Below are 144,179 nucleotides of genomic sequence, written 5' to 3'. Positions count from 1 at the left end.
CATATGACAAAAATTTGAGACTAGTATTTGTACAAATCAAATACTAAATCCTGTACATTAAACATTAAGAAACATAAAGTACTTGAGTGATCATAGTGTCTTTGTGGTCTAAAGTACTGTGTTTTAAAAAGACACTCATAATATCAAAATACTCAGAGTGCCCACACTGGTAAAATATGCAAGTATATTTTGTAAGAGTACTGAAAAAGAGACATAAAGTGCTAAATATTGAAAGTGTCAGGCTAAATAACAGAGAGGTAAAAAGGGAAGTCATATGCACCTTAAATAATGACAAAGATGAGCTAGTTGGTAACTCCTTTATCCTTATTCTCTAGTATTGCCAACAATCATATGCCACAGTTATTACCCAGTATAGTAACAAGGTAAGTAACTAGCCACTGCTATTAGTGATAATATCACTTTTTAAAAAATGCAAACATTTTTATAATCAGTACATTTCTTCTTTATTCTAAAGAGAGAGGGAAGAACTGGAAATTATGAGACCTGAAAGCCAGTGAATTTATATAGACCATATTTTGAAGTTCACAGCACTTTTATATCGATTCTTGATGCAGCTTCAGTACATAAATGGGGACACATGGAGAAAATTTACGAAAATAACTGAGTATCTATATGAAAGTTCTGCACAGGTAGGTGTGTCTCCAACATTGGTGGCCTCAGCACAAACACTAGAAGTAGCCCATCGATGGAAGGAACATCAGTTGATTCTGGACATTTGCATAAAACACATAAAATAAAGTCATAAAAATTATCTTTCAATGAGATAGTATTGTGATACTGTGCTATGGAAACTGTCTAGGAGAGGGATATGGCTGATTGATAATAGCTGAAAGTGTTTTATTACTCAGATTAAATTCTGGTAAGTGGGAGGCAGGCTTAAAAAAAACACTGTCAATTTAAAGTGGTAATAAAGCATTAAGTCTATAGTAGAATTTGGAGCTCTTTCTTGTTTTGCAGATTAATAACAGAGTACAAGAGACCCATAGGATGACTTTGCTCCTCAAACTCAATAGACTCAGGAAATATTCATGATCACATGTACATGGAAAATATAAAAACACTTACTGTGTATTCAAAAGAGGCTTGAAATTCTCTTTCTCCACAGGCCCTTTTACTGGTAGAATCAAGAAGATACAGCCTGTTTCTGAGTTTCCATCCTTGTCTCTATTCTGCTTTATTCTCCAAGAGCAGGTGGGATAATTGAAACCAGCCACATGAAGTAGAATGTGCAAGAGCAAGAAGAATAAAATCAAAGTGAACATAGTTTTCCTTCCCTGAGCCTGGGCAGAATGGTTTGTGAAGTGGCACACAGATTAGCAAATCAGATACCCATATATCCCCATGTACTTTTATCACTGTGGCCAAGGGAGATGCTACATCTGCATTTCTGTTTCCTTTTTTAGAGCTGTTTCCTCACCCCTGGAGCAATCTTTGATACTATCTCCTGGGGATGTTCATCTGATGTCCACTGTTCATGTGATAAACTTAGTTGATAAATATAGATGAGGGAGTTGTAGCTACATGAATGACATCACACGTTTTTCCCAGGAAATTTAAGTCCCTGGAAAGATTCCACTTTGTGAAATTTGGTCTCAGGATTGCCTCAAATTCTGTTTATGTGAACACTTGAAATAATTATCAGTGGATTTTTGTAGTTGATCCACTTTCAGGAAGGACTCATAGAGTCTGAGGTCATGGTTATACACTGAACATTGTGTCACAAATCTCATGTCAGGGAAAAGCAGCCTCATGTTTAGAGCATTGTGATCCATTGAGAATATATTATGGGCAACATACAGCATTGTCACGTACAGAATATCTAAACAAAAACTATGCTTACGTTGTCTTGGGAATTAAAACATCATGGCAAATCCAGAAATGTCCTGAATAATAGTAAATGTTGCTTTTAAAATACTTAAGAATCTCCATAGAAGTCTCTACTTAAACTTTTGTTCCTCATTTCAAATACTACATAAGACCGAGCACTCTTGTTTCCCCATTATTTTTAAAGAAAAACTAAGCTTAATATTTGAGTTCTAAAACATGATTTCCCATTTGACCCTCAGTTCTCACAGATGAATACCTCATTTTGACAAGTTTCTTCTACTTTATCACTTATTTTCTCCATTGATTTTGCTAATTTTACATTCCAGTAGTCACCATGAAGAAGTCTTACAATTAGTGTTTTAGAAGAAAATAGTAAGTGGCAAGTAAACTTTGTTTAATGAGTAAACTCTTCTTATACAGTTTTCATAGCCAAGTGGGAGAGTATACTGATAATTGTGGTCTGATGAGTGTTTCCGGATATAGGCTGCAGAGCAAGCAGCCCAAATATAGGCAATTCTTTCTTCTATGTTGTGACATGTATTATTTAGCATTTATGATGAGGCAGAGTTTGTTTCCTTTCTAGATTTTGTTGTACATTTAAATAACAACATTTTATGTGTGCATGAACCAGAACTCCTGTCCTAGGTAGCAAATGTACAGACTCAGAGAGATGTGAGATGGAGAGATTTTCATAGGAAGGATAAGCACATTCATATTTCATGAGTACAAATAAAATTGCCAAGAGTCCACATTCAGCATTGTATTCAGTTTCATCTGTGTAAAATGGTTATTTCATTTTAAATGAATGCATTTTATTATGACACATTCACATGTATGTTTAATGTACTTTGCCAGTTTTTTTCCCATTTGAAACCCACATCTATTGCTCGTCTTGCTACTCATTTCATTCCTCAGTTCAAACAGCCATTCTCTTACCTTATGACCTTTTTGTTTTGATTATGAGACAAGGGTCATACTTTATTGTGTATTTTTCCAAACTGGCTTCACATGGCACCCCATCCCCAATGGGTTACCCACTTGCTTCATGTAATAATGTGTGAATATACACACACATACATACGTGCATACATTTATTAACCTTTATATATGAAATCTTCCCTGCCTCTCAAGGATAAAGCTTACATGATCAAGGAGGTTGATATTTTTGTTTGTTCTTGGGTTCACTTTGCAAATATTTTATTGAGTATATTTGTACCAAGGTTGATAAGAGAAGTCAATCTATAAATCTCCATCTTGGTTAGTTCTTTTTTTATCTTGAATATCATGGTGACTGTAGCCTCATAATCTGAACTGGGCAATGTTTCTTCAGTTTCTATTATTTGGGACAATATGGGAATAATAGTATTATAATTTTGAAAGACTCTAAGAATTCTGTCAAAAATTTATTTGTTTCAGATTTTGGGGGAGGTGCAGCAGTTGGGAGAATTTTAATGAGCTTTTGTATTTCACTATTGGTTAGAGTTCTCTGTAAACTGTTATGCTGACATTCTTTGATTCTAGAAAGTAGTATGTGGTGAGGAAAATATCCATATCTTCCAGATTTCAAACTTCTGGTGTGCTGTTAAGTACTGTGAAATCATTCTTTCTTCTTCCTTTCTTTTTGTATTCTTCTTTTTTAATGAAGAGGTCTTTCTTTCTGTAGCCTGGATTTTCTGGAACTAGTTATGTGAACTAGTTTAACCTCTGCTGGATATGCATCCCACATACTGAATTTAAAGGTTTGTGCCACAATCACCCAGTTGAACTTGCCTCCTTCAATGGATACCATTATGCCCACCGAATTTTTATGCTGTGTAATAATGTTCACTTAATTCTCAAAGTATTTTTATATCTTTATTTCTGTCTTGAACTCTTTTTTATTTGGTAGAGAATTATTCATTTTCCATGTGTTTGTATTCTTTCTGTTGTTAGTTTTGTTTACATACGGTTGTACTGAATTATTACTGACAGGATGCAGTGAGTTTTGTTTTCTTTTGCTTTTCAGTTTCCTTGTATGTGTTGTGACTTGCTTTATGTTTGAGTACTTGGTCAATTATTGAGAATTTTTTATGAGAATTTGATAATAATGTTTACTATGTATGATTTTAGGAAAAATATCATAAATACATGTTAGGCCCATTTGGTTTACAAAGATTGGTAACTCCATTATTTCTTGTTTAGTTTCTGTCTAAATAATCTGAGTATTAGTGAAAGCTGAGTGTAGTGATAGTTAACCTGTTTTGCTTCTGGTGAGTTGAACTTTCACATCTGCCCAAGAGCAATCTGGATTCTTGAATGAAAGACACACACACACACACACACACACACACACACACACACACACACACACACACACCAGTTAATTTTTATATGCCTTTGCTTGCTGGGAACTTCTAATCTGTCCCACAGCTAGCAAACACTCCCCTCTGGCATCCCAGATTTAACACACTTTGAAATCTATATTTCTTCTCATCTAGAACCACTTACCTGAATTCTTATATGTCTGGTCCATCTTATACCCCACTCGTGGTGATTCTGCTTCTATACCTCGCTTCTCTCTTTCAAGCCCAGGAATCCTCAAATGCCCGTCTGTCTGTACTGCCCAGCCATTGGCTGTTGGCATCTTATTTACCAATGAAAGGCAACTGGGTTCAGGATTCCTTGGTGTCTTAAGTGCAGACACTTTTGTAAGCAGTTTTGGTGACCAAAATTAACATTATAATGCAAGCACCATTAAGCCAAACCTACTTCAACTGAGTATTAAAGTCCACCAATAACAGTGTGCGAGTATATGTGAAACTGTAGAAGCATTTTTTGCAAACTTGTGTGCCCAACTTCAGAGGACACAGTCGATAAGGTTTGAAATGTCATATTAGGTTTTTATCCTTTGAAAAGTGTGAAGTATTCTTCCCTATATTTTCAGGTTAGGTCTGGTTTGCAATCTACACTGTTATATATTGGTGTGAATGTACAAATTTTCTTCCTAGGTTCATTTGCTTAGAAATCCTTTTTACAACACATTATCCTGAAGTAATGTGAATTTCTGACAGTGGGGTATGTCCATTGGACGCTTGAAAAGGTGGATTCTATTTTCACATCCATGCTGTTAGACTGTGTCTTTTTATTATAGAGAAATTAAAATCATTGATATTGAGAGATATTAGTGACCAATCATTGTAGATTTCTGTAATTTTGTTTTTGTTAATTTTGTTCTTGCTGGTGTTTTTGTGTTGTATGAAATTTTCCACCATCTGGATAGGTGTGTCTTCTTGCAGAATTTTAGCAGATCCTTTGTATCTCCCAAGAATTCATACTGTTGACACCTAAGCTTTGAAGTAACCTGTTTTACATTTTATACACGTGTTAAGATTTTTATTGGATAAAAAATGTTCAAATGTTATTCCATTTCCTAGTTTCCTGTCCATAAGCCCTATACCCCCACTTCTATAAGGGTGTTTCTCTCCCCATTCACCCCAACATTCCCTAACACTGGGGTTCCAAACTGGGCAGGACCAAATGCTTTCACCTTCCTTTGGTGCCCAACAAGGACATCCTCTGTTACATATGCAGCTGAAGAAATGGGTTGTTCCATGTATAGTCTTTGGATAGTGGTTGATCCCCTGGGAGCTCTGGTTGGTTGGCATTGTTGTACTTATAGGTTTGCAAGTCCCTTCAAGTCTTTCAATCCTTTCTCTAATTCCTCCAACAAGGGTTCTGTTCTCATTTCAATGTTTTGTTGCTAGCATAAGCCTCTGTATTTGACACGATCCTGCTGTGTCTCTCAGGAGACAACTATACCCAGATCCTGTCAGCAATCTTCTCTGCTCTAAATTTAGCCTCTGTATCACCTCCTATGAACATTTCTTTCCCCATTTTAAGAAAGAGTAAAACTTCTGTACTTTGGTCATCCTTCTTGAGATTTATGTAGTCTGTGGTATCTCGGATAATTTGATATTTTCTGTTAATATCCACTGATCAGTTAGTGTATACCATGTGTGTTTTCCTGTGATTGGGTTATCTCACTCAGGCTGAAATATTCTAGGAAATCCATTTGCCTATGAATTTAATGAAGTCATTGTTTTTGGTAGCTGAGTAGTAATCCATTGTGTAGATGTACCATATTTTCTGTATCTATTCCTCTGTTGAAGGGCATCTTAGATCTTTCCAGCTTCTGGCTATTATAAATAAGGCTGCTATGAACATAGTGGATTAAGTATCTTTGTTGTATGTTGGAGCATCTTTTGGGTATATACCCAAGAATAATATAGTATGTTCCTCAGGTCCAAATTTCAGAAAAAACTCCAGAATGATTTCCAGAGTAGTTGTACCAGTTTGCAATCCCACCAGCAATTGAGGAGTGTTCCTCTTGATCCACATCCTTGCCAGCACCTGAGTTTTTGATCTTAGCCATTCTGACTGGAGTAAGTGGAATCTCAGGGTTGTTTTGATGTTCATTTCCATGAAGATTAAGGATGTTGAGCATTTCTTTAGGTACTTATCAGTCATTTGATATTCCTCAGCTCAGAATTCTTTGTTTAGTTCTGTACCTAATTCTTAATAGGGTTATTTGGCTCTCTGGAGATTCACTTCTTGGTTCATTTGTATATTTTGAATATTAGCCCTCTATCAGATGTAGGATTGGTAAAGATCTTTTCCCAGTCTGTTGGTTACCTTTTTGTCATAATGACAGTGTCCTTTGCCTTACATAAGCTTTGCAGCTGTATGAGGTAACATTTGTCAATTCTTGATCTTAGAACATAATCCATTGGTATTTTGATCAGGAAACTTTCCCCTGTGCCCATGTGATCTAGATTCTTCCCCATTTTTTTCTATTACTTTTAGTGAATCTGGTTTGATGTGGAGGTCTTTGATCCACATGAACTTGAGTTTCACAGAGGGTGATAATGCATTGCTTTGCATTCTTCTACATGCTGACCTCCAGTTGAACCAGCATCATTTCCTGAAAATGCTTTGTTTTTTGCATTGGATGGTTTCAAATCCTTTGTCAAAGATCAAGTTACCATAGGGGTGTGGGTTAATTTTTGGGTCTTCAGTTCTATTCCATTGGTCTGTCTGTCTGTCTCTGTAACAATACCATACAGTTTTTATCACTATTGCTCTGTACTACTGCTTGAGGTCAGTGATTGTGATTCTCCCAGAAATTCTTTTGTATAGTTTTGGCTATCCTGGTTTTTTGTTATTCCAAACATATTTGCAAATTACTCTTTCTAACTCAGTGAAGAATTGAGTAGGAAATTTGATGGGGAGTGCATTGAATCTGTAGATTGATTTTGAGAAAATGGCCATTTTTTTCCTATATTAATCCTTCCAATCCATGAGCATGGAAGGTTTTCCCATCTTCTGAGATCTTCAATTTCTTTCTTCAGAGACTTGAAGTTCTTGTCATACACATATTTCACCTGCTTTGTTAAAGTCACACCAACATATTTTATATTATTTGGGACTATTGTGAAGGGTCAGAATTTCGTTCTCAGTCGGTTTGTCCTTTGAATAGAGGAAGGCTTCGGATTTGTTGGAATTAATTTTATACCCAGCAACCTTGCTGAAGTTCTTTACCAGGTTTAGCATTTCTCTGGTGGAACTTTTGGGGTCACTTAAGTATACTATCATATCATCTGTAAAGAGTTATATTTTGACCTCTTCTTTTCTATTATATCCTTTTGAGATCATTTCTCAGATTGTTTGGCTAGGACTTTGAGTACCATATTGAATAAGTAGAGAGACAGAGTGGGCAGCCCTGTCTAGTCCTTGATTTTAGTAGGATTGTTTCATGTTTCTACCTGTTTAGTTTCATGTTAGCTACTGGCTTGCTGTTTATTGTTTTTATGCTGTTTAGGTATGGGCCGTGAATTCCTGTTCTTTCCAGGACTTTTATCATGAAAGGATGTTGAAGTTTGTCAAGGATTTCTCAGCCTCTAATGAAATGACCATGTAGTTTTTCACTTTGAATTGATTTATAGAGTGGATTATGTTGATGAATTTCCATATATTGAACCATCCCTGCATCCTTGGGAAGAAGCTTACTTGATCATGATGGATGATCGTTTTGATGTGCTCTTGGATTCGGTTTATGAGAATATAATTGAGTATTTTTGCACCAATATTCATGAGGGAAATTGGTCTGAAATTCTCTTTCTTTGTTGGGCCATTGTGTGGTTTAGGTATAATCAGTATTGTGTCTTCATAGACAGACTTGGGTAGTGCTCCGCCTGTTTTATTTTGTGTAATATTTTGGATATTATTCATATGAGGTCTTCTATGAAGGTCTGATAAAATTCTGCACTAAACCCATCTGCTTCTGGGCTTGAAGTAGTCTTTTTACACTGAGTCTTACTGAGATCTTATGTGGCTACTCTTTCAAGGATTTCTCAGAGTTGGAATATTTTAGTCCAACTGAGGGGTTTGAGAGTCTAGGAGCTATCCTGTGGCTGAGAGTTTCTTAGGTCATGTGTCTTACAAGTTAACCCCTGGATCGTACAGACGTTTTGTTTGTGAAGGAATTAACTTGCCAATTTTTGTGTAAAAATAAAAAGAGTTTCACTGAGGCACTCCAGGGTTCTGTCCTTCAGATCCTACTCACTCTGGTTGCTGAGAAGCCTATAATTACCAGGCAGTGACTCTCTTTCTTAGAATGGTTATTTATAAAACCTCACAAATTACAAGAGTGTCTACAGACATTTCCAAGAAAAAATGTCTTTGTAGGTATTAGTACCTAACGTTTAGGAATGAAGTTGAAGCATGAAGAGGGGTGTTGAATTGTTCAAATAAGGAAGGAATGCAGGGCAAGTGACCAGGTGTGGACTCCATTTTCTCCCCCTGACCATGTTGCCAGTAGAACATTTAAAAATAGAAAGTGAGGAAAGTCTACATCAGAAGGTTTACTTCAAAGCTAAAAATTATAATGGGAAGTTGGGATGAGGAAAATGGAAGGAAAGTTGATGATCAGTATGTAGCCTACCTCTTTTTCTGCCCATAGTTTCCTCAGTATTCCATAGGAGTATCTAGGTCTTTTCAGTTGGTCAGGATAAAGAAAAGGATGTGGAGACAAAATTGTGGAGAGGAAGACCTGTGCCACATACTGAAGAATTTGAACTGCATTCATGATGCTGTTGATTTGATACAGAGCTGAGTATAGGACCACAAAATTGGTTTTTGGAGGAAATGAAGGTGAAGTGAACATCTGCAGTGAATCTTTATGCTTTTTGGCTGGACTGGCCTGTCTATTCTCAGGGCATTTCTACTGGTGTTAAAGGCTTTGATAAAACAATGACTAAGGAGAGAATTTAACAAGTACAATCTTAAATCGTCTACTGGCAACAGGATCAGGGGTAGATAATGAAGGCTATACCTGGTTATTTCTTGGTGAAGTTGGGAGGAGATTATGGACTTGGCTTGGTTCAGAAAATACAGTTCCTCCCACCACAAGCATACCATTTTGAAACACACTGAGCAAAGTACATTTGATATATGTTCATTATTAAGGCTAAAACATAGCCATAAGATGCAACTTATAAACTGTTTGACAAACATAGTCTTTAAATGTTCTATTTCAAATAACTTTTTTGTAATTATCAGTTCAGAACTCTTTCCTACTGATACAGAGCATTGTTTTGAGCATTGGGAAAACATTTTTTGAGAAGTGAAGAAATGACTATTTAAAATATAGAGTACCACTGACCAACCAACACACATGACTAAATCACTATCTACACTGTTGAATCAAGGCTCTACCAGAGACCATGCAGGCAACCAGAAATTCAGGAATGCCATTACAAGCCTAACTCTCCTACTCTTCACTTTGGAGGTTCTCATCCAGCTTATCCCTAGTTATCCATATTCTCTTCACAGTATCCAAGTCTCCAACAGTGGCATAGACTGGCTGTACTAACAGAGACCACAGTGGCCTCCAGAATTTCTCATAGGCTATCAAACAATGGACCTCCCAAACTGTCCCTGTGTCCACTTTACAAGTTCTATCTCCTATCCCTGCCATATCACACTCTGCTAAATTCACAAATCTCTGTGAGAGATTCCCTGCTCTACCTGTAGGAGATTCCAGGCTACCAGAGACAGTATGGAGCACACCCAAAGTCCAGGCAGGAAGACTGGCCAGGTTCTTACTCCACTTTCTCAGTGCTCCCACCATCACATCTACAACCAAACACCTCCATGTCTGTGTCAGCATTTACAAGTTTTGAACTTGAATGAAGAACCTATTCTGTACAAGAGGCCATGCCAGCCCTAAGAAATCTGGCCTCCAACTAGAGTAGTGATTGGCTAAACTACGAGAAGCCACACCATTCATATGTCCAGAAAGAAAACGGAATGGAAAGAACAAAACACCCATAAAAATTTAACTCAAAAGTGGTACCTACACCTATAATAACCACAACCCAAATGCCTTGACACAAGTGTTAAAAAAAAAGAGAAAACTTCAAAATTGGTCAAGGCAAAATGTCATAGCCTAAAAACCACACGCATAGCACAAGCTCTTCATATTGTATCAATTTGAAGCACAAAGAAGATATTTAAACCAATTTTATAAAGACAAATGAATGATATCCCCAAAGGAAGAACATAGATACCTTAAAGAAACCTGCCTCCATCTGGGCTCAGAACTGGGGCTGTCCCACAGCCCTTAGACCCAACCCTGCCCACAGAGAGCTGGTCTTCCAGGAGCACTCTTACTCCTAAGGACACACCCTGCAAGTAGGTGGACACTTTCTCTCCACAGACTATTCAAAGAAAGGCACAGCAGGAGCAGGCAGGGCCCAGCAACCACAAAGCAGACTGAGACAAGACCCATCCTGTCTCCATCTGTGCCCTGAGCTGAAGCTGGCCCACAGTACTTCAGACACAAATCCTGCCAACAGAGAGCTGGTCCTCCAAGAGTGGTATCTCTCCTAAACCCAAAACTGGATCCCCTCTTTTGCTCAACCGACTGTCAAAAGAGAGACCACCAGGACAACTCAGGACTCAGGAGCCATAGGAGTCAAGTCAGAGACAGTAAAACCAGCTAACACCAGAGATAACCAGATGGTGAAAGGCAATGCAATACACTAAGCAGCAGAAACCAAGATGACTTGGCATCATCAGAACCCAGGTCCCACAGCACAGCAAGCCCTGGATAACCCAACAGCCTGTAAAAAGAATATTTTGACATAAAATTAAAACGCATGATATGGTTAGAGAACTTTAAAAAGGATATAAATTACTCCTTTAAGGAAATACAGTGCAATGAGACTTCTAAACAGAATGTCCATGTCTGCCCACATCTGTGCTGATCCCTGGTTCAAGGGAAAAGTGCACAGTACCTCTGGACACAGGGATAAAGGAACAGTCAGATGCCTATTACTGTGGTTCTGGTCTGCACCCAGAAATGAACTAAACCAGCCAAACAGCTCCCATCACCCAATACCCATGGAGAAGATAGCTCAATCCATAGAAGTGTGGATACTCCTAAGAAGTCAGAGAAGACTACCCTCTGCCCACATTGCAGACACAAGACAGAATAGTCTATTGACAACTGTGCCACCTGGGTGCAAGAACCTAAGAGCAATCAGGGGCAGGACCCTTCTGATTCCTGCCTGTGCCTAGAGCTGAAAGATAGTCACCAGGATTGCATGCACACCTGAAATCAGAGAATGTGTGCTCAGAAAAGACTGAAAGAAAACAGGAAAACAGTTCTACAGGAATGCTGACACAGAGGCCTACAGGAGAGTGTCAATGCACTGTCAGAAACAGCAAGACAAGCAAACACTAGAGACAACCCAATGGCTAGAGGCGAGCATAGGGACCTAAGCAACAGAAACCAAGAGTAGGCAATCATCAGAGCCCAGTTCTCCCAACAAAGAAAATCCTGGATATCCAAACACATTGGAAAAGCAAGATTTTGATTTAAAATCACATTTTATGAGCATGATGGAGGACTTTAAGAAGAACATAAAGAACTCCCTTGGAGAAATGCAGGGAAACAAAGAAAAACAAATATAACCCCTTAGAGAGGAAACACAAAAACCACTGAAAGAATTACAGGAAAACACAGCTAAACCAATAAAGGAATTGTACAAAACTGTTCAGGATTTCAAAATGGAAATAGAAACATTAAAGAAAACACAAAGCGAGACAAACCTGGATATAGAAAACCTAAGGAAGAGACAAGGAGATAATAGTTATAGGAGAAAGTGAAGACTCCCAACCTAAAGGCCCTTAAATATATTCAAAAATTATAGAAGAAAACTTTCGTAACCTAAAGAAAGAGATGACAATAAGCATACAAGAAGCATACAAGAACTTCAAACTCATTGGACCAGAAGGGAAATTACTCCCTTAACATAATAGTTAGAACATCAAATACACAAAACAAAGAAAGAATATTGAAAGAAGTAAGGGGAAAAGGTCAGGTAACATATAAAGGCAGACCTACCAGAATTACACAGGACTTTTCAGCAGAGACTATGAAAGCCGTAAGATCCTGGACAGATATCATACAGAACCTAAGAGAACACAAATTCCAGCCCAAGCTACTGTATGAGCAAAACTCTCAATTAGCATAGATGGAGAATCCAAGATATTCCATGACAAAAACACATTTATGCAATATCTTTCTACAAATCCAGCCCTACAAAGGATATTAGACGGAAAACTCAAACAAGAGGAGAGAAACTACACCATAAAGAGAACAAGAATATAATCTCCTTACAATGAAACCAAAACAGAGAAACACAAACATAGTTCCACCTCTAACTACGAAAATAACAGGAAGCAACAATCACTATTCCTTAACATCTCTAAACATCAAGGGACTCAATTCCCCAATAAAAAGACATAGACTAACAGACTGGATGCATCAAGAGGACACAGCATTTTGCTACATGCAGGAAACACACCACAGAGACAAAGACAGATACGACCTCAGAGTAAATGCCTGGAAAACAACTTTCCAAGCAAATGTCCCGAAGAAACAAGCTAGAGTTGCAATTCTATAATCAAATAATATTATCTTTCAACCAAAAGTCATTATAAAAGAGAAGGGAGGACAATTCATATTCATCAAAGGAAAAATCCACCAAGATGAACTCTCAATCCTAAATATCTATTCTCCAAATGCAAGGGTGCCTACATTCATAAGAGAAACCTTACTAAAGCTCAAAGCAAATAATAGTAGGAAATTTCAATACCACTATCTCCTCAATGAACAGTGCATGGAAACAGAAATTAAACAAAGACATAGAGAAACTAACAGGAGTTATGAGCCAAATGGATTTAACAGATATTTATAGAACATTCCCTCCTAAAACATAAGGAAGTACCTTCTTCTCATTAGCTCATGGTTCCTTCTCCAAAAGTGATCATATATTTGGTCACAAAACAGGCCTCAACAGATACAGGAACATAGAAATTATCCCATGCATCCTATCAGATCACCATGGACTAAGACTGGACTTGAATAACAACAATGACAACAGAAAGCCCACATATACCTGGATTTGAACAACGGTCTACTCAATGACAAGGAAGAAATAAAGAAATTAAAGGCTTCTTAGAATTGAATGAAAACGAAGATACAACACATGCAAACGTATGAGACACAATGAAAGCAGTGCTAAGAGGAAAACTCAGAGCTCTGAGGGCCTGCAGAAAGAAACAGGAAACACCATATGTCAGCAGCTTGACAGCACACAAATAGCTCTAGAACAAAAAGAAATAAATAAACCCAAGAATAGCAGAATGCAGGAAATAATTAAACTCAGAGCTGAAATCAAACAAGTAGAAATGAAAAGGACTAAACAAAGAATCAACAAAACCAGGAGCTGGCTCTTTGAGAAAATCAACAAGATACATAAACCTTTAGCCAGAATAACGAGAGGGCAGAGAGACTATATCCAAATTGACAAAGTCAGAAATGAAAAGGGAGACATAACCACAGAATCTGAGGAAATTAAAAAAATCACGAGAACCTCCTACTATAAAGACTATATTCAAGAAATCAATCTGGGAAATCCAGAGGAAATGGATAATTTTCTACACAAATACCAGGTACCAAAGTTAAATCTGGAACAAATAAACCATCTAAATAACCCCATAACTCCTAAAGAAATAGAAGCAGTTATTAAAAATCTCTCAACCAAAAAGAGCCCAGGACCAGGTGGGTTTAGTGCAGAATTCTATCAGAACTTCATAGACACAGTCAGAATACAGCAAATACAGAGGCGAATGCCAGCAGCAAACCACTGAACTGAGAATAGGACCCCCGTTGAAGGAATCAGAGAAAGAACTGGAAGATCTTGAAGGGGCTCGAGACCCCATATGTACAACAATGCTAAGCAACCAGAGCTTCCAGGGACTAAGCCACTACCTAAAGACTATACATGGACTGACCCTGGACTCTGACCTCATAGGTAGCAATGAATATCCTAGTAAGAGCACCAGTGGAAGGGGAAGCCCTGGGTCCTGCTAAGACTGAACCCCCAGTGAACTAGAATGTTGGGGGGAGGGGGACAATGGGGGGAGGGTGGGGAGGGGAACACCGATAAGAAAGGGGAGGGGGGAGGGGGATGTTTGCCCGGAAACTGGGAAAGGGAATAACACTCGAAATGTATATAAGAAATACTCAAGTTAATAAAAAAAAAAAAACTTCATAGAAGAACTTATACCAATACAATCCAAACTGTTCTACAAAATAGAAACAGATGAAATATAACAAAATTCCTTCTATGAAGTCACAATTAGTCTTACACCAAATCCACACAAACACCCAACAAAGAAAGACACCTTCAAACCAATTTCCCTTATGAATATTGATGCAAAAATACTCAATAAAATACTTGCAAATCGAATCCAATAACACTTCAAAAGATCATCCATCATTTTCAAGTAGGCTTCATCCCAGGGATGGAGGAATGGTTTAATATGTGGAAATCCATCAATGTTGTCCACTTTATAAATAAACTCAAAGATAAGAAACCTGTGATCATTTCTTTAGATGCTGAGAGAGCATTTGACAAAATTCAACACCCCTTCATGATAAAAGTCCTAGAAAGATCAGGAATTCAAGACCCATAACTAACCATAGTAAAAGCAATGTACAGAAAAGCAGTAGCTAACATCAAACTAAATGAAGAGAAACTTGAAGCAATTCTACTGAAATCAGGGATTAGATAAGGCTCCTTACTCTCTCCCTACTTAATAAGTATGGTTCTCAAAGTCCTAGACAAAGTAATCAGACAATGGAAGGAGGTCAAAGGGATACAAGTTAGAAGGGAAGAAATCAAAATATCACTATTTGCAGGTGATATGGTAGTATACTTAAGTGACCCCAAATTTTCCACCAAAGAGCTACTTAACCTGATAAACAATGGGAACGACGTGTTCGGATATAAAATTATCTCAAAGAAATCTGTAGCTTTCCACTACTCAAAGGATAAACAGGCTGAGAAAGAAATTATGGAAATGACACCCTTCACAATAGTATAATATAAAATATCTTGGTGTGAGTTTAACCATGTAAATTAAAAATCTGTATGACAAAAATTTCAAGTCTCTGAAGAAAGAAATTGAAGAAGATCTCAGAAGACAAAAAGATTTCTGGTGTCCGTGGATTGGCAGGATTTATATAGTAAAGATGGCCATTTTGCCAAAAGCAATCTACTGATTCAATGCAATCCCTGTCAAAATCCCTACTCAATTCTTTATAGCGATAGAAAGAGCAATTTGCCAATTTATTTGGAATAACAAAAAACCCAACATATCAAAAATATCAACAATATATTCAACAATAAAAGGACTTCTGGAGGGATCACCATCCCTGACTTCAAGCAGTATTACAGAGCAATAGTCATAAAACCTGTATGGTATTTGTACAGAGACAGGCAGATAGATCAGTGGAAGAGAATTGAAGACCCAGAAATGAACCAACACACCTATGGTCACTTAATCTTTGACAAAGGAGCTAAAGCCATCCAATGGAGAAAAATAGCATTTTCAACAAATGGTGCTGTTTCACTGGAGGTCAGCATGTAGAGGAAGGCAAATCGATCCATTCTTATCACCATGTACAAAGCATAAGTCCAAGTGGATGACTTCATCAAACCAGATACACTGAAACTAATAGGAGAAAGAGTGGGGAAGAATCTCGAATACATAGGCACTGGGGAAAGTTTCCTGAGTAAAACATCAATGGCTTGTCCTCTAAGATCAAGAATCAACAAATGGAACCTCATAAGTCTGCAAGCTTCTGTAAGGCAAAAGACAATGTCATTAGGACAATATGGTAACCAATAAATTGGGAAAAGACCTTTACCAATCCTATATGTGATAGAGGGAAAATATCCAGAACATAAAAAGAACTCAAGAAGTTAGACTTCAAACAGGTAATCAACCCTATTAAAAAATTGGGAACAGAGCTAAACAAAAAATTCTCAGCTGGGAAAGATGGAATGATTGAAAAGCACCTAAAGAAATGTTCAACATCCTTAGGAATAAGGGAAATGCAAATCAAAACAACCCTGAGATTCTACCTCCCACGACTCAGAATGGATAAGATAAAAATCTCAGGTAACAGCAAATGCTGGCAAGGCTGGGAAGAAAGGAACACTCCTCCTTCCATTGTTGGTGGGATTGCAAACCGGGACAACCACTTTAGAAGCCAATCTGGAGGTTCCTGGGAAAATTGGACATTGCACTACCTGAGAACTCAGCTATACCTCTCCTGGGCACATACCCAAAAGATGCTCCAACATACAACATAGACACATGCTCCACTATGTACATAGCAGCCTTATTTATAATAGCCAGAAGCTGGAAAGAACCTAGATGCCCTTCATCAGAGGAATGGATTAAAAAATGGGGGGAGGATGGGGAGGGGAACACCCATAAAGAAGGGGAGGGGGAGGGATTAGGGGGATGTTTGCCCGGAAACCGGGAAAGGGACTAACACTCGAAATGTAAATAAGAAACACTCAAGTTAATAAAAAAAAATGTGGTATATCTACACAATAGATTACTACTCAGCAATCAAAAACAATGACTTCATGAAATTCATACGCAAATGGAAAGAACTAAAACATATCATCCTGAGTGATGTAACCCAATCACAAAAAACACACTTGGTATGCACTCATTGATAAGTGGATATTAGCCCAAAAGTTCAAATTACCCAAGATGAAATCCACAGACCACAGGAAGCTCAAGAAGAAGGATGACCAAAATGGGGATGTTCCCAGTCATTCTTTAAAGTGGAAAAAATATCCATAGGAGGGGATATGAAAGTAAAGATTACAGCAAAGACTGAAGGAATGGACATTCAGAGCCTCCCTTGCATGTGGCCCATATACAGCAACCAAAACTAAATAAGATTGATGAAGCTAAAAAGGCAAGCTTAAAGGGACCTGATATAGATCTCTCCTGAGAAATACATACAGAGCATGTCCAATACAGAGGTCAATGTTAGCAGTAATCCACTGTACTGAGAACAGAAACCCTTGGGCGGGAATTTGAGGAAGGATTGAAGGAGCTGAAGGAGCTGAAGGAGCTTGCAACCCCATAACAACAACTATGCCAACCAACCAGAGCTTCCAGAGACTAAACCAATACTGGAAAACTGTTCATGGGCTGACCCAGGGCTCCAACTGCATATGTAGCAGAGAATAGGCTTGTTGGGGCACCAGTGGAACAGGAAGCCCTTGGTCCTGCCGAGATTGGACACCCAGTGCAGGGGAATGAGGTGGGGCAGTAAAGGGGATGGATGGGGGGAACACCCTTATGGGGAAGGGATAGTGGGTGGGGGCTTTTGGACAGGAAACCGAGAAATGGAATAACATTTGAAATGTAAGTAAAAAATATTTCTAATAAAAAAATTATGAAATCAAAAAAAGTGAAAAAGAAAAAACGGGCAATACAGAACAGCACAGGTAAATTGGTAGAAGACCTTAAAGAGGAAAGACAAAAATCCCTTACACAGTTATAGGAAAACACAACCAAACAGGTGAAGGAATTGAACAAGACCTTCTAGGACCTAAAAATGGAAACAGAAACAGTAGGAAAATCACAAAGAGAAAACCCTGGGAGTAGAAAACCTAGGAAAGAGTTCAGGAGTCATAGACTTATGCATCACAAACAGAAAACAAGAGATGCATGAGAAAATCTCAGGGGCAGAAGACACCATGGAAAACATTAACTCATTAGTCAAAGAAAATGCAAAAAGCAAAAAGCTACAAACCAAAAACATCCAGGAAATCCAGGACACATTGAGAAGCTGAAACCTAAGGAGAGTAGATGTAGAGGAAAGCAAGTATTCCCAAAGCAAGTAAATATCTTCAAAAAAAAAAAAAACTTCCCTAAACTAATGAAAGAGATGCCTGTGAACATACAAAAAGCCTACAGAACTGCAAACAAAATGAAGCAAAAAAGAAATAAGTTACATTACATAATAGTCAAAACACCAAATATACAAAAAAATAATAAAATTAAAAGCAATAAGGGAAAAATGTCAAGTAACATAAAAAGGCGGACCTATCAGAATTATACTAAATTTTCAACAAAGACTATGAAAGCTAGAAGATCCTGGAGAGATGTCAATTAGACCCTAAGAAACAAAAGTGCCAGCCCAGGCTACTATAATCACGAAAAATCTCAATTAACATAGATGGAGAAATCAAGATATTCCATGACGTAAGCAAATTTACTCCATACCTTTCCACAAATCAAGCCCTACAAATGATAATAGATGGAAAACTCCAACACAAGGAGGGAAACTAGACTTTAAAAAAAGCAAGAAACTAATCTTCCTGCAATAAAACCAAAGAAAAATAATTACAGAGATAATTCCACCTCTAGAAAAAAACAACAGGAAACAAAATCACTATTCCTTATTATCTCTTCTTTTATTGGATCTTTTTTCTTTACATTTCAAAAACTGTTATTCCCTTTTCCGGTTTCCAGTTCGTAAACCCCCTATCCCGTCCCCTTTCTCCTTCTCCTAAGCGGGTGTTTCCCCTCCCCAATGACCCTTCCGACCCACCCTGAAATTCCTCAACATTGGGCAACAGAATAGGCAGGACAAAGGACTTCTCCAGTTGGTGCTCAACAAGGCCATCCTCTGCTAAATAAGCAGCTGAAGCCATGGGTCTGTCCTCCCCTTTTCAGAGTTGTTTAGTCTCTGGAAGCTCTGGTTGGTGGGTATTGTAGTTCTTATGGGGTTGGAAGGCCTTCAGCTCCTTCAATCCTTTCTCTAACTCCTCCAATGGGGACCCCATTCTCATTTCAATTGTTTACTGCTAGTTTTGCCTCTGTGTGTGTCACACTCTGGCTGAGCCTTTCAGGAGACTGCTATATCAGGCTCCTGTCCGCATGCCCTCTTTGTTTCTTCAACATTGTCTAGGTTTGGTGATTGTGTGTGTGTGTGTGTGTGTGTGTGTGTGTGTGTGTATGTGTGTGTGTGTGTGTGTGTGTGTGTGTGTGTGCAGGGTCGTTAGTTGGAGCATGCTCTGAATAGCCATTCCAATAAGTCTCGCTCCAAACTGTCTCCATATCTCCTCCCAGGAATATTTTTATTCCCACTTTCAAGACTGACTGAAAAATTTGCACTTTGGTTGTCCTTCTTCTTGAGTTTCATGTGGTCTGTGGATTGTATCTTGGGTAATACAAGCTTTAGGGCTAATATCCACTTGTCAGTGACTCCAAACCATGTGTGTTTTTCTGATTGTATTACCTCACTCAGAATGATATTTTCTAGTTCCATCCATTTGCCTATGAGTTTCATGAAGTCATTTATTTTGATAGCTGAGTAGTACTCCATTGTGAAGATATATCACATTTTTTAAATTTGTTCCTCTGTTAAAGGGCATCTGGGTTCTTTTCAGCTTCTGGCTATAATGAATAAGATGGCTATGAACAGAGGGGAGCATGTAAGTTCTGATCAGGATATTTTCCCCAGTGCCCATCTGTTCGAGGCTATGCCTAAAATTTTCTTCTATTAATTTGAATATATCTGGTTTTATATGAAGGTCCTTGATCCGCTTGGACTTAACTTTTATACAGGGTGACAAGAATGGATTGATTTTTCTAATTCCTCAAATTGGAGCAAAATGGACAATAATGGAAAAAAAGACTGAGGGAAAGTTGGTCCACTGACCATCCCATCTTGGGATACATCTCATGGGGAGGCACCAAGGACTGACACTATTACTAATGCTGTGTTGTGCTTAAAGACAAGAGTCTAGCTTGCTATCCTCTGAATGGCTTAACATCAGCTGACTGAAACAGATGCAAATACCAAACCCGACAAATCGACTGAAGTCAGGGATAGTTGTAGTTGAATTAGAGAAAGGTTGGAAGAAGCTGAGGAGGAGGGCAACCCAATAGGAAGAACAGCAGTCTCAACTAACCCAGGCACATAATTACTCTCACACGCTGAGCCAACAACCAGGCAGCTTACAGGAGCTGGTACGAGGCCCTGGACATATAGCAGAATACTGCCTGGTCAGGCCTCAGACAGAGATGTGCCTAATCCTCCAGAGACTTGAAGCTCTAGGAACAGAGGAGACTGGGTTGGGAGGGGGCACAATCTTCTTGGAGATATCTTTAAGAAAAGTAAAATACAAAGACATTGCAAAATGATCAGACATATATTAATTACAAGTCAATAAAAGAAATCTAGTCAATAAATTGATATTAAATGAACTAAAATAAGATTAAATTGAACAATTCCAAGCAAGTGCATTATAACTACACTGTGAAACACATCGACTAAAAGGAGGAAATTGAGTAAAATTATAGTCTTCAACCAGGTACATATCGATCTCAGTCATAGAATATAGACTGTACGCAGTGAGACTGGGCCAACATCCTCATGAGGAATGGTACTGAGGCGTGTCTGGAAACCTTGCTTTTGTAAGGGACCACAAAGATAAAACAATTACCTCCAGCATTCACAAAGCTCCATATTTCACACAGTTACTACAAAATTATCAAACATACATCATTATCCATAATAAATACTCTAAACTCTTTAGAGAATGCCAGTTCAATACTAACAGTTTCTTCTGGCCATTGCTTTTGCCATGGATGAAGTCAAAATGAACCTATCTTTTACCAAACGTGTCTCTAACATTATACTTCCCTATTTACTATGGAGAAGTGTGAACATCACAATGAATCATAAATAATGTTGCAAAAAACAGGCGATGGTCTTCCTAAGTATGCCTGAGAAGATAAAATCATGGGTTTGCTACCACAGGCCCCACTTAGGAAACTTTTTGATTGCGAGAACATTCCTTCAGCGCAACAAACCTTAGCAGATGAGATTGTGTGTCGTGGTCCCATGTCTGCTTTTAGGAACATTCCCAGACCCTAATAAGCAGGAGAGTGGCTTCACATTTAAGGCAATCCATTCTATATATGTCATGGATAATTATTCAGATATAGAGTAACATTTATATGTATCAAATATAGATGAAGCAAAGAAGTATGAAGAAGTTTTGATTTCCAAATCATTCAAAAAAAGTAGGTTTTACAAGTTCTTAGAAGCATAGTATACTAACAGGGTGCAATTGTCATTCCTGTAATGTTAAACTGGTACTTAGCACACTTTACATCTTGCACAAAAATTGGGGCCGTTCTCTATCTCATCTTGCTATTTATATACTACGTTCTCCAGCTTACCAACAGATGTATCCATTCTATCCAGGGTGACTGTGAACAATTTTCCTGTGTGTATCAGATACTGCCCAAGGACACAGCCTTGTCTGGGCCGTAGTCTCTTTGATGTTCCATTTCATCTGAAACTGGATTTGGCTTACCATACAAATGGTGATCAGGGTATCCAATTTCTCTCATATCTGATAGGATATATGGAAGAAACTGGAGTCTGATAAAGTTATCATTCCTACAAGACTCTGCCCAACAGTTCCGTGGTAGGCCTGACCTTCTATAAAAGGGGTTTGGCTCCTCATTGCTCTCCCTGCACACACACCCCGTCTCTCTGTCTTTCTGTCTTTAATCCCTTCTCAACTCCTCTTCCAATGCCTTAAATAAACTATGTACTGCACTATACCATTGAATGGTTGATATATCAGGGTTTGGGGGGAGGACAGAAGTCCTAGCATGGGCCTGTTGGGGCATCACCTCCCACAATACCATAGAGTAAACAAAACATATCCTAGCTCCTTTTTTAAAACACAACTAAGCTTTTGTGAGCACGATTACAATCAACTGACTGTTATATGTCAGAAGAGTTTAAATGTATTACAAAAAATCCTTACAGTGTCAGCAAATGCTGTTTCACAGACCATATTTTGGTTATGCACTATAGAACATAGAAATCTCGGGTTGAGGATTTAGCTCAGTGGTAGAGCGCTTGCCTAGGAAGCGCAAGGCCCTGGGTTCAGTCCCCAGCTCCGAAAAAAAGAACCAAAAAAAAAAAAAAATCTCTGGATATACAAAAAATAAGAATCACTCCTTCATAGTGGGATGACAACACAATTAAGAGAGTCTTTAACCTTGACTCTCTGAGGGTATTTGCACACCATTATAGAAAAATACATTTCTGGTTTTAAAATTTTTGTTCAAATATTTAATCCTCCACATACCAAGACATTTTCTGGTGAAGGGGTAAACACATTTGAAATGTAAATCCTTGGTTGGGGATTTAGCTCAGTGGTAGAGCACTTGCTTGGCAAGCACAAGGCCCTGGGTTCAGTCCCCAGCTCTGGAAAAAAAAAAAGAAATGTAAATCCTTGAGACCTAACTGTAGGATATTTAAAACTGCTCATCCAATGTCTTGCTAGAATAGCTAATGTCCTGCCCTTGACTGCTCCTAGGTTCCTGTGTCCAGAGAGCCCTTGGCAGTTTCCTCTTTGGCTAGAAATGTGAGCAGAATTGTTGGTCTCCCCTGAGATTTCAGAATTGTCCACACTTCTGAGAGTTCAGCTCTCTCCCTGACAGGATTTGGGTACAGAGAGCAGTGAGACAAGTTCAGCCCGGGCACAGGCAGAAACTGGTCTCAGAATCTTTCTTAAAACAATAATGTATAAATGAGAAGTGATATGGGGTTTCCACAACCTATTCCTTAATAAAAGAATCTGAAATATTCTATTTTCTATAATGTCAAGATTATTCTATTGTATGTTACTAAATTTTTATGTAAGAACAAATACTGGGAGAAAGTATAATTTTGTCAGTATTATTTGACTGTGCATACATCTCACATACTCATATACATATTAATTAAATTTTATTACTTTCATTTGAGGATACTGTTAAATTATTCTTAGCTCAACTTTGATGCCTAATCTCCTATTTTTGTATTGCTTCTGTAATTCCTTTAGATTCTATTTCTTTCATTGTCAATTTTCCCATTTCCTAATAGAATATAGGCAAGACTTTGAGAAAAAATTTGCTTAGTATCTCTGCAGAGTACTCATGTTTGTCTATATGGTCTTCCCATTGATATTCTCCTGTTGTCTGCATTTACACAATTACTCAATGGTTTTATTTGGAACAATTTAAATAGATTTTGAATCTGCTTTCATTCTTCTGAAGGTATCTTTATCCCTAGAGTTTTCTCAAAATTTCATATCTTTTCATCATTACTTTGTCCACTTTGAAGAAACTGCCCATTACTCTTGAAATGAATTGTTGACAATTTGTAGGAACACGAAAAATCTCATAAGACACAGTCCCAAATTTAAATTCTTAGCTATTTCTCAGCACTGATATGATATATATATATATTCTCTTTTCTGTTACTGATTATATGTATGTAATCTGTGAGTAATTATTCATTATTGCTTGAATGATAATTTCATACAAAATTTTATATTACTTTTGTGATATACTTGAAATTTATGTGAATTATTTTGCTTCTTTGGCATCTGAAGAAGATGTCTGCTTGCTTGGATGGTGACTAAAGTAAGTAGCATTTCTACTAATACTTATATCTAAGTTCTTTATGTTCAGTTTCCTGCAGGATTTGTTATTTTAAGTATAGTTAGTGTGTACAGTCATGAGGCAGATAGAGAATCTTGGTGAAGAATGTTGGAGGTAGGTCTGGTTCACTGTTTATTCAGATGCTGATTTCTATGCCCATAGATCTGCTTACAGTACAGCATTTTGATGATTTTTGAACCATCTCCCAAATCAATGTTGTGTAAAAAATGCTCCCAATTATTTCTGATTGATTAAGAAAGAGCTTATGCTCACTGATCCCATGCCACAGCTCCCTGCTCCCAAACACCATGGGACGGAGAGCTCACTGCCCAGACAGGTGGGCACTTCTGAGACTGCAGGGCAGGAGAGTCTGCAAATACTTCCCACCCTTGCACAAATCCATGGCACAAGAGGAAACTGTATAGGACCTCTGGGAACAAGAACATAGGAGCACTCAAGCGGCAGGTCCCCTGCAGTCCAGACACTGCCTGGATCTGAAGGGACCCGGTCAACAACTCCCTGCACATAAATGACTTAGGAGGGAGAGCTTACCCTTCAGAGGGGCGGACACACCTGGGAAACCAGAAGAGACTACACTCTGCCAACATTTCTGACTCCAGAAGAAAACACCTAAGGCCATCTGGGCCCCCTGTGCACAGGGGCCCAGGAAAAGGAGGGGCAGGCTCTACTAGTTGCCACCCTCATGAAGAGCTCAAACCAGCCCCCCAGGAATAACTTCAAGCCTGGGATGACAGGTAAGACCAATGTTTCTGCTCCAAGTGACCTGCCTGTTGAACTCGGGACACATGCCCACAGGAACAGCTGAAGACCAGTAGACAGGAAAGACTACACGCCTGAAAGCAGAACACTCTATTTCATAACTGGCTCAAAGAAAACAGGAAAACATGTCTACAGCACTCCTGACACACAGCCCTATAGGATGGTGTAGCCACTTTCAGAAATAGCATAACAAGGTAACACCAGAGACAACTTGATGGCGAGAGACAAGGGCAGGAATCCAAGCAACAGAAACCAAGACTACATGGCATCATTGGAGCCCAATTCTCCCACCAAAGCAAACACTGAATATCCAAACACACTAGAAGAGCAAGATCTTGATTTTAAATAACATTTGATCATGATGATGGAGGACTTCAAGAAAGACATAAAGAACTCCCTTAGAGAAACGCAGGAAAACACAAATAAAAAAGTAGAAGCCTATAAAGAGGAATCACAAATATCCCTGAAAGAATTCCAGGAAAAGAGAATCAAATGGGTGAAGGAATTAAAAATGGAAATAGAAGCAATAAAGAAAGCAAAAAGGGAGACAACCCTAGATACAGAAAACCAAAGGAAGAGACAAGAAGCCGTAGATACAAGCATCACCAACAGAATACAAGAGATAGAAGACAGACTCTCAGGAGCAGGAGATTCCATAGAAATCATCGACAGAACTGTCAAAGATAATGTAAAACAGAAAAAGCTACTGGTCAAAACATACAGGAAAACCAGGACTCAATGAAAAGATCAAACCTAAGGAGAAAAGGTATAGAAAAAAGTGAAGACTCCCAGGTCAAAGGACCAGTATATATCATCAACAAAATCATAGAAGAAAACTTCCCTAACCTAAAGAAAGAGATGCCCATAAACATACAAGAAGACTACAGAACTCGAAATAGATTGGGCCAGAAAAGAAACTCCTTCCATCACACAACAGTAAAAACACCAAATGCACAAAACAAAGAAAGAATATTAAAAGCAGTAAGGGGAAAAGGTCAAGTAATATATAAAGGCAGACCTATCACCATCACACCAGACTTCTCACCAGAGACTATGAAAGCCAGAAAATCCTGGACAGATGTCATACAGACACTAAGAGAACAAAAATGTCAGCCCAGGTTACTGTATACAGCAAAACTCTCAATTAACATAGATGGAGAAACCAAGATATTCTATGACAAAAACAAATTTACACAATATCTTTCTACAAATCCAGCCCTATAGAGGATAATAAATGGTAAAGGCCAACATAAGGAGGCAAGCAACACCCTAGAAAAAGCAAGAAACAAATCGTCTTGGCAACAAAACAAAGAGAAGAAAAGCACAGAAACATGGTCTCACATCCAAATATGAACATAACAGGAAGCAATAATCACTATTCCTTAATATCTCTCAACATCAATGGTCTCAACTTCCCAATAAAAAGATATAGATCAACAGACTGGATACACAATGAGGACCCTGCATTCTGCTGCCTACAGGAAGTATACAATGGAAGCTGTGCTAAGAGGAAAACTCATAGCTCTGAGTGCCTGCAGAAAGAAACAAGAGAGAGCATATATCATCATTTTGACAGCACACCTAAAATCTCTAGAACAAAAAGAAGCAAATACACCCAGGAGGAGTAGAATGCAGGAAATAATCAAACTCAGAGCTGAAATCAACCATGTAGAAACATAAAGGACCATAGAAAGAATCAGCAGAACCAGAAGTTGGTTCTTTGAGAAAATCAACAAGATAGTTAAACCCTTAGCCAGACTAATGAGAGGACACAGAGAGTCTGTGCAAATTAACAAAATCAGAAATGAAAAGGGAGACATAACTACAGAATCAGAGGAAATTCAAAAAATCATCAGATCCTACTACAAAAGCCTATATTTAACAAAACTTGAAAATCTGCAGGAAATGGACAATTTCCTAGACAGATACCAGGTACCAAAGTTAAATCAGGAACAGATAAACCATTGAAACAACCCCATAATTCCTAACGAAATAGAAGCAGTCATTAAAGGTCTCCCAACCAAAAAGAGCCCAGGTCCAGGCGGGTTTAGTGCAGAATTATATCGGACCTTCAGAGAAGACCTCATACCAATATTATCCAAACTATTCCACAAAATTGAAACAGATGGAGCACTACCGAATTCCTTCTATGAAGCCACAATTACTCTTATACCTAAACCACACAAAGACCAAACAAAGAAAGACAACTTCAGACCAATTTCCCTTATGAATATCGACCAAAAAATACTCAATAAAATTCTGCCAAACGGAATCCAAGAGCACATCAAAACAATCATCCACCATGATCAAGTAGGCTTCATCCCAGGCATGCAGAAATGGTTTAATATACGGAAAACCATCAATGTAATCCATTCTATAAACAAACTGATAGAACAAAACCACATGATCATTTCATTAGATGCTGGGAAAGCATTTGACAAAATTAAACACCCATTCATGATAAAAGTCCTGGAAAGAACACCTTAGCATAGTAAAAGCCATGTGCAGCAAACCAGTAACTAACTTTAAACTAGATGGAGAGAAACTTGAAGCAATCCCACTAAAATCAGGGACTAGACAAGGCTGCCCACTCTCTCCCTACTTATTCAATATAGTTCTTGAAGTTCTACCCAGAGCAATCAGACAACAAAAGGAAATCAAGGGGATACGGATTGGAAAAGAAGAAGTCAAAATATCACTATTTTCAGATGATATGATAGTATATTTAAGTGATCCCAAAAGTTCCAACAGAGAACTACTAAAGCTGAAAAACAACTTCAGCAAAGTGGTTGGGTATAAAATTAACTCAAATAAATCAGTAGCCTTCCTCTACACAAAAGAGAAACAAGCTAAGAAAGAAATTAGGGAAACGACACCCTTCATAATAGTCCCAAATAATATAAAATACCTCGGTGTGACTTTAACCAAGCAAGTGAAAGATCTGTATGGTGAGAACTTCAAGTCTCTGAAGAAAGAAATTGAAGAAGATTTCAAAAGATGGAAAGAACTCCCATGCTCATGGATTGGAAGGATTAATATAGTAAAAATGGTCATTTTGTCAAAAGCAACCTATAGATTCAATGCAATCCCCATCATAATCCCAACTCAATTCTTCATAGAGTTAGAGAGAGTCATTTACAAATTCATTTGAAATAACAAAAAAAAACCCAGAATTAGCAAAAACTATCCTCAACAATATAGGAACTTCTGGGGTACTCACCATCGCTCACCTCAATCACTATTACAGAGTAATAGTGATAAAAACACTTTATGATATTAGTACAGAGACGGGAAGGTATATGCATAGAATAGAATTGAGGACCAAGAAATGAACCCGCAAACCTATGGTCACTTGATCTTTGATAAAGGAACTAAAACCATCCAGTGTTAGAAAGATAGCATTTCCAAATGGTGCTGGTTCAACTGGAGGTCAAAATGTAGAAGAATGCAAATCGATCCATTCTTATTGCCCTGTACAAAGCTTAAGTCCAAGTGGATCAAGGACCTCCATATCAAATCAGGTACACTTAAACTAATAAAAGAAAAAGTGAGGAAGAGTCTTAATCACATGGACACTGGGGAAAATTTCCTGAACAGAACACAATGGCTTATGCTCTAAGATCAAGAATCGACAAATGGGACCTCACAAAATTCCAAAGCTTCTGTAAGGCAAAGGACACTGTCATTAGGACAAAACTGCAACCAACAGACTGGGAAAACAACTTTACGGATCCTACATCTGTTAGAGGGCTAATATCCAAAATATACAAAGGACTCAAGAAGTTAGACTCCTGAGAGCCAAATAATCCTATTAAAAAATGGGGTACAGAGTTAAACAATGAATTCTCAGCTGAGGAATGTCAAATGGCTGAGACATACCTAAAGACATGCTCAACATCTTTAGTCGTCAGGAAAACGCAAATCAAAACAACCCTGAGATTCCACATTGTACTACCTGAGGCCCAGCTATACCACTTTTGGGCATATACCCAAATGATGCTCCAACATATAATAAATACACATGCTCCCCTATGTTCACAACAGCCTTATTTATAATAGCCAGAAGCAGGAATGAACACAGATGTCCTTGAACATAGAAATGGGTACAGAACATGTGGTACATCTACACAATGGCGTACTACTCAGTTATTAAAAGCAATGACTTCATGAAATTCATAGGCAAATGGATGGAACTAGAAAATACCATCCTGAGTGAGGTAACCAAATCACAAGTGGTATGCACTCCCTTATAACTGTATATTAGCCCAAAAGCTTGAATTACTCAAGATAAAATCCACAGACCACAGGAAGCTCTAAGAAGGATGACCAGAGTGCATATGTTTCAGTCCTTCTTAAAAGGGGGAACAAAAATATTCATAGCAGGGGATATGGTGACAAAGTTTGGAGCAGAGACTGAAGGAATGGCCATTCAGTGTCTTCCCTACCTGGGGATCCATGATATATATACACAGCCACCAAAACTAGACAATATTAATGAAGCCAAGAAGTACATGCTGACAGGAGCCTGATACAGCTGTCTCCTAAGAGGCTCTGCTAGAGCCTACAGAGGCAAATGCTAGCAGCAAACCATTGAACTGAGAATGGGGTCCTTGTAGGAGCAGTTGGAGAAAGGATTGAAGAAGCTGAAGGGGTTTGCAACCCAGAAGAACAATACCAACCAACCAGTGCTCCCACGGACTAAACCACTACCCAGAGACTAAACATGGACAGACCCATGACTCTACCTGCATGTGTAGAAGAGGATGGTCTTGTTGGGCATCAATGGCAAGAGAAGCCCTTGTTTCTGCCAAGGCTGGACCCGCCCCCCAGTGTAGGGGAGTGTCAGGGCGAGTAGGCGAAACAGGTTGGTGGTTGGGGATGGGGAATACCCTCATAGAAGAAGGTGGGGGGTGGATATGGGATTAATGACAGGAAACCAGGAATGGGGTAAATGAAAATAAAAAATATCCAATAATAAAATCTTATTTTGAAAAAAAAAAGACTGTACTTGCCTCTGAATATTGTTACATAGTCTTCTAATACCTACAATATAGATATTCTGATATTATTTTCAGTGGAATTCTCTAGAAACATTTTGAATGAAATAAAATCTTGCAAAACCAGTTGAATATCCTGTTTCTAATTACTATCACTTTAGTCCTTCCGTAATCCCCCCCTCAATCGCTCTAATATACCTGGATGCTTTACTAGCATCTCCTCACTCTTCACATCCAATGCTTTTTGCTCTACTTCACAGGTGAGAGGATCTGGCTAAGGAGTGTGACACTTGCATAGGAGAAAAGATTCTTCAGAAAGCACCCTGGAACTTTCCATGGACTGAAAATAAAAGAGGTTAACACCCTCCAAAAGGATACAAGCAAGAAAAGAAAAGGTTTTGAAAAAAAAAAAAGTCTCGTTTCCTCTAAGGACTTCACTTTACTCTGAAATGAGATACTCATTCACACACAGCTCACACCCATGCATAGTCCTGGGAACTGTGAGGAGGAGTTTGGGAGGTTGCTGTTCACTCACAGAAAACACCCTACTGCAATTCTGGAACAGGAGGTCTCTATAAAGAGCCCTGAGAGCAGGGTCTAGGCATTCCCATTCCTCCTAGAAGTTCACAGTCACGCAATGTCAACAAACCATGAAATATAAAACAACAGCTGGGCAGATGTCTAGGGGCAGAGCGCTGTTCTTGAAAAAAGAAGGCATTTTTCTGATACAGGTGAGTGACCATAATTATTCAAAAGATGCTTGCTAATTCTGTTTAATCTGTAGTCGGTTTCCGAATTATACAAATACTGCGGCCTGATACACTCTCACAGCAATACTGGGCTTGCCTAAGGTGTAAAATTAGAACTAAGCATATGAAGAAATTTATGAATACTATATTTATACCCTAAACTGCATATACCTCAGACAGAAAATTAATGGGTAGTAAAAAGTTTGCTTAGTAAATGTTAATATTTACAGGTATAGCTGTGGCACCCGATAAAGTATATTTTCCGATTCAGCTAAACCTGGTTCCTCGCGTGATTACTATCTACAAACCTCTTGAGTAAGTAAGCAAGTGGTAAGACAAGAGAGTGAGAAAGCATGGATGAATTAAAGTCCAGGAGTTTTGTAATTTCCACAATGGCAAAGAGAACCCTGTTTGCAAACAACAGATAACGCATATGTTCTGCCAGATTCCTGAATATTGTAAAATGAATAAGAAAAAAAATCACGATAAGCCCCTGTTCACAGAATCTCAAACTTCCAGGATATGGTAAGATATCCACAACAGAATTGTGAGAGTGGCGTCCTTAAGCAGCGGCCAAACCACACTCCCGGTCTTTTCCGATAGTTCCCCAGCCCCGCAACTCCTCTGACCTGGGAGGTTCAGGGCCTCAGGGCTGCGGTTCTCACCGCTGGGCGGGTGATTGCTAACTCTAGGGGATTTTTCAAGTCCCGGAATACGAGGCCCGCCTTCCACTTCAGGACCGGGGCACCCGGAGTCCTTCAGGGAATGGAGGAATTTCCTGTCACTGTGGTCTGGTTGGTTGGAAAGACTCCTCCACGACCCGCCCAACAGACATCCGCTTCCTTCTACGCGTTCTCTCCAAACCCGCGGACTGTGGGCTCTTTTACTTAATTAGCTTCCCAATTCCTCCCAGCCATTATCAACGCTCCCCACCCTCTCCTCCCAGCCTCCCAATGGCTTAGGATCAGGCAGCTGTGCCCACTCTCCCCTTCAGGAACCGCCTCTTAGAATCCATCTCAAGCTGCCTTCCACGGAGCTGCTAGGCTGCCCTGGACCCTCTCGGTGCCCAGACTTCTCCGGAGCTTGCCGCCAGCCAAGACCAGAACTAGATCTGGTAGGACACTAAACCAGGTATCTTTCCCTCGACCCTAGGTTTTGAACCCTTCAGATACAAGTTATCCTGCCTTGGGATACCAGTCTTCTGGGAAAAAAAAAAACAAAAAACAAAAAACAGCAAAAGACAGAAAAAAACCTAAATTAGGATGCTCAGGTCTTTCTGGGAGGCATGCTAAAGGTACTTTTTTATTGGATGTTTTATGTATTTACATTTCAAATGTTATCCCCTTCCCCGATTTCCCCCTCTTCTATGAGGCTGCTCCTGCTCCCACCTTAATGCCCTGGTATTCCCCTACACTGAGGAATCAAGCCTTCACAGGACCAAGGGCTTCTCCTCCTATTGATACCAGACAATGCGTCCTCTGCTACATATGCAGCTAGAGCCATGGCTCCCTCCATGTGTACTCTTTGGTGGTTTGGTCCCTGGGAGCTCTGGGGGGTCTGGTTGGTTGATATTGTTCTTTCTATAGGCTTGCAAACCCCTTCAGCTCCTTCAATCCTTTCTCTAACTCCTCCTTTGGGGTCCCTGTGCTTGGTCTGATGGTTAGCTGCAAGCACCCTCATTTTTATCCGTAAGTCTCTGGCCAGATATGAAGGGCCAAGGAAATGAGTGGGATTGCATGATATGAATGAAATTCACAAAGAATCAATAAATGGTTAAAAGAATGAGGAAAAGCAAAGAAATCTCAGTGATGAATGCGGAAAGGTGAGGCTGTCCAAGATGCAGACAATAATACCAGTGCAGTTATAAACAAGTCAGTTATACCATCCCATCTATGCCTTTGGAAATATTGATGAAGAGTAGGGGGGAAGAAAAAACGAAGAAGAAAGGTGAAATGTACATAGTATGCAAATTCTCCAGACTCCATATTACTGTGGTAATCAGTAACCCATAGGAACTGCACATACCCGCTCTGGTTGCTCTCAAAAACCAGCCCTATCCCTAATCAGTCCCAGAAGGGGACAGACTCACAAGGTCCCGCCTTTTATTCTACACTGTGGCTATGGTTAGATTTTAGGAAAAGGGGAATCACCGTCTTTAGTTCGATGTCTGCTGTGCTCACCAGGCTCACCAGATGGACCTGGTTAAATTTGGTGGGTCACAAAACAAGATGAATAAAAAAACGAGGATGGGAGGGAGGGAGGGAGGGAGGGAGAGAAGGAGGGAGAGAGGGACATTAATTGAAAGTATGAACTAGGAAATTAGGGCTGTAGGAGTAGGAAATGAGAGTATACACTACAAGAGGTATTGTATGTGAAATGTGAAATAGCAATGGTGATGATAATAATATTGCCACAAAAGAGTGTGATTTCATGTTTATGTTTTTTATCTGACATGGTATCAGATAGTACTAGGTTGATAAAGAGTCTGGAAGCCTTGCTTCATTTTTCCATCAAGGAATATTTTAAGTAGCTTTACTATCAGTTATTTTGTGAGTTCGATAGAATTCTGGGATGAATTCATCTGCTTCTTGGGTTTTTTTTTAAATGGGGGGGTGCTTTTATTCTTGATGCACTCTTGTTGCTGTTTAACTGTCCATTTATTTCATGTTGGTGTAATTTCGGTATGTGGTAAGAATCAGGGTATTGTGTAGTTGCCTAGAGGTCTGTAAAGTCAATACGCAACAGATATTCTTGTACATTCATGTCTGCTGATTCAGCTATGCAGTTAATCTGGGTTCTTCTCAAGTCGTGTTGACAAAAAAAAAGTTCAGTCTAAATAGCTATTGGAGAATCTCTTTTAAGATTCTATCTTACCCTAGTCAGAATGTCCATTACCAAAATAAATAATTCTGATATGAATGTTAGGAAAAGGACACTATTATGCAGTGCTTCTGGGAATGCAAATTAGAGCCGCCACTTTGGAAAACAGTCTAGATTTTTCTCTAAAGGAAAAAAAAAACACCAAGAAATAGAACTAGCATATATACTACACTGCTTAGCCATTTCTTCATAGATGGTTTCCTGATTGCTCACTACATTTCTCTGTGTACATCATTGCACTTCTGCATAGGCTGGGAAAAAGAAGCACCAGTAGTACCCAACTCTCTTTAGAGATTCTAGCTAAGAAATAGATTTTTCATGAATATAATGAGGATCAGGTTTGGCTGGTATGTTCTAGAAACTGTGTTGGCATGATCATGATAGGTTAAAAGGCATCTCAGCTCTGAAGGGAGGTAAGAACTCAGAAAAACAAACCCAGTTCTAAGAGTCTGTCCTGAAAGCACAGGGTTCTGAGTCCAAGGACACCTTTCAGATGACAGAGCTACTTGTTCTACTTGGTGGGGAGTTTTATTATTTCCCAGCTTATGGTTATGAAAAAAATGATACCAGCTAATAGATTCTGCATATGTAAATGAATCAAACACATTGGTGAGTAATGCATCTGAGTTGTGTTAAGGAATGAAAAGGAAGCCTTTTCCCTTGGAGTCGTTTAATTACCTAAGAGTGAGTCCAAATTTATATTCTCTACTTCATGTTCTCTCTGCCTTCTAACTTTTGTCTATTGCACAAGTTTAAATCTGTTCTTGCCTGAAGGCTGTCTAGTGTTTCTGTCTCTGTATGTGTGTGTGTGTGTGTGTGTGTGTGTGTGTACATGGTTTGTATAATTCTGTCTGTTGTCTGTGTGTGTGTGCATGTGTGCATGTGTCTGTCTGTCTCTCTGTTCCTACCAAAAACTTTTCTGTCTTTATTGAACAGCAAGGTTAGCATCACATGGAGGTGGAGTTTGTGTGTGTGTGTGTGTGTGTGTGTGTGTGTGTGTGTGTGTGTGTGTGTGTAAGGAATGGGATACTTTACAGACAAAGGATTAAATCATTGGCTCCAACTGACCTCAAATGGTCAAGATAACAAACAATATTACAAACATCTCTTTATCAAATAGTATCTACAAAGGCATATTTATTTTAGGAGGTGGCTTTTAAACCCTGTATTTGAGGGTTTCAGCAAATGAAACATATGCATAATCTGAATCAAGGGCATAGAAAAGTACGAATTTTAAGATTTCACCTATGCATTACCCTAGATTGTAAAAGTTAGTTCTATGGGAGGTCCAAGGGAAGTGATATGTATTGTTACATTGGTTTCTTTTTGTTTTGGTTTGGTTTGTTTTTGTCGTTGTTGTTTTCTTTTATCATTATTATTTTATTGCATTTTTAATTTACACTTTAGATGTTATACCATTTCCCAGTTTCCCCTCTAGAAACCTGCTATCCCACTTCTTCTATGAGGGTGCACCCACCCACCCAACTCCCTCCCATCTTCCCACCCTGACATTCCCCTATACTGGAACATCTAGGCTTCACAGGACCAAGGGCCTCTTCTCTCATTGATGCCTGACAAGGCCATCGTCTGCTATATATGCAGCTGGAGCTATAGGTCCATCCCGTGTTCTCTTGGGATGGTGTGTACCCTGGGAGCTCTGTAGGGGTCTAGTGGGTTGATATTGTGTTCTTCTAATGGTGTCGTAAGCCCCTTCAGCTCCTTCAATCTTTTCTCTATCTCCTCCTTTGGGGAACCTGTTCTCAGTTCAGTGGTTGGCTGTGAGCATCTGTCTCTGTATCTGTCATGCTCTGTCAGAGCCTTTCAGCAGATAGCTATATCAGGCTTCTGTCAGCATATACTTCTTGGCATCAGCAATATTGTCTGGGTTTGGTGAGTGTATATTGGATGCATCCCCATGTCAGGCGGTCTCTGGATGGCCTTTCAGTCTCTACTCCACACTTTGTCTCCATGTTTCCTCCTGTGAGTATTTTTGTTCCCCCTTCTAAAAAGGTCTGAAGAATGCACACATTGGTTGTCTTTTTGCTTGAGCTTCATGTGGTCTGTGAATTGTATCTTACATATTCCGAACTTTTGGGCTAATTTCCAATTATCAGTGAGTACATACCATGTGTGTTCTTTTGTGATTGGGTTACCTCACTTAGGATGATATTTTCACGTTCCATCCATTTGCCTAAGAATTTCATGAAGTCATTGTTTTTAATAGCTGAGTAGAATTCCATTTTGTAAATGTACCACATTTTCTGTATCCACTCCTCATTGAAGGAATCTGGGTTCTTTCCATCTTCTGACTAGTATAAATAAGACTGCTATGAACATAGTGGTCTCTTAAAATGGTCAAACAAGCAAACTAAGTATACAGTAGGAGGGCAGTCTTAAATGACCTCAAGGTGTGTTATGAACTTTGACTGTAAGTTGCAACAAAAGTTTCAGTCTCTTACATTACAATAAGTATTTCCATAATGTTGTATTGCTATATATTTGGTTCTGGTGATGGGCCAAAAAGAGTTTTCAGAGCACCATTCTATGTACTACAGTTGTCATTCTCCAATAAGTCTAAGGAAAAACAGAATTACAAAGGGCTGTCTTAGAAAATTAATGAATTTAAAATGAAAATACTCAAAGAAAAAATAACTGAGTTTTACTCAACCTGGGAGAAAACACATTTTTGTGTCCTCTAAGCAATGTTTACCTTAGCAAGTTCTCAATAGACTATCATTCCTAAACATGGAATTAAACCATTACTGAATATTCTTGATTGATCATAGAAATCCTATTTCTGACCAGGGATTTGGGTCTTGTGCTTGTTCTGTGTGACATGTGAGCAAACACTACAGACTTTGCACTAGAAAGGACTGAAATGTAGAGATATTGAAATTCTGGGCCCTGATTGGATTAGAACACCTCCCTGAAACTAGCCGAGGATTCAGCCTGAACTATATAAAGCTACAGCCTGGGATATGGAACTTTAGAAATTGCAGGGAAAAGTAATCTTTCGTGTTCATTTTTGAGGTTTTTCATTTTGTTTCATTTTTGTTTTCTAATAAAGGGTAACATTTTTGTGTGGAAGAATGAATGTTTCCTAGACAGTGAATCATGAGATTCTAGCCTTGAGCTCAGTGTCATTCACTGATACAGCCGTTTGGAGAATGTCTGTCACTGATACGTAAATTTGTACCACCATTCCATCCTGTCTTCTGCAGGCTCTGCAGTTGTTATATTCTCCCTCTCTTTATGCCATATTAATGAAACCATATGATTTGGGGCTAAATTTCTGGAACAGGAATTATCTTCCTTTCTTTAGATAATTTTTAAAATTGCTTTCTCAAACAAAAGAAAGCTCATTAAAACAACACCAATTGTGAATTTACATTTTTAATTCTCTATTTTACGGTCCATTTTTAAGACAAACAGAAGGTATAGTTATGGTGCCTTAAAAATGTCTCACAAATAATTGTCATCTCTGGATTAGTGGGGTTTGAAGCAAGGCAAAACACTGGTGGAAGATTTAAAAGTAAACACTTGTCTTCGCTAGGGTTTTACTGCTGTGAACAGACACCATGACTTTAATCCCAGTATTCAGAATGCAAAGGCATCTATATCTCTGTGTTTCTTAAGTCTTGACTGGTTTACATAGTAAATTCCAGGATTTCCAAGGATACAGGAAAAGAATTTATCTCAAAAAAGAGAAACCATCAGTCATGAGATGGAGTGGTAGTTCATAGGTTAAGAGCACTGGCTACTCTTCCAAAGGACCAAGGATGGATGCCCAACAACAACATAGAAGATCACAACCATCTGTAACTGTAGTCTCAAGAGAATATGGCACTCTTCTTTAGACTCTGTAAGGTCTGGTGTACATACATACATTCAGGCAAAGCATTCATACACACGCCACCAACAACAACAACAAAAACAATAACAATAATGATAACCAAAATTATCAAGCAAAGAGGCTTTCATTCATGAAGTAAATAAGAACTTTCTCAAGATGGTTGATGTCCCAGTCCGGGAACAGTCCATAACTACTTGTCTCCTGTCTTGGCTTCATCAGTGTGGATGTGGCAATAATAAATAGATAAAAGTTAGCATAAAATCACTTGGAAAAAACACAGAAACAATTTATTCCAGATCTAGCTAACCAGCTGTTTTGCATATCAACAAACATGAATACTGGATTACAGAAATGGTTCCAAATAATATTTTCATATTTACTCCAATATTCTTACTCCCTCTACCAAAATATATGTCAAATCCATGTATTGGTTTTAATATGCTTGCTATAATGTACCAGCTTGCTTAATGTTCAAATCTTTTATCTTAATAATCAGTCTATCATAATACTTTAGAGTTTTGCTACTACTCCAATTTATTGAATATAGAAAAATGATTTTCCTGCATAGATTTGGGAATTTGCTAGCTGCACATGAGCAGGAATGTGCTTTGACATCCACAAGTTATCTATATAAAGCTTTTCACATTTTTGCTAGTTATAGAGTTTAACTTGAGGATGACTGTTTTGAATGTAAATAAAAGGTGAGCCTTGATTAAAAAATTGTCTTGTATTTTTTTTTCCTTTAGGATGAAAATCCTGCTGTGTCTACAATTTGAGTACTAAATAAAAGATTTGGCAAATTCAAGGCACTTTTTAAAATTCTGTAAAGTGGAATTTCCAGTTTACAAAAGGACAAAAAGATAGCATAGTGATGTTCAACTATATGATTTCTTTGCAACAAGCATTTTCTGAAGTATTAAGAACTGAAGGATCATCACAGAGCCTGGTCACATTCTTCAGATTTCTACATTTTGTCTCCATCATTATATTTGGTTATTGAACTAGAAAAATATTTATTGTTATTTTTTAAATATTTTTTGAAATTAGAATTATATCATTTCCTCACTTCCTTTCTTTCCCTCCCTTCCTCCACATGAACTCTCAGATGAATCCTCACCCACATGCTCTCTTTCAAACTCATAGTCTTTTTTCTTTCATTTTTGGTAATTTATATGCAAATATTTTTACTGAAGATTTTCTGTACATTTATAATTTAAAAAAATATTAAGTCTTGTTGTTTTCCGAGTTTTGTTTTGTTTTGGAGACAGGGTCTTATTATGTAGACATTACTGTTCTGCAAGTCCCTGTGTAGACCAGAAAAACCTTTAATTCACAGAGGTGCATCTGGATATACTTCTTGAGTGTTTGGATTAAAGGTATGTGCAAACCTACTTGTTCTTAATACAAACTTCTCATAATTACCATACATAATGGTTCTCTGAAATAAGCACAAATACCAACACTTATGCATAAGTGATGATGATCCAATAGCTGACATATTTTTCCCATCTTTTTTATTTTATTTTTCTTGGACATTTTATGTATTTATATTTCTAATGTTATCCCCTTCCTCCCTCTCTCCCATACCTCCTCCCCCTCCCTCTGCTTCTGTGAGGATGATCCCACACCCATCTACCCACTCCTACCTCAACACCCTAGCATTCTCCTACACTGGGGAAACAAGCCTTCACAAGACCAAGGCTTTTCCTCCTATTGACTGAACAATACTCTCCTCTGCAACATATGTGGCTGGAGTCATGGCTCCCTCCATGTGTACTCAATGGTTGGTAGTTTAGTCCCTGGGAGCTCTGGTGGGGTCTGGTTGGTTGATATTGTTGTTTCTTCCTATGGGGTTGCAAACCCCTTCGGCTTCTTCAGTCTTTTCTTTAACAACTCCATTGGAGTCCCCTTGTTGGGTCCAATGGTTAACTGCAAGCATCCTCATTTGTATCAGTAGGGCTCTGGCAGAGCCTCTCAGGAGACATCTTCTGAAGTACTGTAAGACAAGTAAACTAGCAAATCTTTTGGATAACACTAATATTGGAGGCCTTTTGTGTTTTACTAACATCATATGAGTGGAGGTCACTCTTTGTTCAGAAGAAGCCTCACTCTGATAACTATGGCCTTGCAGGGACTGATAGCAGCTTACCTAATCTGCACTCCATGCAGAAGGTAGGACAAATAGATAATGAGGCAATAAAGAATTTAGGAAAAGAGCAGTCTGACTGTTGATATTTAGAATATGTTTCTCTATTTTTAATTTTTTTCAGAAAATTTGAAAGAAAGCTTGGTCCAATTTTAAATACAAGGTATCTCCCTAAGTGTTCTACAGTGAACATCCTTGCTCAGAATACTCAAATTTATTTTAAGATCAAAGCCTTTTTATAATTCTTAACAAAGATTTTAGAACTATTTTAAGTTATGTGTATGAATGCTTTGCTGACATGTATATATTTGAATTATATATGTGCCTAAGAAACCTTGTGAATCACTAAGTGGCTATTGAAAACTGAACTGATATTTTCTATAAGAACAGCAAGTACTTTTAAGTACTTCTACATCTTTCCCACCCCTAGGAATTTTTTTCTTGTCAACACATTAGGTGTATTAAAAGTAATAGACAAAAAAACAATATTTTTTCTAAATATCACATGTTCTGAATCTTATGAGGAAGGGGTGTCATGGCGGTTCTACATATTGCAGATTTCTAGCTCTATATTGTGTGACTTTTATACACACAGACACCTGTGTATTCCCCATTTTATTTTGCAGTTTTTAGTATAGCACTTTTCTATTTTCAATTTTTTCTTTTTTGTAAGATACTTTTATTTACATTTTAAATGTTATCTCCTTCCCCGGTTTACCGTCCTTAAACCCCCCTATCACATCTGACCTCCCCCTTCTTCTACTAGGGTGTTCCCTACCCAAAGACCCACCCCTATCTACCTCCCCGCCCTGACATTCCCCTACACTAAGGGATCCAGTCTTGGCAGGACCAAGTTTTCTCCCATTGGCGCCCAACAAGGCCATCTTCTGCTACATATGCAGCTGGAGCCATGGGTCTGTCCATGTGTACTCTTTGGGTGGTGGTTTAGTCTCTGGGAGCTTGGGTTGGTTGGTAGTATTGTTCTTATGGAGTTGCAAACACCTTAAGCTCCTTCAATACTTTAACTCCTCCAATTGGGACCCCATTCTCCATTTGATGGTTGACTGGCAGCACCCACCTCTGTATTTGTCATGCTCTGCCGGAGGATTTCAGGAGACAACTATATCAGGGTCCTATTAGCATGTACTTCTTAGCATCAGCAATATTGTCAGAGTTTGGTGGCTGTATGTATATGGGCTGAATCACCAGGTGGGACAGTCTCTGGATGACCTTTCCTTCACTCTATTCTCTAAACTTTGTCTCCATATTTCCACCTATGAATATTTTTGTTCCACCTTCTAAGAAAGAGTGAAGCTTCCCCACTTTGGTCATTCCTCTTCATGTGTTCTGTGGATTGTGTGCTGGGTAATCTGACCTCTTGGGCTAATATCCACTTATCATTGAGTACATGTCATGTGTGTTCTTTTGTGAATGGGTTACCTCACTCAGGATGATATATTCCAGTTCCAGCTACTTGTCTATGAATTTCATGAACTCATTATTTTAATAGATGAGTAGTACTCCATTGTATAAATCTACCACATTTTTTTGTATCCAATCCTCTGTTGAAGGATATCTGGGTCCTTTCCAGCTTCTGGCTATGATAAATAAGTCTGCTATGAAGCTAGTGGAACATCTTACCGGTACATGCCCAGGAGTAGTATAGCTGGGTCGTCAGGTAGTAATATGTCCAGTTTTCTGAAGAACCTCCAAACTGATTTCCAGAGGGGTTGTACTAGCTTGTAATCCCACCAGTGGAGGAGTGCTCATTTTTTTCTACATCCGTTGTTACCTGAAGTTTGGATCTTAGCCATTCTGACTGGTGTGAGGTGGAATCTCAGGGTTTTCTGATTTGCATTTCCCTGATAACTAAGGATGTTGAACATTTCTTTAGGAGTTTCTCAGCTATTCAGTATTCCTCAGTTGAGAATTCTTTGTTTAGCTCTGTACCCCATTTTTAATAGGGTTATTTGATTCTCTGGAGACTAACTTCTTGAGTTTTTGTATATATTGCATATTAGCCCTCTATTCGATGTAGGTTTGGTAAATACCTATTCCCAATCTATTGGTTGCTGTTTTGTTCTAATAACAGTGTCCTTTGCCTTACAGAAGCTTTGAAATTTTGTGAAGTCCCATTTGTACATTCTTAATCTTAGAACATAAGCCATTGATGTTCTGTTGAGGAAATTTTCCCCAGTGCGCCTGGGTTCAGGGCCCTTCCCATCATTTTTTTCTAATAGTTTGAGTGTAGTTTTATGTGGATGTCCTTAACCCACTTGGACTTGAGCTTTGTACAGGGCAATAAGAATGGATCGATTAACATTCTTCTACATGCTGACCTCCAGTTGAACCAGCATCATTGCCTGAAAATAGTATCCTTTTTTTTCCCCATTGGATGGTTTTAACTCCTTTGTCAAAAATCAAGTAATCATAGGTGTGTGGGTTCATTTCTGGATCTTCAATTCTATTCCATTGGTCTATCTGTCTGTCTCTGTACCAATACCATGCAGTTTTTATCACTATTGCTCTGTAATATTGCTTGAGTTCAGGGATAGTGATTCCCCCCAGAAGTCCTTTTATTGTTGAGGATAGGTTTTGCTGTCCTGGGGTTTTTTTTATTTTTTTATTTTTTGTTATTCCAAATGAATTTGCAAATTGCTCTTTCTAACTCTATGAAGAATTGAATTGGAATTATGATGGGGATTGCATTGAATGATGCATTGAATGATGTAGATTGCTTTGAGCAAGATGGCCATTTTTACAATATTACATGCTTTCGCCTAGGGGGATCTGGGTGCAGAGAGCTGTGGTACAGGGTGAATTCCAGGCGCAGGCAGAAACCAGAAGCCCCATTTTTCTTTAAATGGAAATTCTTGGTTCTTTTTTTTTTTTTTGGTTCTTTTTTTTTTTTTTCCGGAGCTGGGGACCGAACCCAGGGCCTTGTGCTTCCTAGGCAAGCGCTCTACCACTGAGCTAAATCCCCAACCCCTAAATGGAAATTCTTAATGCTTCTTCTTTAACCAATTACTGAGATGATGTTATGGAAAGATGTTTGTGTCTTCTCCCATGAAAAATGTTGACAGTTATAATAGAAAAGCATATCTGCAACAAAGGAAATTAGATAATTTTCCTACATTGTTGATTGACATTAGATTCATAATATGTAACAGTCTGAGGTACCAGCAAGGGGAAGGGACAGAAAACTTCACAGACTTCTGCTGGCAGAATGTACAGACACGAAAATCAAAATTCATTGGCAACTTTCTTCTCTGATATCTCTAAAACAGAAAAGCCCACCTTTACCTAGTAGAACATGATAACAAGATCACATGTAAGGAATAAGGAATAACAGTTTATGAATTACTAACTGGAATAGTATAATTATGAAGAGGCTGGAATAGAATGTCCAGGTGCTGAAAAGCCACAAAGCCTTTGTTAGACAGATGTAAAACGGGGAGCTGGATCAGGGCAGGTGCAGAAGTCATTAGGACCAATCAGGTTTAGAAAAAGGAAGCCCAAATTTGTTGTCATGGGCTTGAAAGGTAACAGTGGTTAAGAGAAAATTGTTCCTCTTCCATAGGACAGGTTTGCTTCCCAGAACCTATTATGGCTGACAACTATCAGTAACTCCAGATCTAGGGTTTCAAATGATTTTTTGTGACCTCTCTGGTTAACACTCACTCATGTGTCTCATATGCATATGTACATACATGTAGAGCCATGATATACATAAAATAGAAAAAAATTTGAAAATATCTTTTAATGTAAACAATTCACTGTAAAAATAAACCATTTGCATTTTCTCAAAGACCTATACAGGATTGTTAAAGTACAGAGTGGTAAAAATAAAATAAACTACAAATAAATGGAAATCCTTAGAGTGAAAAGGGAGACTAGAGAAGGAACATCTTCATTGGTCTTTCTATGGCAGTGAGCTAATGTCCAAAATATATCAAAAAGTAAAAAAAAAATATTTTGTTTGGCTTCATTATCCATCACTAAATGTTAGTTGGTGAAATTCCTCAGCATTGGCATTTTCCCCCTACCATTCTTACAATGATTTCATCATATGCTTGGAAACTTGTGTAATAACATTGTAGCAGATGACATTGTTTATCATTGGTCAGTATCCTCCATTTTGTGTTTGATAGTCTTGTGTTTGATTGTCTGTTACCTTCAGCTACTTCAGCCACCTGTCTTCTTTATTGCTGTTCATACTCATTGGTGTAGCTTTTAGAGCCTTCCTTCACACTCAGCCCTTTGCGTCCTTAATATCTGAAGAAAGAAGGCTAAATATTCAAAAGAAATGTCTGCTTCTCTAGTAAATACATTCAAGATCAGTGTAATGTCTATTTTTTTCTGGGAATGTTATATATTTAGAATATGCAATGTGTTATTTCCCTGTTTTTCAAAATGTTATCTAGGGACTGGGGAGATGGCACAGCAGTAAAAAGCACTTGATGCTCTTGCAAAAGACTGAGATTTGGTTTATACCACCCACATGGTGGGTCACAACTGTCCATGAGTCTAGTTCTGACTTTGCATAGTACTATGTGTAAACTTTTGGAACATGGATATATGCAGCCAAAACTGTATTACACATAAAAATAAATAAATATTTGGCCAGGCAATGGCAGTACACACTTTCACTTTCAAGAATTATGAGGCAGAGGCAGTTGGATCTCTGAATTCAAGGCTGGACTCATTTATAGATTGAGTTCTAGAACAGCCACGGATACACTGAGAAACCCTGTCTTTAAAAAAGCCTAATTAACTAAATATATAAAGAAAATAAACTCTTATCTAAAGTGTTTCTTAGCCATACTCTTTTTCTGATAGCCATACTGTACCCTTTAATTTTGTGGCTCTTGTGTGGCACAACCTGTCTCCATTCTGTCTTACCCAGATTTTTGCTGTTACTGAAGATAGATGGGTCTGCTTCCTTTATTTCTAAATATTTTATTGTCTGACTTGTAGAACCCATTTCCCTCTATTCGTCTTTTTCAAACATTTTACTAAACAGAGCTGCATAGCCTACCAATGTGTTTACTATACATATTAGATTCTGAAAACTGCTGACAGTTGTTTCTCAGACAGAGCCTGTTGGCCACTGAGTCACTCTGACAGCTCAAGTTATTGCTGCTTCTTAACGGTGTATTGCAGGAGTTAGTGTTTGGATCCCACAAGTTCTAGACTCAAGTTTCTGGTGTGTTTTACTGCAATTTTCTGTGAAAGATTTTTCTGAATGATAATAAAGAATATTCTAGATAGGTCCCTTATGGATAAAGAAACCATGAAACTACAATATCAAAGTAGAAGAAAGATTATGTTTAAGTCTGAATGTGTTGTTTAGAAGGAAGGACTATGTTTGAGGTTTAGGCTAAATGGTTCTGTGTCTAAGTCTGATAGAGTAATAATCAGGTGGAACAAGAAAGAAATCTAGTTCAACAGCACTCTTTAAATATTATGGTGCTGACAGAGGTTAGGTTGTGCATTACACTTTATGAAAGTGTTGCAGCTCTGAAGAAAAAGGTATCTCTGATACAAATATTTTAGCTCCAGGGGGTGGGGAGGAGAGACATCTAATGTAGATGTTACAGCTCTGATGGGAAAGGTATCCTAGCAGTCAGGAACCAAGATATATCACAAGAGTACAGCACACAACAAACCACACAGAAGAGATTTATTGGTAAAAGGATAGGAAGGTGGCCGCATCTGCTCAGATGAGAGGCAGGAGAGACCTGAGTGGAAGGCAGGTTTATATGAGGGTAGAATTTTCCAGGGTGGAAATTTCTCAGGGCAAGATAGGTAGGATTTTAGGTCTGGAGCTTGGGTGAGCTCATGGATTGACATTTTTACAAAACTCAAAAGTAAACTCTACAGACTCAGTAGCCAGTGTTGGTTCAACCTTTTAGATTCAGAGTCCAGGGTGATTTATTTTAGGCATATTTATATGTATAGTATAATTTTGGGAAAATTTTTCCTGATAACAATTATCTCAATCTTCTGTGCACAATAAAACTTAAGGTATGACTACATTGAAAGTCTTGTAAAGTACATGTGACTATTCAACAAGTGTGGGTTCTATAGCTAAAGGGCATAGAAGTCCCCGGGATAAACACAGGTCACCATGCTATAAAGTACAAGGTTGGATTCTATTGACTGAGAAACAATGCCTTAACAGTGTAGAGTCTGGAATAAGCATAATATTCTGGGAGATTCAGATGATGCCTGGCCCTACTTATATCACACGGGTCGCCAAGTAGCTAACTCCATCCTTTTTTCTTCTTTTTCGGTCAGAAAACATCACTTCCATTGAAGAGAAAACCCTGAGTGGTTTACATTTTTAGTTTCCCTAGAGCGTATCTGTGACCATAAGGACCCCCTTTACCCTATAGATAAGAAATGGCTTTGGATATTTCTGGTTCTTAAGATGCTACTGTTATGTTATATAAATGGAAATGCAGTCAAAAGGTGTTTTCTGGAATATAAATTATGTTGTTTAGAGATAAGTGTGATTACATTGCATGATTGTACAGTTATAAGTAGGCAAATGATGCTGGTGTCGTAGTGCATGCCTATAATCTCAGCTCTCAAAACAGTGGGGCAGGTATATCCCTGTGTATTTGAGGCCGGACTAGTCTACATCAAGCTGTCATTCCAAATCATGGGCTCCTGTTCCCCCTCTGAGCTACATGAGCACTGCTCATGTCCATACACACATTACAGACAGATATATATCATTTATCAATTGTGTCTTTAGTGTTTGATTCAAACCATACCAGACATTGATTGTTTACTCCCAAAAGCTTTGCACCACCATTGCCATAGAATATTTTGCAGTAAGAACAGATTATAGATCAAAGGCTTTTTAATTCCCTTGGGGTTCATTCACATTTCTCTTATGTAGTCTGCAAAATACCTTCCCAAATCAAGGATATTAGAACATAGTAGTTATGCAGGCATCAGCTTGACCTCTCCATATTCAGTGAGTTGTGTGAGTCTCATCTTCAGCATTGTGGGCTTGCCATCAGTTTGTAGAGAGCAACCTATTTGGTAGCTACAGTCTGGATTGTTTAGGTATTTCCATTAGATTCCTTTTGCCAAGAAGTCCATTGGATGAAACTCAGTCCTTTGTTGTACATGAAACTTACTTTCTGGATAAGAGATATCCAAATGGGATTCTACCTCTCCCATAATTTAGAGAATTCATTAAGATTGTCTTCATATGTTTATGATAGCACTTTTAATGTTTATTTTTCTTACAAACATGTTGCAAGAAAGTACAAATAACAGGAATTCCAGGAGTATTGCTCTGTAGTTTTCTTACCTATTGGCAAAAACATAAGTGTGGCAATGCAATATTATAAGAATATATCTTATATTCTATGAGGATGTATATCTTTTGCTGAAAACATCAAATATAGAGGCTGAAAGCAAACTTCTAAAATGAATATGCCTTTATGAATATTGGTTGATAAACAGTGATGTTTGAAATACAGTTTGTTATCTTGATCAGTTAAGGTCAGTTGGAGTCAGTGACTTAATCCCTTGTAAAAAACTCCCTTTAAGATTTCTGTAAAGTATCTCATTCCTTCCCCCATGTGATGCTTTCATTGCTGTTCAATAAAGACAGCGAAGCTCTTTGTTAAGGACAGACACATAGAGATAACAAAAAGACACATACACAGAGATAGAAGACAGAGGGATTCATTCACAAGACAGCTTTCAGGAAGGCAAAGGTTCAAACTCATGCAATAGATAGAGTATGGAATGAACAGGGAGCATGAAGTAGAGAATTCAAATGTGGACTCACTCAGTTAAATGAACCCAAGGGAAAAGGCTTTCATTTCTTTCCTTAATTCAACTCAGATGCTTTAGTAATCACTAATGCATTTAATCCACTCACATATGCAGAAACTATTAGCTGGTGATATTGTTTGTTTGCTTGTTTGTTGTGCATAAATATAAGCTGGGAAACATAAAACTCACCACATTGTGAAACAATTAGCCCTGTCATTTGAAAGGTATGGGCTCAGAACCCTGAGCTTTTAGGACAAACCTTAGCTCTGGGTTTGTGTTTCTGAGCTCCCACCTCCTTGCAGAGCTGAGATGCCTTTTAACCTGTCATGATCATGACAACACAGCTTGAACCTCAGAACACACCAGAGAAATCTGGTCCTCATTATAATCATGAAAAATCTATTTCTTAGCTAGACTCTGGAAATAGACTATGGTAATTCTGTAGTATCTTTCCCCAGCCTATGCAGGCATGTATGGGTGTACACAGAGAATTATAAAGAACAATCAGGAAAACATCTACAAATTGCTAAACAGTGTAGTGTCTGTGGTAGTTCAATTTTTATGTTTTTTTTTTAAAATCTAGACAATTTTCCAAAACTCTAGTTTACACTCCCATAAGTAGCATATAATAGTGTCCCTTTCCTAACAATCATGTCAAAGCTAATTTATTTAGTAATGGCCGTTCTGATTGGGGTAAGATCGAACTTACAAAAGATATTGCCTGCATCTCCAAAATAGTATTTATACTGGACTTTTTTGTCACCACTGACTTGAGAAATAACAAGCTAACTGCACAACCCATTCAGTAGACATGAGTGTACAAACACATCTGTCACCTACTGATGTTAAGGACCTCTACTACTACATTGGAGACTCTAAAAGGGCAAATACCCTGATTCATACCACATACCAAAATTACACCAACATACAACAAATGGATAATTAACAGCAACAACATTAAAGCAGTAATAAATGCACACTCATTCAAAAATCTGGGAAGCAGCTTAATAACTCATCACAGAATTCTGTCAATACTCAGAAAATGGCTAATCCTGAAGCTGCTTAAAATATTCCTGGATGTAAAAATGAAGGTAGGCTTCCAGACTACTAATATAGATAATATTACCTGATCCCATGTCAGATAAAAACATTAAAAATGAAATTACAGATTATTGTGGTTATTATTATCAATTATTGTTAGTTGTCACTTTGCATGGAATAACTCTTGTAGTGCACACTGTAATTCTTTACTCACTACAATTCTGGTCCATACTTCCAACATATCTTTCCTCTCCCTTTCTCTCACTCTCATATTCATTTCTATTCATTTTGTTTTGTGACATATCATGATTTATCAGGACCATCGGTGAGACTGTGGCTTTGGAACTATGTGTTGAAAGCTGATTGTCTCAGCAGGTGAGACACAACAAAGCACAGTGATTCACCATCTCCTAAAATCTACCTATAGCTACAGTCAGCGTGAGGGCCCTGTGTCCCTCTCTCCTTCTGAGACTGATAGTGGCTAGGGTTGGTCTTGAACGAGGTCAGTGCAGGAAATACAGTTACTGTGAGTTACTGATTACAATTTCCGTATGGAATCTGGAGAATGGCATGTCATGCCCATCTGACCTTTTCTTCTTACTCCATTCTCCCTGCTCTTCCTTAACATTCCCAGAGCTATAGATGGCATAGTGTAACTGACTTGTTCATGACTGTGCCCACATGCATTGCTTATTTTCTGCATCTTTGACAGCCCCACCTTTCTGCATTATCACTGAATTTTCTTAAGGAATTTGTGTCATTTAAATAAAAACATGTTTAGCATCCTCCCAGAAGAGTAATTTTTTTTTCTTTTTTTTCTGGAGCTGAGGACTGAACCCAGGGTCTTGAGCTTGCTAGGCAAGTGCTCTACACTGAGCTTTATAAATCCCCAACCCCTGTAATTTTTTTCTGAATTAACCAAAGGACAATTTCCCCATCTACTGGTGACAGTTGTATAACTCAGAATGAATTCAGCACTAGGCTGTTAATGGGCAGACTGACCAATTTAGATACCTATTTCCTGCCAAAATCCTGAGTTGTTCAAATGTCTTCCCCCAGTTCAATATTACTAAGATTATATTTCCTGATTATCTGACTGGTAGTAGTGAATGTCTCTGTGGGAAGGATATAAATGACTTTTTAGTGTCACTTCATTTACATAATGATGGTAATGATTATCCAGCCCCCAGCAAACTTTCCAGGGTGAAAATTACTGTGTCTAAAACTTAGAATATTTCATAATGAACATGCAGGTGGCATTTCATTTTTACCTTTAAGTAGGCCTATTTACATGTAGCCTTTTATTTTAATTCATTCATCATTTTCTTTGACTGAGTTATTCAGCTCCTCTACCATCCCTTGAAGTCTGATAGTCTGTGTCCCACTTAATCTCTTTGAGTTATTATTATTTAGCTTACTGCATTCTTATCTTTTTCATTTGAGTTTGGGGTTTTTTGTTTTTGTTTTTGGTGGGTTGTTTGTGTTTTGTTTTGTTTTTTTCATATTCTACCTTGATCTTACTTCCTTCAGGTATTGGCTTTTATTTTCTTGCCCATGAATCATTATCATTTTGTTGCTATTTTGAGTTTATTAACATAATTTACAAGCTTTGAACTTCTTGAACATGACTTGTTTTTTCGTTTGTTTGTTTTTTTGTTGTTGTTGTTGTTGTTGTTGTTGTTGTTGTTGTTGTTGTTCGTTTGGGTTTTTTGGGTTTTTTTTTTTTTTTAGTTCTGTATATTGAATACTTAAACTGCTTTTCTTAGGGCATAGAGATAAGATTAGTGCTTACAGGCAATGATGTTCAATCTTTGTTTTACTTTGGGGAATTGGATCTGAGCATCGGGAGAGAGAGGGAGACGGGGAGGGAGGGAGTAAAAGATATGAGAGTTCCTTCATTTGCTCTTTAGTTCCTCCATTCCTTCCTTCAGCCCAGGGTGCTGGTATTCCGAGGTGGGAAGGGATCAGAACCCAGGTTGAAGGGCAGATACCGAGTGCATCATCCTATTTGATCCAATTCTGGTCTATCCTGGGATCTAGTATAGGGGAGGCTGGGCAGAGCAAAGCGCAAGTTCAGTTCAGCTTGGCAGCCAGAGCTGTGTGGCAGGATGCGCAATACTGAGAGGGAGGAGCTGTTACTAATGGGTGGACACCCCTGCCTGATCAGATGGCTTTAGGGGGTTAAAAAAATAAAGCCAACAGGGAAGTATTGGAAGCTAATTAAGTATAAAAAGCCTTTAGTAAGGTGATTAGAAGGAATCTCATAACCGGAAGTGGACTATGTTGGGCGGGTACAGGAGGAGCCTCTCTAAGAAAGCAAGCTTGAGTGACAGGAAATTCCACCTTTCCCTGAAGGACTCGGGGAGCTGCAGGGTCTGGAAGTGGGGGTGGAAGACCCCGGCTTTTATTGGGTTACTTGAAAATTCCATTAAGCCTCAGTTGCCTTCCGGGCTCATTCTCAAAGGGTCAGCAGCGCAGCAGGGGAACCTCCCAGGTCAGAGGAGCTTGGGGACTTGGGAAATGGGCAGGAGCCGAGCAGCAGTGTATTTTGCACAGCCGCTCTTAAAGATGCTGCTCTTACAATTCTGTTGCGGATATCTTAGCAGTATCAGGAAGTTTGAGATCCTACAAACTGGGTATTATCCTGATGTTTTCACTTATTTTATGGTTGCCAGAATATTTCCCTAAAATAATCTCGTAGAGCATTTGCAGTATCTGTAGTTTGCATGCTTAGTTCTCTTTGCTTCGGCAGTTACAAAGCTCGAATTCAAATTCATCTATGCTTTTTTAACTCCCCGGTTCCATCACACTGGTCCGGAGAATAGGCCTCCTCAGAGAGTTTTGCAGATATTAGTCATATCAAGCATCAGTTCATATTTAATTGAGTCAAAAATATGTTATAAAGCACCATAGTTGTATACCTGTAAACTTTAAATTTTGTGGTGCAAAGCTTTACTCATTTATTTTCCATCTTAGCTGTATGCACTCTTTGACGTAAATATAGCAGTCAGAAATGTGTCTTTACAATTTGAGTTACAACTGTTATTAAGCCTTAGGTCTGAATGAAAACTGAGGACATGACTGCTCTAAGGTGTGGTTGAGGAGAAGATTTATTGTAGGTTATGTTAACTTGAGTTTTGCCTGAGAAAAATCCATACCACCTTTTGGGCAATCATCATTAAATATTAAATACTGATCAAGCTTTGGACTTGGGTCTCATGTTACAGGGATTTCTAAGGACAAACCTATATACATTTCCCTAAGAGTTTGTTATTTTTCCGAGAACTACAACTCCTAGCATTTTAGGAAGTTTTTTGTTTCTTGGGCAGGTAGTGCTTATGTGTTAACTTTGGGCTTTACAGAATGAGAGAAAAAAACAGCCAGAGGTATCTGGAAGGATCCAGACTTAAACTGGCTGTGAGTTGGGGGGTGGGAGTGGGGGGTAGTTAGTGGAGAGGAGGCTCACAAGAGAGGAACCAGGTACTAAAACAACACCTAACCAAAGATATCCACTGTGATATATTAATAAGCACCTCCATTAGCCATTTTTCCTAAGTTTCTTTGATATCTCACAAGGCCAGACCAGTATGCATGCTGTGGGAGGGCAATGTCAGGCCCCCCTATTTTTATCGATAGGAAACTCACTATAGAGTAAATAAAAATAGAAAGCACATTTTGAATAATTATGATTGCTCACTTATATGAGAAAGATGTCTCCTTAGTTCAAGAAAACCAGTGGAAGGGGAAGCCCTGGGTCCTGCTAAGACTGAACCCCCAGTGAACTAGACTGGTGGCTGGAGGGTGGCAATGGGGGGAGGGTTGGGAGGGGAACACCCATAAGGAAGGGGAGGGGGGAGGGGGATGTTTGCCCGGATACCAGGAAAGGGAATAACACTCGAAATGTATATAAGAAATACTCAAGTTAATAAAAAAAAAAAAGAAAACCACATGTGGGCAAACTGTTAGTTATTTCATGGTTTGTTGACATTGAATTCTGCGACTGTGGGTTTCTTGCCTAGACCCTGTAGTCTGGGCTGTTTTCCAGAGACTTCCCTTTGGAAAAGTACATCGGTCTGGATTCTGTGGGTCAGCATAGTTATCTTACAGTCTTCCTTGCTCCTCCTCAGAGTTACTGGGAAAACAACTCTGCATGTGTGTGAACTCTGTATGCTTAAGTTTCACATTTCATAGGGGAAGGTGAAATCATCAGACAAAAAGATTTTTGCCATGCTATTTTGTATTTGCTTCATGTTTATCTTTTTGGTAGATGTAAGCTTCTTTCATTTTTGTTCCATAAAAAGTTCCCAATACTTTCTGAAGCATCTCCTTCCCATATGCAGGTCTCCCACTGCCCAGACAGATCTACTCACCTGTGAATCAACTAAGAACCCCGGATGGTGAAGAAAGAGTAAAGACTCCAGGTATGTTAGAGGAATTGAACAAGGGGTGACGTAGGGCTCAATACCACTATCTCCAGCTCCAGTCTGCATAGCAGTTTTTGACACTATGAATGCTACCACCAGGCCGTCCAAGATATTCCTAGACAATATGAATAGTCTAATCTGAGGTAGGTGTTTGTTCTGTTTTTTCTCTCAAGAAGGTCCACTTTTTTCTGCCTATCCTATATTGTCCCCATTAAGATTTTACCTGACCTTGAATTGTGGACTCACTGATATACTCTGAGTTAATTCTGATTAGAGCACAGTAATTCCACTTGTCCTATTTTTTTTAAACTGTTTGCATTAGCTGTGCTTCTGCTTGTTTTTATAATCCTGACATCTTTGGTCTGTTCTCACATTCTTGAGGGTTTTTATACTCAGCAAATACCATATTTTATCAGAGAACGTTCATGTATCTATTGACACAGTCATTTTTCTTCTCTTACTGACTCTTCATCTTTGGTGTGTGACATTGATTAGTTCGTAGGTGTTAAAATACTTTTGCATTCTTGGTGTAAACTTAACTTTGTTCCATTTCTGTGTAATATAGAAACTGTGTCTGTGCAGATCCTGGTAACTGATCTTTGATTTTTCTTTGCATACAGTGGTTTAAGCTCCCCTGCTTTGGGCAATGAGGTAAAAGCCAGCTTTGCGTGATGACTTTCTAGTGTTCCTCTTCTTTGTATTCTAGGTATTAATCTCCTTTAGTCAAATCTCCTAAAGTTTGTTGAAGGAAAGGAAAATTCTGTACTCAGTCCAGTCCTCAGATGCTGTTAGAGAAAACTCCCTCCATCAGTCTTAGCACTTGCTTGATATATGTTCGAGTTTTATAATGTAGGAGGTTGGTTTATTCTCTTGTTTGTAGGAACTTACCATTTCTTCTTCAGTTCTGATTCATTCATGTATGACTTTCCATAGCCCTGCATAAGGCAATACAGGCATTCCCACATATATTGTGTCATGTGAATTATAAGAATTTTCTAGAGACAATGGTAGTACACAAGCCATCTATTTGAAATCATTGATTAATGTCCCTTCTAATGGTTTTCTTCTCTTATCCTTTGGAGGAGGAAGTCTCCCCCACTCCATGTTTGTCCTTTCCGTGTACCTATGTTTTCTACAGGTAGATTTTTGAGAGAGGTTATATTAGACAGACTTCATTTCTTTAAAATGTTATTAAAGTATGGGAGTGCACATCTGCATTTTTATGTGCATTGTATTCATGTATGAGTCCCATTGAGCCCTGACACAGTCACTAAACCCATGGCACAGAAGACACACCAAATCCTAAGTTTCCTTGAGTGTAGGGAGAATTAGACTTTCTATCCAGAAACAGTGAGCGCCCTTTTGCCCTGGAGATACTACTCCAACCCCTACATTTACATTTCCGGTGCACTTTCATGATGGAGCCAGAATATAACCCTGAGTTTTATTTTTTGAAAAATGAAGGAAGAATCTTAAATGATTTACCTGAGCAACCTAAAATATATTAGATGATTGAGCTCAGATATTGATGAAAAGAATAGAGCTGAAATCAAAAGGTTCAAGTTTCCAGTTGAGCAGTAATATATTCATAACTAATCAAGAGTTAATAAAATTCTTTTATAAATTAGCACATTTGTTTCAATCACAGGAACTCTTTTTTTTTCCTTCCTCAGAATGCATTGTCACACATGCATCTATTTAGATATGTATTTCTAACTATTTTGTGGTAAAACCTGATGGAATTACTGAAATTATTATTATCTATCTGTATTGTCTGTATCTCCTTTTGGAAACTCTAGATAATATTAATGCTACATAATGCTAACTTTTCTGTTTACTTCATGGTTGTCAGATACTGTTATAAAATAACATCACAATATATTTGATTCTATGTGTTCTTTGTAATGTTCTGTGTATACATTGATGTTACACTCCTTATTGTTTCAAAAAATCTCTGGCTTGTAATTCATCCATGCATTCTTCATTTCATACTTTACCTTCTTTTCTTCTAGAAAAGGTACAGCCTTATATCTAGGCCTCAGGATCTCAACTAATCATGTTAAAATAATCAGGCAGGTGAGTCCTAGGTGTAGACAGCTGAACAAGGCTAACAGCTATAGAATTTGGAAGCACGGTTTTACTCATCATAATTTTCCATCTAACATGTGACATTGGGATCTGTTTGAGATCAACATAGAATTCTTAGATGTACATTCCTGCATCTAGACCTCAAATGTTTACCTTATATTCCCTGAATCTTTGCTGATTGTGAGACCATCATGTCATCCTGTGTTTTACAGAGAAAAGAAGATGCAACATATACATATTTTAGAAAATAAATTTTACTAAAATTATATTTCCCTTTTGTTTATTTGAGTGTTAGTATATTTGGCTGAATGTATACATGTGTGCTATGTAGGCCTCCATCCTGTAAAGTTAAGAATAGAGGACTGGATCCCATGGAACAGACAAAATCTATTATGTAGCTGGGAATGGTAGACACACACCTTTAATCCCAGCACAGAGGAGTCAGAGGCAGTCAGATCTCTGTGAACTCCAGGCCAGCTTGGTCTACAAAGAGAGTTCCAGGACAACCAGTGCTACTAAACAAAATCCTGTCTTAAAATATTAAGAAAGAAAAGAGGAATATCTGATGTGTAGTGCCACGAGGGTTCTAGGACCAAACTGCACTTTAATAGACACTGCAGAATCTGAACTAGAGAAAAAATGTAAAACTTCAGTGATAGTGGCAATTCCAGCAGCACATAGTAAATGAGTAATTTTCTATGACAGTGTCTGTTAATGTTCAGGAATGAGGCTATGGAATCCTTACAGGAAGAATGGGGATGTTTAGACTCTGCTCAGAGGGCATTGTTCAAAAATGTGATGTTGGAGAATTGCATCTATCTATTCTTTGTTCGTAAGGATGCTCTTCTTATAGACTTCCTGATACATCCTTTGTATTTATCTGCTTTGTGTATATGTGTGAACTCTCTGCACTGTCTAGAAACTCCTAGAGATGAGGGAAATTCTGGTTATAAACATAATCCTATGTGGGTGCTTGCTTTATATTTTTCTGTGTTCTCTGGAAGTGTGACCAGTGTTATATTCTGCATGTTCTCTCTGGCTATCTTATTTTATCCCTAAGGTAAGTGGTAGTAGTAACACTGTGTAACCACACTAGATGCAGCAGTTCTGGAGACAAGTGGTGTGAGTAATAGAGACAGCCCAGCTGCTATGCTGGCTAGTTTTATGTTAACTTGACGTACAAACTAGAGTTATCTGAAAGGAGGAAAATTCAATTGGGAAAATGCCTCCATATTATCTAGCTATAGGCATTTTCTTAATTTAGGATTGATTTGAAAGGGCCCAGTCCATTGTGGATTGTGTCGTCCTTGGCCTAGTAGTCCTGTGTTGTATAAGAAAGCAGCCTGACCAAGTCATGAGAAGCAAGCCAATCAATAGCACCTTTCCATGGCTTATGTGTCAGCTCCTTCCTCCCAGATTTTGCCCTGTTAGAGTTCCTGTCCTGACTTTCTTCAGTGATGAAAAGTGTTGTGTAAGTAAGTCAGCCAAATAAACACTTCCCTCCAGCTTGCTATTTAGCCATGGTGTTTCATCAGAGTACTAGGATCCCTAAGACACAGGAGATCTGCCTGGCTCTGCCACATGTATGCAAAGATTACAGGAGTGAAGCTGCAGAGCTGACTCGTAAACTCACAGTATTTAATGACACTTTTGTGGCTGTATACTTTTCTCAATGAGAGGGGCAAAGCAAAGAGCCTGCTTAGTGCACTTTGTACAGAGCCTGAATGTTGCATGATCCCAGCAGCCTGGTTCTGTGTGAGGATCCTTTACAGTGTCATATCTCCTCCTCAGGAGTCCAGCGAATTCTACTGTGCAAGTTTCTGAGCTCTGTGTGAATGAGTCTTACCTGTCATAGGGTAACATCAAATCCTCAGAGGGAAAAACGTGCATTGTGTTCTTCATGTTTGTGCTTTTGGGAGGTGTAAAGCTTCCTTCCATGATAGATTAAGAAATTCAGAAGTGTAAAATATTGTCATCCCCATCATTGGGTTCCATTTCAGCTTGTTAAGTTTGCTTGATCTGTAATTGGAAGTGGTGGAACTCAAGTCAGTGCTAACTGAAAATGCTTACAGACATTTTCAATATTCTTCCACTGTACAGCCATTGGAGATTCATTTGTAGATTCCTCTTTCTCTACTGGCACTGTAATGTATTAGAAATTCTAATTAATTCTGAAGAATACTTTTCTTATATGGTTGTCTAACTGATAAGCCAAACATGCTCCTCTGTGAACCAAAACAGAATTCTGTAAGGTAGAGAGAAAAACTGTAGCGAAAGGACCATGTATCTTTTGGAGGAATTGAGGTAAGTTTAGTGAGCAGTTCCAGGGATAGTGGAAATGGGATGGGAGGAGCATTGCAGAGATGCCCCAGTGTTGAATAGTACTTGCTTGTCTTAAAGGGACTTGTGTGCAGTTGTTAGCATCCCCAGGATGTCTGGAAACTACATGTGCCTTCAGTTCCAGGAGATTCAATACCTTCTTTGGATCTCAGCAGGAACCATGCACAAAGCGAGCACATATATACATGATGCAGAGCACTACTACGCATAAGCTAAAATGAAAACATACTAAAGATTTTAAAAGCAATAAAAATAAAAGAGACATGAGATTGTATTTTTCTACATTCTGGTCCTATAGAAATGGTTCTGGACTATTCTACTGTAAATCACTTCATGATTAACCTGTTGTATACATTACTGACTTCCTATGTAGTATTACTAGAACAAAATATAGTTTATTTGTATGTGTGTATGATGACATCCTTATTCCATTTGTGTCATTTTTGGGGTTCATATCAATATTATATAAATATCATTACTACATATAAGCATACTGTGAAATTAGGAAAATTCTGCATAATGTTTGTTTCATAATCTTTTTACTTTGAAACCTTCAGTTGTTCCTTTATATTCTTTTCCTTTTCTGATCAGTTTTCCCATTTTCTGATACTAAGACAATAGACTTTGATAGGAATTGTTTAGTATCTCTGCAGAATATTAAACTGTATGTGCCCTTCCCATTGATTTCTCTTTTCTTTTAAGATTTATTTATGTCATGTATATGAGTACATTTTACCTGTTTTCAGACACATGATCAAGAGGACATAGGATCCCATTACAGATGGTTGTGAGCCACCATGTGGTTGCTGGGAATTGAATTCAGGACCTCTGGAAGAGCAGTCAGTGCTCTTACCCACTAAGCTATCTCTCCAGCACCTCTCCTGCTGTTTCTTAATAGTTTCCTGACCGGAAACAGGGAACCACCTGCCTTCTCAGGTGTGTACCCTGAGTTTCTGGGGATTCAGACCTGGCAAGGTCCACTGCCCCACAGGCTCCCTAGTACTCATGACCTATGTTGCTAACTGGTCATGATTAAGTTTCAGAACATGACATGAATTCTCTTTCTGAAAGGGGACCTTGAATCCAATCAGAAAATGGTTTGCTATAAGTGTTTTAAGTTTTTTGTTTGTTTGTTTGCTGCTTTCATAAAGCAACATAACCAACTTGTTGAAGAATGAGGTTACTTTGGGGAATGCTTCCAAAGGATAAGAATCCATCATAGTAGGGAGGCCTAACAGCCTAACAGCAAGTAGCCATGTTGGTGAGATAGAAAGCTGAGAGGCTATGTCCCCACAGCTAAGTAAGGAGGGAAAGAGAAAACTAAATGGATTCTGGATATTTTTTCTCAGAGTCTAGCCCCAGTGTCATCCTTTATTCAATAATGTTGCAATAACTAAATTTCCTAAAACACTGTGACCAGATGGAAAGTTAACTTCAAATACTTAAGCCAATGGGAAACATTCTCATTTAAACCAACATAATCAGTCTTTTAATATCCATGCTATTATTGTCCAGAAGACACAGTTTAGAGGCTTTTAATGTCACTGTAGAAAACATATCTTTAATTTCTTATTTGGGTTTTCTGTTTATTTCTGAAAGAGTCTCTCTCACTCTGTAGACCTGACTGTACCATTAGCTGATATGGAGACCCGGCTTGCTTCCAATCCACATAGACCTGCTTGCCTCTCTGTCCTGAGAGGTAGGATGAAAGACCTACCTACTGTGTCGCGCTTCGATTACACTTTTTAAATATTGCTGCAAGTATGCATCAAGAATTTTGTTCAGTTGTTTCGTCTATGATTTTTTTGGTTAAGTCCTCTAGGCTTGTATTGGAACTCTGATGTTTGTCTTCTATGTTCTATATCATGGTGGAGTTACCATCAGGCTTACAGAGTTCTTTATTTCTCGTTTCATTTCAGGTTGAGTATTCCTTAGATTTCTACCTCTGTTCACATCTTGCATTGTTTTCATTTTCTCATTTTCCTCAGCCATTTACTGGTGTTCAATTACCCTCCAATAAGTTTATTCCTGTCCTCCTTGAATTCAGGTCCTTACTTCATCTTTATGTCCTTTAGCCTCCTTAGTCTTCAAATTATGTTTTATGTTATGTATCTTGAATTTCATTCCAATTGCATTATATAGAAAGCACTAGGATTATATTACTGATTTAGAGTGGGGATATTCTACCAATGTTTGTCATTTGTTTTGCATCCAGCCAGTCAGTTGTCTTTTGCTGTGGGGTTTTAGGTCAGGAGACTGTCATCTCAATGTGAGATGTTATACTTAAAGGCTAAGTAAGAATCTAGGATTGGAGGCCAGGTACTGGGGTACAGCATCCTACTAGATCCAGCTTGTTCTAGGCAGGTAGCATGCTTGTGGGGTAGCTGGGACTGTGACAAGCAGGTCCAGAGCATCTTGACAACTATGTGAACGTCTGCCTAAGACAGAGTGGGAGAGATAAGTTGGGATGTATAATGAAAAATTTGGGTTAGGGTTAGAGGAATTGATTGGCCTGGAGAGAGGTAAAGCTGAAATATAACTTTAAACACAGTCATTGTAGTTTGGACTTGGGGAAGCCCCAAGGCCTTTGAGGGATTGAAAAAAGACCTCTCCTGAGGGATCTCCAGTATTCTCTCTCATTCTGTGGGATGGAGGGAACAGACTTGTAACTTTCGGGACACTCTCCACAGCTGTAGGAGCCATGTGGAATGTCTTGGGAAAGTCACCACTCATCAGTGCAGAGGTAATTACTATAAATCTGTGGCCCTAAAACTGTCTGCATCACAGGAGCTGTAGGGCTGGTAGACATGCAGAAATGGAGCAGAATTGTGAGCAGTTTCTGCTGCTCATATTGATGACACACATTTTTCTGTGGATATCTTACAGTTTTAGGAAGATTGAGATTTATTTTTTTTTTATTTGAGCTGTTTTGATCTCCCCTCCATTTTAATGTTTCTTGTACATCAGATTTTTTTCAGTTTTTTTTAATTTATTTAATACTTAATAATAATTCTTTGGTTTCCGGGCAGACATCCCCCTCCCCCCTCCCCTTCCTGATGGGTATTCCCCTCCCAACCCTCCCCCCATTGCCGCCCTCCCCCCAACAGTCTAGTTCACTGCGGGTTCAGTCTTAGCAGGACCCAGGGCTTCCCCTTCCACTGGTGCTCTTACTAGGATATTCATTGCTACCTATGAGGTCAGAGTCCAGGGTCAGTCCATGTATAGTCTTTAGGTAGTGGCTTAGTCCCTGGAAGCTCTGGTTGCTTGGCATTGTTGTACATATGGGGTCTCGAGCCCCTTCAAGCTCTTCCAGTTCTTTCTCTGATTCCTTCAACGGGGGTCCTATTCTCAGTTCAGTGGTTTGCTGCTGGCATTCGCCTCTGTATTTGCTGTATTCTGGCTGTGTCTTTCAGGAGCGATCTACATCCGGCTCCTGTCGGTCTGCACTTCTTTGCTTCATCCATCTTGTCTAATTGGGTGGCTGTATAAGTATGGGCCACATGTGGGGCCTGAATGAGAGTTCCTTCAGTCTCTGTTTTAATCTTTGCCTCTCTCTTCCCTGCCAAGGGTATTCTTGTTCCCCTTTTAGAGAAGGAGTGAAGCATTCACATTTTTTTTTGATTTTTTTTTTTTATTAACTTGAGTATTTCTTATATACATTTCTAGTGTTATTCCCTTTCCCGGTTTCCGGGCAAACATCCCCCTCCCCCCTCCCCTTCCTTATGGGTGTTCCCCTCCCAACCCTCCCCCCATTGCCGCCCTCCCCTCATAGACTAGTTCACTGGGGGTTCAGTCTTAGCAGGACCCAGGGCTTCCCCTTCCACTGGTGCTCTTACTAGGATATTCATTGCTACCTATGGGGTCAGAGTCCAGGGTCAGTCCATGTATAGTCTTTAGGTAGTGGCTTAGTCCCTGGAAGCTCTGGTTGCTTGGCATTGTTGTACTTTTGGGGTCTCGAGCCCCTTCAAGCTCTTCCACTTCTTTCTCTGATTCCTTCAACGGGGGTCCTATTCTCAGTTCAGTGGTTTGCTGCTGGCATTCGCCTCTATATTTGCTGTATTCTGGCTGTGTCTCTCAGGAGCGATCTACATCCGGCTCCTGTCGGTCTGCACTTCTTTGCTTCATCCATCTTGTCTAATTGGGTGGCTGTATATGTATGGGCCACATGTGGGGCAGGCTCTGAATGGGTGTTCCTTCAGTCTCTGTTTTAATCTTTGCCTCTCCCTTCCCTGCCAAGGGTATTCTTTTTCCTCATTTAAAGAAGGAGTGAAGCATTCACATTTTGATCATCCGTCTTGAGTTTCGTTTGTTCTAGGGATCTAGGGTAATTCAAGCATTTGGGCTAATAGCCACTTATCAATGAGTGCATACCATGTATGTCTTTCTGTGATTGGGTTAGCTCACTCAGGATGATATTTTCCAGTTCCAACCATTTGCCTACGACTTTCATAAAGTCATTTTTTTTGACAGCTGAGTAATATTCCATTGTGTAGATGTACCACATTTTCTGTATCCGTTCCTCTGTTGAAGGGCATCTGGGTTCTTTCCAGCTTCTGGCTATTATAAATAAGGCTGCGATGAACATAGTGGAACACGTGTCTTTTTTATATGTTGGGGCATCTTTTGGGTATATGCCCAAGAGAGGTATAGCTGGATCCTCAGGCAGTTCAATGTCCAGTTTTCTGAGGAACCTCCAGACTGATTTCCAGAATGGTTGTACCAATCTGCAATCCCACCAACAATGGAGGAGTGTTCCTCTTTCTCCACATCCTCGCCAGCATCTGCTGTCACCTGAGTTTTTGATCTTAGCCATTCTCACTGGTGTGAGGTGAAATCTCAGGGTTGTTTTGATTTGCATTTCCCTTATGACTAAAGATGTTGAACATTTCTTTAGGTGTTTCTCAGCCATTCGGCATTCCTCAGCTGTGAATTTTTGTTTAGCTCTGAACCCCATTTTTTAATAGGGTTATTTGTTTCCCTGCGGTCTAACTTCTTGAGTTCTTTGTATATTTTGGATATAAGGCCTCTATGTTGTAGGATTGGTAAAGATCTTTTCCCAATCTGTTGGTTGCCGATTTGTCCTAACCACAGTGTCCTTTGCCTTACAGAAGCTTTGCAGTTTTATGAGATCCCATTTGTCCATTCTTGATCTTAGAGCATAAGCCATTGGTGTTTTGTTCAGGAAATTTTTTCCAGTGCCCATGTGTTCCAGATGCTTCCCTAGTTTTTCTTCTATTAGTTTGAGTGTATCAGGTTTGATGTGGAGGTCCTTGATCCACTTGGACTTAAGCTTTGTACAGGGTGATAAGCATGGATCAATCTGCATTCTTCTACATGTTAACCTCCAGTTGAACCAGCACCATTTGCTGAAAATGCTATCTTTTTTCCATTGGATGGTTTTGGCTCCTTTGTCAAAAATCAAGTGACCATAGGTGTGTGGGTTCATTTCTGGGTCTTCAATTCTATTCCATTGGTCTATCTGTCTGTCTCTGTACCAATACCATGCAGTTTTTATCACTATTGCTCTGTAATACTGCTTGAGTTCAGGGATAGTGATTCCCCCTGGAGTCCTTTTATTGTTGAGGATAGTTTTAGCTATCCTGGGTTTTTTGTTATTCCAGATGAATTTGCAAATTGTTCTGTCTAACTCTTTGAAGAATTGGATTGGTATTTTGATGGGGATTGCATTGAATCTGTAGATCACTTTTGGTAAAATGGCCATTTTTACTATATTAATCCTGCCAATCCATGAGCATGGGAGATCTTTCCATCTTCTGAGGTCTTCTTCAATTTCTTTCTTTAGTGTCTTGAAGTTCTTATTGTACAGATCTTTTACTTGCTTGGTTAAAGTCACACTGAGGTACTTTATATTATTTGGGTCTATTATGAAGGGTGCCGTTTCCCTAATTTCTTTCTCGGCTTGTTTCTCTTTTGTGTAGAGGAAGGCTACTGATTTATTTGAGTTAATTTTATACCCAGCCACTTTGCTGAAGTTGTTTATCAGCTTTAGCAGTTCTCTGGTGGAACTTTTGGGATCACTTAAATAAACTATCATATCATCTGCAAATAGTGATATTTTGACTTCTTCTTTTCCGATCTGTATCCCCTTGACCTCCTTTTGTTGTCTGATTGCTCTGGCTAGAACTTCAAGAACTATATTGAATAAGTAGGGAGATAGTGGGCAGCCTTGTCTAGTCCCTGATTTTAGTGGGATTGCTTCAAGTTTCTCTCCATTTAGTTTAATGTTGGCAACTGGTTTGTTGTATATGGATTTTACTATGTTTAGGTATGGGCCTTGAATTCCTATTCTTTCCAGGACTTTTATAATGAAGGGGTGTTGAATTTTGTCAAATGCTTTCTCAGCATCTAATGAAATGATCATGTGGTTTTGTTCTTTCAGTTTGTTTATATAATGGATTACATTGATGGTTTTCCGTATATTAAACCATCCCTGCATGCCTGGGATGAAGCCTACTTGATCATGGTGGATGATTGTTTTGATGTGCTCTTGGATTCGGTTTGCCAGAATTTTATTGAGTATTTTTGCGTCGATATTCATAAGGGAAATTGGTCTGAAGTTCTCTTTCTTTGTTGGGTCTTTGTGTGGTTTAGGTATAAGAGTGATTGTGGCTTCATAGAAGGAATTCGGGAGTGATCCATCTGTTTCACTTTTGTGGAATAGTTTGGATAATATTGGTATGAGGTCTTCTATGAAGGTTTGATAGAATTCTGCACTAAACCCATCTGGACCTGGGCTCTTTTTGGTTGGGAGACCTTTAATGACTGCTTCTATTTCCTTAGGAGTTATGGGGTCGTTTAACTGGTTTATCTGTTCCTGATTTAACTTCGGTACCTGATATTTGTCTAGGAAATTGTCCATTTCCTGTAGATTTTCAAGTTTTGTTGAATATAGGCTTTTATAGTAAGATCTGATGAGTTTTTGAATTTCCTCTGATTCTGTAGTTATGTCTCCCTTTTCATTTCTGATTTTGTTAATTTGGACACACTCTCTGGGTCCACTCGTTAGTCTGGCTAAGGGTTTATCTATCTTGTTGATTTTCTCAAAGAACCAACTTTTGGTTCTCTTGATTCTTTCTATGGTCCTTTTTGTTTCTACTTGGTTGATTTCAGCTCTGAGTTTGATTATTTCCTGCCTTCTACTCCTCCTGGGTGTATTTGCTTCTTTTTGCTCTAGAGCTTTTAGGTGTGCTGTCAAGCTGCTGACATATGCTCTTTCCTGTTTCCTTCTGCAGGCACACAGCGCAATGAGTTTTCCTCTTAGCACAGCTTTCATTGTGTCCCATAAGTTTGGGTATGTTGTACCTTCATTTTCATTAAATTCTGAAAAGTATTTAATTTCTTTCTTTATTTCTTCCTGGACTAGGTTATCATTGAGTAGAGCATTGTTCAATTTCCACGTATATGTGGGCATTCTTCCCTTATTGTTATTGAAGACCAGTTTTAGGCCGTGGTGGTCTGATAGCATGCATGGGATTATTTCTATCTTTCTGTACCTGTTGAGGCCCATTTTTTGACCAACTATATGGTCAATTTTGGAGAAAGTACCATGAGGAGCTGAGAAGAAGGTATATCCTTTTGCTTTAGGATAGAATGTTCTTTAAATATCTTTTAAGTCCATTTGGCTCATGACTTCTCTTAGTCTGTCTACGTCTCTGTGTAATTTCTGTTTCCATGATCTATCCATTGATGAGAGTGGGGTGTTGAAATCTCCCACTATTATTGTGTGAGGTGCAATGTGTGTTTTGAGCTTTAGTAAGGTTTCTTTTACGTATGTAGGTGCCCTTGTATTTGGGGCATAGATATTTAGGATTGAGAGTTCATCTTGGTGGATTTTTCCTTTGATGAATATGAAGTGTCCTTCCTTATCTTTTTTGATGACATTTAATTGAAAATTGATTTTATTTGATAGTAGAATGGCTACTCCAGCTTGCTTCTTCTGACCATTTGCTTGGAAAGTTGTTTTCCAGCCTTTCACTCTGAGGTAGTGTCTGTCTTTGTCTCTGAGGTGTGTTTCCTGTAGGCAGCAGAATGCAGGGTCCTTGTTGCGTATCCAGTTTGTTAATCTATGTCTTTTTATTGGGGAGTTGAGGCCATTGATGTTGAGAGATATTAAGGAATAGTGATTATTGCTTCCTGTTATATTCATATTTGGATGTGAGGTTATGTTTGTGTGCTTTTCTTCTCTTTGTTTTGTTGCCAAGACGATTAGTTTCTTGCTTCTTCCAGGGTATAGCTTGCCTCCTTATGTTGGGTTTACCCTTTATTATCCTTTGCAGTGCTGGATTTGTAGAAAGATATTGTGTAAATTTGGTTTTGTCATGGAATATCTTGGTTTCTCCATCTATGTTAATTGAGAGTTTTGCAGGATACAGTAACCTGGGCTGGCACTTGTGTTCTCTTAGGGTCTGTATGACATCTGTCCAGGATCTTCTGGCCTTCATAGTTTCTGGTGAAAAGTCTGGTGTGATTCTGATAGGTCTGCCTTTATATGTTACTTGACCTTTTTCCCTTACTGCTTTTAAGATTCTTTCTTTATTTTGTGCGTTTGGTGTTTTGACTATTATGTGACGGGAGGTGTTTCTTTTCTGGTCCAATCTATTTGGAGTTCTGTAGGCTTCTTGTATGCCTATGGGTATCTCTTTTTTTAGGTTAGGGAAGTTTTCTTCTATGATTTTGTTGAAGATATTTACTAGTCCTTTGAGCTGGGAGTCTTCACTCTCTTCTATACCTATTATCCTTATGTCCGATCTTCTCATTGAGTCCTGGATTTCCTGTATGTTTTGGACCAGTAGCTTTTTCTGCTTTACATTATCTTTGACAGTTGAGTCAATGATTTCTATGGAATCTTCTGCTCCTGAGATTCTCTCTTCCATCTCTTGTATTCTGTTGGTGAAGCTTCTATCTACAGCTCCTTGCCTCTTCTTTTGGTTTTCTATATCCAGGGTTGTTTCCATGTGTTCTTTCTTGATTGCTTCTATTTCCATTTTTAATTCCTTCAACTGTTTGAATGTGTTTTCCTGGAATTCTTTCAGGGATTTTTGTGTCTCCTCTCTATGGGTTTCTACTTGTTTATTTATGTTTTCCTGGAATTCTTTCAGGCATTTTTGCGATTCCTCTCTGTAGGCTTCTACTTGTTCTCTAAGGGAGTTCTTCACGTCTTTCTTGAAGTCCTCCAGCATCATGACTAAATATGATTTTGAAACTAGATCTTGCTTTTCTGGTGTGTTTGGATATTCCATGTTTATTTTGGTGGGAGACTTGGGCTCCGATGATGCCATGTAGTCTTGGTTTCTGTTGCTTGGGTTCCTGCGCTTGCCTCTCGCCATCAGATTATCTCTAGTGTTACTTTGTTCTGCTATTTCTGACAGTGGCTAGACTGTCCTATAAGCCTGTGTGTCAGGAGTGCTGTAGACCTGTTTTCCTGTTTTCTTTCAGCCAGTTATGGGGACAGAGTGTTCTTCTTTCGGGCGTGTAGTTTTTCCTCTCTACAGGTCTTCAGCTGTTCCTGTGAGGCTGTGTCTTGAGTTCACCAGGCAGGTCACTTGCAGGGGAAAAGTTGGTCCTACCTGAGGTTCCGAGGCTCAAGTGTGCTCGTGGGTTACTGCCTAAGTCCTCTCCGTGGCGGCAGCAACCGAGAAGATCTACGTCGCTCTTTCCGGGAGCCTCCGTGCACCAGGGTTCCAGATGGCGTTTGGTGTTTTCCTCTGGCGTCTGGATGTGCGCAGAGTGCAGTCTCTTCTGGTTTCCGAGGCGTGTCTGCCTCTCTGTAGGTTTAGCTCTCCCTCCCACGGGACTTGGGTGCAGAGAACTGTTTACCGTTCTGTTTCCTTCAGGTTCCGGCGGTGTCTCAGGCGCAGGGGTCCTGCCGCTCCTGGGCCCTCCCCTACGGGAACCCAGAGGCCTTATACAGTTTCCTCTTGGGCCAGGGATGTGGGCAGGGGTGGGCAGTGTTGGTGGTCTCCTCCGCTCTGCAGCCTCAGGAGTGCCCACCTGACCAGGCGGTGAGGTCTCTCTCCCACGGGGTTTGGGAGCAGAGAGCTGCTGCGGGCCAGGATCCGCGGGTGTGGGCAAGATTGAGATTTATAATCTGAGACTCATCTCAGTTTATTTTTAACATTTATCTTCTGCTTGCCAGAATTTTCTCTCAAACATAATCTTGCATTGTATTTATGTATTGATGTTTCAAACAGTGTTTTCTTTTCTATTTTGGGTACAACAAAGCATATGTCATTTAAATTAACTCTTCCTTTCCACTACACTAACTTATTCAATAAAATGATATCTAGACTCTGAAAGGTAGTGCTAAAAAAGTTTTAGTTATAAATCACATAAAAATCAACTGCTATTGGATTACTACATGTCCTTTGCAAGCTTCATGGATATGGCTATAATTAGTAACATTTACTACATAATGCCTTCCATTAATTATTCATCTGTGATGTATACACATTATGTTGTAAAAAATTAAAGAGAAAAATGAAAAGTTCCCATTTACACAGCCCATTCTGTTCCAGAATGTCAAAAACCAGCTTTGACTTTCACAAGTAAACTGGGGAAATGGATTAGGTGTGGCCTCAGGAGGGTCAGGAATATGGGGGTGGGGGACAAAAACTACTAGATCCTGGCAAGGGCTTATATCTTCTGGCAACTAAGTTTCTCTTCTGACAATTAACTCTTACTGATAGCAGTAGCAGATTACAAAAAGAAACTAACTCCTTGGGGTGAGCAAGAATCCCTGTCAAGAAACTCTGAAATCTTTTAACTCTTAAGAGACCAGCAATAAAGGGATAGAAAGTCATGCATATGCACACACACAAACACACACAGACACAATTATGTACACAATTAACTTGGAATTACCACCTGTTTCATAAATTTCACAAGTGCATATGCATACTTATATGCATATACCTATACCTAAGTACAGACAGACAGACAGACAGACTGACTGACTGACTGACATAATACACATTTGGTGGATGGAATAGAACCCAAAAGCCATGCTTATTTCTGTCTCAGACCTTTCATAGCTTCTTAGACAAAAATTCTTTATAAAATTACCTCACAGATAAAATGTTACAAAAAAAAGAGAGTATACCAAGATGTTGATAATAAGATCCAAGAAATATTTCATTTTATATGCTCATTATAAGTTCAAAGCAACAGTTGCATAGGAACTTGCTTTATCATGGTGCACAACTGTGGCCTCGTCCTTTGACCTGACCTAGAATGAATGGTTGGATTTTTTTGTTTTGTTTTGTTTTGTTTTGTTTTTTGAGATTTAAATTTATTTTTTTAGATTAATTTTTTATTAGACATATTTATTTACTTACATTTTAAATGTTATTCCCCTTCCCGGTTTTCTGTCCATGAGCCCCCATTCCCTCCCCTCCTCCTCCCCCATACAGGTATTACCCCTATACATCCTCCTTATTACCCCCCATATTCCCCTGCATTGGCGGTCCAACCTTAGCAGGACCAAGGGCTTCCCCTTCCACTGGTTCCCAACAAGGCTATTCTCTGCTACAGATGCACTTGGAGCCCTGGGTCAGGTCATATATAGTCTTTTGGTAGTTGTTTAGTCCCTGGAAGCTCTTGTTGGTTGGCATTGTTGTTTTTATGGGGTTGCAATCTCCTTTACCTCTATCAGTATTTCCTCTAACTCCCCCCAAGGGGGTCCTATTCTCAGTTCAGTGGTTTACTGCTAACATTGACCTCTGTACTGGACATGCTCTGGATGTGTCTCTCAGGAGAGATATGTATCTGGTCTCTTTCAGCATGCATTTTTTTAGTTTCATCAATCTTATCTAGTTTTGGTGGCTGTATATATATGAGCCACATGTGGGGCAGGCTCTGAATGGCCATTTCTTGAGTTGTTTCTCTTAACTTTGCTTCCATATCCCCTCCTATGGATAGTTTTTTTCCCCTTTTAAGAAGGAGTGGGAACATCCGCATTTTGGTCAACCTTCTTCTTGGGCTTCCTGTGGTCTGTGGAGCTTTTGGGCATTAATTTGTTTCATCTCTTTTTTTTCCTAGTGCAATTTGCATTCTTATGACACACAACTCTGCAACTTTTTATTTTTCAGGGGGATTAAAAATATGAATTAGTTCAGGAGTTCTATAAAAATTGAAAAACAGCATTATTACATGAAAGTACATTTTCAAATGCAAAAAACTTTTCTTTTTTTTTTTTTTTTAATTAACTTGAGTATTTCTTATATACATTTCGAGTGTTATTCCCTTTCCCGGTTTCCGGGCAAACATCCCCCTCCCCCCTCCCCTTCCTTATGGGTGTTCCCCTCCCAACCCTCCCCCCATTGCCGCCCTCCCCCCATAGACTAGTTCACTGGGGGTTCAGTCTTAGCAGGACCCAGGGCTTCCCCTTCCACTGGTGCTCTTACTAGGATATTCATTGCTACCTATGGGGTCAGAGTCCAGGGTCAGTCCATGTATAGTCTTTAGGTAGTGGCTTAGTCCCTGGAAGCTCTGGTTGCTTGGCATTGTTGTACTTTTGGGGTCTCGAGCCCCTTCAAGCTCTTCCAGTTCTTTCTCTAATTCCTTCAACGGGGGACCTATTCTCAGCTCAGTGGTTTGCTGCTGGCATTCGCCTCTATATTTGCTGTATTCTGGCTGTGTCTCTCAGGAGCAATCTACATCCGGCTCCTGTCGGTCTGCACTTCTTTGCTTCATCCATCTTGTCTAATTGGGTGGCTGTATATGTATGGGCCACATGTGGGGCAGGCTCTGAATGGGTGTTCCTTCAGTCTCTGTTTTAATCTTTGCCTCTCCCTTCCCTGCCAAGGGTATTCTTTTTCCTCATTTAAAGAAGGAGTGAAGCATTCACATTTTGATCATCCGTCTTGAGTTTCGTTTGTTCTAGGGATCTAGGGTAATTCAAGCATTTGGGCTAATAGCCACTTATCAATGAGTGCATACCATGTATGTCTTTCTGTGATTGGGTTAGCTCACTCAGGATGATATTTTCCAGTTCCAACCATTTGCCTACGAATTTCATAAACTCGTTGTTTTTGATAGCTGAGTAATATTCCATTGTGTAGATGTACCACATTTTCTGTATCCATTCCTCTGTTGAAGGGCATCTGGGTTCTTTCCATTTTCTGGCTATTATAAATAAGGCTGCGATGAACATAGTGGAGCACGTGTCTCTTTTATATGTTGAGGCATCTTTTGGGTATATGCCCAAGAGAGGTATAGCTGGATCCTCAGGCAGTTCAATGTCCAATTTTCTGAGGAACCTCCAGACTGATTTCCAGAATGGTTTTACCAGTCTGCAATCCCACCAACAATGGAGGAGTGTTCCTCTTTCTCCACATCCTCGCCAGCATCTGCTGTCACCTGAGTTTTTGATCTTAGCCAATCGCACTGGTGTGAGGTGAAATCTCAGGGTTGTTTTGATTTGCATTTCCCTTATGACTAAAGATGTTGAACATTTCTTTAGGTGTTTCTCAGCCATTCGGCATTCCTCAGCTGTGAATTCTTTGTTTAGCTCTGAACCCCATTTTTTAATAGGGTTATTTGTTTCCCTGCGGTCTAACTTCTTGAGTTCTTTGTATATTTTGGATATAAGGCCTCTATGTTGTAGGATTGGTAAAGATCTTTTCCCAATCTGTTGGTTGCCGTTTTGTCCTAACCACAGTGTCCTTTGCCTTACAGAAGCTTTGCAGTTTTATGAGATCCCATTTGTCGATTCATGATCTTAGAGCATGAGCCATTGGTGTTTTGTTCAGGAAATTTTTTCCAGTGCCCATGTGTTCCAGATGCTTCCCTAGTTTTTCTTCTATTAGTTTGAGTGTGTCTGGTTTGATGTGGAGGTCCTTGATGCACTTCGACTTAAGCTTTGTACAGGGTGATAAGCATGGATCGATCTGCATTCTTCTACATGTTGCCCTCCAGTTGAACCAGCACTATTTGCTGAGAATGCTGTCCTTTTTCCATTGGATGGTTTTGGCTCCTTTGTCAAAAATCAAGTGACCATGGGTGTGTGGGTTCATTTCTGGGTCTTCAATTCTATTCCATTGGTCTATCTGTCTGTCTCTGTACCAATACCATGCAGTTTTTATCACTATTGCTCTGTAATACTGCTTGAGTTCAGGGATAGTGATTCCCCCTGAAGTCCTTTTATTGTTGAGGATAGCTTTAGCTATCCTGGGTTTTTTGTTATTCCAGATGAATTTGCAAATTGTTCTGTCTAACTCTTTGAAGAATTGGATTGGTATTTTGATGGGGATTGCATTGAATCTGTAGATTGCTTTTGGTAAAATGGCCATTTTTACTATATTAATCCTGCCAATCCATGAGCATGGGAGATCTTTCCATCTTCTGAGGTCTTCTTCAATTTCTTTCCTCAGTGTCTTGAAGTTCTTATTGTACAGATCTTTTACTTGCTTGGTTAAAGTCACACCGAGGTACTTTATATTATTTGGGTCTATTATGAAGGGTGTCGTTTCCCTAATTTCTTTCTCGGCTTGTTTCTCTTTTGTATAGAGGAAGGCAACTGATTTATTTGAGTTAATTTTATACCCAGCCACTTTGCTGAAGTTGTTTATCAGCTTTAGTAGTTCTCTGGTGGAACTTTTGGGATCACTTAAATATACTATCATATCATCTGCAAATAGTGATATTTTGACCTCTTCTTTTCCGATCTGTATCCCTTTGATCTCCTTTTGTTGTCTGATTGCTCTGGCTAGAACTTCAAGAACTATATTGAATAAGTAGGGAGAGAGTGGGCAGCCTTGTCTAGTACCTGATTTTAGTGGGATTGCTTCAAGTTTCTCTCCATTTAGTTTAATGTTAGCAACTGGTTTGCTGTATATGGCTTTTACTATGTTTAGGTATGGGCCTTGAATTCCTATTCTTTCCAGGACTTTTATCATGAAGGGGTGTTGAATTTTGTCAAATGCTTTCTCAGCATCTAATGAAATGATCATGTGGTTCTGTTCTTTCAGTTTGTTTATATGATGAATCACGTTGATGGTTTTCCGTATATTAAACCATCCCTGCATGCCTGGGATGAAGCCTACTTGATCATGGTGGATGATTGTTTTGATGTGCTCTTGAATTCGGTTTGCCAGAATTTTATTGAGTATTTTTGCGTCGATATTCATAAGGGAAATTGGTCTGAAGTTCTCTTTCCTTGTTGTGTCTTTGTGTGGTTTAGGTATAAGAGTAATTGTGGCTTCGTAGAAGGAATTCGGTAGGGCTCCATCTGTTTCAATTTTGTGGAATAGTTTGGATAATATTGGTATGAGGTCTTCTATGAAGGTTTGATAGAATTCTGCACTAAACCCGTCTGGACCTGGGCTCTTTTTGGTTGGGAGACCTTTAATGACTGCTTCTATTTCCTTAGGAGTTATGGGGTTGTTTAACTGGTTTATCTGTTCCTGATTTAACCTCGATACCTGGTATCTGTCTAGGAAATTGTCCATTTCCTGAAGATTTTCAAATTTTGTTGAATATAGGTTTTTATAGTAAGATCTGATGATTTTTTGAATTTCCTCCGAATCTGTAGTTATGTCTCCCTTTTCATTTCTGATTTTGTTAATTTGGACACACTCTCTGTGTCCTCTCGTTAGTCTGGCTAAGGGTTTATCTATCTTGTTGATTTTCTCAAAGAACCAACTTTTGGTTCTGTTGATTCTTTCTATGGTCCTTTTTGTTTCTACTTGGTTGATTTCAGCTCTGAGTTTGATTATTTCCTGCCTTCTACTCCTCCTGGGTGTATTTGCTTCTTTTTGTTCTAGAGCTTTTAGGTGTGCTGTCAAGCTGCTGACATATGCTCTTTCCTGTTTCTTTCTGCAGGCACTCAGCGCTATGAGTTTTCCTCTTAGCACAGCTTTCATTGTGTCCCATAAGTTTGAGTATGTTGTATCTTCATTTTCATTAAATTCTAAAAAGTTTTTAATTTCTTTCTTTATTTCTTCCTTGACCAGGTTATCATTGAGTAGAGCATTGTTCAATTTCGACGTATATGTGGGCATTCTTCCCTTATTGTTATTGAAGACCAGTTTTAGGCCGTGGTGGTCCGATAGCACGCATGGGATTATTTCTATCTTTCTGTACCTGTTGAGGCCCGTTTTTTGACCAATTATATGGTCAATTTTGGAGAAAGTACCATGAGGAGCTGAGAAGAAGGTATATCCTTTTGCTTTAGGATAGAATGTTCTATAAATATCCGTTAAGTCCATTTGGCTCGTGACTTCTCTTAGTCTGTCTACATCACTGTTTAATTTCTGTTTCCATGATCTGTCCATTGATGAGAGTGGGGTGTTGAAATCTCCCACTATTATTGTGTGAGGTGCAATGTGTGTTTTGAGCTTTAGTAAGGTTTCTTTTACGTATGTAGGTGCCCTTGTATTTGGGGCATAGATATTTAGGATTGAGAGTTCATCTTGGTTGATTTTTCCTTTGATGAATATGAAGTGTCCTTCCTTATCTTTTTTGATGACTTTTAGTTGGAAATTGATTTTATTTGATATTAGAATGGCTACTCCAGCTTGCTTCTTCTGACCATTTGCTTGGAAAGTTGTTTTCCAGCCTTTCACTCTGAGGTAGTGTCTGTCTTTGTCTCTGAGGTGTGTTTCCTGTAGGCAGCAGAATGCAGGGTCCTCGTTGCGTATCCAGTTTGTTAATCTATGTCTTTTTATTGGGGAGTTGAGGCCATTGATGTTGAGAGATATTAAGGAATAGTGATTATTGCTTCCCGTTATATTCATATTTGGATGTGAGGTTATGTTTGTGTGCTTTCATTCTCTTTGTTTTGTTGCCAAGACGATTAGTTTCTTGCTTCTTCCAGGGTATAGCTTGCCTCCTTATGTTGGGCTTTACCATTTATTATCCTTTGTAGTGCTGGATTTGTAGAAAGATATTGTGTAAATTTGGTTTTGTCATGGAATGTCTTGGTTTCTCCATCAATGTTAATTGAGAGTTTTGCTGGATACAGTAACCTGGGCTGGCATTTGTGTTCTCTTAGGGTCTGTATAACATCAGTCCAGGATCTTCTGGCCTTCATAGTTTCTGGCGAGAAGTCTGGTGTGATTCTGATAGGTCTCCCTTTATAAGTTACTTGACCTTTTTCCCTTACTGCTTTTAATATTCTTTCTTTATTTTGTGCGTTTGGTGTTTTGACAATTATGTGACGGGAGGTGTTTCTTTTCTGGTCCAATCTGTTTGGAGTTCTGTAGGCTTCTTGTATGTCTATGGGTATCTCTTTTTTTAGGTTAGGGAAGTTTTCTTCTATGATTTTGTTGAAGATATTTACTGGTCCTTTGAGCTGGTAGTCTTCACTCTCTTCTATACCTATTATCCTTAGGTTTGATCTTCTCATTGAGTCCTGGATTTCCTGTATGTTTTGGACCAGTAGCTTTTTCCGCTTTACATTATCTTTGACAGTTGAGTCAATGATTTCTATGGAATCTTCTGCTCCTGAGATTCTCTCTTCCATCTCTTGTATTCTGTTGGTGAAGCTTGTATCTACAGCTCCTTCTCTCTTCTTTTGGTTTTCTATATCCAGGGTTGTTTCCATGTGTTCTTTCTTGATTGCTTCTATTTCCATTTTTAATTCCTTCAACTGTTTGATTGTGTTTTCCTGGAATTCTTTCAGGGATTTTTGCGATTCCTCTCTGTAGGCTTCTACTTGTTTATTAATGTTTTCCTGTGTTTCCCTAAGTGTGTTCATGTCTTTCTTGAAGTCCTCCAGCATCATGATCAAATATGATTTTGAAACTAGATCTTGCTTTTCTGGTGTGTTTGGATATTCCATGTTTGTTTTGGTGGGAGAATTGGGCTCCGATGATGGCATGTAGTCTTGGTTTCTGTTGCTTGGGTTCCTGCGCTTGCCTCTCGCCATCAGATTATCTCTAGTGTTACTTTGTTCTGCTATTTCTGACAGTGGCTAGACTGTCCTATAAGCCTGTGTGTCAGGAGTGCTGTAGACCTGTTTTCCTGTTTTCTTTCAGCCAGTTATGGGGACAGAGTGTTCTGCTTTCGGGCGTGTAGTTTTTCCTCTCTACAGGTCTTCAGCTGTTCCTGTGGGCCTGTGTCTTGAGTTCACCAGGCAGCTTTCTTGCAGCAGAAAAGTTGGTCTTACCTGTGGTCCCGAGGCTCAGGTTCGCTCGTGGGGTGCTGCCCAGGGGCTCTCTGCAGCGGCAGCAACCAGGAAGACCTGTGCCGCCCCTTCCGGGAGCTTCAGTGCACCAGGGTTCCAGATGGTCTTTGGCTTTTTCCTCTGGCGTCCGAGATGTGTGTGCAGGGAGCAGTCTCTTCTGGTTTCCCAGGCTTGTCTGCCTCTCTGAAGGTTTAGCTCTCCCTCCCACGGGATTTGGGTGCAGAGAACTGTTTATCTGGTCTGTTTCCTTCAGGGTCCGGCGGGTGTCTCTGGCAGGTGTCCTGCTGCTCCTGGGCCCTCCCCCACGGGAGCCCAGAGGCCTTATACACTTTCCTCTTGGGCCAGGGATGTTGGCAGGGGTGAGCAGTGTTGGTGGTCTCTTCCGCTCTGCAGCCTCAGGAGTGCCCACCTGACCAGGCGGTTGGGTCTCTCTCTCACCGGGTCTGGCGCAAAAAACTTTTCAATATTGTGTGGTGATGCCCAAGAATCATTAGGCTATGTAATATTGGCAGGAAAGTAACATCACCAGTGGCAAGCAATTCTGCGACAAAATCTCTGGGGTCCATGCTTCTCAGAGCACACCCATTGCAGCCAGGCAGTCTAGTGGGCCATCTGCAGAAAATTCACTTGTTTGCCATAACCTTTCCTACATGACTTGTCCCACTGGAACTCACTATGTGGACTATGCTGGCCATGAATGTGCAGGAACAGGTCTGCCCCTGCCTCCAGAGAGAAAGGATTAACGTGAGTCACTACACCCAGAATTTGTGCTCATCTTCAGGTTTCCTTTTCAGTTACTGTGCATGTGTGTAAGCTATGTGAGAATGAAGCTCAGATTTCATAGAATACAACAAAAGTGTCAAAGGACAACGAACATTTTATGAAAAGCATCTTTTTAATATGTGTCTTTTGAGAAATATTAGGCTCCTTTCATTTGTGTTCCATGATTAATTCAGAAACTTAGTAGTGTATAATATTGTCATCATGATCAAACAATTCCTTTATGCCCATGAGTATTGACTGATTTTTGATGATGAATTGCACATGACAGAGAAGAGGAGAAATACTTTGCCCAATGGGAATATTCTCTTGGTCTATCAACTTTGGGGTATTCCACAGAGATCCAAAATGCTAAGCCTTCCCACAGATAAGAACTGTCAGGTGCCCTGTGACTTTTAAGTGGCTGCTGTGTTACTAGGTATGCTTTTTGCTTTAAGGAGAAGTTAGATAGAGAGTCTTTGCCAATGGCAATTGTGGGCTGTTGGGATTTAGACAGGGGCTAGAAGGACAGTCTGCCAACACCAGAGGCCAGAGGCTTCAGTTCCCCCTTCAGTTTGTCCAAATCCATGGGGTGGCCCTGAATGAAAGCACACCAAAAAAAGTTAAGTTGCTTGTCTCCAGAGAGGTGGAGGAATGCTCACCTTCAGGCAGTATCTATTCTCCTGCAGTTGTATTGCTCTTTGAGCCCAATGTAGTCGCCAGATGTTTGCCTTCATACTGGAAGCTTTCCACAGAGATCTCTGGCCTGACCAGGTGCCAGGGTTCAGATAAAAGGAAGAGAATTCAATCAGGAAGGGGGAATCACTTCAGCTGCAGCAGGTGCTCCACCTCTGTCTCTGCATAAGACATCCTAGGCTGGGCTAAGCCAGCAGTAGGCTGGCAAGCCAGTGAGGTGTCCAGGAAAGCTTCTGGTGGAAATTTCAGGAGAGCAGATATCTTCTTCTCCGAGCAGCAGTGTTAAAGCTCTTATGACAGAATCTTATGACAGAATCTATCTCATGAGGAATAGTTCTTGCACCCTTTTAATCCTTCTGGATAGGATTCTTATATATAGTTTGGGAGTGGGTCAGGATCTGACAAAAGGTACTTCCTATTGGCTTGGCCTGAGAGCTTGGGAATGTGTCATCTACATGTGGGAGGGGTTGTTCCTGCTTCTACCTACATGACTGCTGGCCACCAGCCTCTCTACAGGGGGCTGTAGCTGTGTGAGAGGGGCCTGGCCTCCTGGGAGTTTAGGGAAACACATACTGTCCCTTAGAGTCACTGGGGTTTCATCCTTATCTCTACGAGGAGCCAGGATACCTTTCACTACTGCCATTTCAAATGTTATTCCCCTTCCCAATTTCCTGCCCATAAATCCTCATCTCCTCCTCTTCCCTCCCTCCCCCTCCCTCATATGAGTATTCCCCTCATATATCCCCCTTACTGCCCCTCCATATTCCCCTGCACTGAGGGTCCAACCTTGGCAGAACCAAGGACTTCCCCTTCCACTGGTGCCCCATCAAGGTTATTCTCTGCTACAAATGCAGTTGGAGCCCTGGGTCAGTCCATGTGTAGTCTTTAGGTAGCGGTTTGGTCCCTGGAATCTCTGGTTGGTGGAATTGTTTTCCTTATGGGGTTGCAAGCTCCTTTAACTCTTTCAATACTTCCTCTAATTCCCTCCAAGTGGGTCCCGTTCTCAGTTCAGTGGTTTGCTGCTACCATTGACATCTGTATTGGACATGCACTGGATGTGTCTCTCAGGAAACATCTATATTCGGCCCCTTTCAGCATGCATTTTTTAGCTTCTTCAATCTTATCTAGTTTTGGTGACTGTATATATATATGTGCCACATGTGTGGTGGGCTCTGAACGGCCATTCCTCTAGTTGTTTCTCTAAACTTTGATTCCATATTCTCTACTATTGATATTTTCCCCCTTTTAAGAAAGAGTGGGAGCATCTGCATTTTGGTCATCCTTCTTGAACTGACTGTGGTCTGTGGATTACGTCTTGGGTGATTTCAGCTTTTGGGCTCATATCCACTTATCAATGAGTGCATCCCAAGTGTGTTTTTTCTGTGATTGAGTTACCTCACTCAGGATGATATTTTCTAGTTTCATCCATTTGCCTATGAATTTCATGAAGTCATTGTTTTTGATAGCTGAGTAGTACTCTATTGTATAGATGTACCACATTTTTTTAATTCATTCCTCAGTTGAAGGCATCTGGGTTCTTTCCAGCTTCTGGCTATTATAAATAAGGCTGCTATGAACATAGTGGAACATGTGCCTGTGTGTATGTTCGAGCATCTTTTGGGTATATGCCCAGGAGAGGTATATCTGGGTCCTCAGGTAGTGTAATGTCCAATTTTCTGAGGAACCTCCAGACTGATTTCCAGAGTTATTGTACCAGTTTGCAATGCCACCAGCAATGGAGGACTGTTCCTCTTTCTCCCCATTCTCGCCAGGATCTATTGTCACCTGAGTTTTTTATCTTAGCCATTCTGACTGGTGTGATGTGGAATCTCAGGGTTGTTTTGATTTGCATTTCATGATGACTAAGGATGTTGAACATTTCTTTAGGTGCTTTTTGGCCATTAGATAATCCTCAGCTTAGAATGTTTTGTTTAGCTCTGTACTCATTTTTAATAGGGTTATTTGGGTCTCTGGAGTCTAACTTCTTGAGTTCTTTGTATATATTGGATATTAACCCTCTATCAGATGTAGGATTGGTAAAGATCTTTGCCCAATCTGTTGGTTGCCGTTTTGTCCTAATGACAGTGTCCTTTGCCTTACAGAAGATTTGCAGTTTTATGAGGTCCCATTTTTCGATTCTTGATCTTAGAGCATAAGCCATTGGTGTTTTGCTCTAGAAATTTTCCCCAGTGTCCATGTGCAGCAGTCTGGTTTCTATGGGTCAGAATAGGTTTTGTTCAGTGTTCTTCATTCTTCCTCAGGGTTCTTGGGAAAAATGACTCTACATGTGTGTGAACTGTGGTTAAATGAGCCTCAAATATCAGAAAAGAAAGTGAAATATTCAGAGAGAAGGACATTTTTCATGATATTTCCTCTTTCCTTCATGTTTACCATTTTGGCACGTTTTAGCATCTTTCATTTTATTCTGGAAAAGTTCCAGGTGCTTTCTGAAGAATCTTCTTTCCATGTGCAGGCTTACCCCTGCTCAGCCAGATCTGCTCAATGGTGAATCAGCTAAGAGCCCTAAGTGGTATGACAGAGGAGACTGTAGCAAAAAATGTTAGAGGGATTGAGCAAAGGGTGAGGTGCATCTCAAGTGACAGTGTAAAGAAGAAATTGGTTTTGCCATAATCTTATTTCACTAATGATTTTGGAAATTTTCACTGAGAATAATATTACATGTGGTAATAATGGATTTCCCTTTATACAGTTTACAGTGAATAGTCAGTTGTTCTCAGAAATTGATAATTTTCAGTCTCTAAAATCACTGTTTCCTATTCAAAACCATGTTACTTTAACCCAGACTGAAAGCTGCACCCAGCTACAGGGGTATGCAGACCATTTGTACATGAAGCCAATGTCAGTAGAGGATTCCTTTCTAGGACCTGTGACGTTTCTTATTGTTGGTTTTGGCCAGGTTTCCAGTGTAACCAATGTATTTTCTCCCCATTGTAACTGGCCTCGGATTGTACCAGAATGCCTTCTGTTACCCACAAAATAGTCTTGCCACCATGACACCATTGAGTTTGCCTTGCCTGGCAGATGGGGACTGTAGCCCACAGAATCTGAACCTAGATAGGATCTGCCCAGTGCCCCATCATTGTCTTATAGTGTAGTGTCTTCTCTTTGTCTCTAGTTCTAATTCATATAAGCTCACTCTTTTAGTTTCCACTAAGTGCCCAATGCTTTGTCAGGATTTTAATCTTTGCACAGAACCAGTTCTGCTCTGTTGAATAATTGAATTATATTTAAGTCTCGAATTGTATTAATTTCTACATGGTGTGACTAATATCTTTCTATATCCTATTTCAGATTGAGTTGTGTTCAGCTTTGTAAGTCCTCAGGCACATAAATATTGGGAAATCTTTCACAGCCAGAAAAAACCTCTTGCTGCCAATGTGTCTTTGTCACCCCATTTCTGTGTGATCGTCTTTCCTGAGCTGGCACTCATTCACACACTCCAAGAAACTTTCCTTGGTGCTCTATGAATTCTGTCTCACCCATCATCTATTTATATCTGCAAAGTAGCAAATTAAAACACAATTAAAGGGCAGAAGATGTGGCTCAACAGTTAAGGACATTTGTTGCTGTTGCAGTTTCCAGGTTCAATTTTCTGTCACTGCCCAGGGAATTTGCATCCTTCCAGAGCTCATGTTCCAGTGTATTTGTTGCTCCTCTTAGGCTGTAGTCTTTGAGTGCATCAAGTGTACAGACATATATGCAGGCAAAAATACACCTCCCAGTAAAATTCAAAGAAATAACCCTGACTTTTAAAACAAGACCCTAGAACTAATCTGGATGTTTTCCTTAAGGATTCAAGATAACAGTACAGGAAAGAACATAGACATGTCACTTCTAGTGTGATATGGATCCTAAATATGCTGACACCTCATGTCAACACTGGAACAGTTAGGTGATTCCTCTGTATAATAAAGTTGTTTATATTTATGGAGTCCAGAGGTAGAGAACGTCTTGTGCACAATGTATCGTGGCAAAAGAAGTTTCATCATGCTGATATATATATATATAATTAGATACATACCAGTGACTTTTATGAGGATCCCCGGTAAGTGTGGAAGAGTACAGAGAAGTGCTATTATCCAGCATCCCATCAACAGAGAAGTCTGCCATGAGAGGAAAGTGAATTGTATTAAATGCCACAGTTTTCTCATTCTAAGATATAACCACAGGCCTCCAGATGTCACACCTCCTCACTGATCTGTCAGGCATGATGTAGAAAGGTCATGTTGGCACTCTAAATAACTCATGATCAGCAAACTGGATTAGGCATCTGCGTAGTAAAAGAAATTCAATTATTTGCTGCATCTTAATTTTCTCCTAAGTCACATCCAGCAAACTCTTCTATACTGTTCATATATCAAATGCATTGAAACCAAACACATTGAACGACATAATCATTGTCACACTCCAGTGCTGTGGTTTGCAGTTGAGTTTCAAAGATCCTGAAGGTCATGCATACACTCTGATGGAAGTTGGCTGGATGTGCTGTATTCCCTGGGAGCTTTTACGTTTGCTGCAATTTCATTTTCATGTCTTCACTGCTATCTGCCAAGTTATGTGTTGTTCCTGTGACTTCCACTGACCTTCTCATGGAACACCATTCAGAGAAGACAGATCCTATTTCTCTTGCTGATAATCAGCTACTTCACCTGTTGTTTTCAACCTGTGGGTTGAGATTCTGTGGAGGTAAATTGACCCTTGCTAAAGCCATGATGAAATGAATATTCTTATGGTCTCAGGAACTAATACTCCACTCTTTTACCAATATCCAGGTGGGTCTGCTCTCATGCAGATACATACATTTAAGAGTACCTATAACTGTGTTAAAAAGTCAACAACATTTGAGAGATGGAGAATCACACTGGCTTAGAACAGCACATGAACACTTGTCCATTTAAAGACATGTGTGGCCTGAATGTTAATATTCTATCAATACATTGATGTGGATTTTACATGATCAATATTCTCAACCAAAGATGTGCATGTGACAAAGAAAACAGATCCACATTGATTGGATGAATTAATTAGAAAGATACATTTTATCTTGGTATGACTGTAAACCCTTTGTAGTTGATGATTAAAATTGCTGTAACTAGATCTTATGACAATTATTTTTTGAAAAAAAATTATGGTTTTGGCAGATAAAAGATCTATTTCTATTCCAAGACAACAGTGCACACATGTAAAATCAATGTACTCTATCTGCAAGGTAGAATGAAATGTAATGTGAAGGAAAAATCAGATACTCTTCCCTGGTTTGTTGGGTAATGTATCCTAGGTGCCCAGTAGGCATTTGGCTATGACTCTAGTCCCTGGAAGATAAGTTCTCAGTAATAATCCTGAGTAATTGTGTTTTGCACCAGATGTGCATGTTCTGTATTAGCCTGGTGGCAGCTGAGGGCAGAAAAAAGCCTTATATTGTAGTTAAGCTTTCTATTATCATTTTGGTTCTTATTGTGCTTGCCATTATTCATAGCAGAGTTGCATTAATTTTAGCTTTGTATTTTTGACATTTTTATATAAAGTTTTAAGAAGAATTCCTGTGTTTGTTCCTGAGACAGAAACTTGGAGAAGAGCAATAAGAAGAATGAATTCTGCTTTGGTAAATGATCCCCAGGTCAGTGTCCTGTCCTCCTTTCTCTAAAAGTTGTTTTTATTATGAAACCCATTCAAAACTTTAATTCTCTACATCTGGTAATATTATCTAAAGTGTATTTTCTTTGTTTTTTTCCTGATAGTCAATAATGACTTTAGAACTTTCACTTATATACTGCAGCTGTTTCCCATTATATTTAAACTGGATTTTATACTGTGAGGACATAAATTTCCATGGACTTGATACCTGGAATTCTGAAAATTGTCTATTCTAAATGATTCTCAAAGAATATATTTACAGGCAATTTCTACATAGGATACACTTGTATCCTTGCATGTTAGTGGGGAAGATATGTCTCTTGTGCCACATAAATTGCTTTTCAGGAGTGGTCATGTTTCCGGAAACAGGTTTGTGAATGTTGATCTGCAAATATATGGACATCATTAAACAATATATAAAAAAAGAATTTTTGAAGAGTAGAATGGTAAGCAACTCTGTCTTTAATTCTAATAGTAAACATTTCAGCTTCCTAGTGACACAGGTGAGGTTTCAAAAGAATATGTTGCTTGCTCTTTCATAACATTGATTTGTCAGTGAGGTAAAGAAGGTTGCAGTATTATGGTGTCTTTCTTTGTGATTTTTTTTTGTTACAAAGTAATCATGGTTGTGTTGACACTAGAAATCTGTTTGACTTAGGAGAGGTTCTGTTCAATGTTTAATGGTAAATATTTAATACACAGATGAGTATTTTCTCTATTACCTTTGTTTCATTTTTCATATTTGGCATAAACACTACTGTCTCCAACTTTATAATACATCATGTGAACTATAATAGTAAGGAATTTTTAGAGAGTATTGACTTGGTGCTGTGCATAAGCCATCAATTTTCAAGCATAAACCAAGGTTCTTCTTAATTCTCTTAATTTCTTTTTTTTTCTTAATTTCTTTAAGAGGAAGAATACTCCATCCACTTGTGTTTTTCCCCTTTTGCAATCTATGTATTACGTAGAGGAAAATTCTTAGCAATGTAATGATGTTTCTATTTTTCTTTACAATAATATTTTATTTAAGTATAAGTGTTGATCTGCAGTTTTTCATATACACTGCATGATGCATTATACCCCTAGATCCCTGAATTCAGCACCAAACCTTTGAAACTAAAGTCAAGCATTGTAGTGTCTTGCCATATGTGTAGAGAGAATTGAATCAGGTTTCTACGGAGAAACATCAAGTGCCTTTTCCTCCTAGTCTTTTCTCCAGGCTGTAGGTTTACATTCTGATGCACATTTGTCACAGAATCACTATATAACCTTCTATGTTCTAGTTTTAGAAAAGAAAGGAAGATAGGAAGCGCAAGGCCCTGGGTTCGGTCCCCAGCTCCAAAAAAAAGAACAAAAAAAAAAAAAAAAAGAAAGGAAGAATTATAGTTAATATTTATCTGTGTAATTTACAATCCTGCTATACAAATGAGATCAAATACTGAAGAAAAAATAAAGTTGAATTGGAAGATACTAATTTCAATTCAGTCTCCTGAGCAGAACAATGTATTCAAAATTCATAAAAGATTCTCAATTTAAAACTTGATTTGATCAAAGATAACATTATCTGCACCTATTGCCATATACACCATTTATTTCCAGATGCATAGCTAATAATTCTGTTGTAATAGATCATACAGAAGTTATAAAATTATTATCTATATTTTTATGTCAATGTTTAGAAAACTGAATGATTTTAATGTTGCCTAATGCTGTTTTTTCTACTTACTTTGTGGTTGTGATGTAGTCTCATAAAATAAGTTCACAAAGTAGTTGATTCTATGTGTTGTTTAGAATATTTGATAAGTAAACTGATGTTACATTCCTTACTGTTTAAAAAAAATCTCTGACTTTTAATTCACTAGAAATTCTGCATTCCATATACTGTCTCTTTGTTCTAGAAAGGTTGCAGTATTGTACCTAAGCCTCAAGATGCCAAAAGAGTATTTTAGAATAGAGTCAGGTTAAACCTGCCTGAAGACAATATTGTTCTAGTGTGCATATTTGACCAAAGTTGACCCTGGGAGAATTTGGAAACATAATTCTGCTCACCATAACTTTACCATTAATAACATTGGTACCTTCTGTTTGATGTCAGCACATATTTCATAAAGGTACATTCCTGCATCTAGACCTCAGATGTGTTTGTAATATTCCCTAAACATTTGCTGATTATACAACTATTATGCCATCCTGTTTTCAGTGAGATAGGAAAATACAGTAAAACCTATGAGTATTTTAGAAAGTATCTTTTATTAAAAATAAATTAGAATTTAATTTCATGTATTTCAGTATATTTGTCTGAATATGTGCATGTATGCTATGATGGCCTCCAGCCTGTAAAGTTCAGAAGAGAGGACTGGATCACATAGGTAGCTAGATTTAAAAATCTGTTGTTTAGTGCCATGAGGATGCTTGGAACCAAACAACATTTTAAACAAATTTAAAAGACATCATAAGGTCTGGAGAAATGGCTGCATAGGTAAGAGCACTGACTGCTCTTCCAGAGGTCCTGAGTTCAATTCCTAGAAACCACATGGTGGCTCACAACCATCTGTAATGTCTGTAATGTCCTTTTCTGGTATGTCTAAAGAGACTCATATTAATAAGATAAATAAATCTTTTTTAAAAAAGACATTATAGGATCCAAACTACAAACAAATTTTTCAAATTTTGGCAAAATCTTTATCTGCTACTCAGGTCTGAGGAATCATCAGAAAATTCATGGAGAGAGACCTTGTGAATGTAAACACTAATAAGTGATTCCATGCATTGTCCATGGAAGAGTAGCAATGCTTAATTTCTGACACATCTCTGCAGGACTTATAGAAACCTTTTGTTCTTAAATGTTTGCTGTGTCTCACCTATATCACAAAATATCTCTTGTTCTTTAGATTTTTTTTACCTATAAAAGCATTATTGTCCAGCACCACATGGTAAATATGTAATTTTATTATAGGATCTATTAACATTCAAGGATGTGTCTGTGGACTTCTCACAGCAGGAATGGGAATGTCTTGACCATGCTCAGAGGGCATTGTACATGGACGTGATGTTGGAGAATTACAACAATCTACTCTTTGTAGGTAAGAATACTTTTCCTGTAGAATTCCACGTTCATGCTTTGAATTTACCTAATTTGTGAAAATATAAACTGTAAAATGTCTAGAGATTCCTAGAATAAGGGAAGTGAAACTTAGCAACATAATTTTTTCATGGTATTTCCTTTACATATCTCTACTTCTCTGGAAGAGTGACCAGGGCTATGTTCTGTGTAATCCCTTATCTAGCTTTTAAACAAAACTTCAAATTTCAAAGATATTGAATGTTCAGTAATGGAAATAATATTATTGTATACATAATAATGGAAATATTTTAAATTTACTATTGCATTGAACTTCATTTATTTAAGGTTTTTCTAATTTATATTTTAAGATTTTTATTCACTTTACATCCCGATCGCAAACTTCCCCTCTCCTCCCATCGTCCCCCTCATACAGTACCATATTCTCTGAGAAGGGGGAGGTGCCCCCCTGGTTACCAACCCACCCTGACACAACAAATCAGTACAGAATGACACATCCTCTCCAGACAGGGTAGCAGTTAGGGGAAACAGGATCCTCATGCAGATAACAAAGTCAGTGTCAACACTCCTTCCAGTTGTCCAGGTGCCCAACATGAAGATGGAGCTTCATATCTGCTATGTATGTGGGGGAAGGGCACACTGCCCAGCCTGCATATGCTCATTTTTCATCTCTGAGAATCCCCAAGCTTCGATGGTAGTTGACTTTGTTGATATACTTGTGGACTCCCTATTCATTCCACGTCCCTCAATCCTTCCCCCAAATCTCCACAATACTCCCTTAGTTCTGTGTAATATTTGGCTGTGGTTCTTTGCCTAGTTTCCACCAGCTGCTAGGTCGAAGCCTCTCAGAGAACACTTATGGTAGCCTCCTGTGTGCAAGCATGACATCGTGTTATTAATAGTGTTAGGGATTACTTCTTGCCCATGGGATGGGTTTTACCTTGGGTCAGCTACTGGTTGGCCATTCTCTCAGACTCTGCTCCATCTTTGTCCCTGCACTTCTTGCAGGCAGGACAGATTTTGAGTCAAAGGTTTTGTGGGTCTGATAGTGTTTTTATCCTTCCACTGAGAGACCTGCCTGGATATTAGTCATCTGTCAGATGTCGGGTTGGTGAAGATCATTTCCCATTCTGCATGCTGCCATTTTGTCCTATTGACAGTGTCATTTTGCCTTACAAAAGTGTGTTCCATGAGGTCCAGTTTAATAATTATTGATCTTAGTGCCTGGTCTGTGAGTATTCTGTTCAGGAAGTTGCTCTTCAGGAAGTTGCCTCCTGTTCAAATGAGTTCAAGGCTATTCTCCACTTTCCTTTCAATTAATTAGATTAAGTGTATCCAATTTTATGTTGAGGTCTTTGATCCACTTGTACTTGAGTTTTGTGCAGGGTGATAAATTTGTATGTACTTGCATTTTTCTACAAACAGACATCAGCACTGTCTGTTGAAACTGCCTTTTCCCCATCATATGGTTTTGGCCTCCTTGTTATACATACATACATACATACATACATATATACATACATACATACATACATACATACATACATACCAAGCATCTGTAGATATATTGGTTGAATTCTCAGTTTTCAATTCAATTTTGTTCATCAGCCTGTTTGTTTGTATACTAATACAATGGACTTGTTTGTTATTACTATTGCTCTGTAGTGTAGCTTGAAACCAGGGATGGTGATACCTCTCGTGTTCTTTTGTTATACATGATTGTTTTAGCTATCCTGGTTGTTTTGTTTTTCTATATGAAGGTCAGAATTGTTTTCCAAGGTCTATAAAGAATTGTATTAGAATTTTGGTGGGAATTGCATTGAATCTATAGATTGCTCTTGGTAAGATAGCCATTTTTACTGTGTTAATCTTATACCAATCCATGGGTATTGAAGATCTTACATCTTCTGATATCTTCCTCAATGTATGTCTTCAGAGACTTGAAGTTCCTAACATACAGGTCACTTGGTTAGAGTTAACACCAAGATATTTTATATTATTCGTGACTATTTTAACGTATGTGGTTTCTCTGATTGCTTTCTCAGTCTACTTATAGTTTATATAAAGGAGGGCCACTAATTTCTTTGAGTTAGGTTTGTGTGCAGCCACTTTGCTGAAGGTGTTTATAAGCTGTAGAAGTTCTCTGGAAGATTTTTTTTGGGGGGGGGGGCTTGAGTATGCTATCATATCATCTGCAAATAGCAATACTTTGACTTCTTCTTTTCCAAATATGTATTTCCTCAATCTTCTTTAGTTGTCTTTTTTTTTTTTTATTAACTTGAGTATTTCTTATATACATTTCGAGTGTTATTCCCTTTCCCGGTTTCCGGGCAAACATCCCCCTCCCCCCTCCCCTTCCTTATGGGTGTTCCCCTCCCAACCCTCCCCCCATTGCCGCCCTCCCCCCATAGACTAGTTCACTGTGGGTTCAGTCTTAGCAGGACCCAGGGCTTCCCCTTCCACTGGTGCTCTTACTAGGATATTCATTGCTACCTATGGGGTCAGAGTCCAGGGTCAGTCCATGTATAGTCTTTAGGTAGTGGCTTAGTCCCTGGAAGCTCTGGTTGCTTGGCATTGTTGTACTTTTGGGGTCTCGAGCCCCTTCAAGCTCTTCAGTTCTTTCTCTGATTCCTTCAATAGGGGACCTATTCTCAGTTCAGTGGTTTGCTGCTGGCATTCCCCTCTATATTTGCTGTATTCTGGCTGTGTCTCTCAGGAGCGATCTACATCCGGCTCCTGTCGGTCTGCACTTCTTTGCTTCATCCATCTTGTCTAATTGGGTGGCTGTATATGTATGGGCCACATGTGGGGCAGGCTCTGAATGGGTGTTCCTTCAGTCTCTGTTTTAATCTTTGCCTCTCCCTTCCCTGCCAAGGGTATTCTTTTTCCTCATTTAAAGAAGGAGTGAAGCATTCACATTTTGATCATCCGTCTTGAGTTTCGTTTGTTCTAGGGATCTAGGGTAATTCAAGCATTTGGGCTAATAGCCACTTATCAATGAGTGCATACCATGTATGTCTTTCTGTGATTGGGTTAGCTCACTCAGGATGATATTTTCCAGTTCCAACCATTTGCCTACGAATTTCATAAACTCGTTGTTTTTGATAGCTGAGTAATATTCCATTGTGTAGATGTACCACATTTTCTGTATCCATTCCTCTGTTGAAGGGCATCTGGGTTCTTTCCAGCTTCTGGCTATTATAAATAAGGCTGCGATGAACATAGTGGAGCACGTGTCTCTTTTATATGTTGAGGCATCTTTTGGGTATATGCCCAAGAGAGGTATAGCTGGATCCTCAGGCAGTTCAATGTCCAATTTTCTGAGGAACCTCCAGACTGATTTCCAGAATGGTTTTACCAGTCTGCAATCCCACCAACAATGGAGGAGTGTTCCTCTTTCTCCACATCCTCGCCAGCATCTGCTGTCACCTGAGTTTTTGATCTTAGCCAATCGCACTGGTGTGAGGTGAAATCTCAGGGTTGTTTTGATTTGCATTTCCCTTATGACTAAAGATGTTGAACATTTCTTTAGGTGTTTCTCGGCCATTTGGCATTCCTCAGCTGTGAATTCTTTGTTTAGCTCTGAACCCCATTTTTTAATAGGGTTATTTGTTTCCCTGCGGTCTAACTTCTTGAGTTCTTTGTATATTTTGGAAATAAGGCCTCTATCTGTTGTAGGATTGGTAAAGATCTTTTCCCAATCTGTTGGTTGCCGTTTTGTCCTAACCACAGTGTCCTTTGCCTTACAGAAGCTTTGCAGTTTTATGAGATCCCATTTGTCGATTCTTGATCTTAGAGCATAAGCCATTGGTGTTTTGTTCAGGAAATTTTTTCCAGTGCCCAAGTGTTCCAGATGCTTCCCTAGTTTTTCTTCTATTAGTTTGAGTGTGTCTGGTTTGATGTGGAGGTCCTTGATCCACTTGGACTTAAGCTTTGTACAGGGTGATAAGGATGGATCGATCTGCATTCTTCTACATGTTGCCCTCCAGTTGAACCAGCACCATTTGCTGAAAATACTATCTTTTTTCCATTGGATGGTTTTGGCTCCTTTGTCAAAAATCAAGTGACCATAGGTGTGTGGGTTCATTTCTGGGTCTTCAATTCTATTCCATTGGTCTATCTGTCTGTCTCTGTACCAATACCATGCAGTTTTTATCACTATTGCTCTGTAATACTGCTTGAGTTCAGGGATAGTGATTCCCCCTGAAGTCCTTTTATTGTTGAGGATAGCTTTAGCTATCCTAGGTTTTTTGTTATTCCAGATGAATTTGCAAATTGTTCTGTCTAACTCTTTGAAGAATTGGATTGGTATTTTGATGGGGATTGCATTGAATCTGTAGATTGCTTTTGGTAAAATGGCCATTTTTACCATATTAATCCTGCCAATCCATGAGCATGGGAGGTCTTTCCATCTTCTGAGGTCTTCTTCAATTTCTTTCCTCAGTGTCTTGAAGTTCTTATTGTACAGATCTTTTACTTGCTTGGTTAAAGTCACACCGAGGTACTTTATATTATTTGGGTCTATTATGAAGGGTGTCGTTTCCCTAATTTCTTTCTCGGCTTGTTTCTCTTTTGTATAGAGGAAGGCAACTGATTTATTTGAGTTAATTTTATACCCAGCCACTTTGCTGAAGTTGTTTATCAGCTTTAGTAGTTCTCTGGTGGAACTTTTGGGATCACTTAAATATACTATCATGTCATCTGCAAATAGTGATATTTTGACCTCTTCTTTTCCGATCTGTATCCCTTTGATCTCCTTTTGTTGTCTGATTGCTCTGGCTAGAACTTCAAGAACTATATTGAATAAGTAGGGAGAGAGTGGGCAGCCTTGTCTAGTCCCTGATTTTAGTGGGATTGCTTCAAGTTTCTCTCCATTTAGTTTAATGTTAGCAACTGGTTTGCTGTATATGGCTTTTACTATGTTTAGGTATGGGCCTTGAATTCCTATTCTTTCCAGGACTTTTATCATGAAGGGGTGTTGAATTTTGTCAAATGCTTTCTCAGCATCTAATGAAATGATCATGTGGTTCTGTTCTTTCAGTTTGTTTATATAATGGATCACGTTGATGGTTTTCCGTATATTAAACCATCCCTGCATGCCTGGGATGAAGCCTACTTGATCATGGTGGATGATTGTTTTGATGTGCTCTTGAATTCGGTTTGCCAGAATTTTATTGAGTATTTTTGCGTCGATATTCATAAGGGAAATTGGTCTGAAGTTCTCTTTCTTTGTTGTGTCTTTGTGTGGTTTAGGTATAAGAGTAATTGTGGCTTCATAGAAGGAATTCGGTAGGGCTCCATCTGTTTCAATTTTGTGGAATAGTTTGGATAATATTGGTATGAGGTCTTCTATGAAGGTTTGATAGAATTCTGCACTAAACCCGTCTGGACCTGGGCTCTTTTTGGTTGGGAGACCTTTAATGACTGCTTCTATTTCCTTAGGAGTTATGGGGTTGTTTAACTGGTTTATCTGTTCCTGATTTAACTTCGATACCTGGTATCTGTCTAGGAAATTGTCCATTTCCTGAAGATTTTCAAATTTTGTTGAATATAGGTTTTTATAGTAAGATCTGATGATTTTTTGAATTTCCTCCGAATCTGTAGTTATGTCTCCCTTTTCATTTCTGATTTTGTTAATTTGGACACACTCTCTGTGTCCTCTCGTTAGTCTGGCTAAGGGTTTATCTATCTTGTTGATTTTCTCAAAGAACCAACTTTTGGTTCTGTTGATTCTTTCTATGGTCCTTTTTGATTCTACTTGGTTGATTTCAGCTCTGAGTTTGATTATTTCCTGCCTTCTACTCCTCCTGGGTGTATTTGCTTCTTTTTGTTCTAGAGCTTTTAGGTGTGCTGTCAAGCTGCTGACATATGCTCTTTCCTGTTTCTTTCTGCAGGCACTCAGCGCTATGAGTTTTCCTCTTAGCACAGCTTTCATTGTGTCCCATAAGTTTGAGTATGTTGTATCTTCATTTTCATTAAATTCTAAAAAGTTTTTAATTTCTTTCTTTATTTCTTCCTTGACCAGGTTATCATTGAGTAGAGCATTGTTCAATTTCCACGTATATGTGGGCATTCTTCCCTTATTGTTATTGAAGACCAGTTTTAGGCCGTGGTGGTCCGATAGCACGCATGGGATTATTTCTATCTTTCTGTACCTGTTGAGGCCCGTTTTTTGACCAATTATATGGTCAATTTTGGAGAAAGTACCATGAGGAGCTGAGAAGAAGGTATATCCTTTTGCTTTAGGATAGAATGTTCTATAAATATCCGTTAAGTCCATTTGGCTCATGACTTCTCTTAGTCTGTCTACATCACTGTTTAATTTCTGTTTCCATGATCTGTCCATTGATGAGAGTGGGGTGTTGAAATCTCCCACTATTATTGTGTGAGGTGCAATGTGTGTTTTGAGCTTTAGTAAGGTTTCTTTTACATATGTAGGTGCCCTTGTATTTGGGGCATAGATATTTAGGATTGAGAGTTCATCTTGGTTGATTTTTCCTTTGATGAATATGAAGTGTCCTTCCTTATCTTTTTTGATGACTTTTAGTTGGAAATTGATTTTATTTGATATTAGAATGGCTACTCCAGCTTGCTTCTTCTGACCATTTGCTTGGAAAGTTGTTTTCCAGCCTTTCACTCTGAGGTAGTGTCTGTCTTTGTCTCTGAGGTGTGTTTCCTGTAGGCAGCAGAATGCAGGGTCCTCGTTGCGTATCCAGTTTGTTAATCTATGTCTTTTTATTGGGGAGTTGAGGCCATTGATATTGAGAGATATTAAGGAATAGTGATTATTGCTTCCCGTTATATTCATATTTGATGTGAGGTTATGTTTGTGTGCTTTCATTCTCTTTGTTTTGTTGCCAAGACGATTAGTTTCTTGCTTCTTCTAGGGTATAGCTTGCCTCCTTATGTTGGGCTTTACCATTTATTATCCTTTGTAGTGCTGGATTTGTAGAAAGATATTGTGTAAATTTGGTTTTGTCATGGAATATCTTGGTTTCTCCATCAATGTTAATTGAGAGTTTTGCTGGATACAGTAATCTGGGCTGGCATTTGTGTTCTCTTAGGGTCTGTATAACATCAGTCCAGGATCTTCTGGCCTTCATAGTTTCTGGCGAGAAGTCTGGTGTGATTCTGATAGGTCTCCCTTTATATGTTACTTGACCTTTTTCCCTTACTGCTTTTAATATTCTTTCTTTATTTTGTGCGTTTGGTGTTTTGACAATTATGTGACAGGAGGTGTTTCTTTTCTGGTCCAATCTATTTGGAGTTCTGTAGGCTTCCTGTATGTCTATGGGTATCTCTTTTTTTAGGTTAGGGAAGTTTTCTTCTATGATTTTGTTGAAGATATTTACTGGTCCTTTGAGCTGGGAGTCTTCACTCTCTTCTATACCTATTATCCTTAGGTTTGATCTTCTCATTGAGTCCTGGATTTCCTGTATGTTTTGGACCAGTAGCTTTTTCCGCTTTACATTATCTTTGACAGTTGAGTCAATGATTTCTATGGAATCTTCTGCTCCTGAGATTCTCTCTTCCATCTCTTGTATTCTGTTGGTGAAGCTTGTATCTACAGCTCCTTGTCTCTTCTTTTGGTTTTCTATATCCAGGGTTGTTTCCATGTGTTCTTTCTTGATTGCTTCTATTTCCATTTTTAATTCCTTCAACTGTTTGATTGTGTTTTCCTGGAATTCTTTCAGGGATTTTTGCGATTCCTCTCTGTAGGCTTTTACTTGTTTATTAATGTTTTCCTGTGCTTCCCTAAGTGTGTTCAGGTCTTTCCTGAAGTCCTCCAGCATCATGATCAAATATGATTTTGAAACTAGATCTTGCTTTTCTGGTGTGTTTGGATATTCCATGTTTGTTTTGGTGGGAGAATTGGGCTCCGATGATGGCATGTAGTCTTGGTTTCTGTTGCTTGGGTTCCTGCGCTTGCCTCTCGCCATCAGATTATCTCTAGTGTTACTTTGTTCTGCTATTTCTGACAGTGGCTAGACTGTCCTATAAGCCTGTGTGTCAGGAGTGCTGTAGACCTATTTTCCTCTCTTTCAGTCAGTTATGGGGACAGAGTGTTCTGCTTTCGGGCGTGTAGTTTTTCCTCTCTACAGGTCTTCAGCTGTTCCTGTGGGCCTGTGTCTTGAGTTCACCAGGCAGCTTTCTTGCAGCAGAAAATTTGGCCTTACCTGTGGTCCCCAGGCTCAGGTTTGCTCGTGGGGTGCTGTCCAGGGGCTCTCTGCAGCGGCAGCAACCAGGAAGACCTGTGCCGCCGTTTCCGGGAGCTTCAGTGCACCAGGGTTCCAGATGGTCTTTGGCTTTTTCCTCTGGCGTCCGAGATGTGTGTGTAGAGAGCAGTCTCTTCTGGTTTCCCAGGCTTGTCTGCCTCTCTGAAGGTTCAGCTCTCCCTCCCACGGGATTTGGGTGCAGAGAACTGTTTATCCGGTCTGTTTCCTTCTGGTTCTGGTGGTGTCTTAGGCACAGGGGTCCTGCCGCTCCTGGGCCCTCCCCCACGGGAGCCCAGAGGCCTTATACAGTTTCCTCTTGGGCCAGGGATGTGGGCAGGGGTGAGCAGTGTTGGTGGTCTCTTCCGCTCTGCAGCCTCAGGAGTGCCCACCTGTTCTTTAGTTGTCTTACTACAATAACTAAAACTTCAAGTACATATTGAATAGATAGGGGAAAAATGGACTGCTTTGTCTTCTCCCTGGAATTAGTAGGATTGCATTGTTTCTCTCCATTTAATTAGATATTTGTTATTAGTTTGCCTTTATTGTGTTTATGTATATGCCTTGTATCCCTTATCTCTCCAAGCCTTTTAACATGAGGGGATGTTGGATTTTCTCAAAGGCTCTTTCAGCACGTAGTTATGATCATGTAATTTTTTTCTTATATTCATGGATTTACATATATTGAAGCACCTCTCTATCCCTGGGATTAAGCCTACTTGATCATGATTGATGATGTTTTCAATGTGTTCTTGGATTTGATTTGGAAGTATTTTATTGAGCATTTTTGCATCAGTATTCATAAGGAAAATAAGTCTGAAATTCTCTTTTTTGAGTCTACCTGTGCTTTAGGTATCAAGATGACTGTGGCCTCATAGAATCAGTTTGGCACTGTTTCTTCTGTATTTTTTTATGGAATAGTTTGAGGGGTGTTGAGACTTCTTTAAAAGTATGGTAGACTGACACGTAAGATATGCTGTCTTTTTTACACTGGATGGTTTTGACTTCTTTGTCAAAGATTAGCTGACCATAACTGTGTGGATTTAATTCTGGGTCTTCAATTCTATTCCATTGATCTACCTGTTTGTTCCTGTACAAATACTATGCGATTTTTTATCTCTTTCTCTGTAGTAGAGCTTGAGGTCAGGGATTGTAATTCCTCCAGAAGTTCTCTTATTGTTGAGAAGTTTTTGCTATCCTGGGTTTTTTTGTTTTTCCAAATGAGTTTGAGAATTGTGCTTTCTATCACTGTAAAGAATTGAGTTGGAATTTTGTTGAATTGAATTGAATTGAATCTGTAGATTGCTTTTGGTAAGATAGCCATTTTTTACTGTGTTAATGCTGTTGATCCTTGAGTGTGGGAGATCTTTCCATATTCTGAGGTCTTCTTCAAGTGTTTGCTGACAGAAGCCTGATATAGCTGTCTCCTGAGGCTCTGCCAGAGCGCGACTAATACAGATGCGGATGCTTGTAGCCAACCATTACACTGAGCACAGGGACATGAATGGAAGAGTGAGAGGAAGGACTGAAGGAGCTGAAGGGCTCTGCAACCCCATGGGAAGAACAACAGACCCCTCAGAGCTCCCAAGGACTCAACCACTAACCAAGGAGTACACATGGGGGGACCTATGGCTCCAGCTGTATATGAAGCAGAGGATTGTTTTATCTGGCATCAATGGGATGGGATGATGCTCCAGCATAGAGGAATGATAGGGTGGTGAGACAGGAGGGATTGGCTTGGGAGCACCCTCATAGAAGAAGGTTGACATAGTGGGATAGGTGTTTGCAGGGATGGGGAGAACAAGAAGGGGGTAACATTTGAAATATACATAAATAAAATAACCAATTAAAAAATTATAAAAAGTCTGGTAGATTTCTGAGCTGTAACCATCAGGCCCTAGTCTTTTTTCAGGGGGAGACTGTTAATGACTGCTTTTATTTTCTTATGGGTTATATGACTGTTTAAGTTGTTTTCTTGATCTTGGTTTAACTTTAGAAAATTAAATCTATCCAGAAAATAGTCCATTCCCTTTAGATTTTTCCAAATTCTTCAATTTCCATTTTTTCCAATTTTACAGGCTTTTGAAGTAAGACCTAATGATTCTTTTAATTTCCTCAGTGTTTGTTGTTAGGTTCCCTTTTTCATTTCTGATTGTGTTAATTTGAATATTCTGTCTGCCATTTAGTTAGTTTAGCTAAGGGTTTGTCTTGATATTCTCAAAGAACCAGTTCTTGATTTCATTAATACTTTCTATTGTTTCCTTTATTTCTACTTTACTGGTTTCAGTCCTGAGTTTGATTGTTTACTACCTTCTACTCTTCTTGGATATGTTTGGTTCTTTTTGTTCTAGAGCTTTTAGATGTGCTATTAAGTTGCGAGTATGAGATCTCTCCATTTTTTTAATGAAGGGGCTAATGAATTGTCCTGTTAACACTGCATTCTTTGTATCCCATAATTCTGGGTATGCTGTGCTTTTATTTTCATTGAAATCTAGAAAGTCTTTCATTTCTTTTTTGAATTAATGATCATTGAGTAAAGAATTGTTTGGTTTTCTTGAGTTGGTAGGCTATCTATTGGAGAAATGCAGTTTTAATCCATGATATTCCAATAAGATGCAAGGGGTTATTTCAATTTTCTTGTATCTGCTTATGCTTGTGTTATGGCTGAATATATGCTCAATTTTGGATAAGGTTCTATGAGGTGCTGAGAAAGTATATTCTCTTGTGTTTAGGTGAAATGTTTTATACCTATGTTAAATCAATTTCATTTGTAACATGTTTTATTCATTACTTTTATGTTTAGTTTCTGTTTCAGTGACCTTTCCATTGGTGAGACTGAGGTGTTGAATTCTCCCAATATTGATCTGTGGGGTCTGCTATGCAACTTAAGCTTTAGTAATGTCTCTTTCATGAATAAGGGTGCCCTTGCATTTGGGTCATAGATGTTCTAAATTGAGATGTCATCTTAGTGGCTTTTCCCGTTGATCAGTATGAAGTGTAGTTCTCCATCTCTTTTCATTACTTTTGGTTGAAGTTATATTTTATTAAATATTAGAATGGCAACCCTGGTTTGTTTTGTGGGGCTTGAAAAACCTTTTCTAGTCCGGTTGCTGAAGTGTGTTTCTTGTTTGCAGCAGAATAATGGCTCCGGTTTTCATATCCATTGTGTTAGCCTTGTCTTTTTATTGGGGAAGTGATTACCATTGATGTGGGGAGATACTAATGACCAGTGAATGTTAATTTCTGTTATTTTGATGTAGATGGTAGTAGTGTCTGTACATCTTGGGTGTAGTTACCCTCTGTATGTGGGAGTTTTCCTTTTAGTACCCTCTATTCAGCTGGATTATTAGAAAGACATATTTTAAATTTTCTTTTTCTTCTATTCCTTACTTTATAGGTTTGGACCTTTCATAGTGTCTTGGATGCTTTGTGTCATAATACTTTTAAATTTATTGTTCTCTTTGACCGACGAATCAATTTCTTCTATTATATCTTCTGTACCTGAGATTCTCTCTTCCATTTTTTATATGCTTGTGTAATTAGTTCCTATTCCTATTCTCTTTCTTAGGTTTTCTGTCTCCTGGATTCTTCATATGGTGTTTCCTCTATTGCTTCTTTTGTCATTGTCAACTCTTAAACAGTTTTATTCATTACTTTTATCATTTTTATTGTATTTTCCTGTATTTCTTTGTATTTATTCATTTCTTCCCAGAAACAAATTGGGTTTTTCTGAATTTCTTGGAAGGATTTATTCATTTCCTCTTCTGAATCCTCTGTTTTCTTTATAAGATCAGATTTCAGGTCATTTTCTTGCACTTCAGGTATGTTAGGATATCCAGAGATAGCTCTAGTGTTGTAGGTGGGTTCTGGTGGTACCATATAACCCCAACATTTGATGAATATGTTCTTACACTAGCTTTTCACCATCTTATTGTCCTTGGTGATGGCAGGCCTGGTAGGCCCTGATTGCAGCAGAATCTGGAACTGCAGATAGAGTTCTTAGTCCCAGGTGGCAACACACCTTTAGGAATGCAGACAAAGCTGGTAATCCCTCATGACAGCAGGCCATCTTGGGTTGGAGACACTGGTGTCGCAGATGGTAGCAGACCTTCAGGGATGCAGACAGAGCTTGTTGTCCATGATGGTTGCAGGCCTCTGGGGTTGTAGATAGAGGTGTGGACTGGAGCATCAAACATAGTGGAGGTGGGGAGGTTCTCACTACTGCTGGACTTACTGGGCATCACAGTAGGCGAGGACTTGGGACGTGGGGATCTCACCTGGTTGTACCAGGTGACATGAGGCCTCCAGAGATGCAAGCAGAGCTGTGGCTGAGGCAATGGAGGGCAGGGAAGGGACAGAACAGGACTCAATGCTGCTGGTCCCTGATGGCTGCTGCCCTCTAAGATTCCTATTGATGGTTTTGTCAAATGCAGATTTTAAGTAGAGGAAGAACTGTTGGTTAGGATAATTTAGTTTTTTGCTAATGTATTTACTTTTTCCATATGGTCTGTATGTTTAGTACTGGTATAGAATATTCTTTATCCCAGTACTTTAGATCCAGAAGCAAGGATATAGGGTGAATACCATGATCATGTGAGTTATATAGTATATTCTTAAGCGACCAAAGCTATACTCTCTCTTAAAACATAAACAAGTAGTGAAACCATGCTTATATGATCCAACGAAAAGCTCCTTTCTCAATATACTTTACTACATGATCATTTATTTGTCATATCTTCTATAAGGTACCATGTTTAAATACGAATTATCATTTCCATTCATTTGCTATAGATCAGATATGAGCTTCTTCTGAGCATCCAGTTAATGATTTTGAAAACCAAAAGAACTCTGTTGAGAGCTTTATCCTGAGAGTTGCTAATACATCTTTCTTAGAAAATGTATAAAAAACATCCATTATTGAATCTCTTACTCATGCATTAATCACTGTCATCCTTAATTGCACTTTTTTTCAGAGAATAATCGTGTATGTATCAAACATCATGAAGTCTTGGATCGAGAAACAAAGTACAGTGCCTCTGAGCATGTGAATATTGAAGAGAAGTCTAATAAATCAAATGAATGTGGCAGAATGATAGAGGAGTCCTCGAAAAGTACACCTTGTCAAACTAACGACGAAGATACCTCCATTGAATCATCAAACAGACATAAAACTGAGAATGCCAGAGAACCATGCAAATATAAAGATTGTGTGAACAGCTTAAATTTGTGCTCCATCACTAGCCAAAATCAAACAGTGCACATAGGAATGAGAGAACACAACAAAGCACAGTATGATAAAGTTTTTCTCTCTAACTATAAAATTGTGCAAAAAGGAATCAATGGTGGAATGAAATCACACAAGTGCAGGAAGTCTGGAAAATTCTTCAAGGTGCACTCAAGCCTGAGTAGGCATCAGAGAGCTCATAGTAGAGAGAAGCACTATAAATGTACAAAGTGTAGTAAATCCTTTCTGCATTTGTCACACCTCAAACTGCATTACAAAATCCATTATGGAGGATATCCCTACAAATGTACAGAATGTGGTAAGTGCTTTTATCATGTATCAGACTTTGAAAGGCATAACAGAATCCACGTTGAAGAGAATACTTACAAATGTAGTTTTTGTGGCAAATCCTTTATCTGCTGCTCAGAATTTAGAAAACATCAGAAAATTCATGAAGGAGAGATGCTTTCTGAATGTAATCAAGATGCTAGGTCAATCTGTACATTTTCCTGTCGTGAATACCATTACAGGGATGGTATAAGAGAAAAATGTTTCAGATGTAAAGAATGTGGCAAAACCCTTTCCACATCCTCAGGACTTAAAATACATCATAGAATTCATACAGGAGAGAAACCTTACAAATGTACTGAATGTGACAAATCCTTTACCCAGAAAAGCAATCTTAGAATGCATCAGAAAATTCATACAGGAGAGAATACTTTCAAATGCAGTGATTGTAACAAATGCTTTACCCAAAAATGCCTTCTTAGAATTCATCAGAGAACTCATTCAGGAGAGAAACCTTATAAATGTAATGAATGTGACAAAGCCTTTGCTGGTAGCTCATATCTTAGGAGTCATCAGAGAATTCATTCAGGAAAGAAACCCTACAAATGTAGTGAATGTGACAAATCCTTTAACCGGAAGGACCATCTTAGAATTCATCAGAGAGTACATACAGGAGAGAAACCGTATAAATGTAGTGAATGCGACAAATGCTTTACCCAGAAAGGCAGTGTTAGAATTCATCAGAGAATTCATACAGGAGAGAAACCTTACAAATGTAGTAAATGTGATAAATCTTTTACCAAGAAAGATGGTCTTGTAATTCATCAGATCATTCATACAGGAGAAGAACCTTATAAATGCAGTGAATGTGACAAATCCTTTAACCGGAAAGACCATCTTAGAACTCATCAGAGATTTCATACAGGAGAAAGAATTTACAAATGTAGTGAATGTGATGAATACTTTACCCAGAAAAGCAGTCTAAGAATTCATCAGAAAATTCATACAGGAGACAAGACTTACAAATGCAGTGTTTGTGGCAAATCCTTTAACCGGAGAAACCATCTTAGAACTCATGAGAGAATTCATGCAGGAGAGAAGCCTTATGATTGTACGGAATTTGAAAATTCCTTTACCCACAATGGCTCTCTTAGAATTCATCATCGACTTCATTCAAGAAAGAAAGTTTACAAATGCAGTGAATGTGACAAATCCTTTACTAGCAGCTCATATGTTAGAATACATCAAAGAATTCATTCAGGAGAGAAACCTTACAAATGTAGTGAATGTAACAAATGCTTCACTAGTGGCTCATATCTTAGAATGCATCAAAGAATTCATACAGGAGACAAACCTTACAAATGTGGTGAATGTGATAAATGTTTTACCCAGAAATGCAGTCTGAGAATTCACCAGAGAAGTCATACAGGAGAAAAACCTTACAAATGTGGTAATTGTGAGAGGTCCTTTACAAGTGGCTCATATCTTAGAATACATCAGAGAATTCATAAAGGAGAGAAACCTTACAAATGTAGTGAATGTGACAAATCTTTTACCCAGAAAGGCTATCTTCGAATTCATCAGAGAATTCATAAAGGAGAAAAACCTTACAAAGGTAATAAATGTGAAAAATCCTTTACCCAGAAACGCTGACTTGTGAAACTCATCAGAGAATTCATATAGGAGAAAAACCTTAAATGCAGGGAATGTAGCAAATCCCTTGACAGGAGGAAAAACTGTATTAGAACTTATTAGGAATTTCATACAAGAAATAAAACATATAAATGTATAGAATTTGATAAATTGTTTAACCAGAAGAGCTGTCTTAGAATTCATCAGAGACTTCATTCTAGAAACTTTATAAATGCAGTGAATGTGGCAAATCCTTTACCAAGACAAACTACCTTAGACCTCATCAGAGAAAACAAGAGAGAAATGTTATATGTTTAGTGAATATACAAATCCTTAACTATTGACACATCTCCTAGAATGCACCAAAGAATCCAGACAGGAGAGAAACTTTACAGTTGGAGTTTATGAGAAGTCTTTACACATATCTCATGTCTTAGAAAACATCTGAAAATTTATAGTGGGAGAAAGTCTCTCTATAAAGTCATGTTCTTTAAGAAACTTGAGCATCCACACTAGAGAAATATGATGGTCATAAACTTGTGAAAACCTTGAGTAATGTTCACATCTAAGAATATATCAAGAGTTTATGTTAAGGGAAAATCAGAAAATGACAATGTAGGAAATATTTTTATTAAAATGTTTTACTTGTTAAACTTCATACTTTAACTTTTAGTGAATCTTTGAACTTTGCTCAAACTTTAGTAAACTTGTTCATCCTCCAATAATCCATAATGAAGACAAAATGAAGAAACCAGCAGAATATGGTATTGTGTAACAATTTTCTGCAGACTGAAATGATCTATTCTGAAGGGATTGTGATTAAGGCAGCAAATACATACCTCAAAAATAGTTTCAAGAAATCCCTGAAGTGACAGCATTCTCTGCTTAAGTCAAATAATTAAATCCAGACAAATTATGCCTCTTAAAAGAGGATTTGACAAAGTGCTGGCAAAGTAAGATGGATTTACTAAATAAATTATTACTCATTAGTTTTTCCATCTGAGATGTATATGTACTAGGATATAAAACTACTCAGACATGTGTAATATATGCTAAATTGTTAATATTACCCCTTATGGTGTAAAAAACTTTACTATGTATGCTGTGAGAATATCAAGCTGTACTACATTTACAGTTAGAAATCAGTATACATTAGGACAAAATTCAAAACCATCTTTTAAACAATGCCTGCATCTATCCCTGTCCTACCACCTAGGTCTTCTCTACCTCCCCTATTTAATCAACCTCCTACCAGCTCTTTTCTACTACCCATTGTCTTTTCAAAACCCTAGACCTTTCCTCAGATCCTTGTTCTGGGGTGACATATCCTTCTGTCCTTGCTCCCTTAGAGACATTTTCTAACAATTGTTACCTGTATGTCTGTGGGGGTATGTTGGAATAGGTGGTGTCTTTGGTAGGAAGTATGTCTCTAGGGGTGAGCTTTAAGGCCCTACTCTTTGTTGCCTGGAAGAAAGTCCTCCTGGCTGCCTTTGGATCAAGATGTAGAACTCTCAATACCTTCTCCAGTACCATGTCTGCTTGGACTTTGCCATGCTTCCTGTCCTGAAGATAATGGACTGAACCTCTGAAAGTATAAAAAAGACTCAAATGTTGTTCTTATAAGAGTTGTCCTTGGTCATGGTGTCTCTTCACATAAATAAAACCCAAACTAAGACAATGATACTTTCTCCTCTGTAGATATCTACAATACCCATTTCAGCATGTGTTCATATTCCTTAATTTCTCCTAATTGATTCCAATGTTTAAAATCACTTCCTTATGTGGAGGCAACTATCAGCAGATTGTACCCTCTTCCCTATCAAACAGAGGGAACAGATTCTTGCAAAAGCAACTGAAGGACTCCCTGGAATAACTTGAGTGGTTTATGGCCAGAGGGTAGAGGGAACTGATGCACTCTGCCAAGATCGAGACCACAAATGGGACTACAACACAGTGGCAGAAGGTCACACAGTGAGTACCACCAGGTTCTCTTAGAAGGGATGGAACAGGCAGCCTGAAGTCCCACTAACATATCTAAGGGAGCAGTGTGAAACATGGCCCAGATGAAATTCCTTAAGCTTTCCTGGACACCTATCAGTTACATACCCTTATGTGTTACTAATGTGATCATCTATCACAAAAAAAGGAAAAATCTAGGAACATTGTCTCTCAATAATATTAAAAATGGTCCCTCAGAAACACAGAAGTCAATGTAAGGAATAAGGAACATGACTACCTCAGTTTTGAAGGTAGGAGCCATTTATTGTAAGTCCCGGTTGCTTTTGCTAAGTCTGTTTCCTGGGGCTAGATCTGCCCCAATGCTTGACCTTGACTTGATTTTGAAAAGACCCTATCCTCTCAAGTCACCGTTTTTAATAATTTTGGGGAAAAAATGAAAACCCTTCTATATTTCCTTATTGCTCCATTTTCTCTCTTCTGTAAACCTGCTTTGAAACTACTTGTGATTTTACTTGCTAAAAAGGGCCCAAGAAATGGATGTGCATTCTGTTTAAATCAACTTAGGAGGCAGTTATTGGCCAACTTTTGGTTGGTCCAGGATAAAGCTTGCTTTAAATTTGACTAAAAAATATAGCAGTGGTTTTATTCTTGACTGGTGAGTTTAACAAGGCCTAGTCTTGTGATCCATAGGAAATGAGCACTTAATTCAAAATCTAATAGAGAGTTAATTAAAATACACTGTGCTGGGGATCAGTGAGCACCAGAGAGAGCACTTGCCTAGCTTCTAAAAGGACATGAAGTCAATGCCTAGTCCTGAATGGAGGGAGTGGAAAAAAACCACTATTTTTAAAGCAGTTATTACATGTATTTATTTATTGTATGTGTGGGATCCCCTATGCCACACCACACTTAGAGAGGTCATAGGGTATTTATAGCTACCTAGTCTTATATGCTCTGTATGACTGAAAATGTCTGTGAACTTCTGATCCACTTGCCTCACAAATGCTAAGACTATGTGACCGGACCTACTGAGAATGCCTTTACTATAATCTTTAGGTGATACTAAATATCTCCTGGTGACTTCTGACCTATTTAATTACTTTTTCCTTTCTGGAAAGCTCGTAAGTGGAAGATTTACCCTGCTCGCTCAGTAGCTTGGAAAATATTTGTCATTGAGCTACCAGTTCAGTGAGTAAAAGACAGGAAAGCAATTTCACTAAACCTTTTTTTCACCTTTGTGTAACTTTTTTATTTAAATATTTTCATTAAATATATTTTCAGTACACTTCCCATTCCTTACCTGTACTAGTTACTCGTGATTTCCTTTTACTACTTTTTAAATATTTATTTATTTATTATACATAAGTACACTTTGCTGTTATAAGTCACCATGTGGTTGCTGGGATTTGAACTCAGGCTCCCTGGAAGAACAGTCAATGCCCTTAACCACTGAGCCATCTCTCCAGTCCCCTTTCACCATGTTTTAACCATTACATGTATTGATGATTTGTCTGCATGTTTTCCTGTGCACCATGTGCAGGCTCCATGCTCGTAAAAGCCAGAAGGGTGTGTCCGATTCCTGGGACTGGAGATAGAGATTATTGTAAGTTGATATATGGGTACGGGTATAAAGGCAATGTTATGTTTTAAGTTTTCAAAGCATGGAACCGATAGTTGAACTTTAATAATGATAAATTTCATTTGTCCTCTAATTTAGATCAAAGTCACCACTTTATAGTTGTACACCATTATGTTATCTGTTACTGAAAAGACCTGTCCTATAACACTTGCATAATTATAGCAAACTTAGCTGTACCTATCTGTATCAAGGCTAGTATGTGTTTAGATGTTACTTTTGAAAGTTTACATATTCTCAGAGCAAGAGCAGCAGTTGGATTATCAGTAAGATTGTCAAGATCAAGGCAACACTCACCTGTGATTCTAATAGAGAAGCTTGCTGAAAGAATACACAAAACTGGATAGATGGTTGGATTGGTCATTGCTGTAGTCCTCTTAATCATCTCATTGACCTCTACTGCTAACACATCTGGAGTAGTTCTATACAAAGGAGTTCAAACTGACTTCTGGTCTCCATCTGCCTCCACATTGCCCTGAGACAGGTTGTCTCCCAGGAGTGCTGTCACTCTTAAGTTGAGAAGAGAGACCAAAACTAGCCAAAGAGGGACTGCCAGGAGACCACAAGGCACAGGAAATGTTGAGCACCTGGGGATCCTTGGTCTCCATCTGCCCCCAAGAGTTTACCCTGTAGCATAGTCCTCTGTACCTAAATCCTACCCTGAGAGAGCTGGTCTCCCAGGAGTGTTGTCCTAAGTTCACAAGTGAGACCAGCACTTTTGCTCCAATAACTAGCCAAAGAGGGACCCACCAGGAGAAACAGGGCACAGAAAATGCAGAGCACCCGGGACATGATCATTATGGTCTCCATCTGCTCCCCCGAACTAACCCTGTAAAACAGCTCTTCACACACAAATTCTGCCTGGAAGCAGGTAGTCTCCCAGGAGCGCTAATACACCTAAGATCACAGGCTCACAGGACAGTCAGAGACAGTAAGACTACAGGACCAATTAAAACCAGGGATAACCACATGGCAAGAGACAAGCATAAGAACCTAAGCAACAGAAACTAAGACTCTCCGGTTCTCCAACTACAGCAAGTTCTGGATACCACAACACACCAGAAAACCATGATTCATATTTAAAATCAAATCTCATGAGGATAATAGAGGACTTTAGGGAGGACATAAATAACTCCCTTAAAGACATACAGGAAAACAGGTGAACAGGTAGAAACCTTAAAGAAGCATAACAAAAATTCCTTAAAGAGTTACAGGAAAACAACCAAACAGGTGAAGGAATTGAACAAAACCATCCAAGACCTAAAAGTGGAAATAGAAGCAATAAAGAAACAATACAAGATATTGACGGGACAACTCGGATGCAGAAGATACCATAAAAAATGTATACACAACAGTAAAAGAAAATGAAAAAAAAATCTCCTAACACAAAACATCCAGGAAATCCAGGACACAATGAGAAGATCAAAGCTAAGGATAATAAGTATAAAAGAGAGCAAAGATTCCCAACATGAAGGGTCAGTAAATATCTTCAACAAAATTATAGATAAAAACTTCCCTAACCTAAAGAGAGAGATACCCATAAACATATAAGAAGCCTACAAAAGTCCAAATACATTTGACCAGAAAAGGAATTCCTCCCATCACATAATAGTCAAAACACCAAACACAAAAAACAAAGAGTATTTGAAGGAATAAGGGGAAAAGGCCAAGTAACAGACCTATCAGAATTATACCAGACTTCTCACCACAGACTTTGAAAGCCAGAAGTTCCTGGGCAAATGTCATATAGACAATAAAACACAAATGCCAGCCCAGAGCAATATATCCAGTAAATCTGTCAATACCATAGGTGAAGAAACCAAGATATTTCATGACAAAACCAAACTTACACAGTATCTTTCCACAAATCCAGTCCTACAAAGGATAATAAATGAAAAACTCCAACACAAGGAGGGAAACTACACTCTAGAACAAGCAAGGAAGTAATCTTGCAACAAGTCCAAAAGAAGATGGCCACACAAACATAAATCCACCTCTAACAACAAAACAGGAAGCAAAAATCACTTTTCCTTAATATCTCTTAACATGAATGGACTCAATTCCCCAATAAGAAGATATAGACTGAGAAACTGAAAAAGTGAACCAGACCTATCATTTGGCTGCATGCAGGAAACACACCTCAGAGAAACATACCTCAGAGACACAAATAAACACTACCTCAGAGTAAAGGGATAGAATAAAATTCCAAGCAAATGGTCCCAAGAAATAAGCTGGAGTAGCCATTCTAATAGCGAATAAAAACCAAAAGTTATCCAAAATGAACACTTCATACTCATCAATGGAAAAATCTACCAAGATGAACTTCCAATTGTGAATATGTATGCCCTAAATGCAAGGGCACCTACATTCATAAAAGAAACTTTATTATAGTTCAAAGTACACATTGCTCCTCACACCATAAATAGTGGGAAACTTCAACACCCCACTCTCATCAATGCAGAGATCATGGAAACAAGCTAAACAAAGACAGTGCAACTAACAGACGGTATGGGCCAAATGGTTTTAACATATCTACAGAACATTTCATTCTAAAATAAAAGAATATATATCTTCTCAGCACTTCATGGTATCTTCTCCAAAACAATATAAATTGGTCACAAAGCAGGTCTCAACAGATAAAAGAAGACTGAAATAATCCCATGCATTCTTTCAAATCACCATGGACTAAGACTGGTCTTCAAAAACGAAGAAAAGAAAAAGAACAGGAGAAAAAAAGAAAGTCCACATACACATGGAGGCTGAGCAACGCTCTGTTCAGTGATAACTTAGTTAAGGAAGAAATGAAGAAATTAAAGATTTTTTGGAATTTAATGAAAATGAAGGCACAACATACCCAAACTAATAAGACCCAATGAAAGCAATGCTTAGAGGAAAACACATAGCTCTGAGTGCCTCCAAACACAAACTGGAGAGAGCATACACTAGCTCCTTGACAGCACACCTAAAAGCTCTAGAACAAAAAGAAGCAAATGCACCCAAGAGGATTAGATCGGAGGAAATAATCAATCTTAGGGCTTTAGTCAACCAAGTAGAAACAAAAAGAACTATACCAAAAAAATCAACAAAATCAGGATCTAGTTCTTTGAGAAAATCAACAAGATACATAAACCCTTAGCCAGACTAACCAGAGGGCACAGAGAGTGTATCCAAATTACCAAAATAAGAAATGAAAAGGGAGACACAACAACAGAATCTGAGGAAATTCAAAAAATTGTCAGATCGTACTGCAATAGTCTATATTCAACAAAAGTTGGAAATCTGGATAAACTTGACAATTTTCTAGACAGATATCAGGCACCGAAATTAAATCAGGATCAGATAAAGCATGTAAGCAGGCCTGTAACCCCTAAAGAAATAGAAGTAATCATTCAAAGCCTCCCAACCGCCCCCAAAAAGAAAATTGCAAGACTAGATGGGTTTAGTAAAGAATTCTATCAGACCTTCAAAGACCTAATATCAGCACTCTTCAAACTATTCCATAAAATAGAAACAGAAGGAGCACTACCCTATTCTTTCTATGAAGCCACAATTACACTTATACCTAACAAACAAGAAGGCCCAACATAGAGAACTTCAGACCAATTTCCCTTATGAATATTGATGCAACAATATTCAATACAATTATAGCAAACCGAATCCAAGAAGACATCAAAATGATCATCCATCACAATCAAATGGGCATCATCCCACAGATGCAGCACTGGTTCCATGTATAGAAACCCATCTATGTAATCCACTATATAAACAAACTGACTGAAGAAAACCACATGATCAACTCCTTAGATACTGAGAAACCATTTGACAAAATTTAAACCCCTTTATGGTAAAAGTCTTGGAAAGAAGTTCAAAGTGCTTAATGTGTTGAAGGCTGGTCCAAAATCCTTCCTCCAGCTCGTCTGTAAGACTTCCCGAACTCTGTCCAATGTTTGGTTATGGGTCTCTGCATTTGTATCAGATAGCTGTTGGGAGGAACCTCTCAGAAGACAGTTATACCAAGTTCATATCTGAAAGCATAAAAGAGTATGAGTAACAGTGTTAGAATTTTAGTGCTTACCCCAGGTATGGGTCTCAAGTTTGGCCTGGTATTGGTTGGTCAATCCCTGAGTCTCTGCTCCATCTTTGTACTTGCATATATTGTAGACAGGACAAATTTGGGTAAAAGGTTTTGTGATGTCTTTGTGTCCATGTTTCTCTCCTGGGGGTCCTACAGGTTCTGCAGGCTACAGGAGGTGGCCATTTCAGATTCCTAAGGCTAAGGTCTCAACTAACTTCAGCCATACATGCCTGGGAGCCTCCTCCATCCCAGGTACTCTGTTCTCTTCTCAGGAAGTTCCTCCAATATGTGCCTCCTATAGATTTCTATTCATTCTCCTGATCCTTCAGCCCACTCCCTTGTTTCTTCCCAAACCTGATCATATACTGACCCACATCCTCTCCTGCCCATTTCTCTACTTCTATCTGCTTTCTATGCGTGTTTTAACCCTCCTTCAAAGTGAGATTTAAGTATTCTCACTGGGGCTTTCTTGTTTAGCTTCTTTGAGTCTGTGGAATATAGGGTGAGTATTCTGTATTTTATTGCCAATATCTACACACAAGTGAATACATATCAAGAATATGTTTTTGTTCTGTGTTACCTCACTCAGGAAGTATTTTCTGGTTCTATCCATTTGCCTGAAAAAGTTCCTGGTGGCCTTTTTTAATATCTGAAAGTAGTCCATTGTATAGATGTACCACATTTTCTTTATCATTCTTTTGGTTGATGGGCATCTAGGGATTCCACTTTTGGCTATTATGAATAATGCTAGTATGATCATAGTGAACCATATGACATTGTGCTATGGTAGAGCATCTTTTGGGCTTATTCCCAGGAATGTTGTAGGTGCATCTTTAGGTAGAACTATTACCAGTTTTCTAAGAAACTGCCAGATTGATTTTCAGAGTGGTTGTACAAGATTGCAGTCCCACCAGCAAAGGAAGAATGTTCACCTTCCACCATGTCTTCAGCAATATGTGCTGCCACTTGAGTTTTTTATATTATCCATCCTGTGAGTATAATATGGAATTTCAGGATCATTTTTATTTGTATTTCCCTGATAACTAAGGTTGTCGAATATTTCTTTAGGTGTTTCCCTGCTAGTCAAGCTTCTTCTGTTGATAATTCTCCCTTTAGCTCTATATCTCATTTTTTACTTGAGTTATTTCCTTGGTTGGTGTCTAATGTCTTGAGTTCTATAAATATTTTGGTTTTGTTTTTTTAACTTATTAATCATGTCTACATTTCAAATGTTAACTAAGAAGTTTCCCCTCCATGAATCCTCGCCCTATTCCTCTCCCCTGTACCTCTAAGAGGATGCTGCCATGGTGGGGCAGTTTCTAGATGACCTTTCCTTTAACCTCTGCACCATTTTTGTCCCTGCATTTCCTTCAGACAGAGAAAATTCTGGGTTAAACAATTTTAGATGGGTGAGTGGCCCCATTCCTCCACTGGAGACCATATATATCTACTGGACATCATCTCTTCAAGTCCTGGCTCCCTGCTGCTGGATATTTCATCTAATGTCATCCTACTTGTGTCCTGGGAGCCTCTCACATCCCTAGCATCTAGGACTCTCTAGTGGCTTCAAGCTCTCTGCCCTTCCTCCACTGCTACTTATTTCTATTCATTTTCCTGTCCCTTAGGAATTTTCTCCCATCTCTTCCCACACCTGGTCCTGATCCTCTTCCCCCTTCCCCTCTCTTTTCCCACCTAGATTCCTCCCTCTGCCTCCTGTGATTATTTTGTTGCTCCTTCTAAGTGGATTTTAAGCATCCACACTTTTGCCTTCTTGTTAAACTTCATATGGTCTATGAGTTATATTGTAGGTATTCTGAGCTTTTGAGCTAATGCCTATTTTTCATTTAACCCTTTTACATCTGGGTTACTCAGGATGATATTTTCTAGTTCCATCCATTTGCCTACAAAGTTCATGAAGTCATCTTTTTTAATAACTGAGTAGTATTCCATTATGTAAATGTACCACATTTTCTTTATCCATTCCTGCATCAAGGGACATCTGGGTTGTTTCCAGCATATGGCTATTATAAATAAGTTTGCTATGAACATAGTGGAGCATGTACCCTTGTTATATGTTGGAGTATCTTTTGGGTATATGACCATGGTTAGTATAGCTGTGTATTCAAGTATAGCTATTTCCAATGTTCTGAGGAGCAGCCAGACTGATTTCCAAAGTGATTGAACCAGACTGCAATCCCTCCAGCAATGGAGGAGTGTTTCTCTTTCTCTACATCCTCGATACAATCTCCTCTTTCCTGAGTTTCTTTATCTTAACCATTCTGATTGGTGTAAGGTGGAATCTCAGGGTCATTTTGATTTGCATTTCCCTGATGACTAAGGACTTTGAACATTTTTGCAGGTGCTTCTCAGCCATTCAAGATTCCTCAGTTGAGAATTCTTTGTTTAGCTCTGTATCTCATTTGTAATTGGGTTATTTGGTTTTCTGGAGTATAGCTTCTTGAATTTTTGTATATTTTGGATATTAACCCTCTATCAGATGTAAACTTGCTAAAAAAATTTTCCAAATCTATAGGTTGACATTCTGTCCTACTGCCAGTGTCCTTTACCTTATAGAAGCTTTCGGTTTCAAGACCTCCCATTTGTCAATTTTTTATCTTAGAACCTGAGCCATTGGTGTTCTGTTTAGGAAATTGTCCCCTGTGCCAATGTGTTCAAGGTTGTTTCCAAATTCCTCTTCTATTACATTCAGCATATCTGGTTTTATGTGGATGTCCTTGATTCACTCAGACTTGAGCTTTGTACAAGTTGATAAATGTGGATCGATTTCCTTCTACATGTACACTGCTACTTAGACCAGAACCATTTCTTGGGGATGCTTTCTTTTTTTGCTGTGTATTTTTTGCTTCTTTCTCAAAGATCCAGTGTCCATAGGTATGTGGGTTGATTTCTGTGTCTTCAGATCTATTCCATGTCCTCTCTCTCTCTCTCTCTCTCTCTCTCTCTCTCTCTATTATGTGGGGTTTTTTTTATCATGATTGCTTTCTAATACAGCTTGAGGTCAGGGGTTTTGGGAGAGGGTGGAACCATTAGAACGTTCCAGAGACCTGAGATGTGAGAAGCACTTTTGACTCAATGGGGATGACCATACCAGAAATGCCCAATAGTGGAGAGTTGGAACCTGAAGAGTCTACCTCCAGTAGATAGATAATGTCTCCAGTGGAGAGATAGGGTTATGAACCTACCTTCAAAATTTTGACCCACAAATGTTCTGCGCTAAAGGAAATACTGTGACAACATTGGAACAATGACTGAAGGAAAGGTCATCCAGTGAGTTGCCCAACTTTGGATCCATCCCGTGGGTGAGCACCAAACCCAAACACTATTTTTGATGCCATGTTGTGCTTGCAGGCAGCAGCCTGGCATAGCTGTCCTCTGAGAGGCTCTACCAGCATCTGACTGAGACAGGTGCAGGTGCAGATACTTACAGCCAACCTTTGGATTAATATGGGGGACCCCAATGGAGGAGTTAAGGGAAAGATTGAAGGAACTGAACTAAATGTCAATCACATAGGAAGACCAATAGTTTCAAATAACCCAGACCCCTTGGAGCTCCCAGAGACTAAGCCACCAACCAAGAAGCATAAATGGCCTTTTTCATGGTACCTGCCACATATATAGCAGTGGACTGCTTTGTCTGACCACAGTTCCAAAGGATGCACCTAGTCCTGTAGAGACTCAGTGCACCAGTGAAGGAGTATGCCAGGGGTGGGGAGGTGGTAAGGGTGTTGAATGAGCACTGTCCCAGATGCCAAGGGGAGGGGTATGGGGTGAAGAACTCTGAGAGGGAAGACAAGAATGGAGGAAAACATGCGCAATGTAAATAAATAAAATAATTTTTAAAAATTAAAACTGGTTTGGGGTTGGAGCTTGACTGTAACCTTCTCTAAACCCACACACACTTGTTAAAGGAAAATCAAAATATCTCATATCAGAAGACCTACTGGGTATGGGATAAATAAATGAATAAGAGAATATAATATTAACACTAAATTCATAATGTGTTTGCTTTCCCTTGACTCTTAAAACTTCTTAAGTTATAAATATTATCTTAAAATCAAGAACATTATGAAGTATATATAATTTATCTTTTGTCATACAAAATACAAGTTCTAGAATCTTTGTCTAGCTTTTTGTGTTTTGAGAATCAAATCTGAAACAATAACTAGGGACAAAGTTATGTACCTCAGATGAACTTAATAGATTTTGCTCCTCAAACACTTATGAAGTCTGCAGAATAGGCATTTAAAATATTTAGGTTTTCTACCATTCCTAACAGCAACATTTTAAGTTTCAAAAAATGATGGGGCCCCAAACCATCCACTTGGATTTTAGTAATGCTATCCCTAGGCAAAGCTGCCCCATGCCTCTTCTGCACAAGATTCTGCTCAAACAATGGATACCCTTGGGTTGACTGATATGGTCTACCTAACCAGGATTGCTGTTATGCTGCGAAATAACACCCAAAGATCAACTTTGTACTACAAACTGCTCAGGACACTCAAATTGCTGAGTTCATATGAGACTGATGTTAATATTCTACAGAACTTTGATCTAAGTACTTAATCCTAAGGCTACCAAATGTAACCACACACAATATTGTGAGAAGTTTTGCAGAAATAGCTCCATTATAGTAGTTTTTCTGTGTTAAAGTTTAAATATTATATTTTTAATTGGGACGTATGAGGATATATAAATCATATGAATAATATAGGAATAATATGAAAAGAGTAAATTAAGCCTACTTTTATACGTCTTTTTATATTGATGCAAAATTAAGATTTTATTTGGTTGCATTGGTATAAATTTTTGATAGAAAATTAATGTTATGTTTGGTTACATTGTTATAATTTTTTATATTGATACAAAATTAAGGTTATATTTTAGTTAAAGTATACTAAGCATCAACTCCTTTCAGGGTATTATTATATCTATGTAATACTTAAAAATGCAATGTAAAGTTCTATTCCTTTTGAAAGCTACTATTGCAAATTGTTTAGGATAATTAAGAAATGTAACTTAATAGTTAATCAAACTTGTCCTTCTGGTAAGTACAAGTTTAGTTAGTCACAGGTGTTTTCAAGTTAATCAGATAGTAAATATCTAGAATTATCTGCCTATTAAATATAGTGAGATAAATAGGTGATCTACAAAAACCTGAGAATTCTACAGAATATGGAATATAAAGATGTTTTATTAATTAAAGACTTCTGCAAATAGGATATATCAGTTCTTGGCAGCATCCCTAATCTAGTTCAAACAAAATGATAAGGGTCAAAGAAACTCCATTTGGAGTTTGCTTCAAATGAGTCAAGCTGCCGCTGGGCATGAAAATGCCCTTGCTTCAACTGCTGCCCAAGCTGTGAACAAGCAGGACACAAAGTCACCTACTGAAAATTTTCAGGACAGAGTACAGAAGTCCTTCTTAATGTTTCATATATATATATATATATATATATATATATATATATATATATGTATATGTATATGTATATATGTATATATATATATGTATATATGTATATATATATATATCAGATATTCTGGGACAGTAGGCTGAATAAATAAATGCTCCAAAGTTGCAGAGAAAGTTTGGGTGAGGTGTCCAGGCAGCTAGTATACTTTTTCTATAATTTGGAAGGTGGTTGCTCTGCACTTCCTCTTTACTCCAGTAATTTTGATCATTCTCCAGTCTCTGATAGGGTTGAAGACTAAATAGTTGTAGTCTCACAATCAAGTTTAAGTTGTTTAAGATTTAAGAAAGTGTTTCAAGGTCCAAAAGTAGGGTTTTTAGGTTGATAAATGCAAATTATGACAGAAAATAACTTAGGTATAGAACTCTGCATTCACCAAGATAGGATGAATAGTAAATTCATCAATCTCTACAAGTTTTCCAAATACGAATGGACTGAAAATTGTACAGAAAACATCACCAGGAAAAAAATGATGTCATAGTACCCTATACTAAGTATGGTATCTGTATTACTCCTTCCAATGCTAAAGACATGACTTGATCAATCGGAGGATTTCTGTGTCGCCCTGATATATGGAGATGGAATACCATTCCTCATCAAAACTGAGGAATATGCTTGGAAGAGCAAAGAATGGTATGATACAAGGGACTTGAAGAGCTGTGGCTTATGGCCTGGAGAACCCAATTTTAACAGGATATAGAATATCTCTCCCAATGCTTCTGTGAGCTTTTCTAAGGTGCTGTTAAGGTATCATCTATTCCTGCTACAGCCCCCTGCTCCCAAACCCTGTAGGAGAGAGAGCTCATCGCCCTCACAAGTGGGCACTCCTGAGACTGGAGGGCAGGAGAGACTGCCAGTACTTCCCACCCTTGCCCACATCCCTGGCCCAAGAAGAAACTGTATAGGGCCTCTGGGAACAGGAAGATAGGGGCACTCAACGCTGCAGTCCACACATAGCCCGGATCTGAAGGGACCCGATAAAGCAGCTCCCTTCATGCAAAAACCATGGAAGAGAGAGCTAGAGCTTCAGAGGGGCAGACACGCCTGGGAAGTCAGAGGAGACTACTCTCTGCCCACATTTCTGACTCTAGAGAAAAACACCTAGCGCCATCTGGTCTCCCTGTGCACAGAGTCCTGAACGAAGGCGGGGCAGGCCCTTCTAGTTGCTGCCCTCATGGAGAGCTGAAACCTGGCTCTGAGGGGCGAATTCAGGCACAGGACAGAGTTAAGACCAACTTTTCTGATCCAAGTGACCTGCCTGGTGGACTTAGTACACATACCCACAGGAACACTTAAAGACCAATAGACAGGAACGATTACACGCCTGAAAGCAGAACACTCCCTAAACTGGCTGAAAGAGAACAGGAAAACAGGTCTACAGCATTCCTGAAACACAGGCCTATAGGATGGTCTAACCACTGTCAGAAATAGCAGAGCAAGGTAACACCAGAGACAACATGATGGCAAGAGACAAGGGCAGGAACCCAAGCAACAGAAAACAACACTATGTGGCATCATTGGAGCCCAATTCTCCCACCAAAGCAAACACTGAATATCCAAACACACCAGAAAAGCAAGATCTAGATTTAAAATCACATTTGATCATGATGATGGAGGACTTCAAGAAAGACATAAATAACACCCTTAAAAAATGCAGGAAAACACAAATAAACAAGCAGAAGCCTATAGAGAGGAAATGCAAAAATCCTTGAAGGAATTACAGGAAAACACAATCAAACAGGTGAAGGAATTAAAAATGGAAATAGAAGCAATAAAGAAAGAACAAAGGGAGACAACCCTGATATAGAAAACCAAAGGAAGAGACGAGTAACAGTATATACAAGCATCACCACCAGAATACAAGAGATAGAAGAGAGAATCTCAGGAGCAGAAGATTACATAGAAATCATCGAAACAACTGTCAAAGATAATGTAATGCGGAAAAAAATACTGGCCCAAAACATACAGGAAATCTAGGACACAATGAGAAGAATAAACCTAAGGATAATAGGTATAGGAGGGAATAAAGACTCCCAACTCAAAGGACCAGTAAATATCTTTAACAAAATCCCAGAAGAAAACTTCCCTAACCTGAAGAAAGAGATGCCCATAAACATTAAAGTAGCCTATAGAACCACAAATAGATGGGACCAGAAAAGAAACTCCTCCTGTCACATAATAGTCAAAACACTAAATGCACAAAATAAGAAAGAATATTAAAAGCAGTAAGGGAAAAAGGTCAAGTAACATACAAAGGCAGACCTAACAGAATCACACCAGACTTCTCACCAGAGACTATGAAAGTCAGAAGATCCTGGACAGATGTCATACAGACCCTAAGAGAAAACAAATGCCAGCCCAGGTTACTGTATCCTGCAAAACTCTCAATTAACATAGATGGAGAAACCAAGATATTCCATGACAAAACCAAATTTACACAATATCTTTCTACAAATACAGCGCTGCACAGGCTAATAAATGGTAAAGCCCAACATAAGGAGGCAAGCTACATCCTAGAAAAAGCAAGAAACTAATCATCTTGGGAACAAAACAAAGAGAAGAAAAGCACACAAACATAATCTCACATACAAATATGAATATAACAGGAAGCAATAATCACTATTCCTTAATATCTCTCAACATCAGTGGTCTCAACTCTCCAATAAAAGACATAGATTAACAAACTGGATACACAATGAAGACCCTGCATTCTGCTGCCTACAGGAAACACACCTCAGAGACAAAGACAGACACTACCTCAGAGTGAAAGCCTGGAAAACAACTTTCCAAGCAAATGGTCAGAAGAAGCAAGCTGGAGTAGCCATTCTAATATCGAATAAAATCGATTTTCAACTAAAAGTCATCAAAAAAGAAAAGGAAGGACACTTCATATTCATCAAAGGAAAAATCCACCAAGATGAACTGTCAATCCTAAACATCTATGCTCCAAATACAAGGGCACCTACATACATAAAAAGAAACCTTAGTAAAGCTCAAAACACACATTGCACCTCACACATAATAGTAGGAGATTTCAACACCCCACTCTCATCAATGGACAGATCATGGAAACAGAAATTAAACAGAGACATAGACAGACTAAGAGAAATCATGAACCAAATGGAATTAACTGATATTTATAGAAAATTCTATCCTTAAAAAAAGAAAGGATATACCTTCTTCTCACCACCTCATGGTACTTTCTCCAAAATTGACCATATAATTAGTCATAAAACAGGCCTCAACAGATACAGAAAGATAGAAATAATCACAGGCGTCCTATCAGACCACCACGGGCTAAAGCGGGTCTTCAATAACAATAAGGGAAGAACGCACACTTATACATGGAAGTTGAACAATGTTCTACTCAATGATAACCTGGTCAAGGAAGAAATGAATAAAGAAATTAAAGACTTCTTAGAATTTAATGAAAATGAAGGTACAACATACCCAAACTTATGGGACACAATGAAAGCTGTGCTAAGAGGAAAACTCATAGCTCTGAGTGCCTGCAGAAAGAAACAGGAGAGAGCATATATCAGCAGCTTGACAGCTCACTTAAAGCTCTAGAACAGAAAGAAGCAAATACACCCAAGAGGAGTAGAAGGCAGGAAATTATCAAACTCAGAGCTGAAATCAACCAAGTAGGAACAAAAAGGACCATACAAAGAATCAACAGAACCAAAAGTTGGTTTTTTGAGAAAATCAACAAGAAAGATAAACCCTTAGCCAGCCTAATGAGAGGACACAGAGAGTGTGTCCAAATTAACAAAATCAGAAATGAAAAGGGTGACATAACAACAGAGTCAGAGGAAATTCAAAAACCATCAGGGGGTTGGGGATTTAGCTCAGAAGTAGAGTGCTCAAGGCCCTGGGTTAGGTCCCCAGCTCCGGAAAAAAAAAAAAAGAGAAGAAAATCATCAGATCATACTACAAAAGCCAATATTCAACAAAACTTGAAAATCTGGAGGAAATGGACAATTACCTAGACACATACTAGGTACTGAAGTTAAATCAGGAACAAATCAACCCCATAACTCCTAAAGAAATAGAAGCAGTCATTAAAAGTCTCCCAACCAAAAAGGGCCCAAGTCCAGATGGGTTCAGTGCAGAATTCTATCAAACCTTCATAGAAGACCTCATATCAATACTATCCAAACTATTCCACAAAATCGAAACAGATGGAGCACTACCGAATTCCTTCTATGAAGCCACAATTACTCTTTTTTTATGCTCATTTTAAAGTTTATTTATGGTGGCATTGGATACATGTTTTGCAAGGTGTGCTAAGTGACTACACTGAGAACAGTTCAGTTCAAATCAGTCCATTCCACATGTACGCTTCCTGTGCCTGTTGTAGTCGTATGGAGAGGGTCCTTGACCTTTCTCTTGGTCAGGTCTGTGTTGCTGGTTAAGTCCAGCTAACTCTCCAGGGCCTTCTTTGTTGATAGAGATCATCAGTCCCATCCAAAGAACATGATAAAGAACACCGCAGTGTATTTCACAAGTTTAGCACAGCACATCTCTTGTACAGAAATCCAAGGAAGCACAGAGGTGAAAGTACCAACTTGCTCACTTATAAAACACACATGCATCAATTTTAAACACTACACGAATACACAACTGAATACATTGCATTACAAGATAAAAAAGCACTGGATGGAAAACTTAAAAATTATACATGAAATACTGCACTGTGAATCTGGAATTATCTAATGATCCAACCTCACCCTTACACAGCCCTATTATGGGTCAGAAACTATCAATGTGCTCCTGGACCTTTTAGTCCTCAAAGACACTGCTGCAGGGTGTGTGGGGTGGGTCTGGGCATCAAGATTAGTCTCTCGCAGAGTTCTGGCCTGTTCCAGAGCTTCTCTGTAGCAGGAAGGCCAAGCCTGGGGATCCTTCTGAAAGACTCTGGCCAGGAACTCCATGATCTGCATCTTGGTGATTTCACGGTTAGCTCTGGACCCCCAGAAGAACTCGTACTCGGGAGGTTCGATGTGGGGCACACGCTGATACTTCACGTAATTCTGCTGGATGAATTCCTCGGTGATAATCTTTCTCACATCTCCATAGGTGGAGTGTTTCTTCCAGGGCCTCAGCCCCAGGATGCACAGCACATTCCAGACCCCACCCTCTCTGGCCCCACAGCCCTTTACATAGATGAGACTCAGGATCATGAGCAGGAGGCCTGTCATGGGCATACAGTTGTTCAGTGCGACCCTGTCCAGCTCTTCTGGACTGAGTTCTTTGACCAGAGCAAACTCCATGGTGTGGAAATTGGTCAGCTACACGCCTGAAAATTCTGGCGAGGATGATGCTGGTGCAACTAATGATGCTTCTGCACCATTTCTTGTAGCTGCCCATGACCTCTTGCACCATGTCTGGAAACCAGAGGACCATCCTCTCTTGGTCCATGACAAACAAGTACCACATGAGCTCATGCGCCTTCTGCACCAGCTGGGCAGGGGTCCTCGGTGCTGGGATCAGCCGGGCTGGGCTCTGGGGCTGGTGGACGCAGCCCTCCTCTGGAGCCTGCTGCAGGATCTTACGGTCCACCTCTTCAAACCGTTCTGCAGGTGGTGGCAAGGCCTATGGGGCTGTCAGAGGGCCTTTGGGAGCACAGGATGGACCTGTGAGGTTCGGGGCCAGTGAAGCCGGAGGAGGGACCCCCACAGGAACAGCAGCACTGACCTGCATTTCAGAGTTGGGTTCCTCAGCTGCAAAGTTAGGGTCACTCAGGTCCTTCCTTTATTCGATATGTCTGTGCCTTCTGATCAGAGCAGGACCACTGCGACTTGGAAATCTTGGAGCCGGCACTGCTTCAGTGGATACTATCACAATTACTCTTATACCTAAACCACACAAAGACCCAACAAAGAAAGAGAACTTCAGACAAATTTCCCTTATGAATATCGATGCAAAGATACTCAATAAAATTCCTGCAAACTGAATCCAAGAGCACATCAAAACAATCATCCATCATGATCAAGTAGGGTTCATCCCAGGGAAGCAGGTATGGTTTAATATACAGAAAACCATCAATGTAATCCACTATACAAACAAACTGAAAGATAAAAGCTACATGATCATTTCATTAGATGCTGAGAAAGCATTTGACAATATTCAACACCCCTTCATGATAAAAGTTCTGGAAAGAACAGGAATTCAAGGCCCATACCTAATAATAGGAAAAGCCATATACAGCAAAAAAGTAGCTAATATTAGACTAAATGGAGAGAGACTTGAGGCAATCCCACTAAAATCGGGGACTAGACAATACTGCCCACTCTCTCCCTACTTATTCAATATAGTTCTCAAAGGCCTAGCCAGAGCAAAGAGACAACAAAAGGAGATCAAAGGGATATAGATTGGAAAAGAAGAAGTCAAAACATAACTATTTGCAGATGATAAGATTGTATACTTAAGTGATCCCTAAAGTTCCACCAGAGAACTACTAATCCTGATAAACACCTTCAGCAAAGTGGCTGGGTATAAAATTAATTCAAATAAATTAGTAGCCTTCCACTACACAAAAGAGAAACAAGCCGAGAAAGAAATTACACCCTTCATAATAGTCCTAAATAATATAAAATAGTTCAGTGTGACTTTAACCAAGCAAGTGAAAGATCTGTATGATAAGAGCTTCCAGCCTCTGAAGAAAGAAATTGAAGAAGACCTCAGAAGATGGAAAGATCTCCCATGCTCATGGATTGGCAGGATTAATATAGAAAAATGGCCATTTTACCAAAAGTGATCTACAGATTCAATGCAATCCCCATCAAAATACCAATCCAATTCTTCAGAGAGTTAGACAGAACAATTTGCAAATTCATCTGGAATAACAAAGAACCCAGAATAGCTAAAACTATCCTCAACAATAAAAAGACTTCCAGGGAAATCACTATTCCTGAACTCCAGCAGTATTAAAGAGCAATAGTGATGAAAAATATATGGTATTGGTACAGAGACAGACAGATAGACCAGTGGTATAAAATCGAAGACCCATAATTGAACCCAAACACCTGTGGTCACTTGATTTTTGACAAAGGAGCCAAACCATCCAATGGAAAAAAGATAGCATTTTCAGCAAAGGGTGCTGGTTCTACTGGAGGTCAGCATGTAGAAGAATGCAGATCTATCCATTCTAATCACCCTGTACAAAACTTAAGTCCATGTGGATCAAGCACCTCCACATCAAACCAGATACACTCAAACTAAGAGAAGAAAAAGTGGGGAAGAACCTCGAACACATTGGCGCTGGAGAAAATTTCCTGAACAAAACACCATTGGCTTATGCTCTAAGATCAATAACTGACAAATGGGATCTCAGAAAACTGCAAAGCTTGTGTAAGGCAAAGGACACTGTTGTTAGGACAAAATGGCAACCAACATATTTGGAAAAGATCTTTACCAATTCTACAACTGATAGAAGGCTTATATCCAAAATATACAAAGAACTCAAGAAGTAAGACTGCAGGGAGACAAATAACCCTATTAAAAAATGGAGTTCAGAGCTAAACAAAGAATTCACAGTGGAGGAATGCCGAATGGCTGAGAAACACCTAAAGAAATGTTCAACGTCTTTAGTCATAAGGGGAATGCAAATCAAAACAACCCTGAGATTTCACCTCACACCAGTGAGAATGGCTAAGATCAAAAAGTCAGGTGACAGCAAATGCTGGCATGGATGTGGAAAAAGAGGAACACTCCTCCATTGTTGGTGGGATTGTAGACTGGTACAACCATTCTGGAAATTAGCCTGGAGGTTCCTCAGAAAATTGGACATTGAACTATCTGAGGACCCAGCTATACCTCTCTTGGGCATATACCCAAAAGATGTTCCAACATATAACAAAGACACGTGCTCCACTATGTTCATAGGAGCCTTATTTATAAGAGCTAGAAGCTGGAAAGAACCCAGATGCCCTTCAACAGAGGAATGGATACAGAAAATGTGATACATCTACACAGTGGAATGCTACTCAGGTATCACAACAATGACTTTATGAAATCCATAGGCAAATTGATGGAACTGGAAAATATCATCCTGAGTGAGATAACTCAATCACAGAAAAACAAACATGGTATGCACTCATGGATAAGTGGATATTAGCGCAAATGCTCGAATTACCCTAGATGCACCCATGAAACTCAAGAAGGATGACCAAAATGCAAATGCTTCACTCCTTCTTTAAAAGGGGAACAAGAATACCCTTGGGAGGGAATAGGGAGGCAAAGTTTAGAACAGGGGCTGAAGGAACATCCTTCCATGCCTGCCCCACATATGGCCCATAATATACAGCCACCAAACTAGATAAGATGGATGAAGCAAAAAAGTGCAGGCCGACAGGATCCGGATGTAGATCTCTCCTGAGAGACACAAACAGAATACAGCAAATACATAGGCGATGCCAGCAGGAAACCACTTAACTGAGAATGGGACCCCAGTTGAAGGAATCTTAGAAAGGACTGAAAGTGCTTGAAGGGGCTTGAGACCCCATATGAACAACAATGCCAACAACCAGAGCCTCCAGGGACTAAGCCATTACCCAAAGACTATACATGGACTGACCCTGGGCTCCAACTGCATAGGTAGCAATGAATAGCCTAGTAAGAGCACCAGTGAAAGGGGAAGCCCTTGGTCCTGCCAAGACTGAACCCCCAGTGAACGTGATTGTTGAGGGGAAGGTGGTAATGGGGGGAGGATGGAAGGGGAAGCCAATATAGAAGGGGGTAGGGCGTGAAAAATCCCACGCAGAGAGACCCTTACTCAAATCGCAGACCCAAGACACAGAGAGACCATTTTGGATGTAATAAGCAAAGGTGAGGTTTATTACAGAGACCTATTACAGAGATCTCCGGGCCGACACGTATCCTGCGCAGGAGACAGAGGTGTCGGCCCCGAGAGGCTGGGTAAAAGAGTATTTAAAGGCAGAGGCTGTGAGCACCAGGGGATGGGGGATGTCAAAGGGGAATGCACCACAAGTTACAAGATTGTTTTATGGCTCCAGGAGATAAGGGGACGCCAGAAGGCTTTATGGCCCCCTGGTTCCTGGAACAGAGGTACTAAATCAGGAGGAAGGGTAGGGTCTTCAGGTCCTCATTATTTTTAAAAGTTTGTCAAAATTGATGGAGCATTTGTATTTGAAACACCTCTGGTTAGGCTTGGGCTGCCCGGTTTCTTGGAGTGCTCTCTGCAGGACACAATGGCTGAAAAGCACAAGTAGGGGCTTATCAGGGTCTGGAGGACATCTGGTTAAAGTATGACTCTGAGTAAGCTGGGGGGATGTCTGTGGATGGTTTATGGGTCAGTCCTCGATAGCCTGAGCTGGTTCCTGCATTCCTTTTCTTTATCTTTATGGCCTGCTATTCCTGGCGGCAGGGCTTAGCCCTGAGTCTGTGGCTTTTGGGGCTAACTCTTTTAATTTTATATTTCTAAACCTAGAATTTGTATAATTTTCCTTTCAGGCGCAGTTAGGGGGATGTTGGCCCGGAAACCAGGAAGGGGAATAACAATCGAAATATAAATAAGAAATACTCGAGTTAATAAAGATGGAAAAAAATTAAAAAAAATAAAGTGTTTAGTTTGCTTTATGAATTTCCCCGCTAAAGGCCATATGGCTCATTGATGCCAACTCACAAGTGTTTTTGGTTACTTTTGATATTTACCCAACAGGAAGCTCAGATTCTCTTAACATGGACTCCACAGGAATTTTAGGTTCATTTCCTGATATCATAGAGTACAAAAGTCTATCAGGCTCACTGTTTAGCTTACTTCCTTTTTTAAAAATTGTTCATTCTTCATAATGGGTGTGACTTTAAGTTTTATAGTTATATTATTAATCTGGGAGAGAGTGCAAGATACAAGCTTTTGTGGTTACAGACTAAGGAACACAATATTTTGAGAGAAAGATTTTGTCTTTGTGTTTTTAAAGAGTGTGGTTAGACTCTGGAAACCTCACAGAGTCATACTGATCAGATTTGATAGAGGTAGACTGCCTGAAAAAATTCATTCAGTAGAATCAAACAAAAAGATATCTGGATACTAAACTTTTGTCTTGAGAGTTGTATTTTGCAGAGTGTGCCTACTTAGATTCCTGATCTCAAGGACGTTCAGCTGGGTCCAGTCAGGACATATCAGCTATAGCATTTGCTTCATTCTTCCTACCTTCTACCCCCAAGGATACCTCAACGTCCATGTACAGCTTGAAGAAGTTATGGAGGAGGAGTCAGTCCAATTCCCTGGATTTTGGGGTGCTAAAAACAGTTATTCTAAAGTTGTTTTTAGGAGGAATTTAAAATTGGTTGTAATTTAACAGGGAAGAATTAGTTAGATTGAGTTGTACAGTCATAATCTCATTTGGTAACTAAGCTAAAATCATATATTTGCTTTGGAATAGAATTTATTTGTCAAAAAAGTTTAAAAGTACAAGATTTAGAGCCAGTCCTTCTATTGATGTCATTACAAACTTCTGAGTTGATTACACATGTGAGTTAAGGAACAAGTAGCAAATTCATGGCTCTGACTTTGTGAGAGTACTTTTAAGATAATATTAAGATACAAAGACAACAGTCCAGACTGTCATAGATATAGATATAGATATAGATATAGATGATATAGATATAGATGATATAGATATAGATATAGATATAGATAGATATAGATATAGATAGATATAGATATAGATAGATATAGATATAGATATAGATATAGATATAGATATAGATGATATAGATATAGATGATATAGATTAGATATAGATATAGATATAGATATAGATATAGATGGTTTTCAAAAATGTCAGAAATCCACAAAATTTGAGATTTAAAATTATTTATCTTTTGTTGAGACATAACTGCTCCTAACAGTACCACTTTGGCAGATTTAATGAAGAATTTGAACTTCTGTACCTCCAAGTTAGTTAATACTTTGTGGCTAGGCAGACACTGGACAAAACTCCGTTTCATCTGCAGACTAATACTGTACGGAAAAGGAAAAATTATGCAGAATTGTTGACTGATAAGCTATGCCAAGATAGCATGATCAGCCCTTCAACAATCTGCATTTCAAGAGTCTCTCAGTTGTGCTCACATGTTGCTAACAGAGGACTGTTCTAGTGGAGCTTTGTCTCTGTAACCTCTCAGTTCTGGAATCTGTGTTAAACTTCCTGTTTGTATAGATATTTTGTCATTCAAAGGTTTCTGACGTGGTTGAAGACTGGTAGTCTTGTAAACAACCCAAGCTGTTTAGCATTGAGAAGGATAATAAATTTGAAAGAGTGGTTTTTAAGGTGGTGTAAAATTTCAAACTAGGAAATGAGTCAGGTATAGAATTATAGTCTTTTAGGATAATGACAAGGTGCTTTAGTTAATGGACAAAATTGATGGACTGGATGTTGAGTGTATCCTATGTTTTATAAATTGTAGAATGGTAATTGTACTCAATTCATATATAAGTGAAAAGGCCTTTTAACTGGACAAAGAGGGGGAAATGTTGTGGTTTGTCCTGGAGTTATCAGTATTTTGATGCTAATTCCACTGCCCCAAGGACAGCTGCCTAGTCACTTACTCAGGAATCAGGTGATTTCAATAGAAAGGTCTCCCATTGAATTTGTAAAATATAGGTGAGGGGCAGGTACAGAATAGAAGGAGGCCTGTCATTAAATGAGAAGGAAGGATGGGTGGGAGAGAAGTTTGAAGAAAGAGGAGGAGACTGGAGCAGAAAGAGAGGAAGAGAGGAGGGAGAGGGCGAGAAGCCATGGCAGATGACGTTAAGATTCTGCTATGTGTATTTACAGGTTATTATTAATGTTCTTAAGGGATGGATGGTACTGGGCATTGTATGTTTAGGTGGGCAATTATATCTTACCATTTGGGTCAAAAAAAGCATTGAGTAATTGTGTGAATGCAAACAACAGGAGAATATCAATGGTAAGACAATATAGACAAACATTAATACTCTGAAGAGATCCTAAGCAATTTTTTTCTCAGTCTTGCTTATATTTTATTAGGAAATGGGAAAATTGACCATGAAAGAAATAGGATCTAAAGGAATTACAGAAGCAATACAAAAATAGGAGATTAGGCATCAAAGTTTGAGGCAAAAATAATTTTACAGTATCCTAAAATGAAAGTAATAGAATTCAATTAATATTTATATGAGTATGTGAGATATATGCACAGTCAAATAGTAATTTGGATATACTCTCTGTGACCTCTAGTTAGTCTGGCTAAGGGTTTATCTATCTTGTTGATTTTCTCAAAGAGCCAGCTCCTGGTATTGTTGATCCTTTGTATAGTCCTTTTCATTTCTATTTGGTTAAATTCAGCTCTGAGTTTGATTATTTCCTGCCTTCTGCTCCTCTTGGGTTTATTTATTTATTTTTGTTCTAGAGCTTTTAGGTGTGCTATAAAGCTGCTGACATATTCTCTCTTCTGTTTCTTTTTGCAGGCACTCAGAGTTCTGAGTTTTCCTCTTAGCACCGCTTTCATTATGTCATATATGTTTGAGTATGTTGTATCTTCATTTTTATTAAATTCTAAGAAGTCTTTAATTTCTTTCTTTATTTCTTCCTTGACCAAGTTGTCATTGAGTAGAGCATTGTTCAACTTCCATGTATATGTGGGCTTTCTGTCGTTATTCTTGTTATTGAAGACCAGTCTTAGTCCATGGTGATCTGATAGGATGCATGGAATTATTTATATCTTGCTGGATCTGTTGAGACATGTTTTGTGACCGATTATATGGTCAGTTTTGGAGAAGGTACCAAGAGGTGGTGAGAAGAAGTTATATCCTTTTGTTTTAGGATGGAATGTTCCATAAATATCTGTTAAATGCATTTGGTTCATAACTTCTGTTTGTTTCTTTATCTCTCTGATTAATTTCTGTTTCCATGATGTCCATCGAAGAGAGTGGGGTGTTGAAATCTCCTACTATCAGTGTGTGAGGTTGCGATGTGTGCTTTGAGCTTTAGTAAGGTGCCCTTGCATTTAAAGCATAGATATTTAGGACTGACAGTACATCTTGGTGGATTTTTCCTTTGATGAATATGAAGTGTCCTTCCTTGTATTTTTTAATGAATTTTGGTTGAAAGTCAGTTTTATTTGATATTAGAACTGCAACTCCAGCTTGTTTCTTTGGGCCGTTTGCTTGGAAAGTTGTTTTCCAGCCATTTACTCTGAGTTAGTATCTTTCTTTTCCTCTGAGGTATTTTTCCTGCATGCAACAAAATTCTTGGTCCTCTTTATGTATCCAGTCTGTTAGTCTATGACATTTTACTGGGGGAATTGAGTCCGTTGATGTTGAGAAATATTACAGTATAGTGATTGTTGCTTCCTGGTATTTTCATTTTTACAGGTTGAATTATGTTTATGTGTCTCTCTTTTGGTTTCACTGGAAGAAGATTACATTCTTGCTTTCTTTATGGTGTAGTTTCTCTCCTTGTGTTGGAGTTTTCCATCTATTATCCTTTGTAGGGCTGGATTTGTAGAACAATATTCTGTAAATTTGGTTTTGTCATGGAATATCTTGGTTTTTACATCTATGTTAATTGAGTGTTTTGCTAGATACAGTAACTTGGGCTGGCATTTGTGTTCTCTTACGGTCTATATGACATCTGCCCAGGATCTTCTGGCTTTCATAGTCTCTGGTGAGAAGTAAGCTATAATTCTTATTGACATTTTTCACTTACTGCTTTTAATATTCTTTCTTTCTTTTGTGTATTTGGTGTTTTAACTATTATGTGATGGGAGGAATTTCTCATCTGGTCCAATCTTTTTTGGAGTTCTGTAGGCTTCTTGTATGTTTATGGGCATCTCTTTCTTTAGGTTAGGAACGAATTCTTCTCTAATTTTTTTGAATATATTTACTGGCCCTATAAGTTGGGAGTTTTCACTTTCTTCTACATATATTATCCTTAGTTTGATCTTCTCATTGTGTCCTGGATTTCCAGGATGTTTTGGCCTAGGAGCTTTTTGCATTTTACATTATCTTCGGCAGTTGTTTCAATGTTTTCTATGGTATCTTCTACCCCTGAGATTCTCTTTTCTACCGCTTGAATTCTCTTGGTGATGCTTGTATCAGCGACTCCTTGTCCATTCCTTAAGTTTTCTATATCCAGAGTTGTCTTTTTGTGCTTTTTTTCTTTTTTTTTTTTTTTTTTGGTTCTTTTTTTCAGAGCTGGGGACCGAACCCAGGGCCTTGCGCTTCCTAGGTAAGCGCTCTACCACTGAGCTAAATCCCCAGCCCCTTTTTGTGCTTTTTTTATTGTTTCTATTTCCATTTTTAAAGCCTGAACGGTTTGGTTCAATTCCGTCACCTGTTTGGTTGTGTTTTTCTATAATTCTTTCAGGGATATTTGTGTTTCCTCTCTAAGTGGTTCTGCTTGTTTACTTGTGCTTTCCTGCAATTCTTTAAGGGGGTTCTTTACATCCTTCTTAAAGTCCTCCTTCCTTATCATAAAATGTGATTTTAAATCTAAATCTTGCTTTTCCAGTGTGTCTGGATATTCAGTATTTTCTTTGGTGGGAGAACTGTGCTCTGATGATGCCAAGTAGTCTTGGTTTCTGTTGCTTAGGTTCCTCCACTTGCACCTAGCCATTGGATTGTCTCTGATGTTTGCTTGTCTTGCTGTTTCTGAGAGTGACTTGACCCTCCTGTAGGCCTCTGTGTCAACACTCTTGTAAAACTGTTTTCCTGTTTTCTTTCAGCCTTTTTTGAGAACAGGTGCTTTGATTTCAAGTGTGTAAGCACTCCCAGTGGCTGTCTTTCACCTCTAGGCCTGGTACAGAATCAGAAGGTTACTACCCCTGATTGCTCCTAGGTCTTGCACCCAGGGGGCACATTTGGCACTAGGTGATTACCTCTTCGGTCTAGAATAGGGGCAGAGGGTAGTCTCCTCTGACTTCTGAGGACTGTCCACACTTCTGGGTGTCCAGCTTTCACCACCATGGGATTTGGGTACAGGGAGCTATTTGGCTGGTTCAGTTCAGCCCTGGGCACAGACTGGAACTGCAAGTACTGGTGGCTGACTGTTCCTATATTCCTGTGCCCAGAGGCACTGTGCAGTTTCCCCTTCACCAGGGATGTAGGCAGAGTTGTGCAGAAGTGGTAATCTGTCCTGCAGTCTCAGGATGTCTGCCCTGTATTTTCTTAAAGAAGTAATTTATATCCTTTTTAAAGTTCTCTAACATCATCATGGGTTGTGATTTTAAGTCAAAATCTTGTTTCTCCAGGCTGTTGGGTTATCAGGGTTTGCTGTATTGGGAGAACTGGTTTCTTATGATGCCAATTCATCTTGGTTTCTACTGCTTAGGTTATTGCCATTGCCTTTCACCATCTGGTTATCTCTGCTGTTAGCTGGTCTTGCTCTCTCTGACTCGAGTCCTATGGCTCCTGAGTCCTGAACTGTCCTGGTGGTCTCTCTTTTGACAGTCAGTGGAGCAAAACTGGGGATCCACCTGCGAGCTTAAGAGAGAGATCACTCTTGGCAGACGGCTCTCTGTGTGCAGGATTTGCATCTGAAGTACTGTGGGTCAGCCTCAGCTCTGGGCTCAGATGGAGACAGGATGGGTCTTATCCCAGTCTGCATTGAGGTTCCTGGGCCCTGCGTGCTCCTAGTGTGTCTTTCTTTGGATAGTCAGTAAAGAGAAAGTGTAGTCCCACTTGTGGAATGTGTCCTTAGGAGTAAGAGTGCTCCTGGCAGACCAGCTCTCTGAGGGCAGGGTTGGGTCTAAGGGCTGTGGAGCAGCCCCAGTTCTGAGCCCAGATGGAGGCTGGTTTCTTTAAGCTATTCATGTTCTTCCATTTGGGATATCATTCATTTGTCTTCATAAAATTGGTTTTAATGTCTTCTTTGTGCTTCAAATATGAAAACATATGCAGAGCTTGTGGGATGTACCTGGCTTTAGGCTATGACATTTTGCCTTAACAGATTTTGAATTTTTTCTTTTTTTTTTTTTTTACACTTGTGTCAAGGCATTTGGATTTGTGGTTATTATAGGTGTAAGTACCACTTCCTGAGTTAAATTTTTATGGGTGTTATGTTCTTTTCATTCTGTTTTCTTTCTGGACATCTGAAAGGTGTGGCCTCTTGTAGTTTAGCCAATCACCACTCTAGCTCCAGACCAGATTTCTTGTTCCTGGCATGGCTTCTTGTACAACATAGGTTCTTCACCCATGTTCAAAACTTGTAAATGCTGACACAGAGGTGTTTGGTTGTATATGTGATGGTGGGAGCACTGAGAAAGTGGAGTAAGAACATGGACCGTCTTCCTGCCTGGACTTTGGGTGTGCTCCATATTCTCTCTGATAGCCCAGAATCTCCAGCAGGTTGAGCAGGGAATCTCTCACAGAGATTTGTGGGTTTGGCAGAGTGTGATATGGAAGGGACAGGAGATATAACTTGTGGGTGGACACAGAGACAGTTTGGGAGGTTCATTGGTTGATAGCCTACTAGAAATTCTGGAGACCAGTGTGGTCTCTGTTAGTATAGTCAGTCTATGCCACTGTTGAAGTCTTGGATACTGTGAATAGGATTTGAATGACTAGCGATAATCTGAATGAGCACCTACAAAGAGAAAGAGTAGGGGAGTTAGGCTCTAAATGGCATTGCTGGATTTGTGGTTGCTTGCATGGTCTCTGGTAGAGCCTTGCTTCAACAGTGTAGACATAGATTTAATCATTTGTGTTTGTTTGTCACTGGTGCTCTATGTTTTAAATTGTCATTTCTTCACCTCCCAAAAAATGTTTTCCCAAAGCTCAAAACAAATGTTATCAACAGTAACCAGTTCTGAACTGATAATTACCAAAAAAAATCATTTAAAATAGAACATTTGAAGACTATATTTCGGAAATAGTTTCCAAGTTGCAACTTGTGGCTATGTTTCAGCCTTGGGAATGATCATACATCAAAGGTACTTTGCCCAATGTGTTTCAAAATGGCATGATTGTGGTGAGTTTAACTGTATTTTCCAAACATGCAACCAAGCTAACCCCACAATCTCCTCCCAACCTCACCAAGGAATGACAAGGTATGGCCTCCATTATCTCCCTCTTACCCTGTTGCCAGTAGAAGATCTAAGTCTGTATTTGTAATTTTTTTCCTTATTCACTGTTTTATCAGAGCCTTTAACCCCAGTAGAAATATCCTGAGAACAGACAGGCCAGTACAGCCAAAAAGCATAACAATTCATGGCAGATGTTCACTTCACCTTTATTTCCTCCAAAACACAATCCTATGGTCCTATACCCAGCTCTGTATCAAATCACCAACATCAGGAATGCATTTCAAATACTTCAGTAGATGGCACAGGTCTTCCTCTCCTCATTTTCGTCTCCACATCATTTTCTTTCTCCCAACCAACTGAAAAGAATAGATACTCCTATGGAATACTCAAGGAAATATGGCCAGAAAAGCAGGTGGGCTACAAACTGATCATCTACTTTCCCTCCATTTCTCTCAGTCCAACTTCCCATTATCATTCTTAGCTTTGCAGCAAGCCTTCTGATGTGGACTTTCCTTACTTTCTACTCCCATTGCAAGAAGACTAACACACCCTGCATTCCTCCCTTATTTGAGACATTCAAAACTTCCTTTCTTGGCTCAACTTCATTCCTAAATGTCAACTACTAATACCTACAAAGACAATTTTTCTTGCAAATGTCTGCAGACACTCTTCTTATTGGTGAGTTTTGAAAAATAATCAATCTAAGAAAGAGAGTTACTGCCTGGTAAATTTAGGCTTCTCAATAGCCAGTACGAATAGGATCTGAAGAACAGAACCCTTGAGTGCCTCAGGGAACCTCTTTTTATTTTTGCACAAAAATTACCAAGTTAATTCCTTCTATATGATCTAGGGGTTAACTTGTAAGACCCATTACCTAAGAAACTCTCAGCCACAGGATACCTTGTAGATTGTCAAGCCCATCACTTGGACTAAGATATGCAAAAATTCTGAGAAATCCTCAAAAGAGTAGCCCCACATGATCTCAGAAAAGATTCAGTGTAAAAAGGCTACTTCAAGCACAGGAGCAAATGGGTTTAGTGCAGAATGGTATCAGACCTTCATAGGAGACCTCATATGAATAATGTCCAAACTATTCCACAAAATAAAACTTGTTTGACATAGAGAAGGGGAGGGGGAAGGGTTAGGGGTATGTTGGCCCGGAAACCAGGAAACTGAATAACAGTCGAAATATAAATTAGAAATACCCAAGTTAATAAAGATGAAAAACTAAAATAAAATAAAACTGGGTTGAGCCATACCCAATTCTTTCTATGAAGCCACAATTCTGCTTTTACCAAAACCACACAAAGACCCAACAAAGAAAGAGAACTTCAGACCAATTTCCCTTATGAATATTGACACAAAAATACTCAATAAAATTCTCATGAACTGAATACACGAAGATATCAACATGATCATCCATCATGATCAAGTAGGATTCATCCCAGGAATGCAGGAATGGTTCAGTATATGGAAATTCATCAATGTAATCCACTATATAAACAAACTTACAGAGAAAAGTGTGTGGGTATAGAATTAACTCAAACAAATCTGTAGCCTTCCTCTACTCAAAGGATAAACAAACTGAGAAAGAAATTCTCACCCTTCACAATAGTCCCAAATAATGTAAAATACCTTGGTGTGATTCTAACCATGCAAGTGAAATATCTGTATGACAAGAACTTCAGATCTCTGAAGAAAGAAATTGAAGAAGATCACAGAAGATGGAAAGACCTCCCATGCTCGTGGATTGGCAGGATTAATATAGTTAAATGGCCATTTTTACATTAGCAATGTACAGATTCAATGCAATGACAATCAAATTTCCTACTCAATTCTTCAGAGAGTTAGAAAGATCAATACAAATTCATTTGGAATTACAAAATCCCTCCTTCATTGTTAGTGGGATTGCAGACTGGTACAACCATTCTGGAAATCAGTCTGGAGGTTCCTGAGAAAATTGGATATTAAACTACCTGAGGACCCAGCTATACCTCTCTTGGGCATATACCCACAAGATGCCACAACAGATAAAAAAAGACACATGCTCCACTATGTTCATAGCAGCCTTATTTATAATAGCCAGAAGCTGGAAAGAACCAAGATGCCCTTCAACAGAGGAATGGATGGAGAAAATGTGGTACATCGACACAAAGGAATATTACTCAGCTATCAAAAACAATGACTTTATGAAATTCATAGGTAAATAGATGGAAGTGGAAAATATCATCCTGAGTGAGGTAACTCAATCACAGAAAAACACACATGGTATGCACTCATTGATAAGTGGCTATTAGCCCAAATGCTTTAATTACCCTAGAAGCACAGAACACATGAAACTCAAGAAGGATGACCAAAATGCGAATGCTTCACTCCTTCTTTAAAAGGGGAACAAGAATACCCTTGGCAGGGAATAGGGAGGCAAAGTTTAGAACAGAGGCTGAAGAAACACCCATTCTGAGCCTGCCCCACATGTGGCCCATACATATACAGCCACCCAATTAGATTAGATGGATGAAGCAAAGAAGTGCAGGCTGATAGATGCACATGTAGATCTCTCCTGAGAGACACAGCCAGAATCCAGCAAATACATAGGTGAATGCCATCATTAAACCACTGAAATGTGAATGGGACCCTCGTTGAAGGAATTTTAGAAAGGACTGAAAGAGCTTGAAGGGGCTTGAGACCCCATAGGAAAAACAATGCCAAACAACCAGCGCTTGCAGGGACTAAGCCACTACCCAAAGACTATACGTGGACTGACCCTGGGCTCCAACCTCATAGGTAGCAATGAGTAGCCTAGTAAGAGCACCAGTGGAAGGGGAAGCCTTTGGTCCTGCCAAGACTGAACTCTCAGTGAACATGATTGTTGGGGTGAGGGTGGTAATGTGGGGAGGATGGGGAGGGGAACACTCATAGAGAAGGGGAAAGGGGAGGGGTTAGGGGAATTTTGGGCCAGAAACCGGGAAAGGGAATAACAATCGAAATATAAATAAGAAATACTCAAGTTAATAAAGATGAAAAAAATAATGTGAAATAAGACTGCTAAGTCTTATATAGTATTTGAAATTATTTACAAAGATTTAACATTACCTCTGGATTTTATTAAATATTTTAAAGGCAACATTTACTATTATTCATGACATTTCTGGATTTGCCATGATTTTTAATTCTCAAGACAATGTAAGCACAGTTTTTCTTTAAATATTCTGTACATGACACTGCTGAATACTATATTCTCAAAGGATAATGAATGCTCTAAACATGAGGCTGCTTTTCCCTGACAAGGAATTTGTGTGTAACCATGACTTCAGACTCTGAGTCCTTCCTGAAGGTGGATCAACTACAAAAATCCATTGATATTATTTCAAGTGTTCACATAAACAGAATTTGAGGCAATCCTGAGACCAAATTTCACAAACTAGAATCTTTCCAGAGACCTTAATTTCCACAAACATGTGTGATGTCATTTGTGTAGCTGCACAACCCTCATCTATATTTGTCAACTAAGTTTATCACATGGACAGTGGACATCAGATGAACAGCCCCAGGAGATAGTATCAAAGATTCCTCCAGGGTTGAGGAAACAGTTCTAAAAAAGGAAACAGAAATGCAGATGTAGCATCTCCCTTGGCCACAGAGATAAAAGTACATGGGGATATATGGGTATCTGTTTGATTTGCTGATCAGTGTGGCCCTTCACAAACCATTCTGCCCAGGCTCAGAGAAGGAAAAATATGTTCACTTTGATTTTATTCTTCTTGCTCTTGAACACTCCACTTCATGTGGCTGGTTTTATTTATCCCACCTGCTCTTGGAGAATAAAGCAGAATAAAGACAAGGATGGAAACTCAGAAACAGGCTGTATCTTCTTGATTCAAGCAGTTCAATGGCCCATGGAGAAAGAGTATTTCAGTCATATTTTGAATACACAGTAAGTGCTTTTATATTTTCCATGTAGATGTGATCATGAATATTTCCTGAATCTACTGAAGTTGAGGAAAAAAGTCATCCTAGGGTCTCTTGTACTCTGTAATTAATCTGCAAAACAAGAAAGAACTCCAAATTCTATTAGAGACAGTGCTATATTACCACTTTAAATTGACAGAGAGTTTTTTTCTTCAGCCTGTCACCCACTCACCAGGATCAAACTGAATAATAAAAACCTTCCAGGCATTATCAATCACGTATATCCCTCTCTTAGACAGTTTCCATAGCACAGTAGCACAATGATGTCTCATTGAAAGATGTAATTTTTATGACTTTATTCTATGTGTGTTTACACAAATGACCAGAGTCAGCTGATGTTCCTTCCATCAGTGGGCAGCTTCTAGTGCTTGTTCTGGGGCCACCAATGTTGGAGACATGTCTAGCTGTGCACAGCTTTCATATAGTTACTCAGTTACTTGCTTAAATTTGCTCCGTGTGGTTCCCATTTATGTACTGAAGCTGCATCAAGAATTGATGTTAGAGAGCTGTTCTCTATGAACTTCATACTTTGATCTATATAAATTCATGGGCTTCCAGGTCTTTCAAAGTCCAGTTGTCTCCTCACTGTTTAGAATAAAGAAGGAATGTAGTGACTATAAAAATATGTTTGCATTCTTTGAAAAGTGATATTATTACTAATAGTGGTGGCTAGATACTTCCCTTGTTACTATCCTGGGTAATAACTGTAGCATAGGATAGTTGGCAATATTAGAGAATAAGGATAGAAATGTTACCCACTAGCTTATCTTTGCCATTATTTAAAGTGCATATGTCTTCCCTCTTTAACTCTCTGTTATGTAACCTGACACTTTTAATATTTAGCACTTTATGTCTCTTTATCAGTAATCTTACAAAATATAGTTGCATATTTTACCAGTGTGGGCACTATGAACATTTTGATATTATGAGCTTCTTTTTCAGACACAGTACTTTAGATCACAAAGTCACTACGATCACTCAAGTACTTTATGTTTCTTAATGTTTACTGAACAGGATTTAATATTTGATTTGTACAAGTACTAGTCTCATATTTCTGTCATCAAAATTTTAAAGACATCTTTTTGTATATTCATAAAGAATATTCTAAAATGGATTGTTTTTATAAAAAAGACATGACACATGTACAATTTCTAGTTGGAATACAGATATTTAACTCCTAGTAAAATTAACAATGAAGTAATATATTTGATGTTTATCAGTCAGATATTTTTAAATAATTCCGAAGTGATATGAGACATTATTCTTTTCAAAAACATAAACACAAAACAGAATTATTCGATTGTAACTAAATTTTAAAAAGAACATTTAAGATAAGGATCATTATGTGGGGATATTGCCCCCAAATGAAAATGAATTTTCATGACATGAGCCAAGTTTTGCCACAGAAGACATTACTGCCTTAGCCAATACCCTCACTTTTGCACAAACATACCATAAACTCAATGGCATGAACCCATCCAATGTATTTCACATTTTGCTCACTGATTTCAAATGAATATGTGACCATTTCTACTGTTTGATCAAATCATTTGGTGATTTATTTACATTCTTAGCAAACAATCAAAAACAAGAGAAGAAAAACTCTCTCATTGAGAACATGATGATAGTACATCTCATTTACAGGACATGACCTCTCATGAACATGTGAAGGTTTTATCAGCTTCTGGCTTCTTTTGTCATCTCAACTTCATTACACAGCTCATTTCAACCTTTAGGGGGTTGGGGCAATACAATCAAGGTCAGGATTGTCCTTTTGTGAACTGAAAATGATGTTTGTAAATTGCTGTCTTTATAAACACTGTAACCTTTTACAGAACACTCACTGAAAACCACAAGTATGCTCTTGCCTTGACTTTTTCCATAAATGAAATCAACAGGAACCCTGATCTTTTGCCAAACATGTCTCTAGCATTCGAATTATCACCACAAAATTGTGAATGGCAATCCAAATTTTAAAATCTCTTTCACGAGAGTTTACATAATTATGACATTCTTCCTAATTATAAATGTAAAAGTGACCTCAAGTGTGTAGTGGCACTTACCGGAGTAAACTGGGCAACAACTCTGTTACTTTATAAAATCTTCAGCAACTTCATATATCAACAGATAAGTGTGTGTGTGTGTGTGTGTGTGTGTGTGTGCATGCGTGCGTGCGTGCGTGCGTGTGTGTGTGTGTGTGTGTGTGTGTGTGTGTGTACTTGTGTCTTAGGGGCAGGTTGGAAATTCATGAAATCAGTTATCACTTGGAGTCCCCAAAATCTTACTAGGAATGAGCCAATCTATGTAGTTCAAAGGTAATATTCAGTGTCTTGATGGAGCTTTCAAATGTTCTTGTATGATATAGATATGAGGAAAGAAATAATAGCAAACTGAGATTTCTAGAAATCTCCAGAAAAATGTGTTTATAAGTTCTTAGGAATACATTGTATCTTGCGCTGCTTTCTGTGTTCTAGTTCCTTCATCTTACTTATGGATCCTATCATCCTGTCTTGAGTGATGATGAAAATTTTCCATATCTATATCAGATGTCCTCTGATGATACATCTCTAGCCCTTGCCCTGGTCTCCTTCATAATTCATTTCAGTTGGAACTGGGTAGGGTTGGTCTTCTCAGACAACAATCAAGGTACCCAATTTCTCTCTTATTTGACAAGAGAGATGGAAAGAAATACAGTCTGCTTTGCTTTTGTCAGCATGATCCCAGTCAATATGCATTTACACATGTCAAGAGCTGAAGTGTATTACAACCAAATCATGACATCTTCCACAAATGTTGTTGTCATTTATGGCGACACAGACAGTACTTTAGCTGTGAGCTTTAGAATGTGGGAATCTCTATGTAGACAGAGATTATGGATCACAACTGCACAGTGGGATGTCACTCCTAGTAAGAAAGACAATTTATATGGTTTATTTGCTTTGGGACAACACCAGGTGAGATTTCTGGTTTTAAAAAGTTTGTCCAGACATTGAACCCTGTCACATCCTCAGATGAATATCTGGCAAAGCTGGAATGGATGCACTTTAACTGTGAAGTCTCAGCATTTGAAGGGAAGACACTGAAGAACTGCTCTTCCAGTCACTCACTGGAATGCCTAATGGTGCATACTTTTGAAATGACCTTTACTGAAGGGAGTTATGACACATAAAACGCTGTACATGTTGTTGCCCAGGTTTTTCATGAGATGATATTTTAAAACTTTCATAATCTGCCCACTGACAAAGGGAAAGATGAAAAATATGTCTGCAACAAGGTAGTGCTTCTTACATTTTTTAATATTTCCTGTTATCAATGTCTTTAAGAGTCTATTGATGCCCAAACCAAGTGAAATAGGAAATATTTTCTAACATAGAGTGATTTATGAATCCTTTTCCTACTGATTACATAAATCTAGATGTTGGTGTACACTTCTAATGTAAAGAGAATTGAATAGAAGGCCTAATTTGTCACTGTAGCATTGTGATTTGTGACAGATTACCTGATTATGGTCACACATAGTCTCATACTGAAAACATATCCAGTCCTTCCTAATGAACCCACTCAATGATGAATCCTTGTTCATTAATTGTTAAATATGTAGTAATCACTGTAGGGTATTCTTTTAACAATAGATTTCTATTTATCCTTTTCCACTGTAGGTGAGGGACATCTCTTGGTGCCCTGAGAGGATTTACATGGAGAATAATGCTTGGATTCAATTTACTAGATTCCTGTGTTCTTATGTGTGTGGATGTATATTTCTCACCGTATATTTGTATGTTTCTGTGTTTCTGTATATCTGTGTGTATAACTATATCTATCTCTTTCTCTATATTCTGTGTATATTTATATCTATCTGTCTGTCTGTCCATACATCAATCTGTCCACCCATCTATCTGTCTGTCTGTCTGTCTGTCTGTCTGTCTGTCTGTCTGTCTGTCTAGTTATCTATCCACCTATCTATCTATCCTCTTTGTGCATCTGCCTATATATGTTGGTTTATGGCAATTAACGGATTTTGTCTGTTTTTCATTTGCTTTCTGTATTGTGCATATTGTATAAGTGTACACTCCTGTGTATATTTATCAATACATGTTTCTGCATGTGGCTCTATATTTTGGGTGGTTTTGTGAATATTCTTTCATTTATGTATGTCTTTGTCATGTGTGTTTGTATGAGAGCATTAATTTGTCTGTGTGCCAATGTCACTCTATATGGATGTCAGTATATGTGTATGTCTACATATGTACATTTTGAGCATGTGGTTTTCCATGTGGTTTTATGTGTGTGCGCCTAGATTATTGTTTTGTGTGTTTCTTCATGTGTTTGACATATTTTGCTTCAGTTTGTATCTGTATATTCATGTATGTTTGGGCATGTCTGTGTATGTTTGTGTAAATAACTGTGTGCTCCAGTTATGTGCCCATCTTCATACAGATGCGAGACCCCTTCTGTTTCATGTATATGCATTTTCATATCACATATGTTTGGTGTCACATGCATGTTTGTGCTTGTGTGGTAATTTCTTCTTAGAGAACTCAAATAACAGAAACAATATAATTTTTTTTTATCTCTTTGCTTTCACTGAGATTTTTCACATGCATACTGTCAGCAAAGTTGCCTTTAAGATGGTATAAGGATACATTTTCTTACCTTAAGCAAGAAAATATACTCTATAGTATGCTCCCTGTCTTTCAGCTGGGTCCCTCTTTGAGAAAGATCCACTTCACTAATCCTGTTGGAGACAGAGTAAATATGAATCAAAGAGATAAACTGCAGGAAATGTATGACATTCCACATTTGAAATTTTCCACAGAGACTTGAATTTAAAGTGAAAATATGACTATTTAGTCCCTTTTTATAAATGGTTAACAGTTACATTTATCTGTAGATATCATAGAGTGGACAAAAAGAAGTACACATGTGCATTTTGGTTTAACTGTACTCATTTAAATTACGGCATCAAGCATGTACATCCAACCTTCCTGGAAAGTGGTAAAATGAAGTTGATTTTCATGTGAGAGACCAATTTCTGACCTTATAAACTACATTTCTTATTTTCATTCTTTTTCAGATGAGATTTTAGCAGTTTACTTAGGATTTCTATAATGCATGTAATGTATTTGTATTAGACCAGAACTTGTTTCTTTCTTTCAACATTAACTTAAACTGTTTTTGAAAACAGTTTTATATTATTTCTTATAAAGTTAGCAATATTCTATTGGACCTATTCTTGTTCTTATGATGAACCTCTTCAAAGGATGTTTAAATACTCTTGTGCATTGTAAGGATAGAGTAAATTCAACATAATCAAGTCATTGATTTTTTTGCGATTGCTAGGCGAGCGCTCTGCCACTGAGCTAAATCCCGAACCCCAACTCATTGATTTGTAATGTGTAATGTTAAGCCAATTGACCAACTAGTCCCAAATTTCCAACATCTCTAGCTAACCATACAGTAACATTTTTATGACAATTTTAGATACTTTATGAACTACATCTTGTTTTTTTTTCAGTTTAAAAATTATGGATATGGGGGAGTCCCAATCTCGCGCTCCCTGCCTCCAGCTCACTGCTCCCAAACCCCGTGGGAGAGAGAGCTCACCTCCAAGACAGGTGGGCACTCCTGAGACTGCAGAGCAGAAGAGACCACCAACACTGCCCACCCCTGCCCACATCCCTGGCCCAAGAGGGAACTGTATACGGACTCTGGGTTCCCTTGGATAAGGGCACAGGAGCAGCAGGTCCGCTGCATCTGAGACACCACCTGAACCTGAAGGGACCGACCAGATAAACAGTTCTCTGCACCCAAATCCCGTGGGAGGGAGAGCTAAACCCTCAGAGAGGCAGACACGCCTGGGAAACCAGAAGAGACTGCACTCTGCCCACATCTCTGACTCCAGAGGAAAACATCAAATGCCATCTGGAACCCTGGTGCACAGAAGCTCCCGGAAAGGGCAGTGCAGATCTTCCTGGTTGCTGCCCCCGCGAAGAGCTCATAAGCAACACCCCACCAGCAAACTTGAGCCTTGGTACCACAGGTAAGACAAACCTTCCTGCTCCAAGCGACCTGCCTGGTGAACTCAAGACACAGGCCCACAGGAACAGCTGAAGACCTGTAGATAGGAAAAACTACACACCCGAAAGCAGAACACTCTGTTCCCATAACTGGCTGAAAGAAAACAGGTCTACAGTACTCCTGACACACAGGCTTATAGGACAGTCTAGCCACTGTCAGAAATAGCAGAACAGTGTAACACTAGAGATAATCAGATGGCAAGAGGCAAGCACAGGAACCCAAGCAACAGAAACCAAGACTACTTGGCATCATCAGAGCCCAGTTCTCCCACCAAAGCAAACACTGGATATCCAAACACACCGGAAAAACAAGAAGTAGATTTAAAATCACATTTTACAATGATAAGGAGGACTTTAAGAAGGTCATAAGTAACTCCCTTAAGGTAATGCAGGACAATAGAAGTAAACAAATAGAAGCCCTTAAAGGGGAAACACAAAAATCCCTTGAAGAACTACAGGAAATCACAGCCAAATAGTAGAAGGTAATGAACAAAATCATCTGGGAGTTAAAAATGGAAATAGAAACAATAAAGAAAGCACAAACGGAGACAATCCTGGAGATAGAAAACCTAGGGAAGAGATCAGAAGTCATAGTGCGACCATGACCAACAGAATACAAGAGATAGAAGAGAGAATCTCAGGAGCACAGCATACCATAGAAAACATCGACACAACCATCAAAGATAATGTAAAACACAAAAAGCTCCTAGCCCAAAACATACAGGAATCCAGGACACAATGAGAAGAATAAACCTAAGGATAATAGGCATAGAAGAGAGTGAAGACTACCAACTTAAAGGGTCAGTAAATATCTTCAGCAAAATCATAGAAGAAAACTTCCCTAACCTAAAGAAAGAGATGCCCATAAACATACAAGAAGCCTACAGAACTTCAGATAGATTGGACCAGAAAAGAAAATCATCCCGTCCATAATAGTCAAAATACCAAGTGCACAAAACAAAGAAAAAATATTAAAAGTAGTAAGAGGAAAAGGTCAAGTAACATGTAAAGGCAGATCTACCAGAATAACACCAGACTTCTCACCAGAGACTATGAAAGCCAGAAGATCCTGGATAGATGTCCTATAGACCCTAAGAGAACACAAATGCCAGCCCAGGCTACTATATCTAGCAAACTATCCATCAACATTGAGGGAGAAACCAAGATATTCCAAGACAAAGACAAATTTACACAATATCTTTCTACAAATCCATCTCTATAAAGGATAATAAATGGAAAAGCCAAACATAAGGAGAGAAACTACACCCTAGAAAAAGCAAGAAAGTAATGTCCTTGCAATAAACCAAAAGAAGAGAAGCACACACATAATCCCACCTCTAAATATGAAAATAGCAGGAAGCAACCATCACTATTCCTTAATATCTCTCAACATCAATGGACTCAATTTCCCAATAAAAAGACACAGATTAACAGACTGGATACATAAAGAGGACCCATCATTTTGCTCCCTACAGGAAGCATACCTTGGTGACAAAGACAGACACTACCTCGGAGTAAAAGGCTGGAAAACAACTTTCCAATCAAATGGTCTGAAGAAGCAAGCCTGTGTAGCCATTCTAATATCAAATAAAATTGACTTTCAACCTAAGTCATCAAAAAAGATAAGGAAGGACACCGTATACATAAAGGAAAAATTCACCAAGATGAACTCTCAATCCTAAATATCTATGCTCCAAATACAAGGGCAATTACATTCATAAAAGAAACCTTACTAAAGTTCAAAGCACAGATTGCACCTCACACACTAATAGTAGGAGATGGCAACACCCCAATCTCATCAATGGAAAGATCATGGAAACAGAAATTAAACAGAGACATAGAAGGACTAACAGAAATTATGATCCAAATAAACTTAACTGAGTTTTTAGATAATTCCATCCTATAACAAAAGAATTTACCTTCTTCTCACCAACTCATGGTACCTTCTCCAAAATTGACCACATAATTGGTCACAAAACAGGCCTCAACAAATATAGCAAGGTAGAAATAATTCCATGCATCCTATCAGACCACCACAGACTAAGGTTGGTCTTCGATAACAATAAGGAAAGAACGGCCACGTATACATGGAAGTTGAACAATGCTCTACTCAATGATAACTTGGTCAAGGAAGAAATAAAGAAAGAAATTAAAGACTTCTTAGAATTTAATGAAAACAAAGGTACAACATACCCAAACTTATAGGACACAATGAAAGCTGTGCTAAGAGGAAAACTCATAGCTCTGAGTGTCTGCAGAAAGAAACAGCAGAGAGCATGCAGAAGTCATCAGGACCAAACAGATTCGGAAAAAGGAAGTCCAAATTTGGCATCATAGGCTGGAAAGGTAACACAGTGGTTAAGAGAAATTGTTCCTCTTCCAGAGGACACAGGTTGGATTCCTAGAACCCATTATGGCTGACAATCATCAGTAGCTCCAGATATAGGGCTTCAAATGCCTTTTCATGACCTCTCTGGTTAACACTCACTCATGTGTCTCCTGTTTATCAGGCCTTACATACGTATCAGTTTACCTGATACAGCAGGTGAGATATTAAATCAAGGTTAGAGGGGCTGTGGTAATTTTTCAGTGAGTAATCAGTCTTTTCTTACCCTAATGAGAAAGTGAATATAATGGCACATTCTGAAGTCTATGGAATTCATTATATGGATGATATTTTATCAGCCCATAAAAAGGACTGCTATTAGTAGCTTATGCACATTTAAAGACCTTGAAAAACAGGAACTAGTAATAGCAACTGAAAAGATGCAGACTGATCCACCTTACTCCTCTTTGGGATATAAGTTGTATTCCAGGGTTAGTGTCCTACAGAAGATCCCAATCAGGAAGGATGGATTGAGAACATTAAATTTTCTTCAAAAGAGACTGAGAGATATAAATTATGCTATACCTTATTTGAAAATTTCTACAGGGGAGCTAAAATTTCTTTTTGATATTTTGAGGGAGTTCCTGATCCAACTTCTGATTGAGAAATAATGGCTTCTGGTAGACAGGCTCTGCATAAGGGGAAGAAATCTACTGAGAAACAGTATAAGCAGTATATTGATTATGTGTGAGGATGGGCTTGTTATGTCCTTGGTACTGTCCATATACCTACTGCAGTATTATGGCAGTTGTTGCTTGTCTAAGGCAGATATCTCAAGCGGATTCTAAAAATATTTTGGGAAAAAGCCCTTTAACAAATAAACACATTGATTGGTTATTTTAAAATACGAATGTGTAGGCCATTACTTTGTGCAATAACCCGGAGACATAAATTACAATTATTCTAATGATATACGATTGCAGTTTGTGAATAACCATGCATAAGTATTCCCTAAAATAGTGAGGCAGACTCCTATAT

General features: G+C 38.8%; 1 protein-coding gene and 1 pseudogene across 9 annotated transcripts; one reads left to right on the top strand and one right to left on the bottom strand.

Annotated features, from left to right (window-relative positions):
• Positions 1 to 31,161: 31,161 nt before the first annotated feature.
• Zfp945 (zinc finger protein 945) lies at positions 31,162 to 141,769 on the top strand. Of its 9 annotated transcripts, XM_087605594.1 has the most exons (7): positions 31,162 to 31,436; positions 37,802 to 38,431; positions 52,386 to 52,466; positions 82,044 to 82,135; positions 85,112 to 85,238; positions 98,424 to 98,993; positions 102,422 to 103,858. In XM_087605594.1, exons 4-7 carry the CDS (start codon positions 82,106 to 82,108, stop codon positions 102,448 to 102,450), a joined length of 756 nt encoding a protein of 251 aa, XP_087461720.1. In that variant the 5' UTR covers positions 31,162 to 31,436; positions 37,802 to 38,431; positions 52,386 to 52,466; positions 82,044 to 82,105; the 3' UTR covers positions 102,451 to 103,858. The 9 variants fall into 9 exon arrangements, with proteins under 9 accessions (XP_087461720.1, XP_087461713.1, XP_087461707.1 ...); XM_087605587.1 differs by lacking the exon at positions 37,802 to 38,431 and having other exon boundaries at positions 31,162 to 31,453; positions 82,080 to 82,135; XM_087605581.1 differs by lacking the exon at positions 37,802 to 38,431 and having other exon boundaries at positions 31,162 to 31,453.
• On the bottom strand, positions 118,502 to 129,941 carry Ndn-ps1 (necdin, MAGE family member, pseudogene 1; annotated as a pseudogene).
• Positions 141,770 to 144,179: the final 2,410 nt, after the last annotated feature.

The sequence above is a fragment of the Rattus norvegicus genome, chromosome 1 (genome assembly GCF_021556685.1).
Source record: "Rattus norvegicus strain SHRSP/BbbUtx chromosome 1, alternate assembly SHRSP_T2T, whole genome shotgun sequence".
NCBI classification, from domain to species: Eukaryota; Metazoa; Chordata; class Mammalia; order Rodentia; family Muridae; genus Rattus; species Rattus norvegicus.
The sequence above is the reverse complement of the archived record's forward strand: the minus strand, read 5'-3'. Positions and strand labels throughout refer to the sequence as shown.

Excerpts from the sequence above, each read along its gene's own strand:
- Zfp945 (XM_087605578.1), top strand. The coding sequence starts at position 82,106 with ATGAATTCTGCTTTGGTAAATGATCCCCAG. Across the intron at positions 82,136-85,111 it reads CTTTGGTAAATGATCCCCAG|GATCTATTAACATTCAAGGA; the intron begins GTCAGTGTCCTG and ends ATTTTATTATAG. Across the intron at positions 85,239-98,423 it reads CAACAATCTACTCTTTGTAG|AGAATAATCGTGTATGTATC; the intron begins GTAAGAATACTT and ends ACTTTTTTTCAG.